The sequence below is a fragment of the Protopterus annectens genome, chromosome 2.part1, assembly GCF_019279795.1.
Source record: "Protopterus annectens isolate FY-2018-M chromosome 2.part1, PAN1.0, whole genome shotgun sequence".
NCBI classification, from domain to species: domain Eukaryota; kingdom Metazoa; phylum Chordata; order Ceratodontiformes; family Protopteridae; genus Protopterus; species Protopterus annectens.
The window spans coordinates 692,249,421-692,393,599 of record NC_056729.1 but is presented as its reverse complement, the minus strand read 5'-3'; the positions used below and the strand labels follow the sequence as shown (position 1 = coordinate 692,393,599).

Here is a 144,179-nt window from a genome sequence, read left to right as displayed (position 1 = left end):
CTTTATATGTTTGCAATAGTTTCAAATGCCACACCATACTACGTAACTTTTTAACAGCAAGCCACAACTCATTAAAACAACTTTCCGGTGACTCATTCCTAGTACCTGTATCGATGGCCTGTTCACTTCCTGATCTGGACTTATCTGACACAAACAACTGAATGTACCCTTTGTCTTGAACTAAACTTTCCAAAATGCTGGTCAAGTCCATCATGCAAGATTGCTGATGACCTCACACAATAAGGCCTCAATGAAAAATCCAGCAAAGCAAAAATTCCATACTAAGCCCAGTGCAAAATGCAAAGAACTTCCAACAACATGCATGGGCAACCAATCAATAATTCAAATGATGAATCCAGCACAAATCAAAAAGATATAAAAACTATTTAATTAGTTAGCTTAAAACAGCCAGCAGCATACACTGCATATTGAATTTGGCAGTAACCCTACCTCTTCAGTATGTAATGCATAACACATACAAGCATCTATATAACCAGCCCAAAACTGATTCTTAAAGTCACATACATACATACATATTAAAAAACATATTCTATTAACACACATTTCAGTAATCTTCATTAACAATTCAGCTCCGGTCAGAACAAAGGCCCTAATGTATAAATCCCAAACTTCTCCCTATCAGCAAGCAATTTCTGAAGATTGATTCTAGAACTAGAAAACGGTTTAATTCAATCACCAGTACCTACAAAATAAAAATGAGCATTCATAACGAAATGTTTATATAGAGCACTAGTAACACGATGGCATCTTAAATCACTTAAATGTTCAAAAATCCCTGTTTTAAATAATCTAGATGTCTTACTCAGATAAAAAGCTGAACATTGACATGTTACTAAATATATGACCCATCCACAACAACAGGTTACCACATCTAATATCAAACACCAGTGATATATGTATAGATGTTAATATGTACAAATCTCCTAAACCAAATTAATACAGGTAGACACTAAGAAGGGAACCTTTAATGTGATAGAAAAGGAAGAGGTGTTCAAAAGCAGTTTAGATGTGAATCAGATGATATAATAATCACACTGTATTTCTTAAATGCCAGATGGCAACAGGGTGTACTGTTTCAGGTGCTGTACTACTACTAAAAGTGATGTTTTGAGAAAAATAAAGCAGTTTCTCCTGAGTTGGAGTTTTCTAATTTCAAAGTCTTTCTTAAAGATTAATTCTGCTTTACTGAAGTGTTTTGGGACCTAATGGCATTAACTAATGGCCCTGGGACTCCATGTTGTTGTAACATTTCCCCCAAGACATTCTACATGGTCATATGCATTCTCTAAGTCCACCAAACACTTGTAGACAGTATTTCCAAACTCTTATGATTCCTCTAATATTGCTGCAAGAACAAAGAGATGATCCACTGTTCCATGGCCTGGATGGAATCTGCAATGCTTCTGCTGAATCAAAGGTTTACCTACTAGATTAAGCTCTTTTCCAGCACCATGAATATGCTTTTCCAGGGAGGCTGGGGAGTGTGAGTTGTCTATAAACAACACACATCATTTTATCCCATTTTTGAAAATAAGAACTGCTACCCCAGTTTGCCTATCCAGACTTACTGTCCTAGCTGTCCACACAACATGGAAAAAATGTGTTATTCATGACATCACAACAGTGTCAACTGTCTTCAACATTTTTTACCATATCTTTTTGACCATTACTGCCTTGCCCCAGCAGAAATGTTTAATCACCATAGTGATGTCATGTGTTGTAATGAATTAACTGTATCAGCTTCTTCTGTCACTGCTTACTCCAAAAAGGGCATGTTAGCTAGATTCAGGAGTTATGTGTTAGTGTTTCTTCCACCTCTGAGCAATATTCCCAATCACAGTAGACATTTCTCTTCCCTTGCTGAAAACAGCCCAGGAAATATCCAACTTTCCCTTCCTGCGTCACTGCATGGCTTGTCAGAACATCTTTGAAGTTGTGAGAATCAAACCCTGCAACTTACATCTTTAAGGTAAACACCTTAACCACTATGCCATCTTCATTCTCCATTTTCTCACCAAACTTCATCACATAAGCATTCTGTTTGACTTTCATAGTTGATGCATTCCTGGTTGTTGGGAACTATCACTCATTTCCAGAAACCCTCAATACTATAGCATGGAAGGTGATTGTTTCTTTAATACAATGGCTTCACTCAACACTGCAATCCACCAGCAGGTCATAGGATTACCACTGTGATACGTACCAAACACTTTTTGGTTTTATATCTTTGCTGCTGCCTGATCAGTTGAGGTCTTCAACAGAAATCATGCAGAATCCATTTTCCTGGGTTTCCTATTGATTCCAATATTTGAGGAGTGACAGTTATGTTTGAATTTTCTCATTAACTAAAATATGTTCAGTAAAGGTACAGGACTTCACCAAGGTTGTGTCTTGTCTTCATACCTGTTTGAGGTTTTCATGAACACAATATTAAAATGATTCTAAAGTCTGGTAAGTATTGGGTATGCAGAAATGAGGATGACATATTTGTTACTTGCAGATGATATTGCTCCATCATGTCACATGACTGTGGTCTTCAGCATGCACTGGAATTTGTAGCTGAATGTGAACTGGATGAAGATTGTTCTGTTATCTTCAAGTTGGGAAGAGCAGGAATTATAGTTTAAGGTGTTTTGTCTTGTGGTCTTGTTCATTGGTGAAAGTAGAAGGTATCAGGAGACTTACTAGTGAATGGGTGTAGCAATAGCAATACTGCAGACATTGTATTTGGGTGTGGCACTGAAGCAAGAGCTGAGTAGTTGACTTCAGGTCTACATTTAATTGTCAGTCTATGTCCCTGGGTTCCATTATGGTCATGACCTTTAGACAGTAACTGAGAGGATGAAATCACAGATACTAACAACTGAAATTAGATTCATTCACAGGGTAGCTAGGCTCACTTTCTGTGACAGAGTGAAGAGTTTAGCAATTTGAGAAGCCTTAGTGCACAGCTACTACTCCTCTGTGCTGTGAGAAGTCAGTTTGGGCAGTTTGTGAGGATGATCCCTGAGTACTTCCTATGAGAGCTGTGCAAGACACAGCTCACCAGAAAGAGCCTCCAGATAAACCATGGATGCTAATACCTGGGGTCTTACAGAATGAAATAGAGATGATTGCTGGAGATAGGAAAATCTGGTCTACAATACTCAGCTTGATATTATTGTAATACTCATCGGGGCAAGACTTTTAGAAAATTTAGCAAAATGATTGGCAAATGGATGGATTGAGGATGGATGGATGAAAGGAAAGACTGAAGGATGGGTGGATGGATGGAGTCTTTAGGTAAGACATCTGTTGAAAAAAAAGTGTTGCTTTCTCTTATATCAGTTGTGGAATCTCTTGACAGTTATGGGGGATGTGCTGATAATGGAAACTGACAACTCAGTGGAGTTGGCATAATGGTTAAGATGTGTACCTTACAGCCACAAAGTGCAGGGTTTGATTGTCACATGTGGTAATTGGCTAAGCTTAAAATGGCCAACAAGGTCAGTTAGCCTAGTGCTAATCTATAAGCAGCTGCTATCTATAAAAAGAAGAATAACCTTAGGCACCCGAGGACTTGAGTCATATTTATTTCTATGAAATGACTGACTCTCTCTTTTGCATTAGGTTCTTCAACCCCCCCCCCCCCACACACACACACACACACACACACATTGCCTCCATTCCTATAGATACTTTAAAATGTTAAGGAAAACTGCTATATTGTGTAAGCCAGATACACTCACTTGCTTAAGTGCCTTTTCCCAGATTTAGAGCAAACTGGTATGACTGATCCAAAATCAGGGAGGAAAACTCTATCTGATTATACAGTGACTCCAGACAAAGAAGCAAGTACATCTGATGCAGTGGGAAAGGAAATATGTATAGAGCTCACTGTTTAGTGTTTTGAATATGATGCTATGTGTGGCCAAGTAGCAAAGTCACAAGATTCACCCACGACTACTGTGTCAGAAGACCTTTCTCTGGGTGATGAAGGTAAAAATATTGTCTTTTTGCTATACTATATTTTTATTTTTATTTATTTAACATTTGTTAAATGGGAAAGTCCGACTTGGAACGAAGCCAATTTTCAGCGGAGCCCTGAGGAGAAACACTCCAGATACATGTGTTTGCTGTATCAGTGCTCTCTACCTGTGCACAAATGCATGTTCCACAACAACTTATTATGCTTTAAAATCTGCATTTTATGTTTCTGTATATATAGGAGGTTCCCCTTCATATGCCCGAATAACCACAAGCTCGAAATGCAATACGCCGAAACAAGAAACCCGAAACGACAAAATCCTAAAACTGTAAATGAGTGACAACAATTCACCATGATCACATAAAAGCTTGAAAATGAAGTAAAACCTTTATTATCCCAGAATAATGCTTCAAAGCAAAAGAAATACAACGTAAACCCATTCATCCACATAGAGTCCTCATAACATCTGTTAAAGCTTCAACATGTACCGTGATTGTCATAGCGTACATCACATCTTTAGCAACCTTGCAATTGCCATCAGGAAATCCAAATCCGAGTAACTAGATCTGTTTTCAAAACATGCTCAAATATAGCATGACGGGTCACTACCTTTTGTTTCTTTGGTGAAGGAGGTGCACCACAACTCATTCTAATTTTGAGCTCATCTGCCCTATCCTGTTCTCTAGATAACACTGTCAGAAGCATTGATAGGTCTGTTGCTCTATGGCCCAGTAATGACTTCAATCTATGGTGCCATGCTTTCATGCTGTTTTGTGTGCGAGGCAAAAACAACATACTTAATTCATCCACATTCCAAAATGCAATGGGAAACAACGGGGGAAACATGGAAAATCCAGTAGTCCTTGTGCAAAACTTTCAAACTTTTCCCAACATATACCACTCATAGGTTCATAGGTTCATAGGTTCATACTAGGCTATCTGCCCTAGGGCATTTATAAGCCTAGCCAGAGTTGTGTGGCTTTCACCACCCCTTAGGTTGAAGAATACTATACCCATTAGTTTGCCGTGCCTCTGTCCAGCAGTGATACAGAGATGATCCCCGGGCTAAACCTACGATCTCCCATCCACTGGTCAAGATTCCTCTTGAACAGAGCCAGCGAGGTGCTCTGTCTCACATGGACCGGGATTCTGTTCCACAGCATAGGGAGTCTCTGGGTGATGAATCTGTCCCTCCAGCACATCCTATTTATATCCGTGTTGAGGTTTAAGTCTCTTGCTCTTGTGGCTCTGGTGGATTTGGATTTTTTGAGGTGGAGCATGTCCATTAATTCCGGGTTGGACATGGCCTTGTATGTCAGGTACAGGTCACCTCTGAGCAGACGGTATGCAACTGAATAGAGCTGGAGTTTCTTCAGTCGGGCAGCATATGGCATATTTTTGAGCCCCTTTATCCTTTTGGTGAGAAACTTTTGGGGTCTTTCCAATTGCTGCAGGTGTCGGGTAAGATACATTCTGAATGGGGCATTGTACTCAATCATTGGTCTGATAAGTGAAGAGTACAGGGGAACAATGACCTCCGTTGATCTGGATGTGAATCCCTTCATAATCAGGTGGGCAATGTAGAAGGTCCTCCTAACCACTTTGGCAATGTGAGTGTCAAAAGAAAGGTTACTGTCAACTTGGGTCCCCAGGTCCCTGATAACCTCTTCTGTGCTTAATGGATTGCCACCTATGTGGTAACTTGGGGTTACCTTGTTTTTACCAAAGGGTATGACTATACATTTTTGGCGTTTAGCTTAAGGCCATGGCTCTGGCACCAGTTATCCATTTCTATGAGACCTCTCTGAAGGATATCTGTGTCTGATGGATTTTCAACTATGGCGCCCAGTTTGCAGTCATCTGCAAACTTTGTCAGCCACAATCCTCCTATGTTTGCCTGCACTTCTGAAAAGTAGATACTGAACAAGAGGGGGCCCAGGACTGAGCCCTGTGGGACACCGCTTGTGACCGGCTTGGAGTCTGACATGGCACCAACAACTCTAACCCTGTGGATTCTGTCCTTGAGCCAGTTTGCAACCCATCTTGTGACATATGGGTTTACATTTAAGCTGGTGAGCTTTTCTATGATACCCGAGTGGGGTATTGTGTCGAAAGCTTTTGCAAGGTCAAGGTAGGCTGTGTGAACTGCCTTACCCTCATCAATGGCCTTGGTGACTGTTTCAAAAAAGTCGACCAAGTTCAAGAGGCATGATCTGCCCTTGACAAAGCCGAATTGGGTAGGATCCAATGTCTGTAGGTCCCCTATGTCTTTATTTATGAGTTCCATTATGATCCTCTCCATAGCTTTGCAGATCAGGCTTGTTAAGCTTATGGGGTGGTAATTACCAGGGTCCGTAGAAGCACCACCTTTGTGGAGTGGAACCACAGTTGCCGTACGCCACTCTTTGGGTACGTATCCTGTGGTAAGGCTAAGATTAAACAGCAGCCTTATGTGTGGGTTTAGTTCCTCATTGAGTTCATGTAGCACACAGCCGGGGACACCATCCGGTCCCATTAATGCTGTGTTTTTAGCTTTAGAGAGAGCAGCTCTCACCTGGGCATTTGAGATGATTGGGAGGCTACACTCTGCTGGGATAGATATTTCTCCTTTTGGGGATGGAGGGAGAAATTTGCACTGAACCTGTCTGCCAGTATGTTTGCAATGTCTGTGGGTTCAGTGATTTTTGTATCATTTTGGACTAATTCTGAGCATATCTGGGAGTTTCCACCCAGATTTCTAACATAGCTAAAGAAGGCCTTATGATTGTCTTTTGAGTCCTTGGCGATTTTTCTCTCAAAATTGGCCTTGGATGATTTTATGAGTGATCGTAGTTTTTTACTTGTATTGATCAGAGATGTCTTCCCTTTTAGGGATTTTGCTCTATCTTGTAGTAGCTTTCTCCTCTTGTTGTAAAGTTTGTTTATGGCTGGGGTCCACCAGATCGGGCGCTTGCCTTTGGTGGAAAGGGTCTTGATTTTATTTGGGATTGCTTGATCCATGCAATCCTGGAGGTGCTCGTAGAAAGCATTTGTAAGGGATTCAGCAGCGTGGGTTGTGGTTTCCAATGGCTCAGGGGCCTTGAAGGATACCACACCAGTCTTAAGAAGTGTGAAGTTGGCTTTTGAGAAGTTCTTCACTGTGGTTTTTTTGGTGGGGGGGGGGGGCGGGATGTGGATCTCCAGTGAGATTAGTTTATGGTCTGATCTCACCAATGAGGGATATACTTCCGGTGTGGAGCATTTTGTCCCCATGTTTGTGATGATCAGGTCTAGTATATTTTCACCTCTTGTGGGAATGGTGACAAGTTGTTCCATAGCATTTGAGTTTATGAACTCCAGGAACCTTTGGGCTAGGGTATTGGGGCTTGGGTAATGTTCCCAGTCTATGTTTGTGTAGTTGAAGTCACCCAATATGATGGTGTTTGGAGAGACATTTATACTCTCCAGTGTCTTCAGGAAGGCTGTGTGGGGTTCCTGAGTTTGAGAGGGTGGCCTGTAACATGCTACAAACTGTAGAGCAGTTTTGCCTATGGTTAATTGCACCTGAATGGTCTCTGATGCTTCGTGAGTTGCCACCAGCCTGGAGGTGTGGGTATCCTTGATGAATATGCATACACATCCTCCTTTTGTGGTATGGTCCGGGTTTTGGGGCCGGAATGCATGATATGAGGTAAAACCTGATAGTGCCGGGGTGCTCTCAGGAGCCTTGAACCAGGTTTCAGTCACAGCACAGACATCGATGTTCTCCATACTGAGGAGGGCTTCAAGGGCGTGCATCTTAAGATTTAGACTTCTGGCATTGAGCAGTATTACCCTTAGTTTTTTTCCATTATTGTTTTCTAGGGCGGTGGGTTTAGAATTTGAGCCTTGTCTAAAAAAGGCACTATGGGGGTGGCAAGAGCCTTTGCCAATATCCGAAAACCCAGGGGTGACAGGTGCAAGCCGTCCCTTTCGAAGCAGCGTGGCTTGTCAAGCATGTCATTCCAGGCAGACAGACATTGGATCCCCTTAGAATGACACCAGAAATTAAGCCAATTATTAAAACTGATCATTTTGTCTCTGTATTGTGGCATCATTCTTGGTGAAGGTAGGATACTGCTCAGGGTCAGGGTCATACCAGCCTGGGCTACATAATCTGAGAGCTCCTCTATGTCTCTTTTCATGTAGTCCAGGGAGGTACGTCTCAGGTCATTCACACCGGCATGGACAATGACTGAGTCATACTTGTACTTGCTGTGGAGTAACCTGAGTGCTTGTGTTATGTGGTGGATTCTAGCGCCCGACAGGCAGCTTACTGTGACCCTCTCCTTGTTCAGTCTGGTGAGTGGGACGTCAGTGTGTCTGACTATGGAGTCACCTATGACAAGTGTGTCTGGCATTGTGTTTGGCCTTAAGGGCTGTTTGCACACTGACTTTGTGATCTATGTGTTGCTTGTGTTATGTCATGAGGTGGCAGTTGTTTGGGTGTCTGCTTTGGAGGCCTCTGCTGTTTTGGTAGATTTTTGATCAGTGCCTCCGAGTATGTCTTTGTGTGTTTATGTGTTTGATTTGTAGTTGTGATAGTTCTATGTGAGACTGGGTTTATGGTGTGTGTGGTTACCTTCTCCTCCTGTCTGGTTTTGCCAGTCCTGAGTTGAGAGAGCTCAGCCTCCAGTTTGGCTATATAGTTGCATCTCTCACATGTATTTGTGTTTTGTGGGAGGAGGAGAGGGTTGTCTGTGTACATGAGGCAATTGTAACATTGCCTCAATATTCCCAGATTCACCAGCTGAGCAGGAGAGGACGCTAGCAACTGACCCTTTGACATGCTAGAAGAAATGAAAAAGTTTGCTGTGTAACTGTGTCAGAAAGGACCTATAGGGAAGTGGGTACTCAAGGGGGTTTTAACACTTCATTGCCATCAGCTGGAAGCACGGCTTTTAGTTCATCAAATGCACGTAATACATCAGATTCAGGTACAAAAGCTAAAGCAATGAAACACTTGACATGCAACTGAAAAGAAAGATCTGCGTTTTACAGATGTGAAAGACCTAGCTGTTGCTCCTTTCTCCAAATGTTTTGGGAGAAGTGAAACAAACGACCTTTAGGTTTTACACCTTGCAGATTTAACAGAATACTCTTCCTGGCTGATACTTTAAAATCACTCAATATGTATTTGACAGACACCTCAAAGTCTTTCTCATCCATTAAATGTAAAACACAACTCCACATAAAGCTGTAACATTTGAGAGACTTTCTACTCATTATACAATACAGCAAAGGTACGCTCTTATGAAAATCTCCGTATCTAATCAAACCATGAATATTGTGCAGTTGACGGCACATTATACCTTTATAAAAGAACGTACCGTCAACAAGCCAAATAGTAGCTCTGCTTAGATCAAGCAGATTTTTTGTAGTTGAAAAGACTACCACCGCTGTTTCTGTAGCAGTATCTACTATGCACTTACTAAGAAACACTCCCGATTTACATGGAAACATTGTAACATCAATATTTTCCAACTTTTCAATATGTAAACTGCTGTACTTTAACTTAGAATGACGCATCCTGCCAACTTTTTGAACAAGTGTTTTGATAAAGGATAATGAGGGAAATGTACTCACAAGCAAGGAGAGTGTGTTGAGCAGATGGAAAGAGTACTTTGAGGGGTTGATGAATGAAGAGAATGAGAGGGAGAGAAGGTTGGATGATGTGCAGATAGTGAATCATGAAGTGCAGTGGATTAGCAAGGAGGAAGTAAGGATAGCTATGAAGAGGATGAAGAACGGAAAGGCCATTGGTCCCGATGACATACCTGTGGAAGCATGGATGTGTTTAGGTGAAACAGCAGTGGAGTTTTTAACTAGATTGTTTAATGAAATCTTGGAAAGTGAGAGGATGCCTGAGGAATGGAGAAAAAGTGTTTTGGTACAAATTTTTAAGAATAAGGGTGATGTGCAGAGCTGTAGTAACTACAGAGGGATAAACTGCTCAGTCACAGCATGAAGTTATGGGAAAGAGTAGTGGAAGCTAGGTTAAGAAGGGAGGTGATGATTAGTGATCAGCAGTATGGTTTCATGCCAGGAAAGAGCACTATAGATGCGATGTTTGCTCTGAGAGTGTTGATGGAGAAGTAGAGAAGGTCAGAAGGAGTTGCATTGTGTCTTTGTGGATTTAGAGAAAGCATATGACAGGGTGCCTAGAGAGGAGTTGTGGTATTGTATGAGGAAGTCGGGAGTGTCAGAGAAATATGTAAGAGTGGTACAGGATATGTACGAGGGTAGTGTGACAGCGGTGAGATCTGCAGTGGGAGTGACAGATGCATTTAAGGTGGAGGTGGGATTACATCAAGGATCAGCTCTGAGCCCTTTCTTATTTGCAATGGTGATGGACAGGTTGACAGACGAGATCAGACAGGGGTCCCCATGGACTATGATGTTTGCAGATGACATTGTGATCTGTAGTGAGAGTAGGGAACAAGTGGAGGAGACCCTGGAGAGGTGGAGATATGCTCTAGAGAGAAGAGGAATGAAGGTCAGTAGGACGAAGACAGAATATATGTGTGTGAATGAGAGGGAGGATAGAGGAATGGTGAGGATGCAGGGAGTAGAGGTGGTGAAGGTGAATGAGTCTAAGTACTTGGGATCAACAGTTCAGAGTAATGGTGAGTGTGGAAGAGAGGTGAGGAAGAGAGTACAGGCAGGATGGAGTCTGTGGAGAAGAGTGTCAGGAGTGATTTGTGACAGACGAGTACTAGTAAGAGTGAAAGGGAATGTCTACAAGAGGGTAGTGAGACCAGCTATGTTATATGGGTTGGAGGCAGTGGCACTGACAAAAAGGCAGGAGTCAGAGCTTGACATGGCAGAGATGAAGATGTTAAGATTTGCACTGGGTGTGACGAGGATGGAGAGGATTAGGAATAAGTATATTAGAGGGTTAGCCCAGATTGGAAGGTTTGGAGACAAAGCCAAAGAGGCAAGATTACGTTGGTTTGGACATGTGCTGAGGAGGGATGCAGAGTATATTGGGAAAAAGATGCTAAGGATAAAGCTGCCAGGTAACAGGAAAAGAGGAAGGCCTAAGATAAGGTTTAAGGATGTGGTGAGAGAGAACATGCAGGTGGTTGGTGTGACAGAGCAAGATGCAGAGGACATGAAGAAATGGAAACAGTTGATCTGCTGTGGCAACCCCTAACGGGAGCAGCCAAAAGAAGAAGAAGAAGTTTTGCGAGTAGGTAAACTGGGAGCTATCACATTAGATGTTGATGCTAAAACATCATCAACTATTAAACAGGGAGTTTCCCTGGAATTATCAGCTTTCAACTTTAACGAGTGAGACACTTTATACTGCTCAACTTTGACTGGATCTCCAGGATGTAAGTGCTGAACAAATTTTAACAGCCTTTCCCCGTTAGGCACAGTTAAAGTAACAGCCCTACCTTTACATAGGTTCATAGGTTCATACTAGGCTATCTGCCCTAGGGCATTTATAAGCCTAGCCAGAATATGTTTGGCTTTCACCACCCATTTTAAATTTATTTTGCTATGCCCTTTTTCGAGGTTAGTATACTGTGCCTCTGTCTAACAGTGACACAGAAGTGATACCTGGGGTAAACCTCCAATCTCCCATCCACTCATGAAGATTCCTCTTGAAGAGAGTCAATGAGGGACTCTGCCTAACCTGGACTGGGATTTTATTCCAGAGTGAAGGGAGCCTCTGGGTTATGGATCTGTCCCTCCAGCATGTCCTATTTATTTCAGTGCTGAGGTTCAAGTCTCTCGAGCGCGTAGCTCGATGGGATTTGGATTTTCTGAGGTGCAGCATGTCCATTAATTACAGGTTGGACATGGCTTTATACGTCAGGCACAGATCGCCTCTGAACAGGCGGTATGCCACTGAGTAGAGCTGGAGTTTCTTTAACCAGGCAGCATATGGCATCTGTTTGAGCCCTTTGATCCTCTTGGTGAGGTACTTTTGGGGTCTTTCCAGTTGCTGCAGGTGTCTGGTAAGGTACATCCCAAAAGGGGCATTGTTCTCAATTATGGGCCTGATAAGGGATGAGTAAAGAGGCACGATGACGTCCCCTGATCTAGATGTGAATCCCTTCATGATTAGGTGGGCTATATAAAATGTTTTTCTAACCACTTCAGCCACGTGGTTGTCAAATGAGAGATTGCTATCAACTTGGGTCCCCAGGTCCCTAATTACTTCTTCTGTACTTAATGGATTACCACCTATGTGGTAATTTGTGGGCACTATGTTTTTGCCAAAGGGGATGACTATACACTTTTTGGCATTTAGCTTGAGGCCATGGCTCTGGCACCAGTTGTCTGTTTCTATGAGGCCCTTTTGGAGGATGCTTGTGTTGACTGAAGAGTCGATTATGGCGCCCAGTTTGCAGTCATCTGTGAACTTGGTCAGCCACAGTCCTTCCATGTTGGCCTGTACCTCCGAGAAATATATACCGAACAAGAGAGGTCCCAGGACTGAGCCTTGTGGGACACCACTTGTAACTGGTTTGGAGTCTGACATGGCTCCAGCAATTCTAACCATGTGGGTTCTGTCCTTGAGCCAGTTTGCAATCCATCTAGTGACATAGGGGTTTATATTTAAGCTGGTGATCTTATCTATAATGCCTGAGTGGGGTATTGTATCAAAGGCTTTTGCGAGGTCCAGGTAGGCTGTGTGGACCACCTTCCCCTCGTCAATGGCCTTGGTGACTGTTTCAAAGAAATCACCCAGGTTTAAGAGGCAGGATCTGCCCTTAACAAAGCCGAACTGGGTAGGATCCAGTGTTTGTAGGTCCCCAATATCTTTATTTATGAGGTCCATGATGATCCTTTCCATAGCTTTGCAGACCAAGCTAGTCAGGCATATGGGGCAATAGTTTCCAGGATCCGTTGAGGCACCACCTTTATGGAGAGGGACCACTGTTGCTGTACACCACTCTTTGGGCACATATCCTGTAGTAAGGCTGAGATTGAACAGTAGTTTTATGTTTGGGTTTAGCTCTTCTTGGAGTTCATGTAGGACGCAGCCCGGGACACCACCTGGTCCCATTGATGCTGTGTTTTTTGCTTTGGAGAGGGTGGCTCTTACCTGAGCATCTGAGATGTCAGGGGGGCAGCACTCTGCTGGGATAGATATTTGCCCTTTTGGTGGAGAGGGGGTGGAGAAGTTTGCGCTGAACCTGTCAGCTAGGATGTTGGCAATGTCTGTGGGTTCGGTGTATTTTTTGTCATTTTGGACTAATTCTGAGCATATCTGGGAATTACCACCCAGGTTCCTAACATAACTAAAGAAAGCCTTGTGATTATCCTTAGTGTCCTGTGCAATTTTTCTCTCGAAGCTAGCCTTAGACAATTTTATGTGTGCCCGTAGTTTTTGCTAATACTGATCAGTGATGCCTTCCCTTTTTGGGATTTTGCTCTATCATTTAGTAGCTTCCTCCTTCTATTGTATAGTTTGTTTATGGCTGGGGTCCACCAGACAGGACGTCTGCCTTTGGAGGATTGGGTCTTGGTTTTATTTGGGATCGCATGATCCATGCATTCCTGAAGGTGTTCATAGAATGCATTTATAAAGGATTCTGCGGTCTGGGCCGTATTTTCCATGGGCCCGGAGGCTTTGAAGGATTCCACCTCAGTTTTGAGGAGTGTGAAATTTGCTTCAGAGAAGATTTTCACTGTGGTTTTCTGGGCAGGGGATGGGGTCGGGATGTGAATATCCAGTGAGATTAGTTTATGGTCTGATCTTACCAGTGAGGGATACACTTCTGGTCTGGAGCATAGAGTCCCCATGTTGGTGATGATCAGGTCCAGTATGTTTTCCCCTCTTGTGGGAGTGGTAACAAGTTGTTCCATAGCATTTGAGTTTATAAATTCTAGGAACCTTTGGGCTAGGGTGTTGGAGCTAGAGTAATGCTCCCAGTCTATGTTTGGGTAGTTAAAGTCACCCAATATAATGGTGTTTGGAGAGACCTTCATATTTACCAGTGTTCTCAGGAAGGCCAAGTGGGGTTCCTGGGTTTGGGAGGGTGGTCTGTAGCAGGCTATAAACAGGAAGGCAGTTTTACCCACTGATGGTTTCCTGCAAGTTTTGGGGCTTTGAGGAATGTCGATACTCCCCTCTGTTTGTGGTTCGGTCAAGTTTTGGGCCCGGCATGGTATGAGGTATATAGCTGTATATCGATGTCCCTCTGGTACTAGGAAGTAAAGGTTCTCGTGCATCTTGAGGTTGGTGCTCCCTCCATGCTAAGGAGATACTAGTGCGATCATCTTGAGGTTTTATGGAATGGCGTTTGTCTTTTGTACTCTGGTTTCTTATCATTTGTCTTACCTATGGAATTGGGGCCTTCTTTTGAGCCTTGTGGGGGTGAGGCACTATAGAGTAACAGAGCCTTTGCCAATCAAAGCCCAGGATATCATCCCAAAAAAGCGTCCCTAGTAATCCATCGTGTGAACACCGCAAGTTCATCCCAAGCTGATGATTGATCATCTTGTCTTCATATTCATGCATCACTTAAGGTGATGGTAAGATGCTACTCAATTGTCAGGGTATTATTGGCATCATTCTTGGTGAGAGAGAGCTCCTTTATCAAGGTCAGGGTATCTTGGTCAGGGAGGTATGCTCAGAGAGCTTACCACCTCGGACAACAATATAGTCCATTATATTTGTACTTGTCTTTCAGGTGCATTTCATGGTCTGCAGGTCATATGCGGATCACTTGCCTTGGAGTGACCTGGTGCTTGTGAGTCATATTGGATCCTGGCGTGGCGGGGGCTGCTCACGTGCTGATCTCCTTGTTCCAGCCTGGTGGCGGGGCGTGTGTGCCTGATGATCTTAGTCACCCTGGTACAAGTGTATAGGGTTTGTGTGATATGTGTTGCGTGTTGTGTTTGTTAGTTTGTGCTGGCTGGGTGAGATATTTTGCCGTGTTTCAGATGCTTTGGCAGTGCTTGATTGTCTGCTGGAGGTCTCTGTTGCTGGGTTTATGCTTCATAGGTGCTGTCGTGGTATGTCTTGTGTATTTATGTGTTTGGTTTGCTGTCCTCCCTTCTCTATGTTGTTGGTTAATTGCCAGTACTGAGTTCCTTCTCCTCAGCCTGGGTTGTGCCAGTAGTGAGTTCATCTCTCACATGTCAGTTTGGCTATATGGTTGGATCTGATGTGTGTCTGTTGCCATGAGGAGGGAGGAGAGGTATCCTCTCTGTGTACATGATTCCAGTTGTGGAGGAGAGAGAAGATTTCAGCCTTCACCAGCTGGACAGGAGGGTAATTGACAACTGACCTTTGGATTGAAAAGCCATAATAATGGAATTCCTTAATTGAGTACCGGGCCAGTTTAGAGCTGCCTTATTATATTTTAATTTTGATGCTGACTTAGCGAGTATTGCTTTTAGTAAGCAAGTGCCAGGTACTTAAATGTAAAAGCCAGCAAGCAGTGTAACCCTTAAGTGAAAGCGACAAGCGGTAACTTTCTTGCAATAAGACAAGGAAATAAAGTACAGTAAGCAATGCAGATACGGCTAGTGATCACAGAATTGCTGAGAAGCCCGTAAATAACAAGCAAAGCATTCCAGGGAAATAACAAGCAACATCAAGCATATAATCAAAAGCTAACATCAGCAGGCCTGCATCTAGTCTCAACTACAGTTCACAAGGTGGTTCCGCAGTAGATACAGTTCAAACACCTTTACACTATAAACAACTTTCAGAAGAATTCCCAGCTCAGAAGGGCAGAGTCCAGCCTCTTCTCCCACAAACCTGCAGACCACACGAACCTTCTTAATGTAAATAACTTAGACCAAGACAGGTGTAAAAAACTAGACAAACACTACTGAAAAGAATAATAACAGACACTGGGCTCTCAATCCTTGATTCCCACTCCCACCACCACACACCTGTCCCCTTGCCACCACAGTGCATGCCACAAACCTTCCTGCCTTAAAACAACTTGGTCTGAAGCCAAGTGTAATCAAAAGACTTAGAATGATAGCTAAACAACGTAAAAGTTACTACCAAGCAGTTTAGAATACAAGCTTGGATTAGTGAATGCACTACAATCACAATGAATACTCGACAAAAATAGGTCCAACAGGCCCGAATAAGCACTATGCTGCAGTAGTGAAGCGCACTAACTATAGTACATGCACCAGTTCAGATATGCCAGCACTATCCACAAGAAGACCAACAGAGTCCAGCAGAAGGACAGAGTCCAGCCTCTCCTCCCACAAGAGTGCAGACCATGAACCTTTCACACCAGAAATAACTGGCCTGAAACTTCAGAATGCTTACACCAGAATTAATACACTTTTTAGAATAACAGACACTGAGCCCTCAATCAAGGATTCCCAACCCCTGCCACTACACAGCAGTGCAGACTGCCCTCTCAGTTTAGACAACAAACCTGCCCGAGTGCCAAGTGTTTAAAACCAAAGCCCAAGTGTTTAAACAAACCAAGCAGTAATGAGTTACACCAAGTACTTTTAAGAACAAGCAAAGTAAAGTGAAGGTAAGTACACAAAAACAGATCAGAAACACAATCACAGTAAAATGCATTTATTTCTCAAGCACCATTATTGCAGCACCATTTATAGTATCACATTATGTAACATCTCTGTATATGTACCCATCTAAAAGGAGTATAGGAGCTCCTTTCTGAGTCACATATATCACACCAATTGCACCAATCGTCACAGGAGCACTGCAGTATTCTTCTGCCTTTCCATTTTATTCAGCTTTTTTTTTTCCTTTCTTCTTTTGGCGCTTTTAGATTTAAGCTTCCGGGTTTTTCATCTCATCTTGTGTGTCTCGGCTTGTGCAGAGCTTGTTGTTATTATTCAGGCATATGAAGGGAATATAGGAGGAAATGAAATGTTGTATAATTATTGCCTTATAATAATTACGTGATGTTCAAGCTTTCAAATCTGTGCTTTATCAAAAGTGGTTTTTGGTCAATGGTCACCAATGTCTTTCTTCCAGAGTTGATGTTAAATGTAATGCTGAGAAGACCCTTTCTAGTTATGTCAATATTTCTTGTCATGTTTCTTGCTACCTCAAGATCTCAGTGTAGATGTAGAATGTTATTTTCTAAAATAAGAAAGTTTTTTTTTTTTTTTTTTCCATTTATTATTCGGGTATTTTTATGTATACTGTACAGAAGGTTTGCTGTGCAGCAGGAGGTGGAGGATGGGATTCAGACTCAGAAGTTATCTGGCTCAGGGACCTATTTCTCAAACAAAGATAATGTCAGCAAATAACTGTTGTGTTTCACCATTAACTTGGAGTGGACAGCTCCTTCTTTCTTTCCTTCCCTCCTTGTGGAAAAGGAACAACTGAAGAGAAGAAGAACCATTAATTAAAGAACTAGTAAATCATTTATACTGATTTTTATTAAGAAAGAGTAAGAAGCCTGTGTTACAGGATAGAATTTTCACCCATATCTTTCCTTCAACCTATTTTGAAGGTATTTATTTCTGTTTTGTAAAAAAATGACATGTTCAAAATAAGGGTGATACAGGAGATCTTTTCTACATCTAACAGAACAGATTACTATGCCAGATTAATCCTTTTACCACTTTTGGATTTCTTCAGCTGCATCAAACATAGCAAGTTGTAAATGTTTGAAATGGTAATGTTTTAGTTCTGGTTTCCCCTCCTTCCCCAAGGACAGGGAAGGTAATCTGTATCTGACAAATGCCTATTGGCATATTCTAGTTTTCAAAACCCACAGAATGTTTCTCTGGTTTCAAATGGGGGCGGAACATTCAAGTTCAGTTCTCCACTTTGCTCAAACGAATGTTTATTAAATGTCTTATTTTAAGTTTGGCCACAGAGTTTGAGAGTGCATCCTTTTCACTTTTCTACTTCCCTCTGCTCCAGTCCCTTCTGTAGTTGATTTCCTCCTACACAATGATCTCACTAAAGAAGAAGCATCAAAAGGAGAATCCTAGATCTTTTCTTTCCACTAAATACAGACTTTCAAACTTCACCCTTAGTGCAGATTCTTTTCAGAAGTGCTAATTCAAATTTCAGTCATGCTTATGGTGTAAAGGGGTAAAACTCTCACTATAACCTAAATGATCCACTTTCATTTAGTATCTCAGGCACTTTGAGTGAGGTAGTGGAGGATAGGTGATATCACAGCTCACTGATGGCTGGAATATTTTTATGTATTCTTGATCACACATCTGCAAGTATCATGATGGTTCTAAATACCAGGGTACACATTGGGAGAATCAGGAGATGGCTGAAGGATAACCTGAATATGAAGCTTCCTTCAATTATCTGTATGGTAAAGGAATGCCACTAGTGGACCTCTGTGATCTTCTGATGTGATGGTATGCAACAAGCTGAAAGCCACTTGTTTTTATAGTGCTGTGCAGAATAGCCAAGTGGAATAGGATCCAACCTTATTATAGCTTCATAGGTTCATAGGTTGGTACTGGGCTATCTGCCCGAAGGCATATATTAGCCCAGCCACGTTGTGTGGTATTCACCGCCCCTTTAGTAGTTCCCTAGACCCTTGTACTAGCAGCTAGTACCCTTGGCCCCTATCTAGTAGTGCTGTTGGTGTGATCCCCGGTGTGAACTTTCTGTTACCCATCCACTCATCAAGGTTCCTCTTGAAGAGAGCTAGTGAGGGGCTCCGTCTTATGTACATCGGGACCCTGTTCCATAGTAAGGGAAGTCTCTGCAAAGGGAATCTGTTTGATGCCAGTAATCCTCTTGGTTAGGTACCTCTGCGGTCTCTCCAGCTGCTGGAGATGTCTAACCTGGTACATTCCAATTGGTGCATTGTACTCAATAATGGGTCTGATGAGGGAAGAGTAGAGGGGCACCATTACATCCTTAGATCTTGATGCGAACCCTTTCGTGATCAGATGGGTCACATAGAAGGATTTTCTAACCACTTTGGCAACATGGTTATCAAAGGAAAGCTGACTATCTACTTGGGTCCCTAGATCCCTTATTTCTTCTTCAGATTTCAGGGTATTACCTCCTATGTTGTAGTTTGTGGGTACTCTGTTTTTTCCAAAGGGGATTACTACGCATCTTTTTGCATTTAGCTTGAGACCATGGCTTTGACACCATGCATCAGTCTCATTTAGTCCCTTCTGGAGGATCTCCATGTTGGCTGGAGACTCTATTATAGCACCCAGTTTGCAATCATCCACAAACTTAGTCAGCCACAGCCCTTCCGTGCTTGCCTGTACTTCTGAGAAGTATATGCCAAACAGGAGGGGCCCCAGGACAGAACCCTGAGGCACACCACTTGTTACTGGTCTGGATTCGGACATAGATCCCACTACTTTTACTTTATGGGATCTGTCTGAAAGCCAGTTTGCGATCCATCTTGTGACGTAAGGGTTTATGCCCAGGCTGGTGAGCTTATCAATAATACCTGAATGGGGAATGGTGTCAAATGCTTTAGCAAGGTCAAGGTAAGCCGTGTGTGCCTCCTTTCCCTTATCTATAGCCTGAGTAACTGTCTCAAAGAAATCCACCAGGTTCAGGAGGCATGATTTGCCCTTGACGAAGCCAAACTGTGTGGGGTCCAGCGACTGGAGGTTCCCAACCTCTCCATTTATGAGTTCCATAATGGTTCGCTCCATAGCCTTACAGATCAGACTGGTCAGACTTATTGGTCGGTAGTTCCCAGGGTCAGTTGTAGCCCCACCCTTGTGTAGCAGGACCACCGTTGCCGTGCGCCATTCTATGGACACATATCCTGTGGAGAGGCTGAGACTGAACAGGGTATTAAAATGCGGGGTTAATTCCTTTTGGAGCTGGTGTATGACACAGCCTGGGACACCATCTGGTCCCATGGAGGCAGTGTTTTTAGCTTTAGATAGAGCCTTGTTAACCAATGTATCAGCAATAATTGGACTTACACAATCCCCTGGAATGTTAATAGGCCCTGTAGGTGGTGGTGGTGGTGGGGGGATTTGCACTGAACCTGTCAGCCAAGATGGTGGCAATGTCAGAAGGGTCAGTGTATTTTGTTCCATTTTGTACTAGCTCAGAACAGACCTGAGCGTTGCCATTTAGGTTTTTGATGTAGCCATAGAAGGTCTTATGGTTATCCTTGGCAACTTTCTTTTCAAAATTGGCTTTAGTTGACTTGATGAGGGCCCTCAATTTCTTACTAATGCTGATCAGGGATGATTTTTCTACTTAAGATTTGGCCTTTTTTTGTATAAGTCTCCAAGTTTTATTGTAAAGTTTGCTTATGGCCGGGGTCCACCAGACTGGTTTCTTCTTGCTTGAGGAAGGAGTCTTGTTTTTATTTGGGATAGCATGGTCCATGCAATCCTGAAGATGCATATAGAGTGCCTTGGTGTAAGATTCCGCATCCTGGATATCATTATCCTTCTGCAAGGGAATAGTGAAGCTTTCCACTTCGGATGCAAGTAGTTTGAAGTTTGCTTTGGAAAGGTTTTTGACTATGGTTTCTTTGACTGGGGGAGGTGGAGGGGTGAGGGTGTCCAGGATTATCAGTTTATGGTCGGATCTGACCAAGGAGGGAGTGATAACGGGTGTGGTACAATGGGTGCCCATATTTGTGATGATTAAATCCAATATGCTGTCCCCTCTAGTGGGGGAACATACTAATTGTTCAAGGGCATTTGAATTTATAAATTCTATGAATCGCTGAGCATAGTAGTTGGAACATTGCTAGTTTGCCCAGTCTATACCATGGTAGTTGAAATCACCCAAGATTATGGTGTTGGGTAGGACCTTTATATTTTCCAATGTCTCAAGGAATGCAGAGTGAGCATCTTGGGACATGGTGGGCGATCTATAACCAGCTATGACTTGAAATGTGGTTTTGCCTGCTGATAGTTGCGCATGGATGATCTCTGGGGCATCATGCTGTGCTACTAACCTGGAGCTATGGGTATCCTTGACGAATATGGATACACCTCCGCCCTCTGTACTGTGATCCAGTAACTGAGGCCAGAAGGTATGATATGAATTGTAACCTGGCAGTGCTGGGGTGCTCTCTTGTGCCTTGAACCAGGTTTCCGTCACTGCACAAACATCGTTTTTTTCCATGCTGAGGAGAGTCTCGAGTGTGTGCATTTTGAGGTTGAGACTTCTGGCGTTGAGTAGCATTACCCTTAGTTTTTGGTTACCTGTGCTGGTTACGGTGGTTGGTTTGTCCTTTGAGCCTTGCCTAAAAAAGGCACTATGTGGACGGCAAGAGCCTTGGCCAGTATTCGAAAACCTAGGGGTGACAGGTGCAACCCATCTCTGGCAAAACAGAGGCTTGTCTATCATGTCATCCCAGGCGGACAGACACTGAATCCCCTTAGAATGACACCAGAAGCTTAGGCAATTGTTGAAAATGATCATTTTGTCTTTGTATTGTGGTATCATTCTAGGTGAAGGTAGTATGCTACTCAAGGTCGGGGTCATACCAGCTTGGGCTACATGATCAGAGAGCTCCTCAATGTCTCTTTTCAAGTAGTCCAGGGAGGTACGTCTTAGATCATTCACACCAACATGTACAATGACAGCGTCATACTTGTACTAGTTCTGGAGTGACCTAAGTGTCTGTGTTATGTGGCGGATCCGAGCACCCGACAGGCAGCTGACAGTAACCTTATCCTTGTTTGGTCTGATGAGTGGAACATCCGTGTGCCTTACTATAGAGTCTCCTATTACTAGCGTGTTAGGTATGGTGTTTTGCCTTAAGGGTTGTTGTGAGGCACACTGCTGAGGTGAATTATGTGTTTTCTGGCTTGTGTTTGAGGGTGCAGGTTGCTTGCTTGTCTGCTTTGGAGGGCACTGTTTCTTTTTCAGATTGGTACCTAGTGCCTGCGAATATGTTTTTGTGCATTTATGCGTATGTTTTGCCGGTGCTTGTTTTGTAGATGCATGTGTGACAGGTGGTATGATGTAAGTGTGTCCCTTATCCTCTTGACTGTCTGTTACAGTCATGGGTTCAGAGTGCTTAGCCTCCAGTCTGGCTGTGTATTTGCATCTCTCACAAGTGTTTGTGTCTAGAGGTAAGAGGAGAGGGTTGTCTGTATACATGAGGCAGTTGTGACACTGCCTGAGGATGCCCAATTCCACCAGATGAACTGGAGAGTACACCTGAAGCTGACCTCTGGAGATGCTTTGAAGAGTAAATTGAACTTAAGTCCTGTGGACGATCAAGAGTCTTATGCTATATTATAATAGTGCTGTCTAGGAAATTTGGAGAATAATAGTGCTGTCTGGGAGATTAGGACAAGTGCTGATTTCTGTTTTGCAAGTGCTGAAATAAGAGCAGCTGATCTGAAGCACTTGAGTTGAGGCTTGCCTAGTTCTAAGGGAAAATTTACAGCGCAGACTTTGTGGGGCTGGGAATAGTATACCCCAGCTAACCGGTGCTGCCCAGCGCTGCTCTGTGCGCAAGAACAGGTACTAAAGTAGGTTTAGCGTTAAGGTACTAGAGTAGGTAACCAAATTCATGTTGCTCTTATAATGCTTATAAACAATGGCATTAGTACATGTTAATTTTCTAATCTAATAAATACAGCTTTGGACCCACTTCACTTTATTCAGAAAAGATGTCTTTCCTCTGAAGCCTTCTAGGAAAAATCTTCCCTCCTTGGGGAACATGGATTTTCTAATAAAGATATCAAGTAAGACTGCCATCTGAACTGGTAGATTTACTTCCCTTGACTTTCATCACTTAGAAAACTGTGTTTCTTTTTTTTCCCTACCAGTCAACTAGACTAGGAAAGTGTCCAAACTGCAAACCATAATGTGTTGCCCCCCTGTTCTGCATCTCATCATTTTGTGAGGTCATTCTTGCTGAAATTTCATCAGAGTTAGGCATCCCCATACATGCTAGAAATTTTATACCAAACTTTTGAAAATGAATGGTTCCCTACAGGTCCTAAAGACCATACTAAGTCTCCTGCGAGCCTTCTAGAAGACAAGGTGAACAGATTTAATGATTTTAATTTGCTATTGTAAGACATAATCTCCATTGGTAATAATTATTTTGGACTATGCTGCAGCTTTACTAATGCTATACTACAAGGTTTAGTGTTACGGTACTAGAGTAGGTAACCAAATTCATGTTGCTCTTGTAATGCTTATAAACAATGGGATTAGTACATGTTAATTTTCTAATCTAATAAATACAGCTTTGGACCCACTTTCTTAACTCTTGAATAAGTTTGTAAACGCTTTGCATTAATCAGATCCCCAAGATATTATAAATATGAAACCTTTTCAAATTGATATACCTTAAGCATATAATTATTTTGAATTTGGACTTGGCAAATGACATAAATTTGGTTTTATTAACAATTATTATCAAAGTGTTTGTTTTGGCCCAAATCTTTAATTCATTTAGTACTTTCTGAAGAGTTTCTGAGATTTATTTATTTTACATTTGTTTAACCCAGCCACTGGGGATGCACAAGCCAGTGCATTTCTTTGTGCCGGTCCCAAGCCCGGATAAATGGGGAGGGTTGCGTCAGGAAGGGTATCCAGCATAAAACTTGGCTAAATTATTCATGCAGACACCAATAAATATTTACATACCGGATCGGTCGAGGCCCGGGTTAACAATGACTGCCACCAGTACTGTTAACCAACATGGTGCTGGAAGAAATTGGGCTACTGTTGGCCGAAGGAGGAGAGGAGGTGGAAGGCATGGCTGAAGGCAGGAAGAGAGGAGAAAGGCTAGGACTGTGGTAGTGAGGGTCGGAACTTTGAATGTTGGCAGTATGACTGGTATAGGGAGAGAGCTAGCCGATATGATGGACAGAAGTAAGGTTGGTATAGTGTGCGTGCAAGTGACCAGATTGAAGGGGAGTAAGGCTAGGTGTATCGGAGGTGGGTTCAAATTGTTTTATCATGGTGTGGATGGGAGGAGAAATGGCGTAGGAGTTATCCTGAAGGAACAGTATGCTAAGAGTGTTTTGGAGTGAAAAGAGTGTTGGATAGAGTGATGTTTATGAAACTGGAAATTGATGGTGTAATGATGAATGTTGTTAGTGCATATGCTCCACAAGTTGGGTGTGCGATGGACTAGAAAGAAAAATTTTGGAGTGAGTTGGATGAAGTTGTGATGACTGTACCCAAGGGTGAGAGAGTGGTGACTGGAGCAGATTTCAATGGGCATGTTGGTGAAGGGAACAGAGGGGATGAGGAAGTGATGGGGAGGTATGGTGTTAAACAAAGGAATGCAGAAGGTCAGATGGTAGTGGATTTTGCGAAAAGGATGGACATGGCTGTGGTGAATACATATTTTAACAAGAGTGAGGAGCATAGAGTGACATACAAGAGTGGAGGAAGATGCACACAGGTGGATTATATCTTATGTAGGAGGGCCAGTTTGAAGGAGATTGGAGACTGTAAAGTGGTGACCAGGGAAAGTGTAGTTAGGCAGCATAGGATGGTGGTTTGTAAGATGACGTCAGTGATCAAGAAGAGGAGGAGGAGTGTGACGGCAGCACCAAGGATCAAATGGTGGAAATTGAAAAAGGGTAATTGTAAGGTGGAGTTCAGGGAAGAGTTAAGACAGGCATTGTGTGGCAGTGAAGAGTTAACAAATAGCTGGGTAACTACAGCAGAGCTAGTAAGGGAGATGGCTAGATAGGTGCTTGGTATGACATATGGACAGAGGAAGGACGACAAGGAGACATGATGGTGGAATGAGGAAGTACAGGAGAGTATACAGAGAAAGAGCTTGGCAAAGAAGTGGGATTGTCAGAGAGATAAAGAAAGTAAACGGAGTATAAGAAGGTGAGGTGCATGGCAAAGACAGAGGTGGTGAAGGCTAAGGATAAGATATATGAAGAGTTGTATGAAAGGTTGGACACTAAGCAGGGAGAAAAGGACCTTGGCTAGACAGAGGAACTGAGCTAGGAATGATGTCCAGCAGGTAAAGGTGATAAAGGATAATGAGGGAAACATACTTACAAGCAAGGAGAGTGTGTTGAGGAGATGGAAAGAATACTTTGAGGGGCTGATGAATGAAGAGAATGAGAGGGAGAGAAGGTTGGATGATGTGGGAATATTGAATCATGAAGTGCAGTGGATTAGCAAGGAGGAAGTAAGGATAGCTATGAAGAAGATGAAGAATGGAAAGGCTGTTGGTCCAGATGACATACCTGTGGAAGCATGGATGTGTTTAGGTGAAATGGCAGTGGAGTTTTTAACCGGATTGTTTAATGAAATTTTGGAAAGTGAGAGGATGCCTGAGGAATGGAGAAAAAGTGTTTTGGTACCAATTTTTAAGAATAAGGGTGATGTGCAGAGCTGTAGTAACTACAGAGGGATTAAATTGATCAGTCACAGCATCAAGTTATGGGAAAGAGTAGTGGAAGCTAGGTTAAGAAGGGAGGTGATGATTAGTGATCAGCAGTATTGTTTCATGCCAGGAAAGAGCACTATAGATGCAATGTTTGCTCTGAGAGTGTTGATGGAGAAGTACAGAGAAGGTCAGAAGGAGTTGCATTGTGTCTTTGTGGATTTAGAGAAAGCATATGACAGGGTGCCTAGAGAGGAGTTGTGGTATTGTATGAGGAAGTCAGGAGTGTCAGAGAAATATGTAAGAGTGGTACAGGATATGTATGAGGGTAGTGTGACAGCGGTGAGATCGGCAGTGGGAGTGATGGATGTGTTTAAGGTGGAGGTGGGATTACATCAAGGATCAGCTCTGAGCCCTTTCTTATTTGCAATGGTGATGGACAGGTTGACAGACGAGATTAGACAGGAGTCCCCATGGACTATGATGTTTGCAGATGACATTGTGATCTGTAGTGACAGTAGGGAACAGGTGGAGGAGACCTTGGAGAGATGGAGATATGCTCTAGAGAAAAGAGGAATGAAGGTCAAGAGGACTAAGACAGAATATATGTGTGTGAATGAGAGGGAGTATAGAGGAATGATGAGGATGCAAGGAGTAGAGGTAGTGAATGTGGATGAGTTTAAATACTTGAGATCAATAGTTCAGAGTAATGGTGAGTGTAGAAGAGGGGTGAAGAAGAGAGTGCAGGCAGGATGGAGTGGGTGGAGAAGAGTGTCAGGAGTGATTTGTGACAGACTAGTACCAGAAAGAGTGAAAGGGAAGGTCTACAAGAGGGTAGTGAGACCAGCTATGTTATATGGGTCAGAGACAGTGGCACTGACAAAAAGGCAGGGGTTTGAGCTTGACGTGGTAGAGTTAAAGATGTTAAGATTTGCACTGGGTGTGATGAGGGTGGACAGGATTAGGAATAAGTATATTAGAGGGTCAGCCCAGGTTGGAAGGTTTGGAGACAAAGCCAGAAATGCAAGATTACATTGGTTTGGACATGTGCTGAGGAGGGATGCAGAGTATATTGGGAAAAAGATGCTAAGGATGAAGCTACCAGATAACAGGAAAAGAGGAAGGCCTAAGATAAGGTTTATGGATGTGGTGAGAAAGGACATGCAGGTGGTTGGTGTGACAGAGCAAGATGCAGAGGACAGGAAGAAATGGAAACAGATGATCCACTGTGGCGACTCCTAACAGGAATAGCCAAAAGATGATGATGATTTATTTTACATTTGTTTTCCGGGATAGTCCGACTGGGTGGCAGCCCATTTTCAGCGAAGGCCCGGGAAGAAAAGCTCCAGAGATAGTAACATAAGTAGTAAATAGTTATACAAAGCTAGTAGAAAATTGGTAATAAAAAGCTAATACACTGATATCAAATGCTGCACACACATAAAGCTAAACATTGCTATCAAATATTATACACACATTACAGAAAACAGCAGGTACATTCCTTCATCAAATTGGCAGCTAAGACAGGTAAGTACAGAACAGATAAAAATAATTATTAGAGAATGAGAAAAGGAGATTATCCAGGGATAATACAGGTGCAGAGCCAGTTACTGAAGCAGTGCTCTTTAAGTAGTTGCTTAAATCTAATGTTGGTGGAGGTGGTGAGTATGTTTTGTAGAATACAGTTCCAGATTTTAGCAATGTGATTAGCAAATAGAGAGTCACCAAAAGAGTTACGAGAGTTGTGCCTTTTTAGAAGTAGTTTATTGAATGAGCGAAGTGTACGGGTGGGGGAGTAGGGTTGGACTAGGTTTTTTAGTGCTGAACAGGCATCTGGTTGGTAAATGATATTATGGGCAATTGTCAGTTGGCTAAGTGATAGAAGATGTGGTAGTTCTAGCCAGTGCAGTTGTTTTCGGGCAGTGCAGTGGTGGGGTCTATTAGAGAGGTTGGCAGCAAAATGAGCAATTTTGTGGTAGCAAGTCTCTAGTTTGGAGAGTTAAGATTTTCTAAGGTTAGTAAAGATGGGGGGAGGCATACAGAAGTGTGGACAGAAGATGTGTTCTACTTAGGGCCAGATTGGTGTGAGGGGTGAGGATTGTTCTGGACCTATATAGGCAGTCGAGTTTAATGTGTACCTTCTTGACAGTAAGGGCAATGTGTTTCTCGTATCTTAAAGAGCTGTCTATCTTGACCACTAGAAGTTTAGTGTTATCTACTGGTTAGATTTTGCTGCCATTGGAGGAGAGGATATAGGGAGAGTTGGGTTCTGTGGATTTATTGTGTGTAAATATCATAAGCTTTGTTTTGTTGGGTTTAATATGAGTTGGTTCTCCTTGAGATATAGTTCTATATCTGAGAATGCTTTTTGGGTTTTGAGTTGTAGTTCTGGGTAGGAGGAGGCTGTGCAAATGACTGTGGAGTCATCTGCTTATTGTACTATGGCAGCGTGTGGCATAGCGGTGTTGAGTTTATTTGTAAAGATGGAGAAGAGTAGGGGCCGAGTACTGAGCCTTGAGGGACACCAACAGTAATAGGTAGTGGTGGTGATATGTCGTCAGCCCACTTGACAGCTTGCTGTCAGTTAGACAGGCAACTGTGGAACCCAGTAAGAGCTTTGAAAGAATGTACATGGAGGCTAATTCTTGCAGTAGTATCTGGTGGAAATGGTGTCAAAAGCTTTAGGCATGTCTAAGAATATGGGAGAGACCAGGTTATTGTTGTTTTTGTGGCTGTTGATGGCATCTGTGAAGCTTAAGAGAGTGGTGGTAGTACTGTGTTTGGGTCTAAAGCTATGCTGAGTGTTGGAGAGTAGGTGTTTTTGTAGTAGGGAGGTCAGAAGTTGGGAATGAATACACTTTTCCAATATTTCGCTAAGGAGAGAGAGTATGACAATGGGCCTGTAGTTGGTTATTTCTGTGGAAGGACCTCATTTATGGAAGGGAATGATGTGGAAGACTTTCCATAGTACTGGTACTTATTGTTCAGTGATGGAGTGATTGATGAGCATGAGTCAGCTCCAAGTTTTAGAAATTTATTTGGGAGTTGATCAGTGGCAAGTGCGGTGGGTTTAAGTTTAAGAAGGAACTTTTTATGTAAGAAGTCTGGATGGACTGGAATGAGAAGGTGGGAGAAGTGGGTATTGTTAAAGGGGAGTTGTTGCTGTTATTTAATAAGTTTTGGATGGAGTTGATGAAATGTGAATTAAATTGGGCTGCCATTGATGTATTGTTATCTGGGATTGAAGTGTATGGGGTAGTGGTTTGGCCGAGGGATAAGTGTTGTTTAATGGCATGCCAGAATTTATTTATTTATTTTATTTATTTTATTTTACATTTGTTGACAAGGATAGTCTGTCTGGGTGTGAGCCCATTTTCAGCGGAGGCCCGGGGAGAAAAGCTCCAATAAAACAAGAACAACATTGACAGGTAAATTTTCTGTTTTACATAGAATTTAACAGAAATACTTAGGGACAACAAAGAAAGTACAATATACAATAGGCACTTTAGTGAAAAAAAGAAAGTTATTACAATATATTAAAGTCGTACATATCTATTTGTTTTTTTGAGGGCAGGGGTCTATCTTTAGTTGATCATTTGAGTATACTTTAATACGTATACATATGTATACCCTTACAAAAGAAAAGGAGTTATCAAATTATACTCTTATTTTAGGTAGCTGATAGGTGTTGTTAACAAGTGGGAGTGGGGTATACATGGAGACTAAAAAATTTAGGGGATGAAATTTGATGTGGGCTTATGTGGTATTAGCCTGGCTTGGTGCAGGAGCAGAGCCATTTGTTAGTGAGGTGGTCTTTGAGCAGAGATTTGAATTGGTGTAGGTTGTAGCATTTAGGATGTGTTGGGGGATTGAGTTCCAAAGTTTAGAAATGTGGTGGGAGTAGAGGGCATCTCTGGCTTTGTTGTTGCTTTTGGATACTTCGAGGAGTGTTTTGTGTGAGGGTCGGAGTTGCTGAGTGTTGGTATATGGTTGGAGTAATTGTTGTAGGGATGGGGTTCTGTTTGGCTGGTATATTAGTTGGTGAGTAAAGACAAGTTGTGTATAGGTTAGTTGTTGTGGGAATTCTAGCCAATTTATTTATTGTAGGGCAGAGCAGTGGTGGGACCTTTATGGGGAGCTAGTGGCGAATTTGGCTATTTTATTGTAGGCTGATTCAAGTTTGGTAAGGTCAGTTTTGTTAAGGTTTGTAAAGATGGGCGAAGCATAGAGAACAGTAGATAAGAAATGAGTCCTGATGATGCTTAGTCTAATTGGTTAGTTAGGAAAGGATTAATTCAGTAATGAGAGCCTAGCTTGATGTGTGTTTTTTAATGGTTTGAGAGAGGTGTAGGTTGAATTTTAATTTGCTATCAATTGTGACTACTTTTATGTTTTTGTTGGATTAAAGTATAGTATGATTTCTTGTCATTACGGATTTGTTTTTTGGCTAGATTTCTTAGTTGGCAGTTGTTTTGTAAGGAGGGTAAGGTTTTAGTAGATTTCTAGCTTAACTATGCTCTATCTCTTTGTTTCATGATATTACTTGTTTCTTTGGTTAGCCATGGAGTTGGGGTGCTTTTTCAGCAGGTTTTTCTGCTAGGGCTAGTGAGTTTAGAATATCTAAAAATGAGTTCTTGAAGTATTCAATAGATTTGTTAAGAGGAAGGTGCCTTAAGGGGGACCAGTTGTGATGTTTAAGGAGAGAATTAAAATTTCGGCAGAAAAGTTCTTTTTTCTATGAATCTGTTTATAGATTGCCCTTTTTGTTGAGTTAGATTTTTGCCTGACTAGATAGATGGGAGAGTGGTCACTAAGAGCATCGGGGAGGCAGCTGGCTTGGGTACAGAAGTCAAGGCAGTTTGAGAGAATCCAGTCTAGTATAAAGTGTTGTTATTATGTTTATCAATTCTTATAGGGATGGTGATTAATTGGGAGAAGCCAAATAGATTGATAAAGTTAGTTGGATTAGAGGAGGGTGCATGTAGTCCAGGCAGTCTAGATTGAAATCACCAAAGATTAATGTTTCTTGATTGAAGGAAAAGGAGGCCCAGCTTAGGAGATTTCCAATAGTAAGGCTATTGTTACCTGGGTGAAGGTATATGGCTATAATTAGAATGGGCTTGTTTTTGTTGATGTGTAGACAAGAGACTATGACTTTAGAGTTAGAAGTTAGAAGAACAGATATATCTAGTTGCTGGAGGGCAAGGTTATTTTTGTATAGACTAGCTAGACTACCATCACCACGTTTGTACTTTCTGTCTAATCTATGGATATAACATCCTTGGGGCAGGAATTCATTGCTTTTATTGTAGTCTTTTAACCTGGTTTCTGTAAGTATAGCTACATCTGGAGAGCAGAGTATCAGCATTGCTAGGAATTGAGGAATTTTGTTTGGAATGCTTCTAAGATTAATATTTAAGATTAGTAGGTCAGAGGTGGTATGAGTAAGGGAAGAGGTGATAGCTGAGGCAGAATTTAATATTTGGGAAGAGGTATTGCAGATTTGTACAGGGCCAGGATTAGGATGTATGTCCCCACAACAATTAAGTAGTGAGGGCTTGAGCAAGTAGTTGTGTATGCCTTTATTGGTTGGCTTGGAATCTTTGTGGAGTAGGAGAGTAGGTTTTTGTGAGGGGGAGTATTTTAAACAGAATAGGTGGATGTATGTATAGTTGAATATATGCTGGCATTGGTATTTAGACAAGATTGTGGAAGATGGTGAGTACTAGTGGATGTGTGTATGGGAGATGTTGAGGTGCTGATAGGAGGTAGAGTAGTAAGAGGATATGAGTTGTAGGGTTAGCAAAGCTGATAATGATAGCATTGTGAGTAGTAGATAGGGTGGATATGCTGTGTGTGGTAGAAGTTGAATGTAGGTGTGTAGTAAGTTTTGGGAGGGGAATAGGCAGGGTGGTGATTATGGGAGGGGTGCAGGAGAGTTGAGTGGGAGTGGAGTGTGATGCTGGGACTGGGTAATGTGTGTTGGGTAGGATTAGATGTGGTGTAACGAATGCAATTGGGTGAGAGAGCAGTGGGGTGTGGTTTGTGTGAGTATACATAGCCCACAGACTAAGTGCGCCACTCAACCACAGCCAATAAGGGGAAACAACATACTCAACACACTAGTCATATTTGAATCTATAATCAGGCACACTGATGTCCCACTCATCAGGCTAAACAAGGAGAAGGTTACTGTCAGCTGCCTGTCGGGTGCCAGGATCCGCCACCTAACTCACGCACTCAGGTCACACCACAACAAGTACAAGTATGACTCTGTCATTGTCCATATTGGTGTGAATGACCAGAGACTTACCTCCCTGGACTACATGAAAAGAGACATGGAAGAGGATGGATCTTGTAGCCCAGGCAGGTATGACCCTAGCCCTGAGTAGCATCCTGCTATCACCCAGAATGATACCACAGTACAAGCACAAAATGATTGACTTCAACAATTGGCAAAGCTTTTGGTATCATTCTAAGGGTATCCAGTATCTGTCTGCCTGGGACAACATGGTCAACAGACCATGATGCTTTGCCAGAGATGGCCTGCACCTGTCAGCCCTAGGATTCTGGATAATGGCTAAGGTTCTTGCCACCCCTATAGTCCCTTTTTTAGGCAAGGTTCAAATGACAAATGCACCACCATAACAGGAACAGGCAAGCAAAAACTGAGGGTAATGCTGCTCAATGCTAGAAGTCTAAATCTCAAAATGCACTCCCTTTAGGCACTCCTTAAAATGGAGAACATCAATATCTGTGCAGTGACTGAGACCTGGTTCAAGGCTCCAGAGAGCACCCCTGCATTACCAGGCTATAACTCATACCACACTTTTCGGCCATCTAACCTGGACCGGAACACCAAAGGCAGAGGTGTGTCCATATTCATTAAGGATATCCACACCTCCAGGCTAGTTGCTCAGCATAATGCATCCAAGGTTATCCAAGTGCAACTAACTATGGGCAAAACTGCAATCCAAACTGTAGCTTGCTGCAGATCCCCCACCATGCCCCAGGATTCCTACTCCTCTTTTCTTGATATACTGGAAAATATTAGGGTTCAACCAAACACATTACTAATGGGCGATTTCAACTACCCCACCATTAACTGGGAAAACTACTCATGTACCAACTCCTTCGTGCAACGCTTTCTGGAATTCATAAATTCCAATGCCCTGGATCAATTTATCCACACCCCCACCAGGGGCAACAATATCCTAGACCTCGTCATTACCAACATGAGTGACCGGTGTTCTACACCTGTAGTCAACTCCTCGTTGGTCAAATCCGACCATAAGCTAATCACTCTAGATATCTGCATCCCGCCCCCACTCACCATTAAGGAAACCACGGTAAAAAATTTCTCCAAAACCAACTTCATGCTTCTTAAGACAGAAGTGGCGGACTTCATGACACCCATGCAGATGGACAATATAGTTACAACTGCTGAATCCTACACAAATGCACTTTATAAGCACTTACACGAGTGCATGGATCGTGTTGTCCCAAACAGAACCAAGATGCTATCCCCCAAAAAAAGGAAGCCAATCTGGTGGTCTCCTGCCATAAACAAATTCAACAACAGAAGGAAGAAACTGTTGCTAAAGAGAGTAAAATCTCATGAGTGGAGTAGATCCCTGGTCAGCATCTGTAAGAAGCTGAGATCCCTTATACGATCCTCCAAAGTTAGCTACGAAAACAAAATTGCCACTGATTCTAGTGACAACCACAAGCATTCTATAGCTATGTCATGAATCTCAATGTCAACACCCAGATCTGCTCTAAGTTACAGCACAATGGCATGAAAATTACAGAACCAACTGATATTGCCAACATCCTAGCAGATAGGTTCAGTGCTAACTTTACCCCCCTCTCACCCCCTAAAGGGCCCATATCTATACAGGAAGAATGCAGAGTCCCTGTAATCACAACTACTCAGGTAAAAGCTGCACTCTCTAAAGCCAAAAACACAGCATCCATGGGACTGGACAACATCCCAGGCTGCATTTTACATGAACTTCAGAATTAACCGGCTCCCCATCTAAGCACCATGTTCAATCATAGCCTCATGTCAGGCTTTGTGCCCACTGAATGGCACACAGCAACAGTTATTCCACTCCACAAAGGGGGAGCCACCACTGATCCCAGGAACTATAGCCCTATTAGCCTGACATGTCTGGTCTGTAAGGCCATGGAACGTATCATCATGGAACTCATAAGCAAAGACATTGGTAACCTCCAAACTCTGGACCCCACCCAGTTTGGGTTTGTGAAAGGCAGATCATTCCTCCTGAAACTGATCAACTTCTTTGAGGCAGTCACCAAAGCCATAGATGAGGATAAGGTGGTTCACACAGCCTCTCTTGACCTCACCAAGGCTTTCAACACCATCCCCCATTCTGGAATTATAAATAAACTCACTAAACTAGGTATAAATCCCCATGTTACAAGATGAGTTGCCAGCTGGCTCACTGACAGAACCCACACTGTAAAAGTTGTAGACTCCAAATCTGACTTCAAACCAGTGACAAGTGGAGTACCACATGGTTCAGCTTCTCCTGTTTGGTATCTACTTCTCTGATGTACAGACTAACACAGAAGGCATTTGGCTAATGAAGCTCACAGATGACTGCAAACTAGGAGCCATAGTCGAGTCCCCAAATGATGTGGACATCCTACAGAAGGGCCTCACTGAGACAGATGCCTGGTGTCAGAGCCATGGCCTCAAGCTCAATGCCAAAAAGTGCATTGTCATCCCCTTTGGTAAAAACTCTGTACCCATGAACTACCACATAGGTGGCAGTCTACTTAATGTCGAATGTCTGACAAGAGTCCTTGGGACCTAGGTGGACAGTAGTCTCTCCTTTGATAATCACATCACCACAGTAATCACATCACGCCACCACTATGTGGCACACCTCATCACAAAAGGGTTCTCATCCAGGAAAAAAGAGGTCATTGTTCCTCTCTACTCGACACTCATTAGACCCATTATAGAGTACAATGTCCCTCTTGGAATGTACCTCACAAGACATCTGCAGCAGCTGGAAAGGCCATAGAAGTGCCTCACAAAGAGGATTACTGGCCTCAAACAGATGCCCTACACTGACCATCTAAAAAAACTCCATAGCATATCGCCTACTCTGAGGTGATCTCTGCCTAACATAAAAAGCTATGTCAAACCCAGAGCTGTTGGACATGCTACACCTAAAGAAATCCCAATCCCTCAGAGCTACACGCTCTAGAGACCTAAACCTTGTCATCACAATAAACAGGAAATGCTGGAGGGATAGATTCCTGTCCCAGAGACTTCCCATACTCTAGAACAAGCTACCCATCTATGTCAAGCAAAGTTCCTCATTAGCACTCTTCAAGAAAAATCTTGATGAGTGGATGGGAAATAGGAAATGCACCCTGGGGATCATGTCTTTGGCTCTGCTCAACAGGGACACAGGAAAATATCTTTCTTGGGTGGCATAAGCCAGGGAACCTTGTTGGCTAGGCTTACTTAGGCCCTTGGGCCGATAGCCTAGTACCTACCCATGAACCTATGAACCTATAAGTGTAAGGAAAGTGGGGGTGGGTGGGAATGGGGGTAGGGTATGGGGAGCAGAGTGAGCCCGAGTACAGCGGAGGGCGAACAGAGTGGGATGCACCAGATCTCAGGCAGACTGGGATAGGAGAAACTAGTAAAACCATTTAAAAAACTATTTCCAATATAGGAAAATAGCAGGTAAGCAGGGGTGAGAGAGGATGTGCCCAGAGTGAGATATCATTTTGACAAATAATAATTGCCCTACATTAACATCAGCAATATGATCTGAAAAATGCAAGGATCAAACATCAAATCAGTGACTCTTAGATTACAAATGTAGGGGTCCCAGAGTGAATCTTGTGCTACTCATTGGGAAATGTGGTACCGTACTGATCATAAACCATTTGTTTTATTAGGCCAAACCCTATTTATCAACCAGTTATAAATCTACAAGACAAGCTGGGCACCAACACCTAAGTTCCTCAACTGAAAAAAAAACATATTAAAGTGTGGTTAGTAGAACTGAATGCCTGTGAAAAATCAATGCATATGGCATCTTCCTCAGAGTTATGCCATAATGCTGTTACAACACTCATATAGAATCTTCACTATTTTCAATAGCATTCTTTAAGGCATAAAATTAAATGCCTCAAATTAAAGTACAGTTACAAATGAACAAAATTACAAAACAAGAAAGGAATAGCAAATTATCACTTATTATGTGATGAATAGAATATAACATATGTTGTTGGCTATACTTTCATAACTTTGAATACTGCATTCATGTAATACAATGGTTATTGTAAAGGAGAACATATGGTTCTCTGGTGTGGAACTTTGGACAGAGACTATCTTCAAACTGCATGCTTTGCTTTTCCAACATAACCAAGACTGAATGTGTCCCCAATGTGGATATCACAGTTGCTAAGAATCCCATGGGGGAAGGTTGGCATTGATTTCTTTGGACTTGCAAACATCTCTGAACACATATTGGTAAAGATGGATGAGTATTCCCAATCTGACTTTGGCCCAGTATATTTATATGAACCTGCATACTGACACTTTTTTCCTTTATGATGTAATACCTGAATGTGTAAATTAGTCTGGTATCTGATTTACACAGTCACTAACATGATGCTAACAACACAAACACACATTTGGAAGTACTGCATGACACAATGTCTCTTCACTGTATATATCAGCAAAGTTCAGCACATTTAGAGTTTTAAAGCACATATGTTTTTTAACAAACGCAGTACAGTTAAACAAGAAGCAGTGCATCTCTTACTGCCACCGTGATGAACTGTGCAAAGTTCCAGTCGTGAGTCCTTTTCATGAACAATAAAGCAAATCACATGATTCATTAGGGATATAAAGACTGTATGGTGTCATGTGTACTAATTATCCATACTCAATAGATGGCCAGTTTATATTTTTATGCATTACAATGAGGCAACTGAAAGGGGTATTTAGACAGTGCCTGAGAATGGCTCACAGCTGCTGGGCTAATTATCTTACAAGAGATTTAAAATGTGCATTTTAATAATCAGGCACCCTAATGGTAATCAGTCAACTTTGAGTTACTTTGTGAATAAATATTTTTGTTGACGTTTTCCAGCACTACATTGTTATATACATATGGATCTATGAAGAGTGGAAAGAACTGGGAAGAGTGATGTTACTATTGTGGACAGAAACAGGTGCTGTTATGGAAAACTTCATGCACACCAGGAAAAGTCCCTGTTCACATGACTAGGATTGATTAATTTACTAAACCGTTAGATGGAATGACAGAACAAGGAACCAACATATTTCTAATGTGGAGGAAAAGACTGCATCAACCAGTTTGTACAAAGAAACACAAACAAGTGTTAACAGTTGAAATGGAAGTACTTTCTTTCAAGAGGTAATGGCACTGGGTATCAGGCAAAGATATTGACTGATCCAAGAAGTATACAGTTCATGGAGGATCAGTAATAGGTGATTTTTGTTATTATATGCTGTGTTCATACTGATGTAAGGCTGTAAACCACAATATATATTCCGTTAGGTGGCTCAGCTGCATTTTCAGCAAAGGAATGGATATGATAATAAAGTATCACTCTATCATAATAAAGAGAGAGTGCCAATGCTTTGAATACTTAAATGCTAAGTTATGTTTTTAATCAACAGTTGTTATACTGTCTTTTGTAATTTCTCCAAATCTTTTGAGTTTCTAATACCATGATGGGAATGGACCCCATTCCTAAGTCAAAGTACAATTAAAGTTCATGAAATTAGTATTGTTTTAATCTCTGATGTCAGCCAGAAGCCAGAAGTGCTCTTCGCAACACCCACAATGTGCCCAGAAATGACTTCTTCTGCAATTCATATGGAGTTACATGAATTGGTAACATATCTAAATACGATTGTAGATTCTTTTTTATAAGACCCATTGCTCCTGCTACTATTGGGAGTGTCTGGGTTATCTTTCTTCCGCATTGTTCTTGTTTCTGCCTGCAAATCCTGATATTTTATGGCTTTGTGTTTCTCTGTGCAAGACACTGTAGTCACTGGGTGTGGCGATTTCAATGATCAATGTTACTTTTGCCTTCTTTTAACGGACCATTATATCCAGTTTTCTAGCATCTATCTTTTAAACTGTTAGTAATGGATGATCCCATGTGATGCAAACTTCATCATTTTCTAGGATGCTTTGTGGGTCATGTTTCCAGTGTTTTTCAGCCACTTCAATACCATAATTTTTGTACGATCCCCAGTGCATTAATCTTGCCACATTATTATGCCTTTCAGTATACAGTCCTTCTGCCATTAGGATGTCACAACCAGCAATGAGATGTGCGACTGTTTCCAGTTCAGTTTTAAAATACCTGCATTTGTCTGTTTCTCCCACATGTTCAATGGACTTTGTAAACCAATTTGTACTTAGCCCACTATATTGGGCCACCAGTATTAACCATTCATCTCTTGGTATGAATTTGCCTCTCCTTAACCATTCCTGCATTCGTTCCTAATCAACATGAGGTTCTTCCAGAAATTTTCTATACTTGCAACTATATTTATGCATGTTCTGCATTTCTTGCCTTCTCATCTGGTCCTTTACCTTATATTCTTTCTTCTGCTTTTTGGCACATTCAGTTGCTGCCTGATTTTTATCTACTTCTGGTTTGATTTCTATTCCTGCTTGACACTGATATGCTTCTGCTAGACTAAGCAGAGAAGTAATCTTAGATTTATTCTCCTCATGTTTCAAAACTTTCACTGCATGTGGGTCTTGTGAGGTTATCAGATATGTATGGAGTCCCATGATTGCAGATCTATATGTTATCAATTTCAAGGAGGTCCATCCCTCCTTCGGAATGGGTAATATATAATCTTGGGATGCACTCATTTTTATAAATCATTTGGTTAGCATTAGGCATCCTTCTTATTTTCCTATCTAATCTATCCAATACATTTTGAATCCAGTCAATCACTCCAAAACTGTAAGTTAGGACAGGAAAAGCAAATTGGTTTATAGCTTGGATTTTGTTCCTAGATGTCAACGCTGTTTTCAGGATTAATTTAAGTCTTCTAAAAGTATTCCTTACTAAGTTTTATTCGCATTTGCTCATGTTTTATTGCTAATCCTTCATCAGTTCCCAAGTATTTATACACTCCCTCTTGCTCAAGTTCTTTTATATCACATTCTTGTCCCAAACTGATGTTTTCTTGGTGCTGCAGTTTTCCTGCTTTAAAGGTTCCTTTTGCACATTTGTCAAGACCAAATGACATTCTTACATCATCTGAAAAAGTTTTGGCAACTTGCAGCTGTGCTTTCAGTTCCTCATCTGATGAGCTTTATAGTTTTAAATCATCGACAAAGGTAAGATGAGAAGTCTTTACATTTTGTTGTTTTCTAGGAGCCAAATTATAACCATGGCCTAAACTGTTAAGTAGACAGCTTAATGGGTTAAGAGCAAGAGAGAATAGCAACGGTGACAAAGAGTCACCCTGGAATATCCCCCTTTGAATTTTTATCCCTGGAATAATTTGCCCATTATCATGGCTTAATTGCAAAGTGGTCTGCCACTGTTTCATGGTCACTGTAATGTAATCGATCAATGTAGGGTATATCTTATACATTTTTAAGCACTCTTTTATCTATGAATGTGGGATACTATCAAATGCTTTTTTGTTGTCAATCTGTGCCCTACTAAGATTCTTCCCCTTTTTACAGTTCTCCACTATGACTTTATTTAACAACAAATGATCCTTTGTTCATATGATTTTCTTTTATTGCCCTTTTATTTTATTGTCATAATTGAGTTTTCTTCTAAATGACTATAAACTCTGTCGACATCAGTTCCAGAGTATAGTTTATACATAATTGGAAGGCAAGTTATTGGTCTATAAGTTTTAGGGTAGCTTGCAGGTTCACTCTTAAGTAGGAGCATTGTTTTTCCTGTTGTTAGCCAGGTTGGTGTCTTTTTGGGGTGTGCATATAAATAGTTCTTACTCATGGCTAAATCTTTGTGCAAAGATGTTAATACTTTTAACCAAAAGATAGGTACTGCATCTGAGCCTGGGGTTTTCCAGTTACAGAATTTTCTTAACTTTGTTTCAATCTCTCTGTCTGTTACTTCATTCCATTTAATATCCTGTACCTTTAAACTTCTTAGTCTTTCTTTTACTTCTTCTATCCATTTACAATCTTTGTTATGTGCCACAGGATCTTCATAGATACTTCTCCAAAACGTATCTATTTCTTCTTTTTTTGGCAGTCTTTCAATACCTTTTACCTTGTTTCCCAATTCTCTGTAAACTATTTTGGGTCATCAATAAATTGCTTATTTTGTACTTTTCCTTTATATTTAGCTGTGTACCTTCTAATTTTTTTCCACCTGTGCTGAGATTTTTAGTTTATTTGTGATAATGCATGATAGATCCTGGTCTGTTCTAATACTGTGCATTGCTTTTATTATATCTGTCTAAGTATGTTTGTTGATCTGTTCCCTCTTCCATATTCTTCTAACAGTAACACTTCTTATCTTAATTTCTTTATAGTTTTCTCTATTTGATACTTGCATGATGGTATTCAATTTCTCCCCTTCCTTTTCTTCAATACTCTGTGTTCTTGTGGTAGAATTTTATCAGTTATTAATTTAGCTGCACAGTAAGATGTCCTGTTTACTTCTGTTATATTGCATGGATCTCTACAGACAGTCCTAATTACTGTATTCATTTGTTTTATCAAACTTCTGACTTTTTTGGGTTTTATTGACATTCTGCAGTCTATTTCTTTCATTGATTTTTACATGACTATCTATCTCTATTAAATCAAGCAACTCTTCTCTTAGGTCATTTTCTTCTAAACTGAGGCACATTTTTAGTTTTCCATTTCCTGTAGGCATTCTATAGCATTTTCCTGTAGCACATTCTCTTCAATTTCATCCTGTGACATCTGTTGCTCTATCATATGGGAACTCACTGGCCTATCACTCCTCAACATTGCATCACATTTTCCACAGTTTCCTGTTCCTTCCCATTCTGTCCATTTTCAAGTGAACATTTATACTGGTTTCTTGTGGAAAGCGCCAAAATATCTTCATATGGCAACTGACCAATTGCTTCCCATTCCACTGGTTTCCCCTTAATTTAGAGGCCCATTGCTCTATCCTTTTGTGGTGCTTTCTGAATTAGATTTTGTATACTGAATCCTTTCCTTCACAGGTTCTCCATAACGTCAGTTTCTATTTCTTTTACTTTTCCATTACTAATCTCCTTTTCTACTTTTCCTCTTTGTCTTCTTATTTTTGTATTGTAGTTTTCCATGTCTGGATTCCTTTGCCTGTATTTCTCTTCAAATATCTTTGGTGCTGCTCTTTTTGTATTGGTTAGTTTTGCTTTCTCCTTTGCATAAATATTACACCACATTAAACCTCTTTTTCTTTCCCATGTCCATATTTCTTCTTCAGATGTCTCCTGATCTTCCTACTTCTCCTTACTTTGGGGACTCGCTCCATCATGCTGTGATGTAACTTGTGTTAGATCTTCTACACCAGATTCTTCACTTCACAGGCACTCCATAACTTCAAACTTCTACTTTACTAATCTTCTTTTCTACATTCCCTCTGATATTTTTATTTCAAAATTTTCCATAACCAGATGCCTCTGCTTGTATTTCTCTTTGAATATCTTTAGGGCTGCCTTTTTTATATTGATTAATTTGGCTTTTTCCTTTGCATAAATATTGCACCATATCACATCCCTCTTTTTTACCCATGTCCATATTTTTTTTATACTTTTAAAAAATCTCTAGGTTTTGTTGTTTATATTTTTGCACTTCCTCAGACGCTTCTTTTTCCAAACAGATCAAAATTTCTTGATCTATATGCTGTTTTTTTACAAATCTGTTGTATTAATGAATACAATTTTTTTATTTGAAGCTTTTGACAGTTTTTCTTGTGGAAATATTTTTCTTTCCTCTAATTTCTCTCTTAATCATTTTGTATATCTTGTGTCTGGAAATTCTGGGCTTTTTGCATAATAGTAACAATACATAATTTCTTTCTTATCTTCTGTAGTCCACTTTACCATCTTTTTTTGTGATTTTTGTGGACTAGTACTTCCTTCTACAATAAAGGGGCCATCGTCCTCCTGGGCCTGGCCTGGCCCCATTGTAGGAATATTTCTGTATTTTGAGGATTCTGCACTGTCATCTTTTTCAGTACTGGCACCAGTGTGCCTACCAGGATCGGGCCCTTATTATCCTGGGTCTTGTGCACCCAGCTACCTTTTTTAAATTTTAACCTACTTTTGTCCATGATATATGCTATATAAATAAAGTCTATGTATCAGTGCTATCTTGGTGAGATTTTGTGAAAAACAGGGTCCACCTCGTGAAGGTACTCACCTAGACTTGAGGATGAATTCATTTTCAGCAATACTACTCTTCCTTGCTTGCTGACTCCCCATTTGGACAACTACTGTCCATTATGAATGATGACATGTATAGTTAATAGCATAAAACAGGTCCATTAAAATATTAATGGGATAAAAGCAAGTCCTTTCTTAAAATGCAATAAACTGATCTTATATGATCCAATTAAGAGAAAAGGAGTTCATGAAGGTTGTCAGGACAAGGGAGAACTTGGTTTAAATCCCACCAGTCTCACACTATGTAATGCCAGATATGGAAGAGACAGGGAGTACAATTCCTGGACCCACTCCTCTGCACCCAAATAGGTCTAATAACCATCAAAGGGATGGTACTTGAAAAGATGTCCCTCCCAAAGCCCTAACAGGAGTAGCCTTTCAGGCAAGTACTTCCCATTTTTGACCATGACAGACTTAGCTATAGTTATATCTGAACATGTGTCCCTCTTTGTGATGGTCTCTTTCACCTCCACCAGGATAGAATACAGACTCTTGCAGTAGCTTGGTGCAGTAGTTGCTCCTAGACAGCCCACCACTGTAGTAGTGCTCCACCTGCTTACTTCTTCCTTAGACCTTTGCTAACCAGCTTGCCTCACTGGAGAATGTGAAAAGTTTTAACTGGTAATTTGCATGATGTAGCAAGCCACTTTCAGCAAAAAAATTAGCCTTTTCACTTTTCTCCACTGTTGTGCATCCATGGAGTTGGTATACATAATTTAGTGGGGGGGGTCAGTGAGGGTCTACCCCCACATGGAGGTACAGAGAAGCTTGTCCCTTACTAAAAAGCGTATTCTGTTATTAGCTAAAGGTAGCTTTCAGTGATAATTTTTCAAATTGTTGCCACTGGAAAATATTGTTTGACATATCATCATGAATCACCTTTGTGGACAGTGAGACTGTACATGCCCATTTTTTTACACTTAGAACATCTAATTAAAATACCTGGGCATCTACTTCTCCCATGTCTTCCACCTTTACCTGTGGAACTTGCTGTGATGACTTGGGCTGCCCTCCCTATATCATGTGCAGTGCTGGGAAACCCTTTCTTATGCAGTTGCAACCTGTTATCTAGCTAGAGGTACCTCCTTTCCCATTTTCCCATGAGTGCATTAGTCCCAGTCTGCCAATCAGATCTTCATGTCCTCAGGCAGAGTACTGAAGACATGCTCTCCTAACCTAAAGATCTAAAAGCATTTAAAATGCGATAGCATTACATCCTCCTACCCAACTGTGGATAAGTACTAAATAATATATTCACTCACATTGTCAGCTGCCTTTTTTCTCTGCTCTCTGAACTCTTTCGGTGTGCTCCTGGAGTTATTTGGGCATAATTTAAACAATCAGTATCAGTAATGTTGGAAACTGTATGTATCGCTTCCCTTTGAACAGAAAGTTAAAAAATAAGCTTCTGCCCCTGGTTAGCTTGGTGAAGATTACATAACTTTTCGAATCTCTGGATACAACTAATGAAATCATCCCCTCTTTAAATTTTGAGAAACGTTTGCATTGATAATGAGCATCTAGGGTTTGTCTTTGCTCCTTCCCTGTGACTCATGTGGCCCTGATGAGGGATGATTGTCTCTCATTCATGATGACATTGCTTCTCTCTGTCTTCCACCACCTACCACTGCATTCTGTAAGATCAAGATGATTCCTCTCCATGACGCTCTCTGTAATTCTGAGGTCTCTAGTGATGGATTAAATTGTCATTAGCTTGCCTCCAGTACAGCCGCAGCACTTAATAGGCTGTGTCTGTGTTGATGGTCTATATTCCAGCTACATACAAAGCTACCATGCTATCCTTGTGCATACTGGCATGAGACATTCCTTTAAGTTTACAATCCTTCGTCATCTGTGACACTGGCATCTTAATGTAGATGTTAGAGGAGCTTATTTCTGTCTACTTTCTTAAAGATAATACAAACGAAAATAAAATGGCTGCTGTACAACACTCTGTATGATTACCTTGTGGCTGTGAATGTACACAGGTCTTGACAGAGTTGCTTTGCAAGCTAAATTTGTTTCACTCTAATATCCCCGCCACTGTCATTCAAGTGTCACAGTAATACAAAGCTTGTTTGCCAGACAGATGGGGTTTGAATCCAACTACTGCCAAACAATGTAGCACTAGATATGTAAGGGATAGGGCTACAGTATTTGGATTCTTTCTGTTGCCCTTAAATAAATCAGATGGTCACCAGATAGATGGCCGCCACAGGTTAGAGTAGGAAAGATGCACATAAATACGATTCATGAAGCAATACAGCGAATACAACCCTGCCTCAGTACCATACAGGGTATATATACTGCTGTCCTGCGTATGGGGATTAAAGCACCCAAACCCAATCTAAGATCATACTGACCACTTAACAAGCTCAGTCTTTGACATAGCACCCCAAGCCCCTTTCTCATCATTCTCTCTGCAGTGAATTTCAGTGTCTTCCTGTGCACCAAACATATTAAATTCATTTCAAGCAAATTATTCCCCTCTCTCTATTTCTCTCTCTCTCTCTCTCTCACACACACACGCACACACACACACACACACACACACACTTTCCAGGGAAGGCTGGTAGAAGTTAAACTCTCTCATCCTGGAATGGTGGTTCTGTCATCACCCTAGATATTGCAATAGGTAGGATAGCCATCTAACACACCAGTTACTGTGCAACTCTTGATCAGTAGTCAGATAATACTACTACTACTAATAATAATCATCATCATCACCATCACAAATGGTAATGTGCAGAGTGATCTAGCCAATTAGAAGCAGATACCAACAGCTTGACAATTTACAGTGATAAATAATAGCCTCCCTTCAGATAAACCAACCATACATAAATGCATACCAGCCATGAGATCTAAACAGAGAAAGAATAGAAACTTTATTGAGAAGTGTGACAGTGCTGATACAGATTAAGTATGCATAGGGAAATGGATTTGCACAAAGAATAGAAAATAATTAATTGCACACATAAATACTTTGAATGAAAAGTATAAATAGGTAAATAACATGTCTGACTCTATCTGAAAGAATATTGAAGCTGAACAGGTAAGTTACTAGATTACTATACAACAGATACACAAGAGAAAACATGCATACATATTTTCACACCAATGTCTACAGCTAGAGCGATTTTACACTACTTTCAACTCAACTTAAATATTTTATCTATTTATCTTATCTTTTTTTTCCAGGATCCAAAGGATTATATCTGTTTGTTTGCTTTCTTTCATATAGAGCACTCAGCCTTACAGTTAGTGTATTTTCCAGCAAGATAAGATTCCAGGATTTAAACATATTTTTCTCTATATAACATAAAAGACCAAATAAGTTTTCGTCACTGTCTTAACAAATACAATTATGATATCACTGTTAAAGTACCATAGAAACATAGTTTCACAGTGCAATTTTCACTGTAGGTTTTACAAAGCTTAAATATAGCTTACGAATTTGTTATGTTATGAATAAAAAAAGAAATCACATTTCACATCAGTTCTCCTTCCATAACATTACAAAGGCCATAAAAAACATCATATAAGAAATTAATATATTTGTAAGTCCCAAGCTGCTTTCACACTCAGGAGCACACATGGTAGTTCATAGTCTCTAATTATTTCCCTTCAACTATTTTACAACTAGCTTATGCTTATCTTTTGGGTGGACATGAATGGTAGTGTCAAAAATTACAGAAGGCTGAGTATGCAATTTGTCCAGTCAGTGATAGCAAGACATTTGATGGAATTATCGTATTCCTTTAAAAACATGTCTACTTGAGACAAAACAGAACACTGTAAATGCCTTATCTAGTTCCTATCCAATAATTACAGATGACGGTGGGTAAAACAGTTCCACTGTCTGGAAGTTAAAGTTTTAACAATGTATATTAATGTGATTATAATATGAACTACTGAGAAACATTAGTCTGACATGCTGTGAATGCAAACACAGTAGCTAGAGAATTAAGTCAGGGTATTGATACCAGGACATATCACAATGGGCCAAACTGATCTTACAACAGTTATATCAGACAGTACCAAACTGATCTTACAACAGTTATATCAGACAGTACCAAACTGATCTTACAACAGTTATATCAGACAGTACCAAACTGATCTTACAACAGTTATATCAGACAGTACCAAATGATCTTACAACAGTTATATCAGACAGTCCCAAACTGATCTTACAACAGTTATATCAGACAGTACCAAACTGATCTTACAACAGTTATATCAGGCAGTCCCAAACTGATCTTACAACAGTTATATCAGACAGTACCAAACTGATCTTACAACAGTTATATCAGACAGTCCCAAACTGATCTTACAACAGTTATATCAGACAGTACCAAACTGATCTTACAACAGTTATATCAGACAGTCCAAAACTGATCTTACAACAGTTATATCAGACAGTACCAAACTGATCTTACAACAGTTATATCAGACAGTACCAAACTGATCTTACAACAGTTATATCAGACAGTACCAAACTGATCTTACAACAGTTATATCAGACAGTCCCAAACTGATCTTACAACAGTTATATCAGACAGTACCAAACTGATCTTACAACAGTTATATCAGACAGTACCAAACTGATCTTACAACAGTTATATCAGACAGTCCCAAACTGATCTTACAACAGTTATATCAGACAGTCCCAAACTGATCTTACAACAGTTATATCAGACAGTCCCAAACTGATCTTACAACAGTTATATCAGACAGTCCCAAACTGATCTTACAACAGTTATATCAGACAGTCCCAAACTGATCTTACAACAGTTATATCAGACAGTACCAAACTGATCTTACAACAGTTATATCAGGCAGTCCCAAACTGATCTTACAACAGTTATATCAGACAGTCCCAAACTGATCTTACAACAGTTATATCAGACAGTACCAAACTGATCTTACAACAGTTATATCAGACAGTCCCAAACTGATCTTACAACAGTTATATCAGACAGTACCAAACTGATCTTACAACAGTTATATCAGACAGTACCAAACTGATCTTACAACAGTTATATCAGACAATACCAAACTGATCTTACAACAGTTATATCAGACAGTACCAAACTGATCTTAAAACAGTTATATCAGACAGTACCAAACTGATCTTACAACAGTTATATCAGACAGTACCAAACTGATCTTACAACAGTTATATCAGACAGTACCAAACTGATCTTACAACAGTTATATCAGACAGTCCCAAACTGATCTTACAACAGTTATATCAGACAGTACCAAACTGATCTTACAACAGTTATATCAGACAGTCCCAAACTGATCTTACAACAGTTATATCAGACAGTACCAAACTGATCTTACAACAGTTATATCAGACAGTCCCAAACTGATCTTACAACAGTTATATCAGACAGTCCCAAACTGATCTTACAACAGTTATATCAGACAGTACCAAACTGATCTTACAACAGTTATATCAGACAGTACCAAACTGATCTTACAACAGTTATATCAGACAGTACCAAACTGATCTTACAACAGTTATATCAGACAGTCCCAAACTGATCTTACAACAGTTATATCAGACAGTCCCAAACTGATCTTACAACAGTTATATCAGACAGTCCCAAACTGATCTTACAACAGTTATATCAGACAGTCCCAAACTGATCTTACAACAGTTATATCAGACAGTACCAAACTGATCTTACAACAGTTATATCAGACAGTACCAAACTGATCTTACAACAGTTATATCAGACAGTACCAAACTGATCTTACAACAGTTATATCAGACAGTACCAAACTGATCTTACAACAGTTATATCAGACAGTCCCAAACTGATCTTACAACAGTTATATCAGACAGTACCAAACTGATCTTACAACAGTTATATCAGACAGTACCAAACTGATCTTACAACAGTTATATCAGACAGTACCAAACTGATCTTACAACAGTTATATCAGACAGTACCAAACTGATCTTACAACAGTTATATCAGACAGTACCAAACTGATCTTACAACAGTTATATCAGACAGTCCCAAACTGATCTTACAACAGTTATATCAGACAGTACCAAACTGATCTTACAACAGTTATATCAGACAGTACCAAACTGATCTTACAACAGTTATATCAGACAGTACCAAACTGATCTTACAACAGTTATATCAGACAGTACCAAACTGATCTTACAACAGTTATATCAGACAGTCCCAAACTGATCTTACAACAGTTATATCAGACAGTACCAAACTGATCTTACAACAGTTATATCAGACAGTACCAAACTGATCTTACAACAGTTATATCAGACAGTCCCAAACTGATCTTACAACAGTTATATCAGACAGTCCCAAACTGATCTTACAACAGTTATATCAGACAGTCCCAAACTGATCTTACAACAGTTATATCAGACAGTCCCAAACTGATCTTACAACAGTTATATCAGACAGTCCCAAACTGATCTTACAACAGTTATATCAGACAGTCCCAAACTGATCTTACAACAGTTATATCAGACAGTACCAAACTGATCTTACAACAGTTATATCAGACAGTACCAAACTGATCTTACAACAGTTATATCAGACAGTACCAAACTGATCTTACAACAGTTATATCAGACAGTACCAAACTGATCTTACAACAGTTATATCAGACAGTACCAAACTGATCTTACAACAGTTATATCAGACAGTCCCAAACTGATCTTACAACAGTTATATCAGACAGTACCAAACTGATCTTACAACAGTTATATCAGACAGTCCCAAACTGATCTTACAACAGTTATATCAGACAGTCCCAAACTGATCTTACAACAGTTATATCAGACAGTCCCAAACTGATCTTACAACAGTTATATCAGACAGTCCCAAACTGATCTTACAACAGTTATATCAGACAGTCCCAAACTGATCTTACAACAGTTATATCAGACAGTCCCAAACTGATCTTACAACAGTTATATCAGACAGTCCCAAACTGATCTTACAACAGTTATATCAGACAGTACCAAACTGATCTTACAACAGTTATATCAGACAGTACCAAACTGATCTTACAACAGTTATATCAGACAGTCCCAAACTGATCTTACAACAGTTATATCAGACAGTCCCAAACTGATCTTACAACAGTTATATCAGACAGTCCCAAACTGATCTTACAACAGTTATATCAGACAGTCCCAAACTGATCTTACAACAGTTATATCAGACAGTCCCAAACTGATCTTACAACAGTTATATCAGACAGTCCCAAACTGATCTTACAACAGTTATATCAGACAGTACCAAACTGATCTTACAACAGTTATATCAGACAGTACCAAACTGATCTTACAACAGTTATATCAGACAGTACCAAACTGATCTTACAACAGTTATATCAGACAGTACCAAACTGATCTTACAACAGTTATATCAGACAGTACCAAACTGATCTTACAACAGTTATATCAGACAGTACCAAACTGATCTTACAACAGTTATATCAGACAGTACCAAACTGATCTTACAACAGTTATATCAGACAGTCCCAAACTGATCTTACAACAGTTATATCAGACAGTACCAAACTGATCTTACAACAGTTATGTCAGACAGTACCAAACTGATCTTACAACAGTTATATCAGGCAGTACCAAACTGATCTTACAAGTTATATCAGACATTCCCAAACTGATCTTACAACAGTTATATCAGACAGTACCAAACTGATCTTACAACAGTTATATCAGACAGTCCCAAACTGATCTTACAACAGTTATATCAGACAGTCCCAAACTGATCTTACAACAGTTATATCAGACAGTACCAAACTGATCTTACAACAGTTATATCAGACAGTACCAAACTGATCTTACAACAGTTATATCAGACAGTGCCAAACTGATCTTACAACAGTTATATCAGACAGTACCAAACTGATCTTACAACAGTTATATCAGACAGTACCAAACTGATCTTACAACAGTTATATCAGACAGTACCAAACTGATCTTACAACAGTTATATCAGACAGTCCCAAACTGATCTTACAACAGTTATATCAGACAGTACCAAACTGATCTTACAACAGTTATATCAGACAGTCCCAAACTGATCTTACAACAGTTATATCAGACAGTACCAAACTGATCTTACAACAGTTATATCAGACAGTACCAAACTGATCTTACAACAGTTATATCAGACAGTACCAAACTGATCTTACAACAGTTATATCAGACAGTACCAAACTGATCTTACAACAGTTATATCAGACAGTCCCAAACTGATCTTACAACAGTTATATCAGACAGTACCAAACTGATCTTACAACAGTTATATCAGACAGTACCAAACTGATCTTACAACAGTTATATCAGACAGTACCAAACTGATCTTACAACAGTTATATCAGACAGTACCAAACTGATCTTACAACAGTTATATCAGACAGTCCCAAACTGATCTTACAACAGTTATATCAGACAGTCCCAAACTGATCTTACAACAGTTATATCAGACAGTCCCAAACTGATCTTACAACAGTTATATCAAACAGTCCCAAACTGATCTTACAACAGTTATATCAGACAGTCCCAAACTGATCTTACAACAGTTATATCAGACAGTCCCAAACTGATCTTACAACAGTTATATCAGACAGTACCAAACTGATCTTACAACAGTTATATCAGACAGTACCAAACTGATCTTACAACAGTTATATCAGACAGTACCAAACTGATCTTACAACAGTTATATCAGACAGTACCAAACTGATCTTACAACAGTTATATCAGACAGTCCCAAACTGATCTTACAACAGTTATATCAGACAGTCCCAAACTGATCTTACAACAGTTATATCAGACAGTACCAAACTGATCTTACAACAGTTATATCAGACAGTACCAAACTGATCTTACAACAGTTATATCAGACAGTACCAAACTGATCTTACAACAGTTATATCAGACAGTACCAAACTGATCTTACAACAGTTATATCAGACAGTACCAAACTGATCTTACAACATTTATATCAGACAGTCCCAAACTGATCTTACAACAGTTATATCAGACATTGGAAAGCGATCAGTTCAAAGAACTTAATATCATCCATAGGCAGAGAGAGACTAACCCAATAAGATATAATCAGATCCTGATTCAAGCATTTAGGTAAAGAAAGTGAAGAAAGGTAGGTGGTACTGCGACAAATACCTTTCATTTTTCTAGTTTGTTCACTGAGATTTGCAAGTACTATACAGCCATGAGCCATAGAGTTTGTCGGATGGGGTAAAAGAATTGTGGAGGGGCAAGTAAATTTGCCAACAAAATCAAAATGCAGTGATTTAAAAATGATTTCAACAATTACATTTAGAAGTCACTGAGAAAAGCCAAGCACAATAAAAACACAGTACTATAGGAGTAAGTGCAAAGACAAGGTATTGGAAATATAAATGTTGATTACTTTCTAGCACTACAAAGTTTATTACCCAGACAGAAGATATTTTTTTGTAATTCAAAGCATTTCAAAATACGTATCCATTCCCCCAGCATACCAGAATGAAGTAATGAATGAAGAAAAGCCATTATAAACCATTATATAATAGCCATTATATAAACCATACTCACAGAATTTATTTCGGAAATGGATTGCTCAAACAAAGATATTACAAGCCATGTTATCAACAACACACTAATTTAAAAGGCCTAGTGTTACAATCAGAAGTTATTTTCACAGTACTGCATTCAGTAAAAAGATAATATGGTCAATCAACACTTCTTTTCATGTTCCAAATAGCCATTTATAGTGCATAAAGTTAGATGAGAACAGAATGCTAGATATGAGACTAAATGAACCTTTCTGTGGTAAATAGGTATTGCCCACCGTGAAGATTAAAAATGTTTTTTTTTTATACTTAAGGTTATATTTGGATATCAAAGGTTTGAATTCACACTTGCTTTTCGTTAGGTGCCCCATTCCACACATAGATGATTTTTTTTTTGAGTGGTCAGAAGAAGCCGTGATATTTTCCTTCTTAGTTTTCATAAGTAAGTACTGGCAAATTCACCAAGTAATCATACATATATTTGTACTCAAACTCATACCCTTTTACTTGCAGAATCTCTGCAATCTTCTAGATAGTGTTGGATGGGAACATGACGTGGTCAGACAGCATTCTTTTTCAATGCATTTTGTTTGAATCAAGTTTAGGGAACAAAATGTATATCATAAAGAACACACAGAATACTGGCATTTCTTAGACATGACTGAATACCAGATAGGGTGATTTTCCCTTTTCTCTGGTATTGTGCAAGTCTGGAATTGGCATATTTAAATTAGTGGTGTAGGGGGTATTCTGTGGACTTGCTCCCAGCCAAAACATATGTTTACTCTGTTGTGTCCATTATTCAACAATTTTAGTTTGATAAAATGGACTTTGAACAAAGTGTTGTTTGATGATTTCTCATTATAGCATCCAGATTATACACTGAAGGAGTTAAATACGATGTAGGCCTGACTGGAATGAAGGAGAAAAAAACAGAGGATACATTGAACAAGAGATAAATAAGTAAATGGCCATTGTACAATGATAAAGAGAATACTGCCAAACCATTTTTTTCCAATGCATTAATAATCCCAGCCCCCTCGAGCAATAATTGTACACAGACCACTCAAAAGTATAGGGTGGTCCTAACATATGCCAGTGATGTTGAATTCATTTGTGACATCATCAAAAAGAATTGGAAGAGTTTAATGATTGATCCGACCATCAATGACATTGTAAGGGAGAATCCCTTTATTTGTTTTAAGAGGAATTTAAATTTAAAACCGCGCTTGTGTTATGACTTTCAGTCTAGAGACAACATCCAACCCATGAGAGTTGGTACGTTCCCTTGCAGAGCTTGTTCATTATGTAAATACCTTACTTCCAAAAATGAATTTGTGCATCTGATTTATTTTAGGAAACATTATTGTCATGCTTATGCAAATTGCAAAACCAAGCACATCATATATATTGTCATGTGCAAAACTTGTGCAGCTTTTTATATGGGAAAAACTGACAGGCAATTTAAAGAATACATCTCAAAGCATATGAGTGATATTAGATTGTGTCATGTTAAGAGTCTTTTGTATAAACATATTATGCAGTCTCCAGGTCATGCTTTTCAGTTTATGGCCTTAGACGTTTTAAAGGAAGATTTACTTGATGGCAATATCACTGATAAAATGGAACGTGCTGAGATGCAGTGGATAGCCAAGCTTCAGGCCGACAAGTTTTCTGGACTCAATGCTAATATACATTTGACGCCTGCCCTTAAGGGGTGTAGGCTTTTTGGATGAATTTTAGTGGTAGTTTTTAAATTCATGCCATTGGTGTTCTTGAGGAAGTATGTCTGAAGTATGTCATTGAGAGGATGCTGCCTTACTTAAATAGACTCTGGAGTTCAATAATGGCAGATCTGATGAAGGGTTAGCTTGAACCCCAAATCACTCATATTTGTGTTTTACTTCATTGGACTTCATCTTCCTTTGTGGTTGATTTTGTTGAACTTCACTTGGATTATTTCTGTGTTTTCTTCATTGGACGTTAGCTACGGTTTACTTCATTGGATTTTACTTGGATTTTATTAAAGTGTATGTGTTTGGCTGACAGCCTGGTAGTTGCACTTAATTACTTTGTGCTTTGTATTTACATTTTCCTGTGTGGACCTTTAACCTAAGCTCCGCATTTATTGTTGTATGTATATGTACATATATATATATATATATATATATATATATATATATATATATATATATATATATATATATATATATAGGTTCATAGGTTCATACTAGGCTATCTGCCCTAGGGCATTTATAAGCCTAGCCAGAGTGTGTTTGGCTTTCGCCACCCATTTTAAAATAATTTTGCTATGCCCTTTTTTGAGGTTAGTATACTGTGCCTCTATCTAACAGTGACACAGAAGTGATACCCGGGGTAAACCTGCGGTCTCCCATCCACTCATCAAGATTCCTCTTGAAGAGAGTCAGTGAGGGACTCTGCCTAACCTGGACTGGGATTTTATTCTAGAGTGAAGGGAGCCTCTGGGTTATGAATCTGTCCCTCCAGCATGTCCTATTTATTTCAGTGCTGAGGTTCAAGTCTCTCGTGCGCGTAGCTCGATGGGATTTGGATTTTCTGAGGTGCAGCATGTCCATTAATTCCGGGTTGGACATGGCTTTATACGTCAGGCATAGATTGCCTCTGAGCAGATGGTATGCCACTGAGTAGAGTTGGAGATTCTTTAACCAGGCAGCATATGGCATCTGTTTGAGCCCTTTGATCCTCTTGGTGAAGTACTTTTGGGGTCTTTCCAGTTGATGCAGGTGTCTGGTAAGGTACATCCCAAAAGGGGCATTGTACTCAATTATGGGCCTGATGAGGGATGAGTAAAGAGGCACGATGACCTCCCCTGATCTAGATGTGAATCCCTTCATGATTAGGTGGGCTATATAAAATGTTTTTCTAACCACTTTGGCCATGTGGTTGTCAAATGAGAGATTTCTATCAACTTGGGTCCCCAGATCCCTAATTACTTCTTCTGTACTTAATGGATTACCACCTATGTGGTAATATGTGTGCACTTTGTTTTTGCCAAAGGGGATGACTATACACTTTTTGCGTTTAGCTTGAGGTCATGGCTCTGGCACCAGTTTTCTGTTTCTATGAGGCCCTTTTGGAGGATGCTTGTGTCGGCTGGAGTGTCGATTATGGCACCCAGTTTGTAGTCATCTGCAAACTTGGTCAGCCACAGTCCTTCCGTGTTGGCCTGTACCTCCAAGAAATATTTACCGAACAAGAGAGGTCCCAGGACTGAGCCTTGTGGGACACCACTTGTAACTGGTTTGGAGTCTGACATGGCTCCAGCAATTCTAACCATGTGGGTTCTGTCCTTGAGCCAGTTTGCAACCCATCTAGTGACATAGGGGTTTATATTTAAGCTGGTGAAGTTATCTATAATGCCCGAGTGGGGTATTGTATCAAAGGCTTTTGCGAGGTCCAGGTAGGCTGTGTGGACCACCTTCCCCTCGTGAATGGCCTTAGTGACTGTTTCAAAGAAATCAACCAGGTTTAAGAGTCAGGATCTGCCCTTCACGAAGCCAAACTGGGTAGGATCCAGTGTCTGTAGGTCCCCAATATCTTTATTTATGAGGTCCATGATAATCCTTTCCATAGCTTTGCAGACCAAGCTAGTCAAGCTTATGGGGCGATAGTTTCCAGGATCCATTGAGGCACCACCTTTGTGGAGAGGGACCACTGTTGCTGTACACCACTCTTTGAGTACATATCCTGTAGTAAGGCTGAGACTGAACAGTAGTTTTATGTTTGGGTTTAGCTCTTCTTGGAGTTCATGTAGGACGCAGCCTGGGACACCATCTGGTCCCATTGATGCTGTGTTTTTTGCTTTGGAGAGGCAGCTCTTACCTGAGCATCTGAGATGTCAGGGGGGCAGCACTCTGCTGGAATAGATATTTGCCCTTTTGGTGGGGAGAAGTTTGTGCTGAACCTGTCAGCTAGGATGTTGGCAATGTCTGTGGGTTCAATGTATTTTTTGTCATTTTGGACTAATTCTGAGCATATCTGGGAATTCCCACCCAGGTTCCTAACATAACTAAAAAAAGCCTTGTGATTATCCTTAGTGTCCTGTGCAATTTTTCTCTCAAAGCTGGCCTTAGACGATTTTATGAGTGCCCGTAGTTTTTTGCTAATACTGATCAGAGGTGCCTTCCCTTTTTGGGATTTTGCTCTGTCATGTAGTAGCTTCCTCCTTCTATTGTATAGTTTGTTTATGGCTGGGGTCCACCAGACAGAACGTCTGCCTTTGGAGGACTGGGTCTTGGTTTAATTTGGGATTGCATGATCCATGCATTCCTGAAGGTGTCCATAGAATGCGTTTATAAAGGATTCTGCAGTCTGGGCCGTATTTTCCACAGGCCCAGGGGCTTTGAAGGATTCCACCTCGGTTTTGAGGAGTGTCAAATTTGCATTAGAGAAGTTTTTCACTGTGGTTTTCAGGGCAGGGGGTGGAGTCGGGATGTGAATATCCAGTGAGATTAGTTTATGGTCTGATCTTACCAACGAGGGGTACACTTCTGGTCTGGAGCACAGAGTCCCCATGTTGGTGATGATCAGGTCCAGTATGTTTTCCCCTCTTGTGGGAGTGGTAACAAGTTGTTCCATAGCATTTGAGTTTATAAATTCCAAGAACCTTTGGGCTAGGGTGTTGGAGCTAGAGTAATGCTCCCAGTCTATTTTTGGGTAGTTGAAGTCACCCAATATAATGGTGTTTGGAGAGACCTTCATATTTTCCAGTGTTCTCAGGAAGGCCGAGTGGGGTTCCTCGGTTTGGGAGGGTGGTCTGTAGCAGGCTATAAACTGGAAGGCAGTTTTACCCACTGTTAGTTGCACATGGATAGTCTCTGATGCTTTGTGCTGTGCCACCAACCTGGAGGTGTGGGTATCTTTGGCGAATATTGATACTCCCCTCCTTTTGTGGTTCGGTCCAAGTTTTGGGGCCAAAAGCATGGTATGAGGTATAACCTGGTAGTTCTGGGGTGCTCTCGGGAGCCTTGAACCAGGTTTCTGTTACTGCACAGATATCAATGTTCTCCATGCTAAGGAGAGTTTTGAGTGCGTGCATCTTGAGGTTTAGACTTCTGGCGTTGAGTAGCATTACTCTTAGTTTCTTATCCCTTGTGATACCTATGGAGGTGGGTTTGTCTTTTGAGCCTTGCCTAAAAAAGGCACTATGGGGGTAGCAAGAGCATTTGCCAATATCCAAAAGCCCAGGGGTGACAGGTGCAAGCCGTCCCTAGCAAAGCATCGTGGCTTGTCGAGCATGTCATTCCAGACTGACAGGCATTGGATCCCCTTTGAATGATACTAATACTTAAGCCAATTGTTGAAATTGATCATCTTGTCTTCATATTGTGGCATCATTCCTGGTGAGGGTAAGATGCTACTCAAGGTCAGGGTCATACCGGCCTGGGCTGCATGCTCAGAGAGCTCCTCTATGTCCTTTTCATGTAGTCCAGGGAGGTACATCTCAGGTCATTCACACCAGCATGGACAATGACTGAATCATATTTGTACTTGCCTTGGAGTGACCTGAGTGCTTGTGTTATGTAGCGGATCCTAGCGCCTGACAGGCAGCTCACCGTGACCTTCTCCTTGCCCAGCCTGGTGAGCGGGACGTCAGTGTGCCTGACGATAGAGTCACCTATTACAAGTGTATCAGGTGTGTTGTTTAGCCTTAAGGGCTGTGACTGTTCAGCACACTGGCTTTGTGAGCTATGTGTTGTACATGTTTTGTTTTGGGGTAGCGGTTGCATGGGTGTCTGCTTTGGAGGTCTCTGCTGCTTGGGCAGATTTTTATTTAGAGCCTCCGAGTATGTTTTTGTGTGTTTATGTGTTTGGTTTGCTGTCGTGCGAGAATGAAATTGTAGTGAGTCTGGTTTCCTTCTCCTCCTGACTGGTTACGCCAGTACTGAGTTGAGAGAGCTTAGCCTCCAGTATGGCTATATGGTTGCATCTCTCACATGTGTTGGAATTTGTTGTGAGGAGGAGAGGGTTGTCTGTGTACATGAGGCAGTTGTAACATTGCCTCAAGATTCCCAGATTCACCAGCTGGACCAGAGAGGAGATTGGCAACTGACCTTTGGACATGCTAGAATAGTATTGGGAATTCCTTTATAACTGAAAAAAAAAAGGGCTAATGGGGAACAAGATACTCAAGGGGAGTTTGTGAGGGTGTAGTGCTTTTAATTTTTTAGTGCTGACTTATATAATTGCTTTAGTGGGCAAGTGCCAGATAACTTAAATGCAATGTTTTACAGGTAACTTAAATGCAAAAATGACAAAGAGTAACTTTCTTTCAAGTGAAACAAGGAAATAAGTACAGTAAGCAATGCAGATATCACTAGGGATCCGCAGAAGCACTGAAAAGCCGCGTTTTAGGTGGAATTAGCGTTTCAGGGAAATAACAAGCATACAAACAAAGCTAGATTCAGCAGGCCTGGATCTAGTCTATGCTACAGCAAACAAGGTGTACCAATTTCAGTAAGATACAGTTCAAATATTCAGGCACTATAAACCTTTAACCAGAAATTCCCAGCTCAGAAGGGCAGAGTCCAGCCTCTCCTCCCACAAGAGTGCAGACCACGAACCTTCTTAATGTAAAATAACTGGCCTGAAGCCGAAGTGCTTAAACTAGAACTAATATACTTTTAGAATAACAGACACTGAGCCCTCAATCAGCAGTTCCCAACTTAGAAGGATGTAAGCTACCTGTATTTATTTATTTTTATTTTACATTTGTTTACTGGGAAAGTATGACTGGACACAGGTCCATTTTCAATGGAGGCCCAGGGAGAAAAGCTCCAAATACCAATACAGTTCAAAAGAGACAATATAGTAACATATAAGAAAACATTATGTCATACATATAAAAATACATTTGAGCAACGATAGCAGAGATTAACAATATCTAAATATTTGATAGTAAGCCATATCCATATATATATATATATATATATATATATGAATAGGTGAGAGTTAAGTTACTTTTTTATCATTAACAAATGGGATGTAGGGTGCAACTATTTCATCCTTATCAGAATCCTAGTAACAGTGCAGTTTTATGGCTTAATCTCGGGAGTGACATGAACAATGCCAGTTATTTAAGTAGTGGGTTTTGACAAGGTTTTTAAATTGGAAAGTTGAGGTGGTGCCAGCTAAGTGGCTTGGGAGTGAATTCCAAGTTCTGGCAATGGAGCAGACAAAGAGGTATATATAGATATATATATATATATATATATATATATATATATCTATATATATATATACACACACACACACACACACACACACACACACACACACACATATATATATATATATATATATATATATATATATATATATATATATATATATATATATATATATATATATATGAGGGGGTTCCCTTCATATGATCAAAGTTTTAGAACTTCAAATTTCATATGGCCAAGACCATATGATCTAAGATTTAAAATTTCAAATGTTCTGAATGGAGATCTCCATATAGCACGGAACGGGAAATTTTTCCTTTTCCTTGCGTAGTGCGATCTTGGAGTTGGTATATTTAAATAGCAGGGCTGGTAGGGGGGTGCAGCAGGGCTTGCCCACCTGCAAAAATGCCCAGGAATTTTTTTCTGTTTTGTTTTATTTTTAGATGTTTGATGTTTTGAAACTTTGATCATATGGTCTTGACCATATGAAATTTGAAGTTTTAAATCTTTGATCATCTGAAGTGAATATATATATATATATATATATATATATATATATATATATATATATATATATGTATATGTATATATATATATATATATATATATATATATATATATATATATATGATTTATACTGCTGCTGGACCTGTCATAATGATCACTGTGATGCACGTGCACTGGCCCAATAATCAAGGAGCCTCAATCCTCACCACTAGCACCAGTGAGGGGCATGCACTTTGGGAAGGATAACAAGTACACACAGTAAAGTATAATTTCTGTTAGGAGCACACAGAGGTCACAGACAGTCTGGGGCTCGTTTCTCCCTTTGTCTAGAGATCCCACTGGCACAGCTGTTTGGCTCAGATCTCAGCCGAGTAGTCAAGCCAAAAACCTCCAGGGCCCTCTCTGTCCAACCAGTGCTTCGTATCCCTAACGAAGTAGCTGACCACCCACACTTTGAGATTTGGTTTATATATAAACACACAAACACTCCTGGGGAAGGCTGGCACAGGTTATCCATCTATGCCCCCTCCTGCCAGGTTATAAGGTAGCAACCACTGCCACCAGCTACTAATAAGACCCTTCCCAAAGGGTGATCATTTTCTCTGTGTAATATTACTGTTATCCAAATAGTAAGTGTGACCCAGGGCTAAAGCTATTGGTGTGGCTTGGACAGTATCACCGAATACATGCCATGTACTCTAAGAGCTTAAATTACCTTTACTCACAACAGCCACAGTTGAAAGGTTTAAAAATATTTAATAATAAATAATAAAAACACAAGACAATACATATTACTTCAGCACAATGGCATAACAGAGGTCAGAAATCACAGGAAAATGCTTTAAAATAATGCTGTAGAATAGTCTGATATAAATATAGAAAACAGCTAGACTAATCTGGTTGTTTCTATCTATGTCTAAGAGAAATCACTGTTCTAAATAAATATCTTACTTAGAGAGCAAGCAAGTGCTGGTGAGTGGATGTTCTTCAGACAAAATCCAGAATGCTCTATCTTTCTCTCTGGGAATGTCTTAAATTGATAACACAGTACTGTTGGGTCAGTTTAGATTACATCATTCTTAATAGTTCTGATTTAGTTTCCCAGGCTAACAGAAACTCAGAATGTATATTTATTTTCATAATCTGCACCTACAGAAAGCCACAGCATTAAAAGGCATTTTACATGTAAAACCTTAGTAATTACCTATTAAATTAAAAGAATACAAAGAATTTCTTAGTCCAGACATCCTGCCTCTGAGCTGGAGATCAAACAGTTATAAAATGCTTGACTTATCAGCTTTCTTCCAGCAGGGTGCACTGTGGTTACATTTTTGAAGCTCAGTACAACATATAGTTTAATCCTAACATATAGTTCTCTTTACATTTGTAGAACAAGCCTGTGGATTACAATAATATTTACAAATGACATAGAAATATTTACAAAATTCCATCTAGCTAGGCTGGCAGCCTTCACAATCACTTTATTGCCATGTTTACTATAAAAGACAATAACCATGACCATGGTAATATGGCATGCAATGCATGCACCTCCTGACACACTTGCCAAGCAAGCAGTTAAAGTTTCTGCATTCTATGATTCCGCTCCTCTGTGCATGTGCAGGGTATCAATGATCGAAGTAACTAATTAGGTGCCTACATTTAAGGTAAAACTGGTGATGCAGGACCGTTTGCTCAATAGATTATAGTAGAAAAAATGAAAATCCTTACCTTTTCCAGTGACAATCATTCATTAACATCCAGTCTCACTCAGACTGATCAACAATCTTAATTCCAAAAAGGGACAAGGGACCCTGAAATGCATGGATCTCTCCAGTCCAGGCTTACAAAATGTTAAAGGAGAACCATACCCAAAATCTGAAACAATAGATTTTTTACCATGTCTTGAACATTTCTGCATTACTAATGTTTCGGTATCCATGGAAGTGGTTATTATTATTTTCTAACTTGTTATACCTGAAAATGGCCAGCTGCCATGCTGCATGATTTTGTTTTACAGTCAATGCATTCACCCCCCTGATGTTGTTTTAGCAGGACAGGGAGAAGTCCCCTATGACAAACAGATCGTTTACTGTAGTTCTTACTCTCATCAGCTTACAACAGTACTGTGACTACCTTCTTTTGTCTGTCAGCATAAATTTGTATTTCTTTCATTACTTTAAAACATGCTTTTAAACAAGTATATGAATAAATTGAATGGTGAATTTCTATACTTCATTCTGCTTTTTCAACTACTATTTGCAAGGCTTGTTCGTGTGTTTTTAATAAAGAAGATTCAACTTGAACTAGCTTGTGCTTCCCTACTTTCATTAGTGGATTTATACTTTGGAAAGTTTTTGAAGAGAGTATTTCTACCACTGGTTATTATTTCGGACATTCACAGCCTCTGAAATGTTAGCTTTTAAAATTGTGCTGGCATGTGCTTAGTTTATTACAGTTATAGGTTCATAGGATCTTAAGAGGTTACTAAGATAGTGGCCCTAGAGCCCTTACACGCCTAGCCATGTTAATCCCAAGTTGCCCCAATTTTCCTTGGTTAGAGTAACCATGATTTGCAGACCGAGTCTATAGTCTCCCATATATTTGCCTGGGTTGCACTGAATAGGGTCGGTGAGGAGGTCTACTTCACATGAATTGGAAGTTTATTCCAGAAGAGTGGCAATCTGTGGAAGATATATCTGTCTCTCCAGCATGTTCTTTTTTATGTCACAGGCTAGGTTAAGATTCCTAGAGTGAGTGACTCTTGTGCCATTTGACTTGTGGATGTGCACCATTTCCATCTGTGCAGGGTCAGAGACTGCCCTGTAGGTCAGACACAAATCGCCTTTCAGCAGCCTATAAGACACGGAGTAGTGACAGGACTTTCAGTCTATCCATGTAGGTCATGGTTTGGAAGCCCTATATTTTCTTGGTGAGAAACCTCTGTGGTTTCCCCAGCTGCTGCAGGTATCTGGTGAGGTACATGCAAAAGGGAGCTTTGTATGCTATTAGTGGTCTGATGAGGGTCGAGTACAGTAGAGTCATAACATTCTTAGACCTGGATGTGATGCCCTTACTAATGAGATGTGTAACAGAATGCTTTCCTTACTACTGTGGGAACTTGGTGGTCAAAGTTCAGAGTGCTATCAACCTGTGTTCCCAGATTTCACATCATTGGGTTTGAACTTAGGGAGGTGTAATCAATATTGTAATTAGCATGGAATTCTGCTTTGCCAAAGGGGATAATAATGCACTTTTTTGCTTTTAGTTTTAGACTGTGGCTTTGGCACCAGTCATTTGTCTGTGTTAGCCCCTCCTGTAATATGTTAACTTTGTTGGGGGACTTAATGATTGCACCCAATGTGCAATCATTAGCAAACTTGGTAAGTCAAAGGCCATCTACTTTAGCCTGGACATCTGAGAAATAGATTCCAAACAGTAAAGGACCCAACACAAATCTTTGTGGTATGCCACTGATGACGGGTATGCTGGTAGAGGTGGAGTCACTAACTTTGACAGCATGCATCCTATCGGTGAGCCAATTGGCTACCCATCTAATGACATAAGGATTGATCCCCAACTGGGAGAGTTTCCCAATGATACATGAGTGGGGAATTGTGTCAAAAGCCTTGGCTAGGCCAAGATAGGTTTAATAAACATGATCTAGACATGACAAAGCCAAACTGGGTTGGGTCTAAGGTTTGAAGGTCACCTATATCCTTGTTGATAAGATCCATGATGATTCTTTCCATGGCCTTGCAAATGAGACTGGTTAGACTTATGGGTCTATAGTTCCCAGGATTGGTTGATGGCCCTCCTTTGTACAAGATGATTACTGTTGCTATTCTGCACTCTGCTGGAACAAAGCCAGTTCTCAGGCTATGTTTAAAGAGAATGTCAAGTGGGTCCACTAGCTTTTATTTGAGATTGCTTAGTAAGCAACCTGGGATGTTAACTGACCCACTGAGTCTATGTTTTTGGTCTTGGAGGGCACATATATGACCTAATCTCTAGAGAGATTACTACTCTGTAGCATATCGCCTACTCCGAGGTGATCTCTGCCTAACATATAAAGCTATGTCAAACCCAGAGCTGTTGGACATGCTACACCTAAAGAAATCCCAGTCCCTCCGAGCTACACACTCTAGGGACCTAAACCTTGTCACGACAATAAACAGGACATGCTGGAGGGATTGATTCCTGTCCCAGAGACTTCCCATACTCTGGAACAGGCTACCCATCTATGTCAAGCAAAGTTCTTCATTAGCACTCTTCAAGAAAAATCTTGATGAGTGGATGGGAAATAGGAAATACACCCCAGGGATCACTTCTGTGTCTCTGCTCAACAGTGGCACAGGAAAATAACTTTCTTGGGTGGTGTAAGCCAGGGAACCTTGTTGGCTAGGCTTACATAGGCCCTTGGACCAATAGCCTAGTACCTACCTATGAACCTATGAGATACTAGACAGAGGACTGGTGTCAGGTATGCTTTGGGGTATGGCTGGTGGGGACAGGAGGTGAAGTTTGCACCAGATCTGTCAGCTAGCAGGTTGGCAGTTTCCTACAGTATAGTATAAGTGGTGCCATCCACTACCAGTTTGGCACATAGCTGGACATACCCTTTTAGATTCTGGATATAATTAAAGAATCCTTTATGATTATCCTTGGCTAGGGATGGTATTTTAGCTCCATAGTTCACTTTAGAGGACTTTACAAGATTTCTGCTTTGCTTGTTCAAGCTGTGGAGGGAATTCTTCCTCTGCTGAGTCAGTTGTTTCTTGTTCTCAGGCATCAGTTTCCTCCTCTTGTTATATAACCTGTTTATACTTGAGGTCCACCAGGATGGCTTTTTTTTTTGGAGGACCTGGTTTTGATCTGGTCAGGTACAACCAATTCTACAATTGTTTATACAGGGCATTTGCATACACCTCTGTATAGGAGTCATTGTTGTCTGTGATTGCAGGGGATATGAAACATTTTTATACCATCACTTAGCAGGCTGTAGTTTGCTTTGGAAAAGTTTTTTTTTATTTTTTATTTTTTGCTCCTGTGAGGGCATCAGATCCAGTAGATACTTCGAACGAGACTAATTTATTGCCCAATTTCACCAGGGAAGGCAGTCACCCCCCCTCCATTTTGTTCAGAGTTATGTCTAAGACATTTGAGTCTCTTCTGGGGGTACAGACTATCTGTTTTAGTGAATTTGTGTTGACAAAGTCCAAGAATCTCTCAGCAAGCATGTTTATGCTTGTGTACATCTCCCAGTCAATGGAGGGATACTTGAACTCTCCCATGACTAAGGTGTTGGGCTGTATGGTGAGTGACTCCAGTAAGTCCAGGTAGGGGGTGTGCTTTTCTTGGTTCATAGTGGGAGACCTATAGCTAGCTATAATGTGGTAGGGTACTTTGACTATAGTTAATTGCACATGGAGTAGTTTAAGAGAGTCGTACTATTTGAAAAGTCTTGAGGAGTACTTGCCCTTAATGAAGATAGATGACCTTCACCTTTGGGTCTTTCATACTCATTTTGAGGTCTGAATGTGTGGAAGGCATTATAGCTTTGCACAGCCAGGGTGCTGTCTGGGGCCTTGAACCATGCCTCAGTGACCACACAGACATCAGCACCTTCCAAGCTGAGGAATGCATCCAAGGACTATAGTTTCCTGTTCAGGGTCCTAGCGTTAAGCAGCAAAAACTTTAGTTTGTTTCAAGTGGATTTTGTTACATCAGAAATTTTATTGTTTTGACATTGCCTTAAAAAGGCACTATGGGGGTGGCAAGCACATTTGTCATTATCCAAAAGCCTGGAGGAGATAGGTGCAGACCATCTCTGGCAAATTAGAGTGGCCTATCAACCATGTCTTCCCAGGCTGACAGATATTGGATCCCCTGGACTGACACCAAAAGCTAAGCCAATTGTTGAAGTCAATCATTTTTTGTTTATATTGTGGCATCATCCTGGGTGAAGGTAGAATGCTGCTTAGAGCTAGGATCATACCTACCTGGGACACATAATCTGAGAGTTCAGTCATGTCCCTCTTCATATAGTCCACAGAGGTACATTGCAAGTCATCCACATCAACATGGACTATGCCAGAGTGATAATAGTACTTGGTGAGTGGCTTGAGTGCATGTGTGATTTGATGGATCCTGGCACCTGACAGAAAGCTATCCATGACCTTCTCTTTGTCCAACTTGGTGAAGGGGAACATCTGTGTGTCTCACTATGGAGTCACCTATAAATAAGACATTAGGGTTTTCAGGTGTTTTATCTTAAGGGCTTAATTTATGAGACACTAGTGTATGTGTTATTATGTGTAGTGGTTACTATTTGTATAGTAGTGTGTGCAAGTAGTTTACGTTTGGGAGGTCTCTGATCTTTCAGTAGACTTCTAGTGAGTATTTCCACGTATGTGGGTTTACGTGTTGTGACCTTATTGTTTTGAGAAGTGAAGTGTGCATGCTGACAACCTGTTTTATGTCTGGTTGGTTGTTACATGAGAGAATTGACTCCAATTTCATAATATAATTACATCTCTCTCATAGGGTATTTGTTTGTTTAGTTGTAATTGGTTGTGAGTATACACAAGACAATTACTGCATTGCCTCAGAATGTCCATGTCAATCAGGCTGACTGGAGAAATGATGGGAAAATGTTCATCCACTATAGCAGTTTTTTTACTTTATGTACTATTAGGGAAGAGAGTGGACGAGTTAGACTAGTTTTGAAGATAGGACTAACAAAGGGGCTTGTTCTATTGAACGTTATGGATGATAAGTGTGGCAATGCTGTTCAGTGTGCAGGGAAGCTTGGTAGGATTCCACTGATAGATTTCTAGGGAAAAAAATGTGTTTCAAGGAGTTTCAAGGAGTTTGCATCTATAAAGGGCACTGCTAACCCCCACTGTATGGTGTGCAACAACACTTAAACTTGAGGCTTAAATACAGGCAAAAATAAACACATTTAGGTTAATCTACAAATAGGAAAGCACACAATGAACCTTCTTCCAGCAATCTCCAGCTTAGACGAAGCTGGATCTTCACTTTTCTGCCACAAGGGTGCAGGGGAACTATTCTTAATGTAAGATGAATGGTTTAGTTTTCAAGTATATTGATAACAGGCTAGATCCAACAAATCTGAATCAAGATTATGTTATTTAGGCTAACAGTACAGTTGAAATCAAGTGAAGAAAATGATGCAGTCACAAACAGTAAAAAGCAGAAATAATGCAACAATTAGTTAAAATACAGTTTAAAAACTGCAGTCAAGAAACAGTTTAACCAATGAAGAAACATGTGAAATGTGCAGCCTAGATCATTTAAGTTTCTGTCTCTCACATAGAGCAAAATCACCAGGCCATGCAGATTTCTTAAAACAGAAAACAAAACGGAGTAGATACAATAAAAAGCAGCTCTATCAGAAAGTCACAAAAAAAAAAATAGGTTTACTTTCCTCATCCAAAAGGGAATCACTCGCAGATATTTAGTTTATGAAGGCTTGAAATCTTTTTAGAAAAGACCTCTCTTGAATGTGAGCCAAGTGAATACAAATGCACACACACACACACACACACACACACACACACACACACACACACACACACACACACACACACACACACACACACACACACACACACACACACACTAGTTAACTGCAGTGAGAGTAAACCCCTACCTAACTATAATGCAAGTGCCACAGCATAAGTCTCTTCTCTAAAATTGAAAGGTATCATGACCTTGATATAAATCCTGACAGAAGATACAGAGAGTTCTATATTCCAGTATTGTAATTGTGGGCAATCCATTCCCCACCACCTTCCATTAATTAAATACTGATAAATTCAAAAGGCGAGTATCAGTATTTGTCCTGTCAGTGAGACAATTGACCACCCAACTTGTAATGTAGGAGTTAATTCCCAATTGGTAGAGTTTCTGTATAATACCTGAGTGGGGGATAGTGTCAAATGCCTTAGCTAGGTCAGGATAGGTGGTACATAATATCTTTCCCATGCCCAGGGCCTTGGTGATTTTCTCAAATAAGTCAACCATGTTTAACAGGCATGATCTAACTTTAAAAAAATCTGAATTGGGTTGGGTCCAGATTTTGGAGATTACCTTTGTCCTTGTTAATAAGGTCCATAATGATTCTTTTCATTGCCTTGTAGATGAGGCTAGTCAAGCTTATGGGCCTATAATTTACAGGGTCGGTTGATGGTCCCCCTTTGTGCAGAAGGATTACTGTTGCTGTCCTCCATTCTGCCAGAACATAGGCAGTTTGCGGGCTGTGGTTAAACAGGGATCCAAGTGGGTCTGCTAGGTCAAGTTTAAGTTGTTTAAAAGAATGTTGCCAGGTCCCATTGATGCTGTGTTTTTGGCCTTGGAGAGAGCGAGATGATCTGCTCTCTTGAGATAATAAGCTGAGGAATGGTGGCAGGTATACTTTGGGGAATGACTGGAGGGGATGAGGGGGTGAAGTCTGGTCCAAGTTTGTCAGCTAGCAGGTTGGCTATTACCTCCAGTTGAGTATGGGTGGTGCCATCCCCAACTAGTTCAGCACATAGCTGGATATGCCCCTTTGGATTCTGGACATAATTAAAGAATATCTTGTGATTATCCTTAGCTAAGGAAGCTATTTTTGATCCATAATTAGTCTTGGTGGACTTGAAAAGATCCCTAATTTGTTTGTTTAAGCTAGAGAGGGTTTCCTTCCTCTGCTGAGCCAGTTCCCTCTTGTTCTTGGACATTAGTTTCTTTCTCTTGTTGTATAGCCTGTTTATAGTAGAGGTCCACCAGGGTGGCTTCTTTTTCGGCAAGATCTAGTTTTAATCCAGTCAGGTACAGTCAAATCTATATAACTGCTTAAGTGGTTATACAGGGCATTGGTGTACACCTCTGCACTGGAGTCTGTTTTATCTGCATTTGAGGGGGCTTTGAAACTTCCTATATTATCAGTTAGTAGGAGGTAGTTTGTCTTTGAAAATTTCTTAAGTGTTTTTGAGCAAATGGGTTATCTGGTCTTATAAATACATCGAACAAGATTGATTTAATGCCTGATAGGGGAGGATGCAATGCTCTCACATGTTAGTGAGTACTATGTTCGGGATATTTGAGCCTCTTGTGGGTGTGCTGAATAGCTGTTCCAGAGCATTTGCATTGACAAAGTCCAAGAACCTCTGAGCCAACGTGTTTGTGGTCATGTATGTTTCCAAGTCAATGGTAGGATAATTAAAATCACCCATTAGTAAGGTTTTGGGCTGTATGGCAAGTGACTCCAGTGAGTCATACAATATAAACAAGGATGAAGCTCATATGGAGCTGGTTGGATATAGTTTCTCTCCCAAAATGTGAAGTATAAGATTACTTTGCATGGAAGTTAACTAAACTCCACTGCTTGGGTAAAACTGTGGTGCTCATCCCTTCCCCTGTCAGTTTTGCAGTATCTTGACAGAGTGAATGACTTGGAAATTATGTCAAGTGTTCCATTAATTGAATGTTGCAGACATTAGTAGAAGAAAGATTGTTTGCATGTGGGTAAGGTAAGAGTGGATTTTGTTTACTAATGCTGAAACTTTCAGATATACTGTAAATTTTGACATTAGGATTGGAATTGTTTTTGCGAGAGTTTGTTGGATAGAATTAAAGTAAGGGCTAGGTATGAAGATAGAGTTTGTGCTGTGCATGTTTGTTGCTGTATGTGTTGAGTGTCTGAGTGTCTTGTGTAGTAAGCCTCCCCCTCCTTACTAATTCAGGCTAATCTAAATGCTGTCCCTCCTCCTAATCCTAACCCTGCACCTTGATTTAGAAAAAACCCTTTCCATAACATTACCTCTATTCAGACACATTGTCTGAATGTGTGATGGGGTATTGATTAGCAGCTCACAAAAGGAAACTGTTTGTTTCCTTTTGTGATCTTTTTTATCAATGTTTTTGATGTTTTCCGTATGTTGATTTTCAAAATACTGGCATGGATCACCTTTATTTCGATGCTTGTGGCTTTTGAAAAATCAACATATACTCCCAGAATGACACTCTGCAACACATTCTTTTTCAGAAACTTTAGCTATCCAGGGTAATTTAGAATAATGGAACCAATTAGCATTATCAATGAAACAAAAAATATTATGAACACAAATGATAATATTTTGTGTTCCCTATGTCTGATTGGATAAGTAGGTTCAGAACTCCAAGCTGTTCTGCTGTTGACCCAGAAGAAATTGGTTTGGTAATTTGTCAAGCACTGTTGTGGAGCTGTGCTTGGGTACTCTGCTGATAAAAATCATAGAGCTGCTGGACCCAAGCCTTTATGTCTGGGCCACCAAATTATATACTTGGGCTTTATGGCAGAGAATGAACTACAACATGCCATGGAAAGCAGTATATCTGAATCTGGACACTGTTTGCTAGCTTCAGTCAGGCAGGAAGAAGGAGAAAAGGAAGAACAATGCTGTCGATTTTATAAAAAAGTACTACAGAGGGGTTAGATTAGCAATAAAAAGCTAAATGAGATGTCATCGCAAAAGGGTAACTTAATGCTCTTCATCTTGTCTTAAGAATCTTTAATAGCATAAGGCATTTTTTTCTCACTCAGAAGATCTAAGAACATTTCTAGACATCAGTTTGGAATAATATCTGCCCTGTAAGGACTTTTCTCGACCAATCAGAATATGAGTATGTCCCAGAGTTGATGATGGCCAGATAAAACTGGGCCATTTAAACTTTAGGTGAAATACATAGTACGGAGTGGGGGGTCAAAAAGGAAATGATATGCAGGTCATTTCAGGCTTTACATGCCTTTATATATGATATCAGTAGCTTTTATGCAAAAGGTACAAATGCTACTTCTTCTTCTTCTTTCGGCTGCTCCCGTTAGGGGTCGCCACAACAGATCAACTGTTTCCATTTCCTCCTATCCTCTGCATCTTGCTCTGTCACACCAACCACCTGCATGTCCTCCCTCACCACATCCATAAATCTTATCTTAGGCCTTCCTCTTTTCCTGTTACCTGGCAGCTTCATCCTTAGCATCTTTTTCCCAATATACCCTGCATCCTTCCTCAGCACATGTCCAAACCAACGTAATCTTTCTCTCTGGCTTTGTCTCCAAACCTTCCAACCTGGGCTGACCCTGTAATATACTTATTCCTAATCCTGTCCATCTTCGTCACACCCAGTGCAAATCTTAACATCTTCAACTCTGCCACGTCAAGCTCTGACTCCTGCCTTTTTGTCAATGCCACTGTCTCCAACCCATATAACATAGCTGGTCTCATTGCCCTCTTGCAGACCTACTGGTACTTGTAAAACGTACAAATGCTACTGACATCTTAAAAAATGGAAAGAACAAAAATATGTTAACGGTGAACATCACTTATCTTCTCCATGGCTCACTCAGATGATGGAGACAAAAGCATGTGCTTTGGGTTTTGTTAACAAAACTAAGAATACATATAAAGTAAACTGTTTTTTCAATCATAAATATTTCAAAAATGTGGAAGTAGAACCACAAACCATGGAAGGTGTCAGAGTAACCATTACTCAAAATATGTAGTTTATCTGACCTGTCTTATATGTGTGTGTTTAACATTTGTATTATTAAAAACTAGCCATGTGTCCAGTTCCTGCACAGAAACAGACAGAAAAAAAGCTGTTTTTTCTTTAATGCTGTTCATACAAGTCTACTACATACAAATGCCAGTACAATGCTTAAGTTACCACAAAGATGTACATACAGCTATATCAGCAGTATAAAATATGAGTAAATAACTGTTTTCCCTTCCTTTAATAAAGTTCATTTTAAACACAACTATGAAACAAAATTTTAGCATGTCACATATTTCAGCAGCACATACACACACACACACACACACACACACACACACACACACACACACACACACACACACACACACACACACACATACACACACACACACACATATATATATATATATATATATATATATATATATATATATATATATATATATATATATATATATCAGGCCTTGTCCAAGAATCTCAATAAACCATGTAATAAAACAGCTTGAAACCATGCAAAATTATTACTACATATGGCACTGTGCTGACATAATGTCAGACACTGACCATTGCTTAAGGTGGCATTCAGGTATGGGTATATGACAAAATGGCAAGAATGACTGCAGTAAATCATCTTTATTTTGCACTTCTCACCTGCATGGGTACACAGATATGCAAAGGTTCAGGTTGTGACTTCAAATTTTTCTTTCTCCCTGCTGTATATGTAGCAGCACTACATTAATGGTAGCTGTGAAATAATAACAAATTAACTTTATTACTGCACAGAAATTAATTATAGCTAAATTCATAATACAAAGATTCGGTTTAAAAACAGAATGCTAATTTTTGCAGGCGAGGGTACAACATTAACTTCATTATGAAATCTACTAAAAGAGCTTGAACACCATCTGCTCAACATCCAGTAACTCAGGTCCACAGCACTTGCTTATTGTTCTGCTCAAGATTTAATCAGAAAATGTGCAACGTTATCAAACTGCTTTTTTTGCAGGTTGGATTGCTCTACTGCACCCTATCCAATGTGAGGGCTCTGCTTCCATGCCCTCAGAGTCTCTCTCTCTCTCTCTCTCTCTCTCTCTCTCTCTCTCTCTCTCTCCATATATATATATATATATATATATATATATATATATATATATATATATATGGGTCCCCTTCACATGCTTGACATTTCAGAATGTCGAAGACCATATGGCTGAGACCATATGATCGACATTCGAAATGTTGACCATGCGGAACTGGCATCTCTGTACAGTACATAATGAAAAGATTTCCATCTTCTGCACTGTGGTGCGATCTTGGAGTTGGCATATTTAAGTTCCGGGGGGGTGGGATGGGGGCTGGAGCCCCCCACGTAGGGTGCAGGGGATGTAACCCCTTGCTTGCAGCGTGAAGGTAAGATTTTGTTGTGTTTTTTTTTCAATGATCGACGTTTCGAATGTCGATCATATGGTCTCAGCCATATGGTCTTCGACATTCTGAAATGTCAACCATATGAAGTAAATCCATATATATATTGTCGACCATATGAAGTACATACACACACACACACACTCACACACAAATATATATATATATATATATATATATATATATATATATATATATATATATATATATATATATATATATATATATATATATATATATATATATATATATATATATATATATATATATGTGTGTGTGTGTTTGTGTGTGTGTGTGTAGATTGCCTCTAAGATTGCATCTCATGGAAAATATAGTTAAAATTCAAGAATATGTTTCAAGTACTGATTTTTTTATATTTTACCTACTTGTTGTCTGGTTAATCCTACTGAACAAATTGCCCCTTTTTTGGTGGGGTGATCTGGGAGCACTGTCTGGTTAAGTGACTTCCTTTAAGTAGCACAATAAGCAAGTGAAAGTGGCTGGAATCAAACCTTGCACCATAGACAGAGGAAGCAGCTTAGCGCTTTAACCTTTTGCACTAAATGGCAGACATAATGAATGGAGTAATCAGCTACAAGAAGTTAGCTCATGGGCAGTTGGTATTCAACCAGCTAAAGGAATACCCTACATTCTCTGCCATTTAGTCAAACCACTAGTACTGTTTAAACAATCTGCATGGTTAATTATATTACTAAGAAAATATTTACAACGACCAGTTTAAGTCTGACATATGTTCACTATCACTATCAAGACTAATTTATATCATGTGTTTCATTTCACAGAATCAGTACATGTAAACAATATTTTCCCTGCTTTCCATTCATCACAAATACAATTATTTTGGTTAAAATATTTATGCCTTAATGTAATAAAGAACTTTGCTTTGAATTATAATATTTGGCCTATACTTTGTACCCGGCAGCAGCAGCAGCATGAGCCATGCCAGAGATGAAAATGCTTCTTTTAGTATATTCTGTACTTCACTCTGCACATTTGAATGCATTCTATTAGACTGACTGCAATATAGCTTTTATACTCAGTAGTACCATATGGGGTCAGTATGTTTTATGACAGTGCATAGCATTAATTCACACATTCATTCATTCTCCAGCACTCATTTTGTCCCATTGACAGTCACTGCAAAGCTGAGATCTATTCTACTACTTAGTGGGCAAGTGGCAGAGAAAGTAATCCTGGGTAAGATTCCAGTCCATTGTAAGATGTGCATACTCAACCTCTCACACATGGCATACAAACCTATTGACTTGGGGAATACTCAATCCATCTACCACATGGATTTTTGGATGTAGGAGAAACATGGAGTAACAATTCACATGGACATGAGAAGAACATGAATTCCCTGCAGAGATGGCACCCCAACCAGGAGATATCCTAGAAGACCATACACTGTGATGCAGTGTTTCTTTGCTGCCTGGGAGAATGTGAAATGTCTTGTGCAGTTAACAAATGTGATTCACTGAAATAAGCCAATCTAGTGGAAACTACTTTTACCTCAGATTGTATTACAATATAAGTAACATAAAATATAGCTTAAACTGTGAGGCAATGTAATATTCCTTGACCACTTGCATAGTAAGCAAAGCCACACAAGATTGTTTATAGGCAAAGGTTGGGAAGGGGCAAACAACAAAGACATTTTTTTCAATGCCCCAAAAATTACTACCTGCAGTCCTAATATTTTGTAACACATTAAGGTTCCTTTCTGGCATTATTTTAGTCTGGGGCAGAAGATTTATAATTTTACATCATGTTGTTTATGGATCGTGTAACTAAATTAGTACTGCTTGGATCTGTTTTGTATTGTGCTATAAATCTGTTCTACTGGACCAGATCATTACCCTTTTAGCCAATCCAGAAACGTATAAATAAATAGGCAAATAATTAAAATGTGTTCCTGGGCAAGAATAGTATATTTGGTTTGCAAGGATTGTCTATCACGCAAAATTCAGGAATACCTGGGAATATCAAATCATGGTAACCTGCACCCTAGAACACTAATTTGTAATATGCAGCCTAAATCATTCCAGTGCCCTTTGTCTAAGGCTTTTGATAAGTAGCCTTTACCTGGTGCTGACACACAGCCTATCCTTTGTCAACTAGTTAAGTGAAAAGCCTTCTGGAAGTTTAGGCTTCTCGTCTATGTACTTATGTTCTCTGTGCAGCATCAGCTTTACATCCTGCAGAAAAAAATCTCACCTTTTCCTGCATAACAGTGACCCTCATTAGGAAAAATATCTTTACTCTTATTTGAGAAGACCCATGCTGTAAATCATTTAAGAACATCTGATTGTCATTTTTCTGTCTGCAGATAAACTAATTGATTTAGACAGTCTGGAACATTGTTTTCCTTAAACAGCTCACCTCTTATATGACAGATTGCTTTTAACTGTTTTACTAAGTGTATACATACCAAATGTTTCTTGAACTTTTAATTTGAGGTCTGAGAACTCATGGGAATGAATGTTATAGAAATAAGGCTCATGTAGTCTATGTGTTTCTGAATCAACATCTGACTAAAAAATGCATAAAATATTTGGAGGAAGATGATATTTCAGTATTCATACTGCAGTAATGAACATGCTGAAAGGTACTCTCAGCCCTTTATGATGCAGTATTCAAGTTGCCCACTTCATGATTGTCATCCAGCCAGTGGGACCATCAACATATAATAAAGTGCCAACTTTATATAAGCAAACAGATTTGAAGGCATCTGTCAGCTATAACAGTAAACCAAAGTCAAAGCAATTTTGACATTTGATACTAAAGTCTCTTGCCCTCACTCTGTGTATGCATGTTTGTGTGTGCATGTTTACATTTGTGTGTAAATACACACACACACACACACACACACACACACACACACACACACACACATACAGTATGTGTGCCTGTGTACACTTCTATATCTGCAGGATGTCTGGTATAATAAAATGCAATGACTGAAGACATATTGATTCTGTTGTAATGCTTGACCTACCTTTACTGTTCTTTTATTAGGATATGCTCATTAGTGACCCATAACTCTGCTTTCCTAACGTAACATAATGTGAACTAGTATGTTTCATAACTAAATGTTGACATTAAAATCATTAAAAAAGTACAAGCAAAGGTACTTTAAAGTCTAGCAAAATATTTTTTTTGCCTACCCACACTTTATTTAAGTCTGTGGGTGACCTAATGATGATAAGAAGATAAATCAGTATCTAGCACACTAGGTCACCTGGTTTATCTAAGGAACACAGAGTTCTTGCACCACAGTTCAGGACTGGAAACATTAGTGTTTACTCAGTACACAAACACAAACTGGCTGATTAGTGTGTCCCTGACTCAGTCAAGGGGGTTCAAATTGCCTTCAAAGGTAGAGGAGCTGGTCATTTCAGCTGGTGCCTTCAGAAGAGTGCAGCAGCAAAGATGAAGCTAAGACTTCAAGCACTGGCTTTGCTCTTATGTTTCGTAGCAGTTGTTGAGGTAGGCTCTCTTCTCCATAATTTTGATCTTGTTTGTCATAGGCCAGAAATGTTAATTTCTGCTTCCTGTTTTGCTCTTTGCTTGAATTGTCTTTAGTATGTATGTGCTGAAAGCTTTGTCTGTCCATTATAATGCAATTAAAAAATAAGTAACATACACTTTTGTGACTACTGGAGTCTGCTTATATTATATGCTATGTTATAGTCTAACTACAATGTTCAGTTAAAGTAATGTTCTTCTGAATGTGTAAGTGTTCTTTATTTACTGAATAATCTGTTGTGAAGCATGTTGTTGCACTGAAAAAAAAAGTACTTAGTGGCGGAAAGCATCACGGAGTACTTTGTTCTTGTATGCTCAGTGTAAACATATACAAAATCCATAGTCATGCACATACAATACTTTGGGTAACAGTGTTTTAAGTTAATTTGTGTGACAGTTTATAATCTTAGCATGTTTTGAATTTATAAGTGGGATCTAGGTTCAGGGAACACTCATGTAGTTATTTGCTAAAGTTTGGTGCAATGGTTTTGTATTTGGTCCTCACCAAACTATCCACCAACATAGTTTCAAATCCCACCTTTGCATGTATGAAAGTATACATTGCTCAGCCCTCATTAGATCAGTCATTGAATACAATGCCCCCCTTGTCGTGTATCTGTCCAGACACATGCACCAACTGGAACAGCCAAACAGATACCTTACTAAAAGGTTACAAGGCCTAAACAACATGTCTTACATGGACTAACTCAAAAGCCCTGTCACTATAGTCAGCAACCTACAGACTGCTAAGAGCTCTGGCATACATGGCATTCTCTTAACCATTCCCGATGGATTTACTGCACATCGACAAGTCAAATAGCATCAGAAATACTCGGTCTAGAGATCTAAACTTTTTCTGCAACCTTAACAGAATGGTTTGGAGGGACAGGTGTATCTCACAGAGGATACCACTGCTGTAGAACAGACTCCCCGTCCTCAAAAAACAAAGTTCATCCATGTTCATATTCAAGTGCAACTTAGATCTATAGATGAGAAACAGAAATGTACCCTGGAACTGTCCCCTGTACTAGTAATGGACAGCGTCAGGTCTTAAATGCTTTACCTTATGATGTATGGGTTCCACAAATTATCTATTGTATGATCCCAGTCTCCCAGTTATTCTCATTAGAGATAATATATAATTATCACCCATGAGATGGTTAAGGCCAGTCTATAACCAAATTGGATAGGTTATTTTGAGAACAAAAAGGGAAATTGGCTAGGCTTAAAATGACCCACAAGGGCAGTTAGGGAAGTAGTTACCTACAAACCTATGATTTATCCTAACATGTAGAATGTATTAATGGGAGTGGGATTGAAAGGGAGGGTTTGGCATAATGGCTAAGGTCTTTATCTCACAAGTACAAGATACAGGGTATGAATCTGACCTTTGGTTACTGGCTAAGCTTGTAATCATCTGCAGACTGATAGTCTAATGTTTACATAAAAATCTTTGTTAGCTTTCACTATGTTTGTGCATCAGCATTCATGTGTGCAGTGCATGTCTCTCCTTAATATAAAATCATTTTCTTTCATATGATAATGGATACTGCATGAAAATAAGAGCTAAAAGACGCGATTTCAGGTTTATAGGAAAAATGTTACAAATTGCCAAAGGCTGTAAATATGAAATCTAATATAAATCTATTTTTAGAGTATTTCTGCGGTGGTAAGGACATTTTTTATAAATGGAGCAAAATGCGTTTCTTTTCAAATGTCTCCAGTTTTAATGTGTACTGCTCCTACTAAATCATTTGAGGGATACTGTTCCTACTAAATCATTTGAGGGGTACTGCTCCTACTAAATCATTTGAGGGGTACTGCTCCTACTAAATCATTTGAAAGATACTGTTCCTACTAAATCATTTGAGGGATACTGTTCCTACTAAATCATTTGAGGGGTACTGCTCCTACTAAATCATTTGAGGGGTACTGCTCCTACTAAATCATTTGAGGGATACTGTTCCTACTAAATCATTTGAGAGATACTGCTCCTACTAAATCATTTGAGGGGTACTGCTCCTACTAAATTAAATCATTTGAGAGATACTGCTCCTACTAAATCATTTGAGGGATACTGTTCCTACTAAATCATTTGAGGGGTACTGCTCCTACTAAATCATTTGAGAGATACTGCTCCTACTAAATCATTTGAGGGGTACTGCTCCTACTAAATCATTTGAGAGGTACTGCTCCTACTAAATTAAATCATTTGAGAGATACTGCACCTACTAAATCATTTGAGGGATACTGTTCCTACTAAATCATTTGAGGGGTACTGCTCCTACTAAATCATTTGAGGGGTACTGCTCCTACTAAATCATTTGAGGGGTACTGCTCCTACTACATCTCTGAAGATTTATGATCTACTTGGTTCTGTTCTGTGTTATATAATGTTCAAAGTAAAGAGACATGTTTGCTTCTGTTATTGGAAGAACAGCAAGTGTTGTTTCTAAGACTCTAAATATTTTTTAAATCACTGTCCATTTAATCAGATTTATCCCCCCTTTTTTTCTGAGTTTGTAAATATGTTTTCATATCTGAGTATTACATTAATAAGAAGCAATGTTTTCTGCAGCCTGAGTTACAGTTTTTACTAGGACAGAATGTACAACTTACAATTTAATATATATGTATGTCTATTCCACATCTCTAGTTATCACTTTTTATTCCCATGTTTGTTCTGAATGAAAAATACAGGAGCATTTATTTAACAGTTGCATATATTTATTTTAGCTACAGTCCCCAAGTGGTGATGATGATAATGATGATCGACCCGATCTGGGTCCAAGAGGAAATAGACCAGTACTACCAGGTGTTGCTTCACAAAAATCAGGACAATGTTTACAAGCCCAAGATTTGCCACCTTGTACAGACCAAGACTGGGTAATTCATTTATTTGTTGTTTGTTTATTAATTCATTCATTCTACTTAAAATGAGCCGACCATCAGAGTGGACTTGGGGAAACCCCCAAAGAAGGAAATGCAAACACAAAGTAATTGCAGGATAAGTACACGTAAAATGTAAAAACTATTTTACAGATGAGTATTACAGTATGTTTCATAATAGAACATTCACTGCAGCTGATTATAGAAAATAATGCTCAAGATATTGTAATCCTCAGTACAAGGCACATCAGTGGATAATACATAAAAACAGGGAAGAGAGAAATAAAGATAAACACAAAAGAGGGGCAAGTGATATGACATGAATTACAAGTGGCAAACTGCTCAAAGAGAGTTTTAAAGTGAGATTTAAAGGAATACATATTTTGAATAGTTTAAAGTGTACAGGAACTTGATACCAGCTGCTTGCAAGAAAAGTGCTAGGAACATAGTAACTACATTCATTACTGGATTTCTAATGTTAAACAGTATTGTGTAGATGACCTTTCTTCTCTAGAAAGAGAGTAGCAGAAAAGAAAACCATTAAGATCCACTAAATAGTAATTTGTAGGTCATTAATTTATTTTCTAAAGCCACCCAGTTAAGTTTATTTAAGTCAGAACAGCGAAAGGAACCAGAAGGCTTATTTGCTGCAAATCTAGTATTATTGTAGGCCATTTTCTGTGATTTTGAAAATATATATTTTTAAGTTTACCATGACTATTATGCCATATAGAAGTTTAGGGAAATGTAAACTCTCAGCTAGTCTCTTCTTTGTAATTGGTTGCAATGTCAGTCTTATATGACAGAATGCTCTAAATTTTTGTTGAAAATCTCTGGTGGCATTTTGCATATGCAGTTCAAATGATGGATGGCTGTCAGTGTTAATTCCAGTTTATTTACAGTCTGGGGCAATACTGATATCAGTATCATTACCTGTACTTTTTAGGGTAACGTTCACAGAGCGTAATGATGATTAATGAGACTGGTTTGCATACTTTCTAGGGTGAAATCTACAAAGGGTAAGGATGATTTTTTTTTAGACTAGTTACTATAAAGAATAATCTTAGTTTTGCTTTTATTAATAATTCATGTATTATGAGTCAAGCAGTTTGCTTGATGATGTTTTGAGTTCAGCCTGTAACATTTGTTGGTAAGTTGCAAAATGGACTAAAGCTGAATCACCTGCATACTGTAGGTGAATCCATCTACCAATTTTTTCAAGTCATTTGTATCAACAGAGGAAAATAATGACTCCTAATATATGTCTCAGAAGGACTCTGGAGTTAATATTAAAAGAAGTTGTGAAAGTGTTTCGCAGACAATAGTCTGAATTTTATTATGTAGGTAGGAACCGAACCGGCTAAGAGCAATATTAAATGTAGCTAAGGGCCTGTAGTCAAGAACGCAGCAGCTTCTGATTAATTATATCAGATGCCATGGAAAATTTTAGGAATATTACAGTTGTAGGTTTTCCAGTACTGCAGCTTGAGGTAGCACACTGAAGTAGCCTCAACAGACCCATATGAGTGCTATGGCATATCCTGAAGCCAGGTTGAGTAGGTAAGAATAACATATTTTCATATATGAATGTTATTATTAGAATGTGAATAGCTATTTCTGAAAGTTTGCATAGTATCCTTGATATGTTTACAGGTCTGTAGTTTTCATAACTTTGAATATCTTCTCCTTTAAACTGGGGGAAAGCATAGCATGTTTCAGGTACTTGGGATATGCCCTGCAGTAAGATCCATGTTTATTATGATGGGTAGTGGGCAGTAAGACCCATATTTATTATGATGGCCGGTAGGTAGACAATAAGATGACCAAGTTATTTTCACTAGCAACGAGAAATATCACCTATAGATATTGAGCCATTGCCTTTCTTTTTTAATTGCAGTTTCATTATAGTGGAGGTGATGACATGCTGAGTGGGAAAAATAGGTCACATTTTGTGTGGATGTTGTCTATAACAGCAGAGGACATATAATGTTAAGTACTGAGTTGATAACTATTGATTTAAAGTAGTTTATAAATTTGTAGCTCTGCCAAAGATGTAGTGAAAAGTACAGATAAATACTGCTTGTGCTTTTTGACCTAAATAGTAGTTTAAGTAACAAATAAACCACGTTTTAGGGACTAATGACTTTTATTAAATGTAATAAGTATCTTCTAGTCAATCTCCACAAAGTGTTTTTTTTTCCTTCTTTATTTTATAATTGTGATTTAGTTACTGTGGTTGTCATGTAAGAGGTCTTTTGTAGATTAATGTCATAGTTTTTTAAAAACCTTATGTATTTTTAAGTAGTTTTTTTAGTACTCTATCCAAGTTATGTCTCTTTGTTTCATAAGTTGTCAAATGGAACTGCTTATCGAGGAAAGAGACTTTGCTTTCATTCTTACTTGATGAGGAACATTTTTACCCAACAGTTCCACCAGTATAGTGTTGAAAGAGCATAAAACTCTGCATATAATTTATACTTGTAGAAACAAATTCCATTTAGTATTTCAAAGTATAATAATGAACATGTTCTGGTTTTATTTTCCTTAATTTTTAATATATAGTCTAAGATCCAAATGGAGGATTTGTCGTTTTTTCCATATGACAAATATTAGTTCATGATCACTAAGATAGTTAGGTAATATTCTTCTAATAATAGATGAAAATTATGTGACTTACTTACCTATTGACCATCTAAAAAGACTGTATCCCCCAATACCCCCCAAAACTTTAATGATTTATATAATTTATGTAAATAGAACCTATAATATAGAGTCAGTTTTATTCTGTTTTTTTTTATTTGTTTTATATATGTATCAATATACACATGTATCTAATATACACAGGCATATGTATATATGAATATACATATATATATTTTATATATATATATATATATATATATATATATATATATATATATATACACGCACACGTGTGTGTGTGTGTGTGTGTGTGTGTGTGTGTGTGTGTGTGTGTGTGTGTAGTTATGTATATGTACATGGGTTGTATTCTGTTTAACTAAACCTTTCAAAATATTGAATGTTTTTTTGCTGACTTAAGAGGCTGAATTCTTTTAATTCTGTTTTTTGTGTGAAAGATCACAATACATCAGGGAGTGGAAATTGCCCTCTCCCTATTGTTTATTGTTGTCTGACCCTGAAGTTGCTGTATATGTATATATATATATATATATATATATATATATATGTGTGTGTGTGTGTGTGTGTGTGTGTGTGTGTGTGTGTGTGTGTGTGTGTGTGTGTGCGGTAGTGTGGTCTATTGTCATGATACTGTATCTATCATACTCTGTAGCAGCGTCATAGAAAAGTACTTCTTTAAGCTTGTAAATTACAATTGCAAATATGTCCTGAATGATTACTGGGAGACCAAACAATTTTCTCCTGTTATAAAATGAAAAAAAAAATATGTTCCACTTTTTCATTTTCAAAAGCCATTAAACCCTGTTAAGACACTTGAACATTCTTGTTGAGTTGTAGACTTTTCTGTTTTAGATGACATTATGGATGCCTTTTCAGTTGTTTTAAAGTCCTAAGCTGTGAAATGAATTATGAAAATGATACTGCTGTACGTATTAAAAGCTAACTCTCTTCTTAATTTTGCTTCATAGGGCAAGAGATGTCCATCTGGTTGTAGAGTTCAGGGACTCATAAATAAGGCGGATAGAGAATATGAAGACAGAATAGATAAACTCCGTAAACTGCTTAATGATAACCAGAACATCTACAAAACTGCTAGCCAGATTACAAAAGAAACATATGATGCCATTAAAAACAATCTGATTGCTGATTCTGGTGAGTGTTTAACTTCCCTTATGTTTGTGACATTTATTCTTGGCAGACTTCACTTTTCTCTCCTTTCCATTTAGAGGTGTATTTCAACTACTGGCCAAAGATAGCGGTAGTCCCATGCACAGTATTTAGAAAGTCCCATGAACAGGAAAGTATTAAGAAGAGGATTCATGGGCAAACAGAGTGAACTCTCATGATGTAGCTGAAATTACATTGTCATAATTTAATACACATTAAGGTTTTTTAAGTTTTGCTTTTAAATTATCTTTTTATGAAATTATATAAAATGAAAAAACAATAAAGAGGAATAATATGAATTTCTTATTTTAAAAGTTAAGCACTGACAAATATTGAGCTCAAAAAATTTGAATGCCCAAGACTCCCCAGGAAGTTGACTAAGCTCTGCTCTTAGTTGCCTCTCAAGGGCCCAGATTTGTGGAAAACCCCATTGGCTGGTACAGGGAGTATAGAAGTCATTGGTCATTCTATTTGATGCAAAGTTTTCTTTGTTAACCTGCCCTATGAGAAGATGTGATGTTCATACACCCATCGACAACTACTTTTTTCATTTTTGCACATGGGGTTGGGATGTCACTTCAGCAGTGACAATCATCTAGAGCCAAGGTTTAAACTGCCAGGTGGCTAGCCCTGCTGCTGTAGTTCTTCCACATCACACACTCATATGCAAACCCACACATATGGCCAATTTAGAGTGTTCAATCCACCTACTGCATGTCTTTGGAATATGGAGCACCTGGACAAAACCCACATGAACATAGGGAGGACATGCATGCTCCACACAGAAGGCACCCCAGCCAAGAATCGAAGCAGGGGAACCTCTTGCTGTGAGGCGACAATGCTATCCATTGTGCCATTGTGCTGCTCCTAAGGTATGATGTGTAATAATATAATTATGCACATATATTCTCCCAAATCAAACTCTGCATGGTCTCCCTTTTTGCTCTGAAGGGGCACTAAGATGCTAGTATCTATGACTGAGGAGAGCAGCTTTGCAGACATCTGTCTGTGTCTCTCACCCCATATTGTCCCTCTAACTTCTCAAATTCAGAGGTGCTAAAGGGTGAGCTTTGAGTAGGCCTGTACAGGGAAAATGTAGCCTGATAATCTTTGAAGAGTGCAAAGCCACAGTTGTACTGCGTGTCACTAAGTTTAATTAATTTACTTCTGTAACAAAGACCTTACTCCCCTTGCTAGTTTGTACTTCATTTTATATTTGAGTAATACGTACCTTTCTGAATTTTTTTATGTTACAGTGGTGCATTGAACACATGATATTATTTTGGTCTGTGTTTTTCATTTTGTCCTAGCTAAAAATGTCAGACAATGTGATTTGGCACTATGCAATGTATTATAGAGCATTTGAATTTGATTGCATAGATGGGGAGTTTCTAATTCATATACTGCTTCTGAATTTTTCAAGGGGGTCCGCAATGACTTTGCCAGTTTTGTGGAATACTGTGCCATACATAAAGACACATAAACTGGATGGGAATTCTAGGATATGTCAATGTAATTTTCTTTTCTTTATTGAGTCGGCTCCACTTCAGTGCATGGTCTGAAGCAAGAGCTTTTTATTCAGCAATGAGATCTCTTATTCAGGGCAACTCATGGGAGGGGTTGTATTTTCTCAAGACTAGCCAGAGGGAACTGAAGGTATGAAAAATGAAGATCATGGAACCGTACTTTGTGGATCATTAAAAATCTGGCATATTTTCTCATGCCAAGGTCTGAATCTAAAAATACTAATGTGAATGTCCAGTAAGTGTGCTGTCCTTTGGATGAATCATTAACGTGAGACCCTATCAGCCTGTGTTGATTGTAGTTCAGGTGTATGTAAAAGATCCTATGTCACCTATTGAAAAGAATAGGGGAAGTTGTGTGTGTGTGTGTGTGTGTGTGTGTGTGTGTGTGTGTGTGTGTGTGTGTGTGTGTGTGTGTCTGTGTGTATGTGTGTGTATGTGTGTGTGTGTGTGTGTGTGTGTGTGTGTGTGTGTGTGTGTGTGTGTGTGTGTGTGTGTGTGTGTGTGTGTGTGTATGTGTGTGTGTGTGTGTGTGTGTGTGTGCATGTGTGTGTGTGTGTGTGTGTGTGTGTGTGTGTGTGTGTGTGTGTGTGTGTGTGTGTGTGTGTGTGTGTGTGTGTGTGTGTGTGTGTGTGTGTGTGTGTGTGTGTGTGTGTGTGTGTGTGTGTGTATGTGTGTGTGTGTGTGTGTGTGTGTGTGTGTGTGTGTGTGTGTGTGTGTGTGTGTGTGTGTGTGTGTGTGTGTGTGTGTGTGTGTGTGTGTGTGTGTGTGTGTGTGTGTGTGTGTGTGTGTGTGTGTGCGCGTGTGTGTGTGCGCGCGCGTGTGTGTATGTGTGTGCCTCTGTGTGTCTCTGTATTTAGTCTTGCCTTCCCACATTATAGCTTATACTTATAGTTCTAGAAAATTAAATGTTGTAGAAAATTTAAAATCACGCCAATTAAAACATTTGTGTTTTAGGAGGTGACAATCGTTACGCAGAGCTGGTGAATGAGCTACGCAAAAAGATTGTGATACTAAGACAGTACATTAATAATCAGCTCAACAAAATCAGACAATTGCATGGTGCCCTTTTGGATCAGGTCAGCCAGATAAAGAGACTGGAGGTAAGTTGTTTGAACAATGCTGTTGTAAGGTTGCTTGCATATTCACATACATTTTCATCTTTTCAAGACACATACTTGTGGGAGAGTATAACAAACTCTCAGATTGTTTCAGAACTAATCACATCTTCCCTCTGGTGAATTCTTCCCCTGTCATATGCTGTTTCTAAGTACCTAAATTTAGCTGATGGTGTACTGATGAGTTCTAATTAGATATGCTGCCAAATAACATCCATTCCCTTGTTGTAGGAGGACCCACTCTTTCACCAGATGCTTTGTAAGTTCAGCTCTACTTTTATCAATATTCTTAATTCACTTACTCATCTAAAACAATTAGGAATAGATCTAATCCTGCACTTTGGCCAAAATCAAAAACAACACAACTAGTGCAGCAGAGAGATAAAGCTTGGAAAACATGGCATACACAAAATAACACAATCCTCATATCAGTCTTAAAGATACACAGCTTCTTTAAAAAACGTGTATCTTAGTTGATAAAAGGAAATTTTATAGCGCGCTCAAAGCATCACATGACTCTAACCCAAAGTCCTTCTTGTCCTCTATAAACACCCTCTTAAAACCAGGAAAATATTCTTAAACCAAACCTTTTCCCAATCTCACGAACAATGGAATAGCAAATGTATTCAACTCTCATTTTGTAGACAAAGCAGCTGAACTAACTCAACAACGTGCAAGTCAAAGCCTCCTTTCTCACATAAGATTTCATCAAATTCTATGACTTTTGCTTTACACCCAGTATCAACCAGGGATGCAGCCAGAACATTCTGTTTTGTACTCATAAGCTCTTACTGCTGCCCCCTCAAACCATCTCCCATTACAAAAAAAGCCATAACTCTCAAAATCCTGCCCCCTCATGCACTTAAATGTCTGCATCATTTTCAGCTACTCGCTCTTAAATATATTGCTTTTAGATTAGCAGTCCTGTATAAAAGCAATTACTCACTCTTTTAAATATATTGCTTTTAGATTAGCAGTCCTGTATAAAAGCAAACTGTGTACTTTTTATTGGAGGCATTAATAAATTAAAACAGTTGTCACCATAATAAGACCTCAGAAAACCTAGTCTTTTCAAGAGATGCTCATTAAAGTGTATTCTGTAGAGTAGAAAATGTTTGACTGATTACACCCTTGGTAGCAACCAAAGATTGATTGATACTGGTTAGAAATTCTACTCTAGCCTTTGACAATCTGCTAGCAAATTACCTAAAGAGAGTTTCCTTTCCTCTATTCTGTCCAATTCTACCTTCATTAACCATTCTGTATCTGAAACCATTGCCCCCACACTACGGAAACATTCCTTTATTCTGCCTTTGTATAAAGATGGCACTTCCATAGAAATGAGAAATTTCTGTTCCACTGCTATTCTTTCACATGTCAAAAATACATAAAAGGGTGTTTATAATCAGTTTATTCAACACCTGTAGTCTAAAAGTCTTCTCTAACAAACCCAGCATGGCTTTCTACCCAGTCATAGTACCACCCCCTACCCTACTGTCCTTCCTTAATACTATTTACCAAGACAGAAAGAAAAACAAACTTGCATTGACAATCTTCCTTGATCTTTCTAAAGCTTTTGTTACTGTCACCCACCCAACATTACTACATGCTCTTCATGTGCTAGGTATTTCGACTCAGTCAGTTCACCTCAGCAACTGCTCTCAAGCAGTCAAATAGCACTCAAACTTTTCTACGTACTTACCAGTATGTGCTACTCTGCTGCAAGGTTCCATTCTTGGATTGTTATTATTTAACCTTTTCATTAATAATCTTGCTTCTGCCTCAGTTCATGCATCATTAACTCAGTATGCAGATGCTGCTGGTCTGATCTGGTCATCATCCTGCATACCCTCACTACAAACTGTCACTCAAGGATAGTTCATTCCTATAGAAACCTATCTGTCACATTGCAACTACTCCTAAACTGCAATAAAACTACAAATAATACTCTTTACTCCAAGATCCTCCACAGGCAAAAACTCCATCTTTACTATCTTCTCCTCTCAAAATGTACAGCTAGAAGTAGCCTCACAAACCAAACTGCTAGGGGTTATTATAGATGATCAACTTAAATTTAACATATTCAGTATTTGGTTAAAATACTTTAAATTAGGTCTCCTTTACTAAGCTTCTGACTTTCTTACTGCAAAATCACACAGAACAATTGCTCCATCCAGTTTCATTTCAAGTTTATTCTATGCCTCACCTGCAAACATTAACTTAATAGCAGTTCAAAATCTAGAACAGTGCTGCAAAAAACTGCAGAATTTGCTACAAAGTTGTCAAACTCAAGTCATCACTGTTTAGCACTCAAAATATAAACTGGCTCAAATTCACAAAAAAATTAGCTATACACAGCTAAAAATGACGCATAGAATGCTCTCCTTTCCTGACAAATGCCCCCCACACACATTGCACACCTACAGTGGCACAGACCTACAAGGCCCCTTTGCTAATCAGACACAAATCTACTTCACGTAAAAAAATAATAATTTAATACTTTTGGTGATGTCCTATATTCCACTTACATATCAAAATTGTGGAACTCATTCCTTGCTACTATTAGGTTAATATCCTACTCCTATCCGTTTCAAAATCAAACTGAAGGGCTACCTATTTAAATCATGGCACTGATCTTGTTCTGGTTCACCTGGCTAAGCTCATCATTACATCTTTTTTCTTCTACAATTATTCATAGATTACATCCCATATTTTTGTTTCTTTTAACTCACTCTTTCCCTGTGATTATGCTGGCTGCCATTTGTTATCCTAGAACTCTTCACTCTTAATCTCTTTTCCAGCTTTAAAGTGTTACGTTTCCACTTGCACTAAATCCCTTTCTACAAACTGTTTCAACAATCTTCCCTGTAATAATGTCTCCTAATGCTTCTGTCTCTTCCTAATTGGAATAGTTTCCACTCTCATTATAACCATCTTAATATCTCTCCTTCTCTTTACATGCTAACTATCTTGCATTGATTTGTAACTATTCTTTCTCCCTTCTGAAAACAATTACTGTGCTTAAACATTATTCTTGCCACGTTATATTGTATTATATTGTTCTGTATTATCTATTTTTTTCTTTTATTACTAGAATGTGTAATTTATGAAGGTTTTCTCCCCAGGCCTCTGCTGAAATAGGGTCTTTTATGGCCCAATCTGACCATCCCTATAATCAGACACAAATGAATGTAAATAAATAATAATAATAATAATAAATAATGAATATAAATAGATAATTATGTTGTATTCCTAACACATTATCACATGACCTTAATAATGTGCCCATGTACCACCAGTTCAGTGAACTGATATTTGGTGATTCTAAAGCAGCATGTTTGTCTCTTTGTTATTGCCATACATATGTGGTAGACATCGTTAGTCATGCCTGGGGGTGCAGTTAAGTGAATTCTGACTGTATCGATTTGTTCATCTCTTAACCCTTCATCACATTTTTTTTTTGTTTCATTTTTTTGTATGTCAAAAGCAATGTACAGAATTCCACCATTCCAGCTGTTGGTTTCAACACATGATGAGTGTTCTTCTCCTCTTGCAGCAGAAACCAATTACAAAGAAAAACATGTCACTTGGCTCTTATATGCAAAAATGCTGAGTCAGGTAGCATTTGATAGCTCACAATATCTGTTAGCTATCTGTTGTTTTTCTTGTTTTATTTCTTTCTGTACCACACAATGGCAGACTTTATGCAGCTCATGCATTTTATCTTCAGTAAAGTTTTCTAGTGAAAGTAAGCTACAGTATTTAAAAACTCACTTTACTGCATTTGTTTTTGTAGACTTCCCATATGTCCATGTGTTTCTTCTGATTACCATTAACAAAATGTCATGCCGGCATAATTTCGATGAAACTACATCAGGTCTGGGATTAAGCTTGGACTATTAACTGGTCTCATGGGCTCCGTGATTTACGTGTACTGCAGACAGAGCTTTCCTGATCAAGGCAGGCAAAAAAAAATGACATCTGAGGGCTCTCCACTAAAGACTGGGGGGGGGCTGGCATTTATAACATTTGCATCCAGAATGTCTGATGAAATGACAGAGAGTCACAGACATAGACAGGAATATATACATACCGTGATAACTTCCTTTCATATCTACTTTACAGGGGATAAAGTAGTCTCCATAAAGATTTTTGGCTCATTTGCTGACCTTATATGTTGCGGTCAACAAGTTGTAGTATGTTATTTGTCTGGCTTCTATTAGCAGCTTCAATTTTCTATAAGTAAACTGTTTTCTTGTTCTTTAGCTGAGACAGTATTGTTAGAAGTAGAGGCCAAGCACTTATAATCAGCCTTAGTAGGAGATTGGCTGTGTTGTAAAAGCTCTGTGATCTGGTTTTATTTGGTTTGTACAGATCTGTTTTACTGATTGGATTGTTATCTAGATATTTGTTTAATTAATTCTATATATCACTGGGCCAAAAAATGTCATGGCCATTTTGGCTAACATGCTGACCTGATGTTCTGTGTACAACAAGCTGTAGTATCAGATCTGTCTCTATTCTTGCAAAAACTTGAATTTTTCTCCCTACTTTCCCACCTTTTTGCTGTCATGATTTTAAAAGCCAGTGTCTCTAGCTTTTGCCCCTTATAGTAATCTGACTACGAAAGTCTGCCCTTGGTTTCTATTTTCAGTTGGGTAAGATGCTGAAGTACCTCCCCCTCCCATTGTTTTACATAGATCCACAATACTGAGACCCCACCCAGCAAACTAGTATTGCTGTTGAGTACTAGCTACAAATCGTCATTTTCAGGGAGCGCCCATCTGTTTAGCATCCTTGCCACATTCTGAGAAGATCCTGAATAAATCCTATGCCATCCTTGGCCAATAAAAGATTTATTTTACTGTTTTGCACTTCACTTTTCTGCTTTGTCTGCCCGTTTTTTTGCACCTTAAATAATTTGGAATTGCTCTGATTTTGTACTGTTTGCTGTTTGTTGAGAACTGCACTTTTGTGAAGCTTTACTGACAGTGTTACAGTGTAATTTACAATTTTTTTTTTGTTGGTCCTTAATTGCTGTATTCCTATATTGCTAGCCCTGCTAAAGAGACTATATACTGTTTATGTAGTGTTTAAAGTGCCAGTATGAATTTGGTGTGTTTGCGAGACTCTTGGCTGATTTCCGCAGAGCTCAGCAATGTTTGGTGTCCTCACCTATGCTGTGAAGTGATTTCCTTGCATCAGGTGCCATCCAGGCAAAAGTTACGTACTTGTACCCAATAATGGGCATGGTAAGGGCCGAACAGAGTGGTCCTATAACTTCCTTGGACCTGGATGCCATACCTTTACTTGATTTTCTTACTACCTTGACTATGTGTTGGTCAAAGGCCAGATTATTGTCTACATATGTTCCCAGGTCTCTAACTACCTGATCAACTCCTAGGGGTGTCTTTTCAATGGAGTAATTTGCCTGAGTGGGTGTTTTCCCAAAAGGAACTATAATGTACTTCTTTGCATTTGAGTTTTAATCCATGACTTTACACCAGTCATTTGTCTGCATTAGACCTTCCTGCAGGATTTTAGTATTATGGGATGGGAAGATGTGATAGCTCCCAATCTGCAGTTTGCTGCAAACTTGGTGAGCCAGACACCCTAGTCATTAGCCTTGACCTCCAAGAAGTAGATGTCAAACACGAGTGTGCCCAGCATAGAACCCTGTGGTACTCTGCTGGTGACCTGCCTCTTGGTGGAGGTGGCCTCACTAATCCTGACTTCATGGGTTTTTTTATGAACCAGATAGCAAGCCAGTGAGTTATGTAGGGATTTATGCCTAGTTCAGTGAGTTTATTTACAATATGTGAATGGAGTATTGTATCAAATGCCTTATCGAAGTCTAGGTAGGTGGTATGCACTGTTTCCTTTCTTCCATTGTCCTGGTTACTTTCTCAAAGAAGTCTACCATGTTAAGTAGGCATGGTCTTTCTTTGACAAAATTAAACTGAGATGAATCCAGTGACTGTAGGTTGTTGATGTCTTTGCTGATCATTTCCATGATAAATCTTTCTATGGCTTTGCATACTAGAGTAGCCAGACTAATGGGTCTGTACTTTCTGGGGTTCGATGATAGTCCACCCTTTGGAAGGGGGATAACCATTGCTGTCCTACATTCTCTTAGTAAGTAGTCTGTTTTGAGGCTGTAGTTGAAAAGTGACTCAAGTGGTCCTGGCAGGTCATGTTTCAGGCTATTTAGGAGGCAACCTGGGATACTGTTGAGCCCCATTGAGGGTGGCTTTTTAGCCTTAGTGAGCACTGCTATGACCTGCTCCCTGCTTATAGTTGGGTGGGTTATGCTGGTAAGGATTTCACTAGCATTCGCTATGTGACTCTGCGCAGTGAAGATGGTACTATTTACTACCAGTTCGGCACACTGTTGTGTGTTACCTTTGAGGTTTCAGACATAGCTGTAGAAGGCCTTGTGATTGTCTTTAGCCTGAGAAGCTCTCTTGATCTTGTAATTGGCCTTGTTGACTTTAATTAGTCCTCTTACTTTAGTGATTAGTTTAATTAGCGAGGTCTTGTCATTATGAGAGTTATGCTTTGACATGACTTTTTGCCTTTTGCTATATAACCTGTTAAGATTACAATTCCACCAGTGTGTTTTTTTTGGAGGTTTGCATTGGGCTTACTTCTGGTAAGTATAGTAGCCTTGATGAAGCCATTTACATGTCTGTGGAGTGTTTTTATAAATAATTCTGCATAGGCTGTTGTGAACTCTGGGCTAGACTAGACGGGGCATTGAATTTTGACAAATTGTCACTTAATAGGATGCAGTTGGCTTTAGAATAGTTCATAACTGCAACATGTTTTGCTGGGTTTTCCAAGCTGATTTTTATTTTGAACAAGAAAACTTTGTGATCTGACCCTCACCAGTGAGGATGCGAAATGGGTGGGGGGAGGGGGTAATGCTGTACCATATTGGTGAGAACTAAGTCCAGTACGTATGACTCACTGGTTGAAGTGCACACAAACACATTAAGGGCATTTGTGTTAATAAAGTCCAGGAAATGAGCTTGCAAGCTGGAGGCACCTAAGCTGGGGACAGGTACTATAATCTGTCACAATGCTAAGAGCACCCTGAATGACATGCAGTAAGTATGTGCAGATCCACTTTTGTAGCCTGTTTATTAATGGCTATTTATGATGGAGAAAGGAATATAGCAACAGTCACAGGTACAACCCACTATGAAATCTAGAACTTCAAAAAATTGACGTGCAGCATTAAAAATGCAGAAATAAATCCAGAGCAAAACATGTGGACTTTTTCCAATATTTATCAGCAAGTCATTCAAAACACGGGCTAGTATTACATATGTTTAATATCCTTTGTCAATCAATTGCATGTTTGCAATACCTATCATCAATTATATCTTTGAAAGATGAGTGTAAAATACTTTGATGCTTATTTAAACTCAGAAGAGTAACTCTCAAAACAGTAGAGTAATAAATGATAGACAGAAGGCTATGCAAAGCCAAAGTATTACTAATTAACATCTTCAGTTAGCACTTTTGCATGGTAGTTTAAACAGTGGCCTTTTATCACATGTACAGCAACAATGACTAAAATTGAAAGCTGTGTGTATTCAGAATGCAGTTCTTTGTTAACTCAAGAATTCACCGACACCATTGTCAGTTTTTGTATAGTGGTGTGTATGTGTGTGTGTGTGTGTGTGTGTGTGTGTGTGTGTATGTGTGCGCACGTGCATGCATATTTGTGTGCACACATGCATATATGTGTGTGTGTGTTTATGGTTCCACTATATAACCTGAAATAACTATACACCAATGAATCACATCCTCAGAAATACAGCTTGAAACACAAAAGGGTAAAAACACAAACAATAAGTGTTTTTGGCAGAGACAGGCCTTCCGGCACCTCTTCAAAATGAAACAAGAAATAAATACAAAAGAAAAATAAAAAACATGAAAGAAATAAAATGTGAACATTTCAAGTGACTAATAGATATTATGAACCTTAGTCTTTTTACATTTAAAAAACCTTTCACATTTTTTTCCCAATCAGTTCCTGCTGCATTTTTTACTAAAGCTCCTACCCTTCCCAATCAGAGAAGGGAAAAAATCGACAGCTTGCCCAAACCCCTCACATAACTCTGCTATCACACAAACACAAAGAAAGAAGCAATGTCCCCAAAACAAAGAAACCTCTGTCAGCACAAAAACAGAAAACAGGCTGGCAGTGATTTTCAATGGCAAGTAGTTAACTCTGTAAGTCTCTACTACTTGTAACTCAGGCACCTGATGCTCAGGAAAGAGGAACTTAGTAATCTGTAGAGTAGCTATATATATATATATATATATATATATATATATATATATATATATATATATATACACACTAGACTCCTTTATCAGTTCATACACAGATGCGCGCACACAAACGCACACACACACACACACACACACACACACACACACACACACACACACACACACACACACACACTCACACACACACACACACACACACACACACACACACACACACACACACACACACTCACACACACACACACACACACACACACACACACACACACACACACACACACACATGCACGTACATATGCACCCTTCTACTCATGTGTGTGTATGAAGACAATTAGAAAGGAGTAGACTTTGAAAAGGTAATTATATCCCCAGTAATCCTAGATATAGTTTAATTGCATCTGTGAATATGTTTTTAAAGACATAAAGGAAATAATTAGATTAGTACAGTATTTTCAATTGCACAGTATATGATGGTATCAGTAGATCAGTCACTAAATGTGCACCATGGGAGAGTGACATTCTACAGGTTATCACACAAAAAATTGTGTTAAAATATTTATATTAACAATTGGCTTACTGTGAATAGCCAGTAGTGGATCTATGTGGAGATATCTAGGGGTCTGCAGTTCTTCACCATTTTTAAATCAGAATTATAAGATGATAGCTTCTGATGTCTGTTTACAAGTAACATAAAACACAGTAAGGTTGTGAACTAAACACAAAAGGAATTAGTTACAATAATTAGTATATGGAACACTGGATTTCTACATTGCCTGTCATTCTACACCAAATGCCACACTGGAGTGGTGGCCAAGTGCTGTCTTTGTGGTTGACTCTGGGACTGCACTGTTGAAGGGAGAATTTTCCCTTGCCTGGTTTTACTATAACATTAAAGTAGACTACATTAACTGAGTAGGCATGAGTTTGACTCCGGTGGTAATGCCCTCTAGATGTCTGATACAAGAAATGAAAGTCCATCTCAAAAAAGATGTGTTTAGTGACATAGAAATGTAGACTTTCGTGGGGTATAAGGGTTTCTCAACTAGTCTAGCCATTCCCTTACATATTAGGTGAAATCAAATCCTGTTTACCAAAGAGCTTATTTTTCATCTATGACTTGTGGCTGTTTCATGCCATCTTTAAATTCATTATGGTTTTTGACTTTTGGTTTCTGACTTTCCTGTTTCTTTTTGCTTTAATTTGGATTTCATTTCTTCCCATTCTATCATTTATTAAATGTTGTAGATTCACAGAGTCTTGCTAAGCTTACAGCCAAGCAGAGCATTGAGAAGCTCATACACATCACTCATTACGTGATGATTAGAGAGTGATGATGTTTTTACCTAATCTTTGATACCATCTCACTTGAGAACTAAAATATGTGCTCTTTGGTGTGATTTGCATATGTATTTTAAACAAAACAGCATTGCTTGTGTCATGGTAAGTTTGATGAAATCTTTCTGTATAATGAACCATGCTATAGCAGTATATATGAATATGTGGTTGCAGTCTGTAGGAATGAAATTCGTAACAGCAAATGCTCTTGCAAACTTGTTTTTCAGCCTGCTAGCCGGGTATGGAGATATAGGAGGTGCAGAGGGTTTACCCCCCCCCCTTGCAAAAATATTGTTTTTTTTTTTTTTTTTTAGATTTAGACTAAAAAAATAATTTTTTTCTGTATTCACTCATGTGACAATTCCCTCAATGATGAGACAAGTGAATATGAATTGCGACCCAGTGCAGGAATATGTTAAATTTCCCAAATGATGTAAATACCACTACATATCCCAAAAGCATGCATTTATCTTTGTAGCAGTGGCTCCCGCACTTCATGCATGAAAAATCTTGACTCTGTGTGTCAGTAGGCAATAATTTAAATACCAGTTCTACAGGAGCTTTTGCCATCCTCCTTTTCGTCAGTTTGTATCCACTTTACCACCCCTTTAAGCAAGGAGAAGGATACCAATGCTTCTTTCACATCAGTGCTATTATTTTACTAATGCTTCTCTGTGCATATGGGAAGTGATGAATCAATCTGCATTCTTGTGGTTGATTTTTGAGTTGCAATCCTCTTGGAGGCACTTTAAATTTCTTCTGTGATGGCTTCATAATGGTCTCACTGTTCTACCTTTTGGCAAGTTGGCCATCCCAGGTAACTACATCATAGCTTAATACTAGGCTAAGTGCCCTTGTGGGCTTTTTTAAGCCTAGCCAATTACCCCATGTAAGAATCAAACCCTGCACCTTGTGTCTGTAAGGCGAATGGGTCTATATCAGCTTATTGAAAGCTGAGAAGAGCAAACATTCTTTGATCAAACCCTAAATGTCGAACAACCTAAATGTCGAAGACACGGAACAGCGATTTTTTTTCCCCCCAGGGAAAAAAATCACTGGTCTGTTTTCAGGAGTTCGCCATTTCCTCCACTGTGGTGTTTATAGGTTCATAGGTTTATACTAGGCTATTTGCCCTAAGGCATTTATAAGCCTAGCCCAGAGTTTTTGTGGCTTACGCCACCCCTTATGTTAAAAAATACTGTGCCCATTAGTTTGTTGTGCCTCTGTCCAGCAGTGACACAGAGATGATTCCCAGGGTAAACCTACGATCTCCCATCCACCGGTCAAGATTTCTCTTGAACAGAGCCAGCGAGGTGCTCTGCCTCACATGGACCGGGATTTTATTCCACAACATAGGGAGACTCTGGGTGACAAATCTATCCCTCCAGCATGTCCTATTTATATCCGTGCTAAGGTTTAAGTCACTTGCTCTAGTGGATCTGGTAGATTTGGATTTTTTGAGGTGGAGCATGTCCATTAATTCTGGATTGGACATGGCCTTGTATGTCAGGCACAGGTCACCTCTGAGCAGACGGTATGCGACTGAATAGAGCTGGAGTTTCTTCAGTCTGGCAGCATATGACAGATTTTGGAGTCCCTTTATCCTTTTGGTGAGGAACTTTTGGGGTCTCTCCAATTGCTGCAGGTGTTGGGTGAGATACATCCCGAATGGGGCATTGTACTCTATCATTGGTCTGATAAGTGAAGAGTACAGGGGAACAATGACCTCACTTGATCTGGATGTGAATCCCTTCATGATCAGGTGGGCAATGTAGAAGGTTTTTCTAACCACTTTAGCAATGTGAGTGTCAAAAGAAAGGCCACTGTCAACCTGGGTCCCCAGGTCCCTGATAACCTCTTCTGTGCTTAGTGGATTGCCACCTATATGGTAGCTTGGGGTTACCTTGTTTTTCCCGAAGGGTATGACTATACATTTTTTGGCATTTAACTTCAGGCCATGGCTCTGGCACCAGCTATCAGTTTCCATGAGACCCCTCTGAAGTATATCTGTGTCCGATGTACTTTCCACTATGGCTCCCAGTTTGCAGTCATCTGCAAACTTTGTCAGCTATAGTCCTCCTATGTTAGCCTGTATTTCTGAGAAGTAGATGCCGAACAACAGGGGGCCAAGGACTGAGCTGGTGTGATCTTGGAGTTAGTATATTTAAGTAGGGGGTTGGGGGGTGAAGCCCCTCACTTTATGTTGTGTTTTCATTTGTTTTTTTGATTTTGTTTTTTTTTTTTTTTTTTTTTTTTTGTGGAACAGCGATTTTTTTTTTCCTGTGGAGAAAAAAATCGTTGTTCCGTGTCTTCGATATTTAGGTTGTTCAAAGTTTAGGGTTCGATCAAAGAGTGTTCGCTCTTCTCAGCTTTTGATAAGCTGATATACACTCAAGGTAAACACCTTAACCATTATACCAACCTCCCAACCCATCTTGCGTTCTTTCTTTTTTTTGCTTATGCTACTTCCTATCCACCCTGGACCGATTTCAAGTTGCAAGTATCACTTACATCTTGTTCTTTTAAATAGGATATGATCTTGAATTGTCCTCTTGCTGTGTCTAGTAGATACATATCCAAGGGCTTAAAAACCTTCCCTGAAAGGACTGCCATCCTCTTTGCTGCTTTCTTCTATTCTTAAAACATGCCTTGGCTAGATATTTGCCTACAGCACACCATACATTCATGCCTAAATGTATAAATGACATAGGTGCATGCATTGTCCATAGTTTTAGTGCAAAAGCTACAGTTCATCACGCCATTTTTCATTCCATGTTTGCTTACCTGCTTCCTCATGATCTGTTATAACTGGTGCCTTCTCCTCCCAAACGTTTTTTGCTCTACTGTGAACTTGCAATCAGATGGATATCCTCTTTCTTCCATGTCAATCAGACATAGAAGGCTTACATTCACCCAATACCCTGACTTAACATTGCATCTAGCCAATACCCTGACCTAACAGGAAAGGCTCATATCCTGGGTATATTTTCCCCATCTCTCTCTAGTGTCCAGTCTCTGTAAAATAACCATGTAACATCTGCCAGGACCCCTTGCATAAATCAAGACACCAGTTCCTCCAGCTCCTTTATGTCCTACATGCTAACACTCTTCTTTTTCTTCTTTGTGCAACCAAATGTTCTTGCTTTATGTCCTTATCCTGGTCTTGTAGTTTGTAATCCCTATTTAGCAAAGACACATATTGGCATACATATCCTTACTTGTTCTTTGTCCCACCTTCTGTGTAGGGTGTGACCTTAAGGGCTCATCCATCAGTACTAAACATAAGTAGAGTTAATCCTTGGTCATCAGTTTCTAATAGCCTAGCTGTCTGTCCCATAACTACTGCTGGATAAACCACTTACCCCAACAGCATAATTCCTTCTTTGATTTACCCTGCTGGAGCAGTTCCTCCCTCATTGCTCACCTATATAAGATGTGCAGCCTGCCTCTTGTTCGCTAGCTCTGAAGGCCCTTGTCTTGTGTCTTCTTGCTGTAATGTGCATTGTGAGTGTGCACTTTCGGTGATACTTATCTCCATAATTTCTTCAGTTTATCTTTCACCTTAACTTCTTGTTTTCTGCTTTCACTTCTTTCCCTTTTTTCCTGTTTTGCCTTAAATTAAAAGTCTTTCACCCTGCAACTATTCTAAGCTGTACTTAGGGCTTTATCCCTCTGCTCCATGAAGTAGATCATGGCCAACATGAAAGGCAACTTTTAAGTCGGTAATAATTAAATTGGCAAAGCCTTTTTGCCCATCCCACACAAAGTCATCTGCATAGCAGATAAGCAATCCAGTGCCATATTCTTCTTCTCTAAGAAACAGAGCACATCAAGATCAAGATTCTCCCTCCAGATGTCACAAAGATGGCTCTCAGTTTGTTATACCAGTAGAGTGACAGGTCTGCTAGACCATAAACACACTTCCTGAGTTTCCACAATCATTCCACACACATATGGCCGCAGGAGGGAGGCAGATATAATCATCAAGGCAGCATTCCATACTTTGAAACAAATGCAGATTTAATGTTCATGGAATAAACTTTCCACTGATTTTGACAGATTATGACCAAAAGGACACAGAGATTCTGTTGCACATATTGATGTATCTTTTGAAAATTCTTTTCTGCAAAGTTTGTCAAACTGTTTAGTCACAAAATGTGCTTTAAGTGTTATTCCTTTTGAGTTTCTTTGAGGAGAATGGAGAATGGTTGCTCCATTACAACTTTAAAAGTATGTATTTAATTATTCAGTTTCAAGAATTTATTTTAAAATTATAGGAAACTAATTTTGGAGACTTTCACATAAAAATTTATAATGAAAATGTAACAAATGAAACAAAAAATCCTGAAATTTAGAAGACCCCTTCAGACCATAAATCTGTAAGCTGTAGCGTGTTTAACACATGACTAAATTCTAACTACCTCCCTTATAGCATAACTTCTGTATTTAAATTCTCTCCCTAGAAAACTCTTATGTAGTCTGGAAATTTTATCTAAATGAATGATTTCTTATCACCAGTTTGCCTGTGGTACCCACATAATTACTAAGCTGTAAACACTAATAGCTTATTCCATATTTTGTGCCATAGTTTCTTGTGAAAGGATAGACTAACTTCAAGTCCAAATTGGCCACATCCACTAAGGACAATCACAAGGCCTTCTTCACATATGTCTGCAGTCTCAAAGGTTACACCCAAATCTGCTATGAACTGGTGGTCAATAATGGGTCTATATTATAAGATCAACGTTTCACAACTTCAAACACCAAATGGGTGATACCATATGAGCGAAGTTGTAAAAGCTTGAAAGCAAAATAAAAAACGTAAAAAGAAAAGAAAAGAAAAACCTACCTGATCACTCTGGCCCCCTGCACCCCTCACAACCCCCTGCTACTTAAATATACCAACTCTGAGATCACACTAGATTGAAGTAAAGGGAAGAATTCTCTATGGCAATCTCTGTTCACACTTGCAATGTTTTAAATATTCGCTCATATGGTGTCGCCCATATGGTGTTCAAATATTTAAACCTTTGATCTTAATATAGACCCATCAATAACACCACATACACAACTGCTGTAGATATAGCCAACCTGCTGGCAGACAGGTTCAGTGAAAATTTAAGCCCCATTTCCTCCCATCAGTAAACCAGGACATCCCCAACATCTGTCCCCTTCCTCTCATAACCAGGGAGCAAATCTTTAATGCTCTCTTAAAGGCAAAAAAAAATACAGTCTCCATGGGACCCGACAACATCCCTGGCTGTATCATACATAAACTCAGGCATGAGCTCTCAGCTCCATTATGCACCCTATTCAACCAAAGCCTGAGCACCGGCTTCATCCCAGCCAAATGGAGGACAGCCACTGTCATTCTTCTACATAAAGGTGGAGCGTCACTGGCCCATCATAGAATGCATTATCATGGACCTTATAAACAAGGACATTGGCAACCTCTAAATGCTTGACCCCACAGAGTTTGGTTTTGTCAAAGGGAGCTCATGCCTGTTAAACTTGGTTGACTTCTTCGAAACAGTCACCAAAGCCATGGATGAGGGGAAGATGGTGCACGCCACCTACCTTGACCTAGCCAATGCCTTTGACATTATTCCCCACTTGGGCATAATAGATAAACTCTCCCAGTTAGGCATCAACCCATATGTTACCACATGGGTAGCTAACTGTCTTGCTGATGGAATCCACTGAATCAAAATAGGGAAAGTCACATTTAGAAGTAGACCCGCAACAATCTGTGTACCCCGGGGATCAGTCTTGGGGCCTCTACTGTTTGGGATATACTTTTCTGAGGTGCAAGCCAAAACCAGTGGTCTGTGACTGGACAAGTTTGCAGATGACTGGAAGCTGAGCACTGTCTTAAATTCCCCTAGTGATTTGAACATCCTCCAAGAGGGCCTTAACCAAATTAATGACTGGTGCCACAAGCATGGCCTCAAACTGAATGCCAAGAAATGCATCATTATCCCCTTTGGGGAAAATGGTATCCCCACTAATTATCATGTTAATAACAATGTACTGAGCATGCAGTCAGTTGTGAGGGGTTTGGGCACCTAGGTTGATAGCAATCTGACATTTGACCACCACGTTGCCTCTGTTGTACAGAAGGATTTCTACATGGCCTACCTCATAAGTAAGGGTATTTCATCCAGGAACAAGGAAGTTATAACATCCCTGTACTCCTCCCTTATCAGACCCATTATCGAGTACAATGTCCCCTTCGGCACTTACCTTGCCAAGCACATGCAGCAGCTGGAGAGACCACAGAGGTTCCTGACCAGGAAAATACAAGGTCTCAAACATCTATCCTATACAGGTAGGCTAAAAGCTCTGTGCCTATAATTAGTCTCATACAGACTGCTCAGAGGTGACCTGTGTCTGGCATGCAAGACAATCTCAGACCCAGCCTTGATGGAGTTGCTGCATATCCATTAGTTAAATTCCACTTCCGCAACCTGCACGCGGGCCTCAACCTGGTCTGTGACATTAATAGAACTTGGTGGGATAGATTTATGTCCCAAACACTCCCCCATTTGTGGAATAGACTCCCTCTCCATGTCAAGCAGAGTACTTCTCTAGCCTGCTTTAAGAGGAACCTGGATGACGGGATGGGAAACAGAAAATACACCCCTGGGATCCCAGCTGTGTCCTGCTGAACAGTGGAAATAGGTCCTGACTTTGTGGGAACATGGGCAAAATTCATTGATAGGCTTATAAGGGCATCTGGGCCAATAACCTAGTATCTTCCCATGAACCTATGAACTACTCCAGACCACCTTTGGCCCTGTCATCCTCAGGTGAGCCTCTGTGTACCTGTCTAACTTAGTTGGCTCTTCTTTCTCCAGTCTTCTGTGCTAGATTCTTAGGTTAATAGGTACTTACCAGGTGACATGTGAGGATGATTAGAAGCCATGCCTTACATTCCATGGACGTTTTTATCCCTAATAATTTGTATATGAATAACCCAGAGTTAGTCAAATAAGGGAGATGTTGAGACATTATTTGTTGTCCCTTTCTATAAGGGATAGGGGAGCTAAGCTGGGGTGAATTAGTTTCCATTCAGTCATCCAAATTTTGTTTGAACAGAGTAAGAGAAGTACTTTGCTTTATGCATAGCAGAAGATGGTTCCATAGGAGCAATATTCTCTGTGGTTTAATTTTACATATGCTGAGCATCTGCTGCTCTGTATCTGCTGCTCTGTGTAAGCCCTAGTGGATTTTTCCCTGCAGTTTTCTCCTGGCCACAGTACAGGCAACACAGGTTTGAAGACCTTAACAGATACCCTGCAACTCTAACCATCAGTCCGGAAGCCACAATTTTAAGCTTAAAATAATACCACTGAACCCTTATCTCTTACATATTAATGTTTTTTTTTGCCCCTGCTTTTAGCTGCTAGTAATACCTCTCTCTCCCCCTCCAAAGCCCCTTTCTATTGTAGCTTATTTTAACCATACAGCACTTGCTTCAAGTAAATCTATTTGTGTAGCTTGAGGCCAGTGTCCTTTTGTAAGCATACTTCTGCTCATATTGTATTTCTTTTTATTTTATTTCTGGTGACTATACCTTTAGAAACTGTATATCCTTGTTTCTCAAGTTAGTTTTTCACTATCTGTTTCTGATTGCTAATCTGACTTCATCTTGACCAGGGTGCTAGCCCAGCCCAGTATTAGCCATTACCCCTCCCCCTCCCCTCACTTCCTCTTTTTAGTCTTCATAGGTGCCTCACAACAGCAGGAGCCATTTTGAAACCTTCTTTCCCCTTCATGCTGCTGAGCATCTGCTGCTCTGTGTAAGGTAAAATTTTGATTCTTTGGCATTAACTGTTTTGTGATGTCCTTTCTGCTGCCTTAACTGCTTTAAATCATACAATATTTGGTGATTATTCTGTTGATTTATCTGCTTTCGGTCATATAGTATTTTGTGATTATATTGAGATGAATATTGCTTGCATATGCAGTTGCTGGTGTACTTTTTCTCGCGACTCTAGTTTTGTAAATATTTAAAGTCTATTTTCCCTGTTGCAAGGAGCTCCAGCACCTTATGATTACAGGTAGCTTAACGTTTGAATTGTACTCATCTTATTTCTTGTTTTTTAATGAAAGAAAACGGTAAATGTGAATATTTACAGACCAAGTTTCTTGTTGCAAGGAGCACCAGCACCTTAACTTCACATTTAGATGTATCTGTAGTATTTTCACTGTAATTTCTTGGTGTAGTATTAAAGTAAAAGGAAGAACTATTGCCTGAAAGTGTACCAATTGTTCTTGTCCTCAGTATCCTGAATTTCTGTTTTCCTGCTTTGTGAATTACTGCCTTGTGTATGTCTACAATGTGCTGCTAATTACTGTTGTTCTGCATTACTTTCTGCATAGATGTAAAAACGTCTGTGTTCTTAGCTAAATGGAAATTAATGCTAGGTATACTGCCTCTGCCTACCTGTATTACTTTTTTTCTCTCTACCCATGGTATTTTTATCTCTCGCTCTTTTCCTGAATTACTTGCTCATAACTAATCCCCCTCCTCTCTGTTTTTATAGCCCTAGTGGATTTTCCCTGTGGTTTTCTCCTGGCCACAGTACAGGCAACACAGGTTTAAGGACCTTAACAGATACCCTGCAACTCTAACCATCGGTTTGGAAGCCATCATTTTAAGCTTAAATTAATACCACTGAAGTATGTGTCCCAGCAAATAAGTACTACATAAGCTAATCTTTTAATTAATGCTAGACTTTATAAGCAAAACAATAATTTACAGTGTTTTTTTGCTAGTCGCCATGAAAAGCAAATGCCAGCAGCTCCTATCCTTTTTCTTTGGTTACCCACTATCCTCATACTGTTACTGTGTATATTCTCCTGTTCTGTACTTTACCCTTCCCTGAATTCTTTTCTAGCCTCACTTATAACTGCCTTTCCTAGTGCACCTGCCCTATTTTACTGTCTTCAGACTCTTACATATTAATGTTTTTTTATTATTTTTTGCCCTGCTTTTATTTGCTAGTAATACCTCACTCTCCCCCTCCAAAGCCCCTCTCTATTGTAACTTATTTTAACCATACAGCACTGGGTTTGCTTCAAGTAAATCTACTTGTGTAGCTTGAGGCCACTATCCTTTTGTAAGCATACTTCTGCTCATATTTTATTTCTTTTTATTTTATTTCTGGTGACTATACCTTTAGAAACTTTATATCCTTGTCTCTCAAGCTAGTTTTTCTGATTGTTTCTCTGACTTCATCTTGACCAGGGTGCTAGCCACGCTATGCTCAGGCTCACTTCGCTCCTCTACCCTACCCCCATTCCCACCCACCCCATTACAATTACCTTTATACCTAACTATCCCTCCTCTTCCTCTCCCACTCGCCACTCCAATTCCACATCCTGCCTATTGCTACAACCACCAACCACCTTACTAATCTGTCAATCTTGTCAACACCACTTCCTCTATACCACTGTCTGTACCTACTCTATCTGACCATATTTTATTCCATGTATTATTTTCTAATATCTTCTACACTACTCCTTATTCTATCTCCACCTCTTACCACTCCAATCTCTCTGACCCACTCCTATGTTCACCAACTTCTCACTCATACAGCATATATCCAACTACTTCATTGTTTACTATCTCCCCTAATCTCTTTACTACCTCTATCTCAAGTCTATATAAACTATCCATAATACAGGTTTTTTAAACCTTCTCACAAAGCTAAGTCAAAACTATACAAACTCCATCTAGCATCTACTACACACTCTCTCCTCTCTAAAAACCTACTTTGTTCTGGAGATATCCATCCCAACCATGGCCCCTCTTCTCTCCCCAAAACTACCTCTACACTACCCCCATCTTACTCCTCTAACAGTCACCAACCTCAGTCACAACAATCATTTCCATCCAAATACTTAACTATTTACTCATTGAATATTCAGAGTCTATCAAATAAAGTTACTGAGCTGCACTCATGGATAGCTCTCAATACCCATCACATCCTCTCCCTATCTGAAACCTGGCTCAAGCCACAAATCTCAAATAGTGAAATACTCTCACCAGGTTATAATATCTTCTGATCTGATAGACCTGTAAAAAAAGGGTGTGGCATGGCCATCCTATACTCAAACAACCTTAACCTCTCACCATACCCTTCCCCAATTCCTGAATTCCTCCCTGCTGAAATCATCATCCTTAACTGGCATCTGAATCCCCACAAAAAACTTGCAATTGCCTCTGTCTACCTTCCTCCTGGTAACAATCTGCCCATTCTTGAAAACATCCTGTCCTGGTTCTCCCACAACATACCATATGAGACACTTATCCTTGGTGATGTCAACATTGATTGGTCCAAACTCACAACTGACTCCCCCCAACTCAGTATCCACCTACACGGCTTCCACCAACTTATAACATCTCCCACTCGCTTCTATAAAAATTCCACTTCCAGCTCCATCATAGACTGGATCCTTACCAATTCCACCCACCAATACCACAATCCCACCACCTTACCTGACTCCCTCAGTGATCATCTCCCTACCACCATCTTAAGACACTACTCCCATATTCCTAAACCCCACCTTATCAAAGACTGTCGAAAACTATTGACTTTCAATTCATCCCAGTTTAACTCCATTCTCCACAACATAGATTGGTCCATCCTAAAACACCTCCCCCTAAATGATGCTGTAAGCACTTTCAATAGCATCTTCATGAGTACTCTAAACTCCTTAGCTGCCTCTAGGAATATCAGAGTAAAATCAAATCATGCTCCCTGGCTCTCCAAGGAGACTAGGTCCCTTATGAAACAAAGAGATCGTGTTTGGAAAACCTGGACTAAAACTAAACAACCACCTTTTCTTCAAAAATACAGGTAACTGAGGAACCTTGCAAAAAACATACAACTAATGACAAAAAGTTATGCTATAGCTCTGCTCAGCTTAACAACAAATCCAATCCTCGAAAATTTTGGTCAACTCTCAACAACATTCTCTATCCTGGAAAGCACTCTAATCCCTCCCCATACCCTAACTCTTCCTGTCAGGAAACAGCTACCCTCCTGAATAAACACTTTATCTCTTCCATCCAAAATCTGGTAACCTCTAAGCCAAACTCTACTTTGACACCCACACCTCCAAGTCCCACTAACACAACTTTGTTTTCTTCTGAGCCAGTTCTCATTACTTACATCAAATCTCTACTACTCAAGCTAAAACCTTGCTCTCCTTTCACTGACAATCTATCTCAAACTTGCTGCTGACTCAATTGCCTATCCTATATCTATACTAATTACTCGATCTATTCTGGAATCAACTGTCCCCACCCTTTGGAAATCTTTCTTCACTATCCCTCTGTATAAAGGTGGAAACTCCACTGACCCCTCAAACGTCTGACCCATTGCCATTCTGTCCCCCCTCTCCAAGATATTAGAAAAATGTATTCACTCGCAGCTTCTGAATCACCTTCTCACACACCACTTACTTACCCCTACCCAACATGGATTTTGTCCTCACCACAGCACCATCACTGCCATCCTATCCTTCACTCATATCATTGCAGAGGCCCTAGACAACAATAAACACATTTCCTGTCTCTTCCTAGATCTCTCCAAACGTGATACTGTCTCTCATCCTCTACTACTATCCAAACATGCAAATCTCCACCTATCCCCCTCCGCACTTGCCTGGTTTAATAGTTACCTATCTGGCAGGGAACAATCTGCCAAATGGCTCTCATCCTCCTCACCTTTCCTTCCCATCTCCACTGGTGTTCCCCAAGGGTCCATCTTGGGACCCTTTTTGTTTAACATCTTCACCAATGATCTTTACACCTCATGCAAAGAATCCTCCGTTATTCAGTATGCCAATGACTCCACACTTATATCCATCTCAAATAACATTCCTGAACTACACTCCCTGATCCAACAGACCCTACTATCCACTGAACAATGGCTTTCTCACAACCTATTGATCCTAAATCCCAAAAAGACCAAACTTCTACTTTTCCTTCCCCGTTCTCTTTCTCATCACAAAACCTCCTTTTTTATTACATCTTCTAACAATATAACTATCCAACCTGACACCCACACAAAACTCCTAGGAGTCATTATCGATGACGAACTAAAGTTCAACCTACACATACTCCAATGTATAAAAAAAAAAAAAAAACAGAAAGTAGGTCTGCTGTATCGGAACAAAAAATTCCTAACCCCAGAATTTAAACTTACCTAGGGCCAGGCACTCCTCCTCCCCTCCCTCTTATACGCCGCCACAGTTCTTACTAATATCCAGGCCTCCATTCTAAACAAACTCCGACAGAGTTACCATAAAATAACCAGATTCATTACTGACTCCCCATACAACTCACACCACTGCATTTCTTTAAACTCTCTTCAATGGTTTGAACTTCCCCAATTTCTGCCAACTTATCAATTTCATATGCTACACTCTATTCTTTATAAACCCTCCTTCTGTCCATCTCTATCTTCCTTAGTCTCCATCTACATCCCATCCCAGACCCTCCGTTAATCTAACCAACAATTACTTGATATCTACCACCCAAAAAGGTCAGTAGGCAAACTACTCTACAAACACTCCCTTGCCCATGCTTGGAACAAACTTCCCCTTGACTTACGTTCAATCTCCCACACCTCACACTTTAAAAATGAACTGAAAGCTTATTTTCTCAATTCCAGAACCTGCCCTTGCCATGGCCCTACCTAGTCTTCCTTCCCTTTATGTACCCTCAAAAGGACCATACTTAGTACCTCATTACTCCTCTCTCCAATGTGTCTACTATGCATTTGCATAATTTTATACAAGCAAATTTTGTTTTATTGTTGACCTATTGAACTATATCAATGTAAAATCATTACTTAGCTTCTTTTTAATGCAACTTTAACTTTATGCATGTAACCCAACATATGTGAATCTTTTTGCTATAACTGCTATTATATCAGTATTGTTTAAAAATGTACTACTGGAGCTTTTCTCCTCGGGACTCCACTGAAAATGGGCCACAAGCCCAGTTGGACAAACCCGGTTAACAAATGTCAATAAATAAATAAATAAATTATATATATATATATATATATATATATATATATATATATATATATATATACATCCCTACAACATTTACTGTTTCTGTTGCAGAATTTTACACATATATATATATATATATATATATATATATATATATATATAATCCTACAACATTTACTGTTTCTGTTGCAGAGCTCTCTTGATTCAATGTTTATGCTACTGTAGGACTTGCAAATGTGTAACAGGTTCCACAGGATAGGATCTGTTGAGGCTCTTAGTAACCTGCATGATTCCAAAAGAGGGAACAAGGCTTTGAGATGGTCTGCATAGTTTTTTTTCTGATTTAGACCCCCTTTTTAGAGAGTCAGCATTTGTTCATTACATTTTTGCCAAATGTTTGGACAGCCATACCAAAAGGGGCATTATTTTCAGTTACCAAACTAATGAAAGCAGAGTGCGGTGGAATGATTACATGCTTGGACCTTGACACCATGTCTTGAGATATAAGCTGGACAACAAAAAAAGGACTTCTTTACAATAGCGGATAAGTGATAGGATAGCTTCCCAGATCTCTGACCACTCGATCAGTTTTCATGGGTATATTGTCAATGTGATAGCTATAAGGGTAGCCCTTCTTGATAAAGGATGCTGTTATACATTTTTTGGCATTTAGTTTTAGTCCATAGTTTTGGCAGCTGCTATTTGTTTTGTAAAGGCCCTTTTGAAGGATCTTGGTATCCTCTGTGGAGTTTATGATGACACCAAGTTTGAAATCATCTGCAAACTTAGTCAGCCATAGACTTTTAATATTTGCCTTGATCTCAAAGAAATAAATGCCAAAAAGGTATGACACAAGGACTGTACTCTGGGGTACACCGCTAATGACATGTCTTTTAGAAAATATATAGCCACCCACCTTAATTTTCTCAGTTCTATTTGTAAGCCAGGCTGCTATCCAATGAGTTATGTAAGGGTTTACATTTAATCTGGAGAATTTATTTACAATGCATGAATGTGGGATGGTGTTGAAAGTCTTTGTGAAGTCTACATATGTGATGTGTACTGATTTGCCCTCATCCATTGCTTCAGTAACCTTCTCAAAGAAATCAAACAGGTTAAGTAGGCAAGATCTCCCCTTGACAAATCCTAACTAGATTAGGTCAACAGTTTGTAGATTGCCCATGTCCTTATTTATTAATTTTATTAATTCCATAGTGATCCTTTCCATAACCTTACAGATGAGATTGGTCAAGCTTATGGGTCTGTAATTACTTGAGTTAGTTGACATTCCATCCTTGTGCAAGGAGATGACTGTTGCTATCATCCATTCATCCAGGACAAAGCCTGTTTCAAGGTTGATATTGAATAGCCTCTGTAGAGGGTCTGACAAATCCTGCTTCAAGATGACCAGTGGGCTGCCCAGTATGCCATCTGGCCCCATGAGAGTAGTGTTATGGCCTTAGATAGTGCCTTGAGGACCTGTTCTTGAGAGTTTTGATGGTGAGATATAGATTTTGAATTTAGTGGAACCATCACTCAGATGTTCTTCGTTCCCCATTGCTGCAGTCCTTACTATTGGGTAGTCCGCTATCCAGTCGGCCCGAATACCAGAGTATATGGCTGACGTCGGTCAGGGCGCATTAGACTGACGTCAGTACGTCAGGGTACTAATGCGCATGACCGACGTCATATCCTCAGTCTTTTTTGCCGCATGGTCCGATGCAGAAGCAGTTTTGCGAGTGCAGGTTGGCGTTCTGAAATATTTCCGAAGCCGGAGTTTCAGACCGAATCAGAGTTGGCTAAGTACCCCGTTGGGGAACATTTTGGTGTTTTCTTGCCTCAGTATTTAACCGGATGTCAGAAAAAGTGAATAACTGTATTTCTTGTGGGAAACAGATACCTCATAGGGATTACCATACCTTGTGTATACCTTGTTTAGGGCCTGAGCACGACGTTGTTGGATGCCGCTCTTGTGCTAGGTTTAACAAACGCACTATTAAGAGACGGTTAGACTGTGCCAGGTTAGTGTTTGGGAAGCGTTGCAATTATAAAATGCCGTCGGATGCTCCGACGCCCGCTTCGTCCAAGAAGCGCAAGGACAAAACAGCGAAGCCTAGGGTTGATGAACCGGCAGTCCCGGACGTCGGTTCTTTAGATGGCTCAGTGGAGCCTGAGGTTTTGCCAGGAGTTTCTTTGGAGTCTCAGGCAGAGACTTTACTGTTACAGGATGTGCCTTCTCAGGAGGTAGGCCAGGCTGAGGGGGCTTCTCAGGTAACTGTTCTTCCCTCTCTTCCCAAGGTAGTTAGAGCCTCTCCTTCTGTTGCCAAAACTTCTTTGAGAGGTAGGCCAAGTTTAGCTTCAGTGGGGGCTTCTCCTACCACTTCAGGTTCTGTGCCTAAGAAACATATGCTTAAAATGGCAGAAGATTTGATTACTATGATTAGAGGTTCTATGCCCCCTCCTGATAAGAGGCCTAGGGTGGAACCTGAGTTTGAGTGTTTGGAACAGTATTCAGAGGCTTCAGAGTCTTCTGGAAGATTTGCAGGAGTTTCCTCCTTATTCTGATTCTGATGTGGATGATTCCACTCCTACAGCTTCTCCTCCTGAGGATTTCTCATTTTCAGAGACTCTGCATTCCATGAGAGAACACTTTAAATGGGAAGGCCAAGATTACTCTGATTCCAGGAAAAGGCTTAGGGAATTCTTATTTTACCCCAGCATAGGCCCTTAGCTATACCTCCTGTGTTGAATGTGGTGGAAGATGATTTTGCAGAGGCTTCCCTGAACCCTGACTCTTTGCCTCCTGCTCCTGTTAAACCTGATAGGTACTATAGGGTGCCCGAAGCTCATAAGTATTTGTTTAAGAGTCCTAGGGCGGACCCAGAAACTGTTTCTCAGGGGCCTAAAGGTGTTAAGGCCTCTGTGGTTAAAAATCCTGTTCCCACTGATAAAGAGGCAAGGGCTTTGGATAGGTGGGGAAAGAAAGTGTATACTTCTTCCACTCTAGCCATGAGAGCGTTGAATTGTCAGTTTCACATGCTAAAATATCAAAATTATCTCCTTTCACAATTGAAATCTAAGGTAGATGCTTTAGCGGAAGGTATTGAGTGTAAAGAGTTGCTAGATTTAGTTCATGTGTCTGAACAAGTAGGTAAGCATTCTTTGCAATGTGGTTTTGATGCTGTACAGGCCTCCTCGAGGGTGGCTGCCACTAGTTCTGTTCTTCGCAGGCATGCCTGGTTGAGGGATCAGAATTTAGCTGAGCATGTTAAAACAAGGATTTTGGATGCTCCTTTACAGTCTGATGTGTTGTTTGGTTCGCCTGTGGAAGCAGTTTTAAAGAAAATGGAAGACAAAGCTAAGTCTATGCAAACTGTTAAAGATTTTTTGCAGGTTCAGCCACCGAAGTTTAGTAGAAATTGGCCTGCTAAGGGGTGGACATATCCTGCTTATGATTCCCAGTCTAGGGGTAGGTCTAGACGTGGTAGGGGCAGAGCTCAAGGTTCTTTTAGGCCTAGAACAGGGAGTTCTCCTGCTCAGACTTCTGGTGAGGGCAGGGGTCAGTCCTTTCGTAAACAGACCCAATGACCTGCCTTTTCAGCTGCCAGTAGATTCTCGTCTGGTAGCTCCTTTGGGAGGAAGACTGTGTCTTTTCAAAGAAAATTGGGATTTAATTACTCAAGACAGATGGGTGTTGGATATCATTCACCACGGTTACAGGTTTTATTTCCATACAATGCCTCCTTTCAAAGGCATGCCAGACGTTCCTCCTCCACAAAGAAAAGAGGCTCACAAGCAAATTTCTCAGTTACTCCAGATGGGGCCATTCAGCCAGTTCCTGTATCAGAAAGGGGCCTAGGATTTTATTCTCGCCTGTTCCTAGTACCAAAGAAGGGGAACACGTGGAGACCAATTTTGGATTTATCTCTCCTCAACACTTATCTGGACATTCCCAAGTTCAAGATGTTGACGTTACAACAGCTTTTACCTCTGCTGGGCAAAGATCACTGGATGGTAACTTTAGATCTCAAGGAAGCTTACCTTCATGTGCCTATAAGGCTAAGTTGCAGGAAGTATCTGCGGTTTCGAGCTGGAAATTCTCATTATCAGTTCTCTGCATTGCCCTTTGGCTTATCTACTGCGCCCAGAGTATTCACAAAGGTTCTGGCTCCAGTGATAGCTTACTTCAGGCTAAAAGGAATTCAAATCTATCCTTACTTGGACGACTGCCTGATTCTGGCTCAAGAAAAGGAAGACCTTCTACAGCATCTGGAATATGTTATAGCAGTGCTAAGATGCCTAGGGTATTCTGTGAACGAAATAAAGTCCAGTCTAGTACCCTCTCAAGACATGTGCTTTCTGGGTGTGAGACTGAATACAGCAGCCCAGATGGCCTTTTTAACCCCGGACAAACAAAAGAGTCTATCACTTTACTTCCATCAACTATCTCATCAGTCCGTGCTGACTGCAAGGACAGTCCTTCAAGCATTAGGGTTCATGGCATCTTGTATTCTGGTGCTTCCCAATGCCAAACTGCATATGAGGAAGCTACAATGGTATCTCAAAATGTATGGACACAGCACTGCCAGGATTTGGACACTGTCATTCAAATAATACCTTGCCTTCAAAAAGAATTTTTGTGGTGGGCTCAGGAATGTCACCTAAACAAGGGACTCTCTGTGACCCGGCCAGAGGCGAGTCAGATTTTAACGACAGATGCCTCGGACATTGCTTGGGGAGCTCACCTAAATGGAAAGTGGATACAAGACAAGTGGCCTGCCAGACTACAGCATCTACATATCAACATGAAGGAGATGTTAGCAGTCCAGTTTGCATTAATGGCTTTCAAGGAGTTACTTCTTCCAGGGCAGGTGTTGATTCTAACAGACAACACAACTGTCATGTGGTACATCAACAAGCAAGGGGGAACACATTCTTATCCTCTATGCAGGCAAGCAATGATTTTATGGGAGACTGCGCTAAGCTTGCAACTAACTCTTCAGGCAAGGTTTCTGCCGGGAGCACAGAACTCCTTAGCAGATGTGTTGAGCAGACAAATCATGGATCCCCACGAGTGGAAACTGGATCTTCATGTATTTCAGAACTTGACAGTGTCATGGGGAACTCCAGACATAGATCTGTTCGCTTCTCCACTAAACCACCAGCTGCCAAAGTTTTGCACAAAGGGGTTTCATCACACAGCTTGGAAAGTGGATGCTCTGTCTTTCAGTTGGAAAAACCTTCATGTGTATGCCTTTCCACCTCTGCCTCTTCTTCCAAAGGTACTATTAAAGGTCAGACAAGACAGGCCAAGGATGATTTTGATAGCTCCAGATTGGCCTCGGCAACACTGGTACCCACTACTACGGAGTCTGGTAAAGAAGCCTCCATGGCCTTTACCTCTGATTCCTCATCTGTTATCTCAGAAGGACGGTCATCTGCTCAATGTCAAGCTTCACTCTCTTCATCTAACAGCCTGGCATATTCTGTGTTGAAACACAGCAGGTCTCAACTTCCTCAACAAGTTTTAAATGTGATTATGGAAGCTAGAAGACCTAGTACAAGGAAAGTGTACGCAGAAAAATGGAAGAGATTTTTATTTTGGAGTACAGCAAAGAATTTGGAGATTTCTCAGCCTAATTTGAGTGTGGCTCTTCAATATCTTACTGAGTTATTGGACAAGGGTTTGTCCTTCTCTTCCATTAAGATTCATGCTGCAGCAATTTCAGCTCACTATGATTGTGACCCACCATTGTTTTCGCATCCTTTGTTCAAGCAGTTTCTTAGAGGGGCAAAGAATATAAGACCCCGACGTAGAGCTCCTACTCCTGCTTGGGATCTCAATTTTGTGTTGGAAAAACTTACTCTACAACCTTTTGAGCCTGCGGCTACTGCTGAATTGAAATACTTGTCATGGAAGACTGCTTTTCTGTTGGCTATTACTTCTGCAAGAAGGGTGTCTGAGTTGCAGGCCCTTATGGCAGTAGAGCCCTATTTGATTTTCCATAAGGATAGGGTATCATTACGTACTAATCCTTCCTTTATGCCTAAGGTGGTTTCTAGTGTGGCTTTAAACCAGACTATTCATTTGCCTACTTTTTATGCAGACCCCCAAAATAAAGGGGAAAAGATTTTGCACACTTTAGATGTACACAGGCAATTGCGTTATTATTTAAGCAGGACTAAGGATTTTAGGCAGTCTCAGCAGTTGTTTGTTTCTTTTGCTTTGAGTTCGCAGGGCAAGCCTGTGTCAAAACAAACTATTTCTAGGTGGATTGGCTTTTGCATTGCATTTTGTTATTCCCATCATGGCAAGGAGATTCCAGCTGGGATTAGGCCTCATTCCACTAGGGCTACTGCCACTTCAACAGCATTTCTAAGGGGGGTGGCAACTAAGGATATTTTGGAAGCAGCTACTTGGAGTTCAGTGCATACTTTCTCTAAGCATTATCACCTTCCTATCTACTCTAAGTCTAGGGCTGGTTTTGCCACAGCTGTTCTGCAAGGCATGTTGTCAGCTCCTGCTTCTTTATGATTTGCCAGCCTCCCTTACCTCTGCTTTGGGATTCTACCCAATAGTAAGGACTGCAGCAATGGGGAAACGAAGAACATAGTACAGTTTTGTACCTACCATAAATGTAGATGTTCGAGGATCCCATTGCTGCAGTCCAATTTACCCTCCCTCCTTCCCCTCTGTGTTTAGGGGTGGTTGTGTAGGTGAGGTTACATGCTGATATTTTTGTATATATTCTTGTATATATTGTACATATTTTTGGTGCAGGTATTTTGGGCCTTGTCTTTTTAGGGTCTTCTGACATCTGGGGCAAGAAAAGACTGAGGATATGACGTCGGTCATGCGCATTAGTACCCTGACGTACTGACGTCAGTCTAATGCGCCCTGACCGACGTCAGCCATATACTCTGGTATTCGGGCCGACTGGATAGCGGACTACCCAATAGTAAGGACTGCAGCAATGGGATCCTCGAACATCTACATTTATGGTAGGTACAAAACTGTACTTTTTAGCAGATTAACCTTCACATTGCCTCTGAATACCAAGGTATTGGATAATGCTTGTTGCTTTAGTCTTACGGTCAATGTGATTGATTTTTGGTTTGAGTTGACCAGGGAGCAAGTGACAATTAGTGGAGTGCAACGCTGCCCTATATTGGTGAGGACCAGTTCCTGGTTTTTATCTATCCTTGTTTGGAACCTGACTAGCTGGTCCTGACAATTTGTATTGAAGAAGTCCAGAAATTTATGGGCATACATGTTTGATATTGTATAAGTCTCTGAGTTAATGGAAAGTTAGTTGAAGTCTCCTAGAATAATGTTTTTTAGCTTAATGCATAGGGACTCCATAGCAGTTAAGACATAGAAAGTTCCAATAGTTAGCTATAATATGATAATGGATTTTGTTAATATCAAGTTGGCTGTGATGGAGTTCTAAGTCATTATTCTATCTAATGAGTCTGGAGGTGATTTTTTTAAGAATATGGAGAAAATGCTTCCTTTAGTGCCTTCATCTAGTGCAGTGGGCCTGAATATATTGTAGATATTTAAACCCTGCACTAATGGAGTGTTTTCATTTGTCATTAACCAGATCTCCATGACAATGCATATATTTATGTTTATGGATGAGGAATGCTTGTATGGAGTTGAGCATTAACAGCAGCACCTTTACCAAGATTCTATTTTGTTACATTGGAAGCTTTAGGAGACTGACATTGCCTAAAAAAGGCAATATGGGGTTGGAAAAGCATTTAGCCAATATATAAAATCTGTAAGGGGGATAGGTCCAGGCCATCCCTGGCAAACCAGTTATAACTCCTGTCAAGCTGATGTATATTGTACTCCCTTTGAATGACAACAGAAGCTAAGCCAACACTATATATGCTACTCTCAGTATTTAAGTGTAAAATAAATAAACACAACAATAATCTAATTAAAGGTAATGTCAAAACTTTGGATACTTTGTTTTATATGTCATATAACATGCAAAAATGCTAAGAATGAGAAATCTTTTTATTTGACACACTTATTTGTCATTTTGTTCCTGTGTTAAAAATAGATGTTCTGTATTGTTTATTATATCCAGTGTAGTTTTAATGACTACTTAAATGGTCAGATAAAATTTTAGTAGTTTTAACTGGAGTATTCATTTCCTTTCTGCAGGTGGATATTGATATTCGTATCCGTGCTTGCAAAGGATCTTGTTCCAAAGGCTTTGTCTATAATGTTGACAGGCAGAGTTATGAAACACTGCAGAAACAGCTTGAACAAATTGGCAGCTATAACCTGAGGACATCTGATGATGCAGACAATGTGAGAGTTTTGAAAATGAGGCGCCTAAAAGATGAGCCTGCATCTGTGTACAAGGCAGCACAGACTGCAGGTGAAGAACCAGCGACAGCATTTTCAGATATACAAGTGAACTGGTTCATTATAGAACGAAAGTCAGTATCAGGAAGCTCTTCTACAGACCTTTCAGCTAAGGAAACTTTGGATTCATCTACTGTTATTTCTGCACCTCTAGTCAAGGAAACAACTGGTACAGGGACTGGAGAAAAATATACAACCAGCACTACTACCAGAGTGGTAAAATGTACAAAAACTGTTACAAAGAAGATTGTCATGACCAAAGATGGCCCTGTAGAAACAGTTGAGGTAACAGGAGGAGATGACTCACCAGAGTGTGCCCGTATACATCAGCTAGGTTTAGGCGAAGTAGATGGGGTCAGTAGTTCAAGTTCTGTAAAAGTCACTGGCAGCTCCAGCTTGAGTAGTTTTGGGGACACTTATCCTGATTTGTCACAGTTTATGAGCAGGCAGCCCATTGTCACTAAAGAAACTGTAAGTGGGGGTGGTGGATCAATAACAAAACAGACTTGGACCAGTGAAACTGTTGGTGGTGGTGGTGGTAGTGATAGCTTTGGAAGCAGTACTAGCAAGTTTAGCACATATCCTGGAGATGCTGATGGCACCAGGTCAACATCTACCAGGTATTCTAGCAGCACACAGACTGGTGGGAATACAGGTAGTGGGACGTTTACCAGCACCAAGTACACATCAAGCAGTACAGGTGGGAGTGATGGCATGACAATGGGTGAATTTGATGACAGTGCATTTTTCTCTTCACATATCCCTAGTGAAAGTGCAGGGAGCTTATCACACTCAAAGACCACCACATATAGTAGTAGTAGTAGTTCCACGAAAGATGGGCCATATTCTGACAGACAGTCAAAATCCAAGTTTCCACTAACAGATGATGATGATTTCATCCAGCAAGATCAAAGTGGGGAAGACTTTCCAAACCCTCAGGCCCGCAGCTTCAGAACAGAAGTGGAGAAAAAGGAAAGCTCTGTTTTGCAGGGTAAGTAGACTGGAATGCAGAAATCACAGACTTTTTAGCAGAATTTATTTCATCAAATCCACAATAAGCAGCCCTCTGGATACAAAACATTCTCACCATCTTCTAGATAGAAATCCTTTGAAATGTGTTAGTTTTATTGAAAAAAAGACAAACGTAAAGCAAACCCCTACAGTGTCTGTTAGATTGCAAATTGGATATCTAATGGATTCCAAGCTGTGAAAGTTGCAGGGACCCTCTCTGATTAAAATATTGTAACAAGTGGTATATCACAGGGATCAGTGCTGAGCCCCTTCCTATTTGGCACTTATTTTGCAGATACCCAAACCAATATCCCAACAAGTGTGATTGACCAAGTGTGCTGATAACTGCAAGCTGGACACTCTTATTTGCTCATCCACTGATACTAAACAGTTCCAGCAAGAGCTGGAATATGCACATCCCTGTTGTATAAAAAATATGGTCTCAAGCTAAATGCAAGAAAGTGTAACATAGTGTTAAGCAAAAAAGCAGCCCCACCTCATATGTTATAAATGGAACTCCTTTTCAGACAGAGTTTTAACAGATCGTGTTACTTATGTGGGCAACTGTCTCTCATTCAGTCATCATGTTTTCACCATAGTCAAGAAATCTTTTTACCTGACACAATTAATTTCAAAGGTGATATCCACATTATCCAAATAAGTCATCCTACTGCTGTACTCTTCCCTTATCTGACCCATCATCCAATACAGTTCATCCTTTTAATTTACAAATCCAAGCATATTGCTCATCAGGAAAGGCCCCAAAGATTTCTAACCAATAACATTAAAGGCCTTAAATCTTTCAACTATCCCAAAATATGAATATGATTCTGTTTATACTTGGTAGCCTACTGGCTGCTCTGAAATGACCTACGTCTCTTTTTTTAAGGCACAAAAAGCCCAGTCCTATTATTTCTTAACATTACCAGAGGCTCTACAAACACCCACACTGGGAACCTAAATCTACATCAACAAACAGTTTTCACTGGAGGATAGGTTCCTAATTCAACATATTTTTACCACTACAGCTAAAACAAAGTACTAGTTTAGCTAGTTTGTAAGCAAGTCTTGATGATTGAAGGGTAGACAAAAATTCACAATAGGATTATCATGTTAGATTGAAAGTGGGATATCTAATAGATTCCAAGCTGTAAGTGGGGATGGAAAAGGGTGGCAAGAGCTTTTTACATGTGTATCCTGCTAGGCATCTTACAGTCCTTGTGGTCATTTGTTCCTGTGTTCCTATGGTCTTGTGTTAAATTACTCATATGAAAAGATATCTATGACTCAACAGTGTTTGCTGTAGTGCAATAGTTCCCTTCCTTTTGCAGCTGATTCCATTTTTATTTTTGTGAGTAGGCCAGAGTCAGTAGTTAAAGGTTGTAGGTAACAAGGTTAAGGAAGCAAAAGTGGCTGTAGGCAACAGGGCAGGTAGCAAAACACCATATATATGCAGATTTACAAACCCATCCCTGAAATTAAAAGTCATATTGCTAGAACAAAATGGGCATTAATTACAGGAAGAAAAATGAAGGGGGTGACTTACAAATTGATAATGGTTGTCTGGACATTAAGCACAGATGATTACAATTAAGTTTTGCTAACGGTCCATGGTATAATTCTATTTGCCTGCTTTTTATTTTGAGTTGGTCATGTAACTAGATAATGATCCTGGGCTGTCCATGAAAAGAGATTTGAGCCTCATGAAATTACTTTCAGGCTGCATACTCATTATGATTGTCACCATTTATTGTATCCATCATGGTAGAGTTTACTTGTTGGATTTCATCATCCAAATATAACTTGTTGAGCTCTATTAAAGCTCCTGTTTTGGCTTCACAGTACAGGCAATTGTATTGGACAGTTAGTTGGCACATTACTAAAACATTTTGTACTGCATTACTGCTTGGGAGCTGAACCAGGTATATTAAACAGACTAAGATGTCGGCATACTATAAGCCAAATATGAGCTTAACTCAGTCAGTGATAGTGCATACCATTGCACAAAAATAATCTCCGTATCATATTCAGGCAGTAATGTTCATGGTGCACTTCAAAGCCTGGGCTGAATAACCTAATTTGTTTTTATGCCTGCACATCATCTAGAGCACCATTTGATCTACTAGTCTTCCAGAAGGGGTAATCATCCAGGTAGTCATGAGGGTTTTTCCATGTGCCCTGTTGTTCTCTGATTGTCCCCTTAACTCAGCATAAATACTCCCACAGCACCAGTCCTGCAGTGATGTACATTCCATCACGCATACCTTTAAACTGTCTGTTGCATGTGAATGCCTGTTTGGTGTGTACACATTCAGATCCTTTGCGAGATTTTTGACACGGCACCTGGCTTTTTCATGGAATCAGTACTGCAGTGTGTCAGGATGCCATTTCACACCCCCTCCCCAGGATATACAAGCTGCCATCAGCCACCTACTCCCACTTTTCCTAACTAATTTTACCACAGTTCAGATCCTTGATGGATACTGGGTTACTTGAGTCTCCATCAGGGCGTCATCAGATTACCTTTAATTTTGTCTCAACTCACTGTGAGCATAGGAGCCCCCTACTAAAAAACATGATCACAAGATGTTTCTGACAACAGGAGAGAAGCAACAACGGGAGATGCCAGACAGATAAAAAGAAAAGCAGAGAAAGCAAAGTAAAATACTTTGTATCTTGGTGTGCAAGTATCTCAGAACAAGTTTCTCAGTTGGCAGAATCATGTTGCTGGTATATAAGCAGCATTAATTAAAATGTGGATTGTATACCGGGACTATTGAAAAATGGATATTTAAGAGAAAGAATGCATAAACTACCATACTGTATGCCTCTGTTCTGTATATTACATGTGTATGTGGCCTATGAGCGGGGACCCTGATTTTCCATTTTTTCTGTGAAAAAGACCAGTAAATCACAAATTTGTACTGTCTGATTACTGAAAAAACTGGATTTTCCTTAATTTGGCATTGACATGTAGCACTCTTTCATCACAACCTGTAGTTCTTCTCATGTTTATTACATCTAATACTCCTAACTTGCTCCCTGTATATAGCTACAGAAAAAAAAAATAATTAAATCATGACTGTAAATTACATATAAAACTCATAGGTATAATTCCCAGATTTCATCTCATGAAAATGAAATTTCATTTTCTTAAGAGTTGTAAATCAGTGTCCCTAACTTTGAAAAACTTTTTATTCTATAAATGTTTTTGAATCCCATTTTAAAGATATTAACTAAAGGCAGTGTAATAATTCTAATCATTGTTAACTTACAAATGTACACAATTTCTTCTTTAAGGACTGTTGTAACATAAGGTGCAAATCCGATATGTACTGAGGTTAATACAGCAAGACTGCATTTTTTAAGAGAAGATAAAATGTGGATAGTAATGTATTTACTGTTGTACTTAAAGGAAAAATGCACTTTACATGCACTTATGGGTATGTTGTTCCTATATTCTTTCTATCTTGTATTCACCGAAATTAGTTTTACAAACAGTTGTTAAACATTTAAAACTCATAATGAAGTGAATCAAAATGTATGTTTTTTTTTAAATACATTTATAAATAACACCTTTTATGGTTAGAGGGTCACTTTATAAATGTTTTTGTCCAGCTTTATAGTGCTAGACTATGCAGATCTAATTGTCCAGAAGATTGTTTCTGGCCTGGCTTTAAGAGAGGGGTAGAAAGGTTCTGGCTAGACTATGTTTTGCAGAGTGTTCTGCAGGGTATTCGAAGCTTAATACCCAGCTCAACACCAAGGATGTGTGATACTTAGTGAGACTTTCACTAGCTTGCAGGTCTTGGATATCTGACAGTGTACCTGACCACAGGGGACCACAGAGTACATGTGACATGTAGGGTGACCACAAGGCTGAGCACTAACATGGAGAGAAGCCTGCCTTGGAAAGGGGTAGGAAATGATTAATAATTCAGTGCTAGTGGAGAGAGGTCCACCAATGTTGAGCTGTTGAGGTATGGAGGGGTGTAGAGTCTGTTTGACTACTGGTATACCTTTCTAGGGTGGAAGCCAGCCATTGCTAAGTAGGTAAGCTTTGAAGAAGAAACCAAAAATCATTAGGACTGAAGTATGGTGCGCAAGACCTACAGTCATCAATGAGATGGGATTTGAGATAGGCAGAGGACTGCATTCATTGCTGGAACTGGACCAATGGTAGACAAGGAATTCTGATCATGCTAAATATAGAATAAAGGAAAAAGAGATAGGGAATTTCTATTAATCAAGCACAAGAACGAGAAAGGGAAAAGGAACACTAATAGGAAAAAGCGTATAGAAAACTGATCACTTGTAGACTGGGTAGGGAAGGAAAGGTGACACCAGTGACAGTCCATAGGATGCTAGACAGGAAATTTTCCTCACTGATGGGATGGGTAAGGAGACATCTTAGACCACCACTAGGATGCATGGTGGTTGGGAAATGTTTACTAGCCGACAGGCTAGAGAACATACAATGACCACTGTACACTGGGTGGGAGGGGGCAAGATATTTAACCCTATTGGACAGAAGGGTTCATGGCATTGATAATTACTGCCAGTACAGGGAAGGTTGGGTTGGATGCTATTTGGTGCTCTGCACATAGTGGGTTAGTAAGACTTTGAGAGATGTTATATGGGAAAGCATGCTATAGATAATGGAGGATATGTATGCAAGCTTTTTAGGTGCAATCAAATCAGAGCATCGTCCAACAATCCAGGTTTAAGAACTGCAAATTTCAACCCACCACATATACCTACAGCCATTTCACTTAGGTTTTAGTATAGGAGTGGTGTAGATGTGTGGAGAGAGGGGCACAGAGATTCTCCAGCATAGTTCCTATGCCTGGCATATGCATGCAATAAAGGGACAATATCAGTACCAATTTCAATTGCACAGTTTCAGTGCTGGTTCTAAATACTACAATAGTACTACTTTCCAATGACTTTTTTCCTAGAACATAGAAACATTTCAGATTTACCCTGATCTCTGTGACTTTCCAGCTGAGGATATTGTAAATTTGTGATGTGTACATTTTGCACCAATATACAAAATGCACATGGTTATAATAAAGTTAAAAAACAATAAATTTATGAAATGAAAACATGGCTATATTCCCTGTCAAGTGAATCTGTTCCATTCTAGCTGTTTACAGTCTATTAAATGTTAACTAAGGTGTAGTTTAATAAAGAAAAAGAAATAACATTGTTGTCGCGAGACAAGGATATATGTCAATACAGACTGTGAAGTTTATATAACAGGTAGATATACCACACAGTAAATGCATTTTTTTTTAAATGTAGTAAGTGAAAAATAAATAGTAATATTACATAAAATATTGCGCTGAGTGAGACAGACTATCTTTATAAATGGGGTATTCTAGAGGAATTATTTCCAGAAAATTACACTCTGTGGAGCCTAAAAAATTCAAGGTAATCCAGTAAAAGCATTTTGTCTAAACGAATAGCATAGTCAGCTGAGGTGAGTGTTACTGAGACACCAAAAAGACCAGTACCAACTACTTCATTGATCTCTCATCATCATCATCATCAATAGATCATTTAGTACCCTTGTCAAATCCATCCAGCTACTAGGCTGAGTCTGAGATCTGGGCTGAAACGAATCACAGAGATCATATTATCTGAAATGTGAATGAAGCTGTATGTATATACACACACACACACACACACACACACACACACACACACACACACACACACACACACACACACACACACACACACACAGACACACATATATATATATATATATATATATATATATATATATATATATATATATATATATATATATATATATATACATATTCCCTTCTTAAGAACCATAAAAATAAGAGAAGGTTGAGATTGAGTGGTAACTGTCTTGATCATCAGTATATAAGATTGGTTGCTTGACAACTGGGGTATTCAGTTCTTTGCTTAATAAACATGAAAAAAGACTGGCCTAAAGACAGGAAATGACAATCTGATAGATAAAATGGCCCAAAATCTCCAGGAAGGCCATTTTTAACCAAGAAGGACAAACATGCAGTTCACTTGTAGGCTGATACAAACTTGAATCAAATGAAGTAAATTCTTAGTAATCTAGCAAATGAAACCCATCCTAACATCATGAGACAGTGGTTCATCCATCCCTCCATCCACAACCCCTTTTTCTTATTTTTGCACATGGGGTCAGGATGTCACTTTAACAGTGAAAATCATGAATACTGTCCAAAGTTTTTCTGTCCCCATGGTTACTTGGGAAGACCATTCAGTGGCAAATTTCCAGTCCGTGGGGGCAAAAAAGGATTTCTGGGTGACAAGACAGACTGAGTTGCACAGTTTTTCAACCATTTGGAGAAATATTACCAGTTGATTAATCACAGCAGAGACCTATCCTGACAAAATTCCTGTCATCTTTGAGATTTCTGACTGGTAACGCAATGGTTGCTCATCCGGTGTAAAACTGTTCTTTAGAAAATGAGAGCATTGTCATCTGTGCTTGAGTTTTCTGACTGCCCTACTAAGGGCATGGAGCTCAAACTCAAACCAGGGTCCAGAGACTACCAGTTGAACAGGACTTGGTACAGAATGATCCAAGGAAGATAGCACAACCTTATTATAGCCCATGACAAGTTCATGTGAATTGTCTGCGATGTGCTCTGATATAAGCTAGTGCACAACAGGAAAAGTACTCAATCCATCCATCCATCCATCCATCCTCAACTCCTTTTTCCCATTTTTGCACATGGGGTCGGGGTGTCATTTCCACAGTGACAATTATCTTGAGCTAAGGCTTACACCGCCGAGTGGCCAGCCCTACCATGGAGGAAAAGTACTCACGTTCTGTTCTAAATAAAAAAATGGGGGACATACTACAGGTAGAAATGAACCATACAATGATAAGACCATGAGACCATCACAACTAAATGTGATATCATTACACCTAGCTGGAAGACCATGCTCACGGGTAATTCTGAAATCACTCCACACAGACAGTATGAGGAAGTCTGGAGACATTTGCAGGAAAGTCCTTGCACAGTTGGGTGGATGATGTATGAGGTGCTACCTACAGTTTGTTTCTCTGTCTATAACAATCTTGTAGGACTGGGATTCCCCCATAGTAACCAAGGGGCACTGCAGCAGCAGGCATTAAAACACTGAGACAACTCAAATTCTATTACACCATGGACATTGAATAATGAAGAACCTAACTTCGGCAGTGGTATTAGTATAGAGTGATAAAGCCCTAACACCCAGGTGTCCAGAATCTGATTGCCAGCTTGGGCACCTGACTGAGCTGGTCAAAGAGGATGGGAGTAGGAGACCCTAGTGGGCTTTCCTTCCTAGGGGTTGTGACTTGGCTTTGGCTCTCCACCTGAGTGACACTTAGTGGCAGCATTAGTTGTTGCACCCATGGAACATGAGCCTAGGACATGCAATGCAATCTTGTGTATGCATGTTGCCAAGTGAGCATATGAAGGCACACTCTCTGTGGCTAGCAGCATGCAGCTATGCTCAATGAGCTGCCATGGGGAGGTTGCTACAGTGGGACACTAGTAGGTCTTTCCACAGGACTAGTAACCTGGCCCACTCCCTACCTACTGACTCTCACCACCAAAATATGGTTGGGCTTCCCATACAAGAATAAATGTTTAGCCCAGGGATGCCATCTCTTCCCTCATGAAACCAGTGGGCTGATCAGGTGCAAAGGAAGACTCAAGAGGCTGATCTTTTGGAGTGGAAAAAATAGCAGAAAAAAACTCGGAACCATTACAGCCACCACAGAACACATGGCCTTCATTGTTTACTAAGAAAAAATGCAGACATGCTAACAATCTAGAAGCCCTAGGCAGGTATTTGAGGAGCTAAATGAATGAGCAATTGAAACTCTTTTTAATTATACACCCATATCTTAGCTTTGAAACTTCCCGATGGTCAATTTAACCAGCCACTTTGGCCAGCTGCCATGCCATGAACTCCTGCCAACCAAGAAATTGTTTGAAATCAATGTATAAAGTTGACTTTTTCATGCCATTATACAAATACTTTTCAGATGCCAAGATTAGACATGCTGCATGTTGTCCTCAGGACCCTTTGCTGTCCTACATGTGAATAAGATATTGCAGTTTTCCATGAGAGAGTTAACAGAGCCATAACTCTCAACTATACAGATTTTTGCAGAATGTCCAGATTTTTGCCTCATATATTTGGTCTGTTTCTCATAAAATTGTGGTTTTCTGGCAAATCTTTGGCAAATCATTGAAGGTTGAAGACAGAAAATAATGACAGACATTTAAGTTTTAGACTTTATACCCTTCAGAAAATTCATGTTAATGCAAAACTTGTTATTCTATCAACCTTCTAAGTTTGTTAACTCAATATTTAAAAATGTGTCCCTATTTTTGGGCCTTTATCTCCCCATTATTTATGGCTTTGTCCAGATTTCTTGCTGTAAGAGGTTAAGAGGCATGAACTGAGCCTAGGTCATGGACATGCCCATTTAAGACATTCTAATTGCAGCAATATCAAGGTAACACTGACCAGAAAAAATTTCTAAACCTGAGACCTTCCTCTGCCATGAAAATATACACATTTGTGCAGGTACAGAAATGTGCTTCCAGTAAAAAGATAGCACTCCTTGCCCTGGTTTGAGCATCTAGCATACAGTCAGGACCAGAGGGCACTGTGGTGAGTGTTAATGTACCCAGTAGGCAACTTGTTGTTTCAAAACAAACCATGCATGAAACAATACTGGAAATTGTTGAGGACCAGTTAACTCTCAATAAAACTGCCTACCAAATCACTGCCAATTATAGTATCTTTCTATGTCTATTCTGGACAAACTGATTGAATAACTCATATCTAAAGAAGTCTCCATCAAACCAAGTACACTTATTATGGGTGATGTTTACTTCCCCATTTTAAAATTGGAATACCGCTACACCTAACAACAAATACATAACTCATTGCAGCCGAGTGATGCCTCCAAGTATTTCTGCAGTTACATCCTATTGACGCCCCTATACATCAAATACTGCTTGTTCATATTTACATTAATAGCTTCAAAACCATGCTACATAGAAAGTATTAAAATATTTCATTTTAAAGCATACATAATGCCAAACACAACTATATTGATATTTGACCTTTGTCTAGAGCTGGTAATGTTGTTTACATAATATGTATTTATATTGTCATAAATTTCATGTAGGTAAATATCTCAAAAACCAAGTAGCACAGACATAATTGCTTATCCTCATATGAAGGCTCTCAGGTGGATGAAGAAAATGCTGATGACAATATGTATGTAACAGGAGTGTTTGCTGAGATATTGTAAATTGTTTATAAGATATTACAAACTTAATAGTTACTGCGTTTATTGTGACTTATAAAATCCAGTTTAAGACCTAGAACCTAAATAAAACTACCACTGTAAAAATAGTATGTGCTGAAAAGCTTGTCATGTACAATTCTTTAGTAATCCTTATGGTTCCAGAGATATGAAAATGTGTTTGAAATGTGAGGACATAATCTGATTCTATTAAAGAAAATGCTTAGGCTCTGCCCACTGGAAGTTAACAGTGTAAACTTCAGAGCTCCACTGAAGTGAATGAGTTAAAGAATTTCTAATTTTCTAAATGCTAATTTCCCTTGATCAAATTGTTCCCCTCCCTACTATGATTAACAGTCTTTTTGATCTTGTCCTTATCAACTTTACTGCTTCCAGTTTACCCCTAAACTAATTCCTTAGTAAACAGTGACTAAATGAAACCTCCAAAAAAAACGGTATTTTTTTATTAATACAAAACAGCCGTCCTCTGATCTACTGACCTTCTTGACAACTATAAATGGCACAAGTCTCTAAATTACCCAGTATATGTTGTTACTACATACTCCACAGAATTCTGATCTTTTATAGACAAATGCATCAGTGAGTCTTTTCCCATCGACCACAAAGAGTAAGGCCTAGATGGCTGAATTCCCACATACACAAGCTTTATAACAAAGAGAAGAAACTTCAAGCCATCTCTAACAAATCCACACTCTCATAATGTTAAGGTAGGGTACCCAAATTATCCAAAAGATCCCTTATTTGTGGAACAAACATCATTTACATGTTAAATCATGTAACACATTGGCCTCTTTCTTATTAAGTCTTGATGAGCAGGTAGGTTCACATACATTTACTCCAAGGATTAACAATATAGCCCTTACTGATGTAAATCTGCTAGCCGCACTCACTATCCATGGCTAGGTTCTATATGGTCATTCAGACAACCTGCCTAGTACTAACTTATGAAACTATGAACATCTGAACATCCTGTAGCCAGAAAACTGTTATCAGTGCAGTTCCACAGGGCTCTGTCCTGGGTCTTCTGCTGTTTGGCATCTGCTTCTCAGAGTGAAAGCAGGTGTCAAGGCACTGTGGCTAACTAAATTTGCTGATGATTGCAAACTGGGTGCAATAGTAAAATCCCCTCAGATACACACACATACTCCAGCATACCCTGGCCCAGAATAATACTTGGTATGGCAGCAAAAGGCTTATCTTGAATATCAAAAATGCAAAATATTTAATTTTGGGAAGACATTACACCTCCGCTTCCACACTGATGGTACCCCTCTCAAAACAGATGCAATTGTACAGGACTTGGGTAGCTATATCAATAATAATCCTTTTGTTCATCACCATATCTCAGTTGTGGTTAAAGAAGTCCTTCTACCTTGGTCAGTGGATCCATAGGGGTATCACCTCTAGATTATATGCAGTCTTAGTCCCGCAATCCATCCATTCAATAATGTTGTGTTGCATCCAACTCTTATACAACCCCATGAACACCCACCATCCACAGAGTTTGTTAGGTAAGTAGACAATGGAAGTAGATTACTAGGCCTTTCTTCCATATCTCACACACACACACACACACACACACACACACACACACACACACACACACACACACACGGGATCCGGACACATGCTCGACTAGCATATGTCCGAATCACAAAACATCGATCACAGATACACGAAAGTGCTTAACATCGAAAAGTGCTTCCATGTATGTGTGCCTGTTTCGTAGATCAGACTACAGTGCAGGTAAAAGGGAAAATTCCCTTTTCCCCACTGTAGTGTGATCTCGGAGTGAGAATATTAAAGTAGGGGGTGTGCATGGGGGGCAAAGCCCCCCTGCAGAAACGTAGATTTTTTTTGAACTACACATACACAGAAGCGCTTTTTGATGTTAAGTGCTTTTGTGTATGTGTGTTCAATGTTTTGTGATTCAGACATATGCTAATCGAGCATGTGTCCTAGATCCATATACACACACACACACACACACACACACACACACACACACACACACACACACACACACACACACACACACACACACACTTATGAATGATTTTGAGCCACCAATCCACGCATCAACAGCATGTGTTTGGGGTGTGGGAGGAAACCCAGAGAAAATCCACATAAACACAGAAAACAAACACAAACTCTTCCATTATTAGATCTATACTTAAATATAATGCCACTTTTGTAATGTACCTTACAAAGCACCTTAACCAGCTTGAAAGACCCCAAATTTTGCTAACTTGGAATAATTCTGGAATGTACCATCGAAGTGGCACTAAAAACTAAAATCCCTGTCTCTGTGCTCTGTCATGTATAGAATCCTGAGGAGTGAACTCCATTTAGCCTTTCAGGAACTGAAATTCCCTACCTTTTCAGATCTCCTCCACCTTTGTAGAATGAAGGGTCTATATAACACTCATGTAAAAGACCTTATTCTCTACCACAAGATCAACAACACCTGTCGGAGTGATGGATCCATAATACATTGCATTGCATTGCCTGCCTCCAGAATAACTTCCTTCTATACATCAAAGACATTTAAAAACCCATCTACTTTCAAAACTAGCCTTGATGATTGGACGGGAGACTGCAAATCTGTGCCTGGGGTATGGCAAAATTAGCTTCATAGGTTTATAGGTTGATAAGTAAGTATTAGGCTAGCTGCCCTCGTGGGTCATTTTAACCCTAGCCAATTTCCCTTAAAGGTGAGAATAAAACCATGTATCTTGTGTTGTAAGGTAAGCACCATAACCTTTACACAAACCAAAAAATGCTTAAGACCAAAGGAATTAACTTATTGTTTTGAGGACACAAATTACACTTTCTATTGAAACACTAGTTTCTTGGGTGCAGAGGTAATTATTAAGCTAATTCGTAGATTCACAGGGCATAGATTGTTACTAGACAAACGATCCAGCCAAGTCTTCCCATAAGAATAATGATATCCTATGTCCAAATAGGACATTGCAGGCCAGACATTTATAAGCTACCTCTGTCCATAAGGGACATGGGTACCAGGCCTGCTGTAAATATTCTATTCCCTATCCACTGGTCTAGGTTGGGCTTAAACTGGATAATGGACAAACTCAGCTTCCCATGGATGGGAAGTCTGTTCCATAGGAGGGACAGTCTCTGGGACACATATCTGTCTCTCCAGCATGTTCTGTTTAAGTCAGACAAACTTTATGTCCCTAGACCTTGTATTTTTGGCACTATGGATATGCAAGAGAATCATAAATGTGGGGTTTGTGCATGCCTTGTAAACCAGGCATAAATCAACCCTCAGCAATCTGTGGAATAGAGGGAAAGGGCTTTAAGAAAATCTGCATAAGGCAGGTTTGCTATGCCTTGTATTCTTTTTGTAAGGAACCTCTGAGGTCACTCTAGTTGCTGCATATGTCTGGTCAGGTAAATGCCGAAAGGAGCATTGTACTCTATGACTGGAGTGATAAGGGTGGAGTACAGTGGGATAATGACCTTTTTGGCCCTAGATGTCATGCCTTTACTTATAAATTGCTCAACATAAAAGGATTTCTTCACCACTGCAGACATGTGGTGGTCAAAGGTATGGCTACTATCTACATGCATATCCAGATCCCTGTCCACTGGATTGACGCTTAAGGGTATATTATCAACATGGTAATTAGCCAGGATGGTTGACTTTCCAAAGGGTACAATTATTTCTCAGCATTGAGTTTAAGACCATGGTTCTGGCACCATTTATTAGCCAGAGATAGACCTTCCTGAAGAATGCTAGTGTCTGCAGGAGAGTCAATGATAACCCCCAGCTTGCAATCATCTGCAAACTTAGTCAGCCATAAATCTTCAACATTTGCTTCCATTTCAAAGAAATAAATGCCAAAAATGAGCAGCCCCAAATACTGAACCCTGGGAGACTCTGCTAGTTACCTTATTACCAATGGCAATTAATATACTGTCAATACCAAGGGGTATTACAGTTAACCTTCATGATGGCCCTTCATCTACAAGCTTAATATGGACCAAGAGTTTTATGAAGTGTGTCTCAGATTTCTGTTCTACTCACTAGATAATGCTGTGTTACTATAAGATATCTTATTCAGTATGAATTATTGACAGACTGTTTAATTTCATTTCTAAAAAATGCTTTTCCAATTTTATTTTCTGAAGTTTTAATTTGCATTGTCATAATCACTTGTACAATTATGAATGTGACTAGTCTAGTATTCCAACACAGTAAATAAAGATGAATAAATGAATGAATGCAAACTGCTAAGATGAGAGGAGGCTGCATAGTTTTTCAGAAAATTTTCTAACATTGCACATCAGATTATTAACACAACATTCCTTTTCAAGACATTTATGTCTGTGGAGACCAAAGAAAGGAGAAAATATTTAACTAGAAACTTGAAACCAGGTTAAGTACAGTCCTCCAGAGAAACAGCTTTAATATGCTGACTAGATGTGCCATTGAGGAAAGCTTTGTGTGTGTGTGTGTGTGTGTGTGTGTGTGTGTGTGTGTGTGTGTGTGTTATTTACTATTTTTCATGTCTGCTGTACATATGTCTTCTTTGTTGTTAACCTTAAATATTTGTCCTTTTTCAGATTGTGAAGACATCCACCATAAGCATACATCTGGCTCAAAGAGTGGCCTTTTCCAAATAAAACCATCTGGTTCTCAAAAAGTCATAACAGTTTACTGTGATCAAGAAACTGGTTTGGGAGGCTGGGTTGTGATCCAACAGCGAACTGATGGGTCACTTAATTTCAACAGAACATGGGATGAGTACAAGAAAGGTTTTGGCAGTATAGATAGCCAAGGAAATGGAAACCTATGGCTGGGGAATGAGAATATCCATTTGTTGACCAGCAAAGAATCTGTGCTTCGCATAGAGCTAGAGGACTGGTCAGGAAATAAGGCATATGCAGAATATTATGTAACTGTGGGATCGGAGTCAGGAGGCTATGTTCTTCAAGTCTCCCATTATGAAGGTGATGCTGGGGATGCATTAATTAAAGGGACCCCAGAGGACAGCCAGAACACACACCATAACGGCATGAAGTTTAGCACCTATGATAGGGACAATGATTTATGGGAGGAGAACTGTGCTGTGGCATATGGAGGAGGCTGGTGGCACAATAATTGCCAAGCTGCTAATCTTAATGGCATTTATTATCAAGGACAGTATGACCCAAGGGATAATGTGCCATATGAAACAGAAAATGGTGTGGTCTGGACTTTATTCAGGTCAGGTGACTATTCCCTCAAAGTCGTACGTATGAAAATTAGACCAGTTGAGACACAATAAATCAGTGAGGCATATAATGGTTGCTTTGATTTCTACCTCTTAATTACATTGTAACACCAAAGATATAGCAGCACACACGTTTTTATTAAAAGTTTTTAAATATAACATTACATGGCTTCATTTTTTTAAATCTTTGGATCATAATGCATACAGTGAACAAACAAACTTAAAAGGAGTTCATGTAGACTGGTGTGTGTGTGTGTGTGTGTGTGTGTGTGTGTGTGTGTGTGTGTGTGTGTGTGTGTGTGTGTGTGTGTGTGTTTGTAGATGTGTGAAAGAGAGAGACTACTCATTTTAGTTATGTTTCATAATTGGGAAAAAAACTACAAGAAAAACACAATCCTTTTGTGATATGATTACAAGTGGGATTAACCTGATCAACAAAGTATAAATAAAATAAGATAAAAATAAAGAATACTTATTATCGCGATGAACAATTAAGAGACATAGATGGGATCCATGCCTTTCAATTATTCAGAATTTTACCTCATATTTTTGATCTGTTCTATGTACCCTTTAGTTCTCTACAAAATGTCTAAAATTTCTCTAGATATTAAATGGTTGTCACATACCTTGTATCAATTCTTAACCAGTGTTTTTATGTTATGTCTAATTTGTCATAATTATTTAAACTTTAGATTTCTGTTTTATTTTTGAAGATTGTAAAATCATTGTTCTTAAAATGTTTTTAATAATTTGAAGCTTTTCTCACCGGGCCTCCGCTGAAAATGGGTTTCTACCCAGTCGGACTTTTCCGGTAATCAAATGTTAATAAATAAATAAATAAATGCAAAATTTGTAGTCTTATTGAAGATTGAAGTCAATAAATAATGACAAACATTTGATTTTCAGAGTTCATGTCCTTCAGAAAATGCATGCTAAAGCAAAACCTGTTATATTAACAACTTTCTAAGTTTATACATAACTGCTGGTTACTCTAATGCTGGGGTCAGTTATTCTCCTTGCATCCCTAATTTTTTTTGTAATTGTCCATCATCTTACTCAAATTTTAGATGTGTATAGGGGTCCTGGATGTAAGATCAATGTACCAGAATCACTGGTGATCTTTTTTCTTTTGATTTCACCAACAGATATATAAAACATGGAGGGGAGAAAGAGAAAGAGAGAGAGAGAGAGACAGGTTTATAACTCAGAACCTCCCAAATCTCTAATATAAACTCACTTTGCATGTGTATATGTATATATATATATATATATATATATATATATATATATATATATATATATACATACACACACATGGGTCTACTTCTTTTGTTCGAAATTACACCTGTTCAAACAAGAGAAGTTCGAGAACAACTTTAGCGAAAGTGCACTTAAGCGAAAGTGCACTTTTGCGAAACTCAGTTTACAAAGCCACAGTACAGTGTGGTCAAGGAAATATACCTTTTCCCCACTGCAGTGCGATCTCATAGCTAGTATATATAAGTAGCGGGGTTGTGTTTTAGTTTGATGGACCTTCGCTACTTATATATATATGCAGTCCAAGATCAGTAAACTGAGTTTCGTGAGAGTGGACTTTCACTTAAATGTACTGTCATTAATGTGGTTCACAATTTTCTCTTGTTTGAACAAGTGTAATTTGGAACAAGAGAAGTAGATATATATATATATATATATATATATATATATATATATATATATATATATATATATTATTCTATAACTATACTAGGTGCCCCATGTGTTATGCATGGATATATACTGAGCCAAAAGTAATTAACTTAATAAGAAAAACATGCTTATTTGACATGCATACGTGTTTGTAGATACTATAATAGATTTTTTGATCAATTTTTCAGACCAAGACTATTTATATAAAACAAACTGACTGCACCTGCTTCCTTTATCAGTTTAAGGATCTGTAGAAATTCTAGTGATGTCACAATCAGGATCAGTCAATAAAGAAGATTCTGGATTACTTGAATTATTACTCATCAAAATGTTTTCACTCTAAGGAGGTAGTGAAGATTTGTCAAGTTCTGGTGCTACTGATAAATTCTTCTGCCTTAACTCTAAACATCTTATTATCAGCTGGAAATTATAGTTCAGTGAAGTGTTTCCTGAAGCTTCTGTACTCTTGCATATCAGGATCTTTAACCAGATACAACCTAAAATGCTTGGTAGTATCACTTACAGCATATCTCACAATTCCAGGCACAGAATTTTTCAGAAGAACATAAAAAGCAAAATTCATCCTTACTCTTTCCCTTTCTGTACAACTGGACATTTTGAAGTTTTATGAGGATTTAACATTATAAAACTTCTCTTTATGCTGCCTTTCCTGCAACAGCAGAAGTCACATTTAAGGAAAGCAAATGGCAACTACCCGTTAACAAGTGTGCTGGAGAAAGGATTACAGATTCCAGCTGTGCATTTCTGTACTCAGGAATTAGCAAAGAATCTCAACCCCCCAGGATATAGCTGTAGGTAGCAATTCCAGTCCCCCCATGCTGCTCCCTGATATTGTGTCTTCCCCTACTTTAAATTGAGAAGATCAGTCCTAAGCTCATTCACCTTTGTTTGTAAACTGCAGTAAACCACTTGCTACACTTGTTGCAAGCACCTTACTACAATTTATACCACACACAAAACACTAAAGCACTTCAGTCTTGACTGTAAATGCATTACCGGCATTCACTTCTGAGTACCAGTAATGCCTAAAGAATTATTGGCATCTGCAGATCACACCCTGTAACACTTTATGTCCATGGTGGCTGCTCGCTTCACCCCACCCTAACTACACCTCTGCCTTGGATGCAGTCTTGACTGCTCCCCATAATACCCATGTTTGATTAGCAGCACAGGCGCTGCAAGCAATGAGACTGGTAGGATGGAGATGATTATAGCTCACCAGATGGATGACAGCTAGTGGCAGCATTAACTGTTATATCCATGGAGCACAAGCCCACACTTAGCAGCCTGGGTAGTACTATGTGCACATGTGGAGGTACTCGCATCTTCCCAAGGTCAGGCACCATTTGTGGAGCTCTGGGAAGCCACTGTGGGAACAGATAGGCTGATTGGGTAATAGGAATGAAGCCATCAGCCAGGATACTATGAAGATAGTCGGAAAGGGAAAAAGTATTAAAAAACAATATGCGCCAACCTCAACCTACTCTGTAATGAAACATCAAAATTCACTTTTGACCTCACTGTCCCCTTCCTTGATACAGCAGCAAGCTGCAATATGAAATTATACACCAATTTTGAAAAAAATACATAATGTAACAGTCCCTTCTAGCACCAAATATCATGGAAAATTCAAAACTGAACCATCTTGTTGGTCTAGTACCTTAAATACATTCTACAACAAAAGAAATAATCTCCTTAAATTATATAACCGAAACAAAACTATTTTTCTCAAGGAAAATATCAAAAGCATTACAAAAAATGAAGAACACCACTAGATCCACTAAAGGAGTCCATGAACTTAAGCTGGTCTCTGAAGCCAAAGGTAATTATACATTTTTCTTTAGCTATCTTAGAAAACTAAGAAACAATTCTGCACATTGCTCTGAACTTATTCAAAATGATGCCTCCTATTCTGACCCAACAGACATTGCCAACATCCTTGCAAACAAATTCAATGACAGTTTTACCCCTACATTTCTATCCAAAGCCCTGAAATACCTGAATGCATTGCTCTACCAATTATCTCTAAAGATCATTTACTGAAAGTGCTAACCAAGACCAAAAATACTTACTCCATTGGACCTGACAATATGCCTGATTGTTTAATTAATAGGGTTAAACATGTCCTTGCAGAGTCATGACTTAAATTGTTTAGCCTAAGTATAGTTACTGGTTTCATCCCTGATGAGTGGTGACTGCATCAGAGATGCCTGTCCATAAGTGCGGCCTTAAAACTGACCCAGGTAATTACAGACTTACCAGTCTTACAAGCTTCACCTGTAAAGCCATGGAATACATTATGACTGATCTCATAAACTGCAACATCAAGAATCTTATTTGATTTGACTACAAAAGTTTGGCTTTGTGAAGAGTAGATCCTTCGGTAAGCTTGTTTGAAAAAGTTACAGAGTCTGTAGATGGTGGTCATTTGGTGCAAGCAGGCATATCTTGATCTGGCCAAGATCTACAATACCATTCTCCATGCTGGAATCATGCAAAACGTAAATATATTAAAAATCAACTCATGTGGTAAGAGGTATTATTAGCAAAGTGGCAACAAAACAACCCACACGGTGTGAGTTACAGGAGTCTCATCAGAATGTATGAAAGTGAACAATGATATTCCTCAGGGCTCAGTTCTTTTTTTTTTTTTTTTTTTTATTTCCTAGATCTCTATGCAAAGAGCCAGGACCTCTGGCTAACAAAATTTGTAGATGACTGCAACTGGAGGATAGCTGTCAAATCACATTCTGATACCCAAACACTCCAGCATAAATTCTCCATGGTAAACTCCTGGCAAATAAAAATGGGCTCAAACAAAATGCTAAAAAGTATAGTATTGCCACTTGTAGCAGACATCACACTGTATAGACAATATATTACTACAAATGAAAATATAGTCAGGGGCCTAGGAACTTGGGTTGATAATTCCCTCTCTTTTGGCCATCAAGTGACAATGAGCCCCATAAAATCATTTTATTTAGCACAGCTGACTGCTAAAGGAATATTTTCAAAGTTGGAAGATGTAATGACTTCTTTATACTTAGCAGTGATCAGATCAAAATCCCCCCTTTGGGATGTATCACACTAAACATATCAAACAATTGTAAAAACCCCAAAGGTTCCTAACCAAAAAAAATCACCAGTATAAAGTCCCCGAACTATCAAGACAGGCTGAAAGCCTTGTTCCTTTCTTGGTGTCTCACAGGCTTTTGAGGGAAGATCTCTGCCTCACTTACCATGTCATAAGAGATCCATTTGTCTTGGACTTACTGCATCCTCACTACTCCAGTGGCTCTACCAATATTAGAAATGAAGTTGTAAATCTAAAAAGATGGCTTAGTGAGGTCCAGTTTGTGGATAAAAGCACTTATCCTTACTGAATAAAACTGAGTTTTTTGGTAACCAAGTCTACATGATTTTTATTATTTTTAAAACTACGTATTTACTTTTGAAGTTTTAGACAGCTATTAGCTCTTACTGAATATTCAAAGTTTAAGTGATTGCTGTGATTTTTGAACAAACAACTAAAGACTGCTGGTTACTCTAATGCTGGGGTCAGCTATTCTCCTTGCATCCCTAATTTTTTTTGTAATTGTTCATCATCTTACTCAAATTTTGGATGTGCATAGGGGTCCTGGATGTAAGATCGATGTACCAGAATCACTGGTGATTTTTTTTCTTTTGATTTCACCAACAGATATATAAAACATGGCGGGGAGACAAATTTATAACTCAACACCTCACAAATCTCTAAAATGCACTTACTTTGCATGTTAAGCAGTTTGACTTATTATCTTCCTTTAAACATAACCTGGATAGGTATTCACAAATTTATTCTGATATTGACTGGTATGACCCTCCTAGAGAATGCACCACTGAGGGAGATAAATGACAAGGAATAAATTCTCATAGAACTAAATGGCTTTAAAGTATTTTGGAAATCTATGAAATAAACTGCAGACTCCTAATTGTCATTCTTCCTGATAGGAATATTTACAGTTTGGACCATTTGCTATACTTACCTATTATTTCGAGGATAGTTAGTACTGTAAGTATTATGTTTGAACTTCCATTGATTCACAAAGCTGTGAAAGCCCTAACTCACCAATTGGGAATTATTACCTAATATTACTTCATCTATAATTCCAGGGCTAGCAAAGATAATTTTAAACACTGCAACAACTCTCTGACTTGTGGTTTCATGTAACTGTACATCTTCTGGAAATTTCAAGTAGTCCTCTCCACATATTAAATAAATTATCTCTTAGTCTCATTTAATGTGAGCATTAAATGTCATAAGGTATTATCACCTCTTTCTGACATTAGTTTATGAACATGCTGCAAACTTTATTTTTGCACTGTTTATTCTACCTGTTTGGACATATTAGACGAATAAAGAGCAGAATAAGCCCTGCCATTACAGCTACTCATTCTTAAGAGTAACTCATAGATCTTATTTAACATGCCTTCTCAAAGATGAGCAAGAATAATGACTCTTTCACCTTTGAGTAACAAGCCTTGACTACAGGAATACACATCATGATATAGAACATAAATATTCAGTGCAATATTGTAGCATTATCTGACCAACCCGTTAGGATTATATCATGCAACTACTGTAATGTAGGCAAACTATTCCCTCATAGCTTCCCAGTAGTCATGGGTAACTGAGAAACAATCCATAGCACTTCCAGATCTTCCTCAAATAAATCTTCCTTACACTAATGCAGACATGTACTGCTTAGTGTTTCAACTATTTGTATTAATTTACAAGGTTTCTACTGAACTTAGATCATATTTTTGCAAATATTTCAACATCCTTTCTAGTCTTGCAAATACCTTGTGAAGTGGTTTATAGTCTCATTCCACAATGACTGTTATACCACAGATATTGTGAGAAACTGAAATGCTGCCAGCCCAGCTAGCTGGAATTTTGTAAATAATTATATGTCACTTGAAAATATTAATATGGTTTATATAGAAATGTGACACTGTCAGCCCAGCTATCTGGAATTTTGTAAATAATCATATGCCATTTGTGAATATTAATATGAGCCATATGCTTATCTTACAAATTTAAGAGAACTATCTGTTATGTGTATATTAAACTACTGGTGCAGAAGTGAGTGTTGAACTGTATATTTTGTACTGAGCTTCAAGAATGTAACCACAGTGTACCCTACTGGAAAAGAACTGAAATGTATATAAACTATATTAATAGCAGAAGTTGAAACAGAGTTAACTTGCAAAACTTCAGGAAAATAAGTTAAAAGCATTTTACAATGTGCTATAAAAAAGTTGGTTTCAGTGCAGCAGGCAGACACAATGTCTAAAGCTAGAGGTTTTCCTATTGTCTGGAAACAGAAGTAATTGCTAGGTTTCAAATGAAAAGTGTTAATTGTTTTATGACTTCCAGTTCTAGGCAAACATCTGAGAGGTAAGCATTTTTCACAGAGAAATGTTAAATTCTGTTGCTATCTGTTAGCCTGAGAACTGAAGGCAAGTGACAATAGTGATGTCACCTAGCTAACCCAGCAGTAATGTGTATTACTGATTTAATAACTATCTCAGAGAGTGAGTCTGTGTATTTTGTATTTGTCTTTGGACCTGGAAACATCCTTTCATCAGCACTTAATAACTGCTAATAGTAAGTAACTAGATTACTGTGATTTCTCTTAGAGATAGGAATATAGTAAGATTAGTTTAGATGTTTTCTGTATTTATGTGAGACTGTCCTGCAATGTTGTTTTAAAATATTTCCTGTGATTCTGAACTCTGTTGTCACTGTGTTGAGTTATTGAGTATTGTCTTGTTCTTTTATTATTTATTACTAAATATATTTAAACCTTTTAATTGTGGCTGGTTTGTTTAGAGATATTTAAGCTCTTAGAGTGCTTGCATTTGTATTTGGTGACACTGTATAGGACACTCCAATAGCCTTGCTATTGGTCACACTTACCGTTTGGATAATAGTAACATCACACAGTAGGATTGGTCACCATTTGGGAAGGGCCTTATAGTAACTGATAAGTAAGGGTGGTTGGTGGCAGTGATTACTACCTTATAATCTGGGCAGAAGGGGGCATAGCTAGTAAACTGGTGCCAGCCTTCCCCAGGGGTGTCTGTGTGGTTGTATATAAATCAAATCTCAAAGTGTGCATGTGTGTCAGCTACGTGGGCAGGAACACAAAGCACTGGTTGGACAGAAAGGGTGCTGGAGGTTTTGGCTTGACCACTCAGCTGAGATCTTGACCCTATAGCTGTGCCAGTGGGGAGTCTTATTGGAGATTTGGAGAAAGAGGGAGAAACCAGCCCCAAACTGACTGTGATCTCTGTGTGCTCTTAAGAGAAATTGTACTGTACTGTGTGTGTATACTTGTCATCCTCCCAATGTGCACATCCCTCACTGGTGCTAGTGGTGAGGATTGAGGCTCCTTTATTACTGGGCCAGTGCAGGAGTGCCACAGATATAATTATGGAATATTTGTCAACTAAAAACTATTGCTAACAGCTTAAAGAACACCTTCTTTTTTGTTTGAACATAGCATGTCTAGGCAACCATAATTTACTGGTCTATCTTCCTGCAATAGCAATGAACCAAAAACTTGCTGGAGAGCATCTACCAGCAATGTAGTACATTGGGACACTTCATAGAATTTAAGTGTAGGCACTGTACTGGTTGGATGTTTATATATTTCAAAATGTTTATCTTGTTCTGTTGGCTAAAACCATTCTACAGCTTGCTGTAGTAGCTGCTTAAGCAGTATATGCCATCTGGCAAAACAGAGATGAGCATGTAAAGATATTATGCCATAAAAATAATACATAAGAGATTATTTATCACGAGGTGTTTGCATTTTTGCAATTTCTTTGATTTTGGCAGCAACAGATTTAAGTACTTCTGAAATCAAAATATGTCCCATGTAGGCAACAGACTCTGCCTTAATCTGTCATGCAAGCCATATTTTTGCTTGGTAGCTCCCCAGACTCAAAGATAAACAATTATATTGACTGCATTTTCTATTCCTTCAATCATAACAGCTAGAACCAACTGAAATATTTCCAGAGGTGAAAATATTCCAGCTAATATATATATAAGTACCTGTTGAAAATGTATTAAAAGTGTACAGCTGAGAATTAGCTTCATCAAATTTCATCTGCAGTATTTTTGGTCAGCATCAAGAAAAGAGAAGAACTTAGTATAAGGCATTGCTGTAACAACTTTCTTGTGGATAATATTCCTTTTGCTAAGTCTTGAGAATGTATACATATTCTCAGATAGTGTCTGCATCAAGAAAATTCATATGCTAGATACTAATTTGCTTGGCTCTGTTTGCCTATGATTCCTACAGATTATTTGTGCTTCAGTCCTTTCTCATTTCTACCTCTTAGTGCATCTGGAACTCTCCTTATTGCATGAATCACTACTATTCCTCCAGAGAAAATTGTAATATGATACTCTTCTGTGTAGACTTTGCAGGCAACCCAAGCCTAGAAGCAAATCAGATTACCTCTTCTGAAAGCAATAACTACATTTAATTCACATTCAACACTTTCAAAATTCCATTTTTGAACTTGCAATGAAGTACTAATTGTATAAGGTCTTTTGGTATAACAGTCTCTTTTATTATTTTGGACACCATGATACTTTGTTCTGGCACTATGTGTCTCTTTAGCATCTACTATAGCAGCTAAATGACTCTGAATGTGAGCACATCTTGTGACATATAGGGAGATGGAAGGTGTCTTTGAGACTATAATTTGTGATAGTTCTTATATTCTTTCTCTGTGTCTCTTTGGTATTGTTAGATTTATATTCTACCTTTTGGCTTTTTTTTTCTGCATTCTGTACTAGCGAGTGACTCACTCACTATACAGCATTAGTCATTTTAATCAAACCAAGTGCCTCAGAAGCATTATGGTCATTATGGCCAAAAATGTTTACTTGCTTTTATGTCTTTCCCAACATTATTCTACACCTATTTTTGTACATTTGTTCACAATCCAGCCATATCAGTTTCACAGGTTTCTATTTATGCCCTGAATACATCAAAGGAATGGTGAAGATAGGTACACTTTATAAATCAGGTTCAATGCCTTGTATCTAGAATTTGATTATGTAAGGATAAGTTGAGCTAAAATAATATAAGGCATGCTTCCCCCAAAAACCACCAATTCCACACAATACAACATTAAAATGACATTGGCATTAAACCTATCAAAAATAAAGAAAAATACCAACAAACCCCCCTATATAAGCCACAAATAAATAGCTTTAAGTAGAAGGCAAGCCCCATTGTACCCCTCTATGTCGATGGCAAGCCACAGCACCCTCCATACTGAAATATACCATATCCATGGTTGCACCAACTTGAAAATGGGAAATATGTCCCAGAAATTGCTATCACTGATAACAGACTAAAGGAAATCTCACCATCAGTGATATAAAACACTTACTTGTACTTTACCCTTAATAACAAGTGTGATGATGTGAGGTAGTGCCAGCTGTGCCAGGGAGAGTAGGGCAGTGCATGTGTAACATATGCCAGCATAGCTAGCTAGAGTTTTGTAAAGAATTAATTACATGTCATTTGAATATGAAACTGATTTGTACAGATGCTTGTGTTAATAATGTATTTGTAAAGTTACTTGTGTTAAAAATTCTATCAAGAGTGGGTCCTGCTGGACAGAAAAGAAATATACATGTAAGTCAGATTGTAATGTTGCAATTGATGAAATGTATATATTTTAACAGATGATAATGGAAGGGAATGGGTTAAGGTCAGTCCAGCTAACCTTAAGAAAAATTGCCTGAAATTAAATGACTTGGTTCATGCCATAAAGATTTTATCTCACATATCTGTCTGAATGCAGTGTTGGAAGTGCTGGAATTCTTTTACAGTTTCTTGATGTCATACTAAACCTTAACTAAGTTCTATGTGTGAATTGTGACACATAGTGTCAGATCCTGGCTTAGTTTCTAGTGAGGGGGTTTTGTATGAACCACAGAGTCAGGTGATCAGATGTGATGTCATTCTATAGCCAGCACTGAAATTATATTTAAATACTAATGGGAGATGGGATAAGTACACTCTGTTTTTTGGACCTGACACAAGAGACACTCATTCACTTAATCTTGCCTTGCTTTATTAAGTAACTAAAGAACAGTAATTCTTCAGTCAGTTAGAAAAATATAGTGAGACTAGCTAAATATTTTATTTCTGTATCTGTCTGAATCTTTCCATCAGTGTCTTTTTTATATTTCCTGTGATTGAAACTCTGTTGTTTTTTGTAAATAGATATTCAGTATGTTCATGTTTTCTTTGTATTATTTATTATTAAATATATTTAAACCTTTCATTGTGGTCAGTCTTTTAGAAAATATTTAACCTTTGAGAGTACTTGCATTTATTTTGTGGCATTGTGGCTCCATGTTCCTGAAGTCTTGCTGCTTAGGTAACACTACAATTTGTGTAAGTATTAATTGTAATAAGTGTAATTGGATACCCTTGTAAGAGCCTTAAAGTAGCTGGCTTTGGGTGTTCTGGTGGCAGTGAATCTACCTTATAGTCTGGGCAGAAGTGTCAGAGAGGGTAAGCTGTGCCGGCCTTTCCCAGGTGTGTGTGTGTGTGTGTGTGTGTGTGTGTGTGTGTGTGTGTGTGTGTGTGTGTGTGTGTGTGTGTGTGTGTGTGTGTGTGTGTGTGTGTGTGTGTGTGTGTGTGTGTGTGTGTGTGTGTGTGTGTGTGTGTGTGTGTGTGTGTGTGTGTGTGTGTGTGTGTGTGTGTGTGTGTGTGTGCATGTGTGTGCGTGTGTGTGTATGTGTGTGTGTGTGTGTGTGTGTGTGTGTGTGTTTGTGTGTGTGAAAAATCCCAGTCTCATAGATTGTATATGACAGCTACTTTAAACAGGGACACTGAGAGTACTGATTTCATAGAGATGGTGATGGAGAACTTGGCTTGGAACACCCAGCTTAGGACTCAGCTCTGTAGTGGTCAGTGGGGAATCTTATTTGGGGTCTGGAGAGAAAGCCCAGTCCCAGGACTCAAGTGTGCATTCCCTACATGCTTTTAAGGGAAATTGTACTTGGTGCAGAGAGCTGCATCTGAAAACTGTGTGTCTATCTTTTTCTTTTCTCAGTAAATGTTCATCACCAGTGTCAGCAGTGAGGATTGATGCTGCTTGATCACTGGTCCAGAAGTGCAACATCACAAGAAACACCACAAAACAAAATACCTACCTGGGCCAATTTGACTGCATCAAGGTACCCCCTAACACCCTGATCCTTGGTGACTTCAACTACCCTACCATAGACTGGGTGAACTATTCCTGCACCAATGCACTCACCCAATAATTCCTTTGCTTCATTAATTCTAACACACTAGACCAGCTTGTCTCATCCTCCACAAGGGGAGATAACATTCTGGAATTGGTTCTCACCAACATGGGTGACTGCTGTACCACTCCCATAGTATATTCTTCCCTGGTGAGATCAGATCATCAGTCTGTCTAATTCGAAGACTCTATCCCACCCAATCCCCCCCCCAGCTGTAACCCCTTAACCAGGTTAAAAAACTTTTCAAAAGCTGACTGCAACCAACTAATGGAGGGTATTAATAGCTTCACACCACCACACCCCTCCCCCAGAGGATGCAGCCAACTATACTGAACAGTACGCCAATGCAGTATACAAGCACCTGTACAACTGCATGGACTCAGCCATACCCAACAGAACTAAAACTTGCTCCACAAGGAAACACAAACCTGTCTATTGGACATCATCTATCAACAGGCTTTACAACAAAAGGAAGAAACTGTTGTTCAAGGCTAAAAAGGAACAAATTCCAAATTGGAAAAACTCCCTCCTCATCCTCAACAAGCAAATTAGATCACTACTGAAAACCTCCAAAGCCAATTATG

At 39.4% G+C, this 144,179-nt stretch overlaps 1 protein-coding gene across 1 annotated transcript; it reads left to right on the top strand.

The window, feature by feature from the left end:
- Nucleotides 1-75,352: 75,352 nt before the first annotated feature.
- FGA (fibrinogen alpha chain) lies at nt 75,353-131,708 on the top strand. Its single transcript, XM_044062432.1, has 6 exons — nt 75,353-75,477; nt 78,253-78,402; nt 82,035-82,218; nt 84,714-84,859; nt 115,731-116,928; nt 130,900-131,708. Exons 1-6 carry the CDS (start codon nt 75,421-75,423, stop codon nt 131,601-131,603), a joined length of 2,439 nt encoding a protein of 812 aa, XP_043918367.1. The 5' UTR covers nt 75,353-75,420; the 3' UTR covers nt 131,604-131,708.
- The last annotated feature ends 12,471 nt before the right edge of the window (nt 131,709-144,179 follow it).

Coding starts and splice junctions, on each gene's coding strand:
- FGA (XM_044062432.1), top strand. CDS start 75,421: ATGAAGCTAAGACTTCAAGCACTGGCTTTGCTCTTATGTTTCGTAGCA. Junction 78,403..82,034: donor CTTGTACAGACCAAGACTGG/GTAATTCATTTA, acceptor TTTGCTTCATAG/GGCAAGAGATGTCCATCTGG. Junction 116,929..130,899: donor GGAAAGCTCTGTTTTGCAGG/GTAAGTAGACTG, acceptor GTCCTTTTTCAG/ATTGTGAAGACATCCACCAT.